Genomic DNA, 121,896 nt, shown 5'->3' with positions numbered 1-121,896 from the left:
GAAAAGGCAGGAAATTGGAATTGAAGATTATTAGATCACCATTATCTCATTGAAACAAGGAGTAGAGTCTATAGGCTGTATGCTTTTATGTCTTGCAGTCTTACAGTCCAAAGTCATGTTGTTGGAAGGATGGAATAAAAGCTGATCCCTGGAAAACAAAGTCAGTCAGTGACTTCCCAAATCCAAAGCTTGACACCATCCAGGACAAAGCAACCCACCTAATTGGCACTGCATCCATAGGCATTTAGTCCCTCCACCACTGATGCTCAACAGCAGCAGTGTGTTACTATCTACAAGCTGCACTGCAGAAATTCACCAAAGATCCTCAGACAGCACCTTCCAAACCCATGAACACTTCCATCTAAAAGGACAAGGGCATGAGATACATGGGAACATCACCACCTTCAAGTTCCCCACTCACCATCCTGACTTGGAAATATATTGCTGTTCCTTCACTGTCACTGGCTCAAAATCCTGCAATTCCCTCCCTAAGGGCATTGTAGGTCAACCCACAGCAGGTGGACTGCAGTAGTTCAAGAAGGCAGCTCACACTACCTTCTCAAGGGTCAGCTAGGGATGGGTAATAAATGCTGGCCAGCCAGCCACATCTGCATTCCACAAAATGAATAAATAAATATGATTTGCAATGGTTTCTGGCTATGGTGTATCAATCGGCTAAGTCTTTAACACATTTTGCCTCAGTTATAGAATCCCTGAGAAATCTCTTGAAGAAGTCACAAGTATGGCATATACTGTAACAAGTGGCCTTTGAGAGGATTAAGGATATGTTGACTTCGACTGAAGTCTCATTACAATCTACCACATCCCATGATTACTACTGCGCATGCCTCAGCCACAGGCACTAAATAATTTTTTCTCAGTATCAGCCAAAGTATATTGAAGGCCCATATATTAAACCTCAAGGACATTAATGCATATGAAAACCCAATATACTATCTTTGAGAAAGAAGCTTTAGAAACTGTCAGAAACTTTTGGCTTACACTTTGGGCCTCACCCTGTTGAGAAAAATATTTTTAAAAATTGCCTCCTCACATACAATGGTTTCACCTCAAACTCGAAAGATTCTTTCACGACACTCGACATTTCTAAGGCTAGTATCTGATGTGAGAAGATGCTCCATGTACTCCGATATAACAATATACTTTTGGGGCTGAGGCACATCGGGCAATCATATAATCTCAGCCAGACTCAACAAACCAACTTAATTTCATCAAAAAGGAACAAATGAAAGATCCCAGCTACATTAGAGTATGCAAGAGCTTCACCCAAAGTTCACTAGATCTCCTTTCCCACTCCATGCCTTGAAGACTTATGTCAAACAGGGACATGTTTCTGTTATCGAGAGTTTGCTGGTGATAGATGTGTAACTGGCAATTCTTCAACCATTGCAAAATAACATTCTTCAATGGAATCACCAAGGGCATTTTGGCATATCCAAATGCAGAGCAAGAGCTTGTGTAGCTGTGCTTCAGAATTCAAAACATTTAGAGGACCTTGTCGTCAATTGTAACAGACATACGATACCAGTAAGAAATGGCGAGAAACTCTCATTCATACAGAACTTCTGGAATGACCCTGGGCTCATGTGGGCACGGACCTGTTTATGTATGAATGTCATTTATACCTCATCTTGTTTGGTTATTACTCAAGATGGTTTCAGGCTTAAAAGCTGACATCAATGAGTACTGAAACAAATGTGAGAGCCCTACAGAGGATGTATGCCAGTCACTGCACTCCACACGTCATTGCATCGGCAGAAATATATCTAATCATTGATTTAGAGAGGGATAGGAGAGATAAGGACAAAATGTACAGCAAACGTTATTAAAAAAGCATCCTTTTATAAGTGAACCAGCCACCTTGTGTCAATTACAAACCGGTGGAAGTATCTGAAGAAAGATAGTTGAGTAGCAATGTTCTAACCAGCTTAAGAATCATAAGGAACTAACAATCATATGTAATCTGTGAGTGGGAATAGGGACCAATGAAGTGTGTGTGTGTGTGTGTGTGTGTGTGATATTGCCAACAGTCAGCATCTAATTACTTGTAATAAATAGCGATTCTCGTTAAGTGCAGAAGGATAGCTCATACATTCTATGAATCTTGGTCTGGAAGGTCAGGTAAATTGAGGGACTTAGAGTGATTATTTTAAAATCTTTACCTTTATTAAAAATTCCATGAATAGTGGGCTTGATTTCCAATGTGCTATTCTAGTTAGCAGTGAAAATCTGTAGCATTTCTCGGCTGTAACCATGACAGCCACTGCCAGCTTTCCCCAGGGTTAAAACAGATCACCATATCTAGCAGCATTCAGGAGATGCAGATTTTACCAATGGCCTCCTGTGGCAATTGTAACCCGTTTTGGCAGTTTATCTGAGTTGGTCCATTAACTAGTGAGAAAAGTTCCTCATGGAAAGCATAAAGTTGGAAAATAATCCTGGAAACAGTGTTGTCCAGATAACACAGAATATGCACAACACAGAAAAAGGCCATTCAGCCCAAGTCATGCTACTGTTTATGCTGTCCTTTCGCCTCCTCTCATGTCCTCTTTATTTAACCTCATCACCAGTTACTTCTATTCCTTCATTCCTTGCATTTACCTAACTTCACCTAAAATGAAACTTTGCTTTTTATCTCAATTACTTTGTGTGGCAATGAATTTTGATTTCTTAATTGTTTATAAAAGACGTTAGCAAAGATTTTATGTAAATATGTAAATAGATGAAAACCAACTCTGCTTATGGGATGTTAATAATTTTCTGAAAGTGTTTTCTGTTAAAATTAATTAATTTTGGTGCATATAGATTATAAACTGTTGTGCATTGAAACATGATTTGTTTATTGACAGTTTTAACTCCTGGAACAGTTACTTTTCATACAAACAGTATGCACTACTGGGGATAAATAAGATTCAACAGGCTCTGTACTGTATTTTTAAAGAGAGCATCATTAGCAAATCTTTTAAGCCACGTCTTGTGACAGAGAAACATGAGTTTGCTTAACATCTTTTTTGAATTATTTTCATATGTTTCTGCATATTGTTAGATAAAACATCTCATACTAATTGGAGTGAATGTTCCATTTGCCATCTGAGTGTTAGATTGGCAATAGGTTGCGAATAGGCGAGTTTAATGCGAGTATAGCCTGTCATTAGGCTGATTGTTATTAGGTTGGTGTTTGACCAGTGTTGAATTAGTGTTGGATCAATGCTAAACCGGCATTAGGCTGGCATTGCAGATTGACTTCCCAATATAGCTACAATACAATTTGAAAAGAAAATTGAGTGGTTTCAATAACAAAGTGGAGAATTTACAGTGGAGGTGGTTATAACCTGGGCAGCAAGTTGAAAATCAATCCCAATGCATTTTAGGCAGAGATTTATGTATCATGGAGAGCCATAGTCCAATATTATGGAAAGAATTGAATGTATACACATTGGAAGCAACTTGAGTTAATGATAGCATCTATTGATTTCAAGATTCTTCCTATTAGCAGAATTGTTGGTGCAAGTGAAGATTGTGATGTTATCATTAGCCTTACTCTCCAGGGTTTAGGGAAGGGACAATTAACTTGATTTCTCATTATTGATCAATAACTTATGGCCTCTGCTGGAGAGTAAATCTCTACCAACATCAGAATGGAACAGAATCAGGTTGGATTAAATGCTTTCCCCCCATCCACTTCCAACTCCCACCCCACCTTCCACCTTAGCCCTGCATCAGATAAGTGTCTACAGCCTTGTTACCTCCCTATTCCTTACCTATACTCTGTCCGTCAGTGACATTATTCAAATGCATGACATCAATTTCCAGTTATATACTGACGACAGCATCTCCATCTCAGTGCCACTTCTTTCACCTCCATTACTGCTCTTTTGATATCTACAAGTTACTCATAACTACACTGGTCCTCACATATTTCTTTATTTCAAATCTGCCATCAACACCCCTCACCTTAAACAATCAAACCTCTCTCCTCACAGTTGATCACCCAGTTCCAAAATGCTTTTCCTTTACAATGTTCTTAAACATTTTGTTGTCTCCCAAGCTGGTTCTCATTTGACCCCGCCAGCGTGTTGAAACAGTTTTTATCAAACCATCAAGCCATTACATCCTCTGTGTGACTGTGACTGGGATTGTCTTTGTTATCAATCTTGGGCTGTTCAACGTTTGGGAGAAGATTTTTAGCTCGGGCGCTCTTGTTGTGTTCTGTTCGCTGAGCTGGGAATTTGTGTTGCAAATGCTTCATCCCCTGTCTAGGTGACATCCTCAGTACTTGGGAGCCTCCTGTGGAAGCGCTTCTGTGATGTTTCCTCCAGCATTTATAGTGGTTTTTCTCTACTGCACAACCGGAAGCGGCAGAGACAAACCACTATAAATGCCGGAGGAAACATCACAGAAGTGCTTCACAGGTGGCTCCCAAGCACTGAGAATGTCACCTAGACAGGGGACGAAACATTTGGAACACAAGTTCTTGGACTGTCTCACATCCTTCTCCAATGCATCTCCACTGTCATCCAATTGGGACTGCACTCACCTGGTTGGTTGATACCTAACAAATTCTCCATTGTTGCCCCATCTTCAGGATTGGACTCCTCACACCAAGGCCGAGCACATTCTTGTGCAGTTCAGGGGAGAAAACCCGTGGTTTTTCCCTCTCCCCACACCTATGCTATAGGTTATAGACCTATCCACACAGGCAGCCTCCTCTGTACTGCTCCCCATCTCATTGTTGGGAAGCAAAGCCTATTATACAGACAGATGTATCAGTAAGCCAATATAGTCCATGGGTAATACTTTGACTTTTAAGATTGCCATACTTTAGAGATCTACCAACAGGTTGATCAATTAAAACTATCCCTCTGAATGAAGTAGCTCATCCTGTCTGACCTGTTGTGCTTTTCCAGTGCCACACTTGTCGATTCTGATTCTCCAGCATCTGCAGTCCCTCACTTTCTCTCTACTTCCATCTCTGTCATGCCTCTATCCCTGTCTCAGCTCAGCAACTGAGATCCTTATCTATATTTTGTCAACTCAAACCTTCACTATTTTCACCTGGTCGCCCACCTTGCACTCTTCCTAAGTGTAAGCTCATCTAAAACATTGCTGCCCAGACTATAACTAACATCAAGTTCCATTCTTCTATATGAAAATGGAAAGTACTGGAGAAATTCAGCATGTCTGACAGCATTTATGGACAGAAAAACAAAGTCAATATGAGTCCAATATGCTCTCCAATCACAATGGCATTTCAATAGCTAATAATATTCTGAGTCATGGACTCATCTCCGTCCTTAATATCTTAGTCCTCATTAAAGCATCTTTCCCATAACCCTCACAAGCGTATATTGGCTCCAGCTTTGTCAAAGTCTCAATTTTAAAATTCTCATCCCTGTTTTCATCCATAGTCTCACCCTTACTGATGATTCTCAGCCCTCCAGTTCTCCAAGGGTTCCTTTAATTCTGGCCTCGTGTCCATCCTCCAAATCCATTACTTCAGCATGAATGGCCCATGCTTTCAGCTACCTGGACCCTAAACCCTGAATTATTTTCTTTAAGGCATTCCTTAAAACCCTTGATTTGGAAATTCTGGTATTAGATTGGGTGGACAAGGTTGGGCATCGCATGACACGGGGTTATATTCATGCTGGAGCAATGGATTTTAAGGATGCATATTGTATAGAATATAGGAGCTTATGGAAGAAGGAAATTAGGAGGGTGAAAAGGGGCATGAGATAGTCTTGGCTGAGAAAATTAGAGTGAATCCAAAGAGGTACTTTCAGTATATTAGAGGAATAAGAATAACCAGAGACAAAATAGGGCCCTTCAGGGACCAAAGTGGATAGGTATGTGTTGAACCACAGACGATAGTTGAGGTTCTCAATGAATATTTCACCTCTGTGTTTACCATGGAAAAAGACTTGAAGACTTGGGAACTTGGGGACTTGGGGAAGTTAGTGGTGATATCTTGGGGACAGTCCCATGTTGCAGTAGAGGAGGTGTTGGATGTATTAGAACCTATGAAGGTGGATGAATCTCTTGGTCCTGACCAGATGTATCCAAGAACTCTGCAAGAGGCTAGAGAAGAAATTGTGGGGACTCTGGCTGATATTTTTGCATCATCATTAGCCATGGGCGAGGTGCTAGAAGTCTGGAAGGTAGTGAATGTTGTACTATTATTCAAGAAGGACTGCAAAGAAAAGCCTGGGAAATATAGACCAGTAAGCTAAACATCTGTGGTACGTAAGTTACTTGAGAAGATTCTGAGAGGTAAGATATATATGCATATGGAAAGACAGGGGTTTGATTTGGAGTAGTCAGCGTATTGTAAGTTGGAGATCATGCCTCACAAATTTGTTAGGTGAAGTTTAGGCGAATTGGCCATGCTAAATTTCCCATAGTGTTAGGTGTATTAGTCAGGGGTAAACGTAGGGAAACGAGTCTGGGTGGGTTACTCTTCTGAGGGTCAGTGTGGACTTGTTGGGCTGAAGGGCCTGTTTCTACACTGTATGGAATCTAAACTAATCTAATCTAATCTAAAGTGACCAGGAAGGTTGATAAGGGCAAGGTGGGAGATATAGTCTATATGGATTTCAGTAAGGCCTTTGATAAGGTTCCACATGGTAAGCAGCTTTGGAAGGTTAGATCACATAGAGTCCGGGGGAGCTGCCAAATTGGATATGCAATTGACTTGATGGTAGGAAGCAGAGGGTAATAGTGGAAGGATACTTGTGGAACTGGATGCCAGTGATTAGTGGAGTGCCTCAGGGATTGGTGCTGGGCCCATTATTGTTTGTTATCTATAGCAATACTTTGGATGAGAATGTACAAGGCATGATTAGTAAGTGTGGAGATGACACTAAAATAGGCAGTATTGTGGACTGTGAAGAAGGTTATCAGAAATTTCAGCAGGACCATGATCAGCTGGGAAAGTGGGCAAGAAATTGCAAATGGAGTTTAATATAGATAATTGTGAGGTCTTGCATTTTGTAAAGTCAAATCAAGGTAGGAGAGTCATGGTGAATGGTAGGGCCTTAATGACAGTATTGAAATAGAAGGATCTTGGAGTTCATGTGCATAGTTTTCTGAAAGTGGAGTCACAGGTTGACAGGGCAGTGAAGAAGGCTTTTGGCAAACTGGCCTTCATCAGTCAGGGCACTGAATATAGAAGCTGGGAAGTTTATGCTGCAGTTGTACAGGATATTGGTGAGGTTGCACTTGGAGTATTGTGTTCAGTTTTGGTCACCTTGTTATTAGAAAATATGTTGTTAAACTGAAAAAAGTGCAGAATAAAGTTAGTTCCTGGCCTCAATGGTCTGAGTTATAGAGAGAGGTTGGACAAGCTCAGACATTTCTCTTTAGAGTGGAGGAGACTGAGAGGGGATCTTATAGAGATGTAAAAGATCTTGAGAAGCATGGATAGGGTGAATGCATTCAGTCTTTTTCCCAGGGTTGGGAAATCAAAGACAGAGGGCATCAGTTTAAGATTAGAGGAGAAAGATAAAAGGGAATCTGAGGGGCAATTATTTAAACAGAGGGTGGTACAGATATGGAATGAGCTGCAAGTGGAAGTGGTTGAGGTGGGTATGTTAACAACATTTAAAAGGCATTTGGACAAATCCATGGATAAGAAAGGATTAGAAGGATATGGGCCAAATGCAGGGAAATGGGGTTGGTGTGGATGGATATTTTGGTTAGCACTGACCAGTTTGGGCCATGTCTCTGTGCTGTAGGACTCTATGATTCTAACTGTTTTAATATATTTTCATGCGCCTTGGTGTCAAATCTTGTTTAATAATTATCTTGGAGACATTTTACCACATTAATGGTGTTTTATAAATGACAGTTGTAATTGTAGTTTTGCCAGCAAATTGAATGTCCTACATCATGTTGGAGGATTTGACCTAAACAGAGAGGTTGAATAGACTGGGCTGTTTTCCCTGGAGCATCAGAGGCTGAGGGGTTCTTATAGATGTTTATAAAATCATGAGGGACATGGATATGATAAATAGACAAAGTCTATTCCCTGGGGTGGGGTAGTCCAGAACTAGAGGCCAAAGGTTTAGGGTGAGAGGGGAAAGATATAAAAGAGACCTAAGAGGCAACTTTTGCATGCAGAGGGTGGTGCATGTATGGAATGAGCTGCCAGAGGAAGTGATAGAGGCTAGTACAATTGCAACATTTAAAAGGCATTTGGATGGGTATATGAAAAGGAAAGATTTGGAGGAATATGGACTAGATTAGGTTGAAATATCTGGTTGGCATGGACAAGTTGGACTGAAGGGTCTGTTTCCATGCTGTACATCTTGATGACTCTATAACTCTATGTCCTCATGAGCTGGAATTTCCTCCAATTCAAAGTTTGGGAGAAGATTTGTAGCTCGGGTGCTCGTTGTGGTTCTGTTCGCCGAGCTGGGAATTTGTCTTGCAAACATTTCGTCCCTTGTCTAGGTGACATCCTCAGTGCTTGGGAGCCTCCTATGAAGCTTCAATTAAATATTGGTGGGATGATAACCTTTTCCTTCTGTTGCCAGCTAATTCTCTATTTTCCAGAAATGAATTACATCCCTCTCTGGCCACAACGTCAGGCCATATTGTCTATTACCATGCCATCCTGTTTGAGTCAGAGTTTCAGCTCATCTGAGTAGCGAATGCATGGAACGCGTTGCCAGCTGTGATGGTTGAAGCAGAGTCAGTGGGGACATTTAAGTGACTGCTGGACATGCAATGGATAGCAGTGAGTTGAGGGGTGCGTAGGTTAAGTTACTATATTTTACATTAGGATTAAATCTTGGCACAACATCATGAGCCAAAGGGCCTGTTCTATGCTGTACTTTTCTATATTCTATGTTCTATGTTCTATCACTGCATGTGTGCTAACTATCATGAAACCCCATTCATTAATTTCCCCTGTGCTTGTTCACCTGCTGTGGCTTCTATTCACCAACAACTTAATGCCATTATACTTAGCCTTCTGTTCACACTCCTTTTAATTTCCAGAATTTCCTGCAGCTCTGCAACACTCTGAGACCACTGTGTTCCTCCAATTCTGCCTCCTTTTGTGTTCTCTACCATTGGTGATAATGATTTCAACTTTCTATGACGTAACCCTTCTAACATCTTCCCTAAATACTTTGTCATTTTCTTATCTTTAAGCCACTCCACCAAAGCTAGCTCATGGATAAAATTTTTGTCACTCATTTTAATATTTTCATCACCATGTAATATGAAATTAAATATAGTTAAGCTGTGGAAACATGCAAACTAGGTTGACATATAAAAGAACATAAAGGTGGGCTAAGAACTGAGGGCTGCGTTTGTACATAGGGCTCCACTCCAATAACCAAGGCAACACCTTTGGAAAGAGGGAAGAAAATTATGCTTATCTATTATTTTCCTAATTTTACCTTGAAAGATTGATGTGCCTTTGTTTTTAGTAAGACCATTGCTGGCAGTCTTATTGTTGAATTTAATCCTATTCAATGATATATTTGCTTGAATTTTTGAAATTTATCATTGATTATCACCACACTGAAGAAGGCCATTCAGTCATTATGTCTACCATGTACTTTAATTCTGTATCTTCTGATTTTTGACCCTTTCCAAGTGTAAACAGTTTTTATTTAGCTAATCTATCAAATCTTTTCATGATTTTGAACACCTCTTTCAGATCCCAGTTATATAATAATGTGTAAGAAATATTCAATTGTTTTCTATTTTCATTCGTTGTCCATTATATGTTTGTGTTGTGTTGTTATTCACAATTTTTTAATTTTTCCTCGAATATGTTTATTTTTGGTGGAAAAAGAAAGCTCAGTATGTAGATTATTGAAGATTATCATATTTATGATTATCAATGATAATTGATACAAGTTGAGGGAGGAAAGGACTCTCCGGAAATAGGTGAGGGGCGCATCGGCTGACGGGAATGACATCATAACGAAAGCGCTCTATCTGAGGTGGCAGCGCGGAAATCTCGCGAGAGGTGAGCGCGGCCTTTGTAGTGACGCAGTTTCCGTTTCCCTTTCCCAGTATGCTCTCTCTCAGAGACGGGAATGGCGGAATATGGCAGCATTCTCACCCCGGCGGCGCTCGGCCTGAACGCCGGACACTCGCCCGGACCCAAAGTAGAAGCTTTCGCGGATGCGCTGCAGAGGGCGCGGCAGGTAAAAGAGAAACCCCCCTCTCCTGCACGACCGTCCCGGGCTTTCCTCGGTTCCAGGCGGGGGTGGAAGCGGCGGTGGCTTCAGGAGAAACCTCTTGTGGCGGGCCGGAACCGCCTCCATTTGCAGCCCCCAGTACACCCCCCCCCCCCCCCTTTTGGCAGGGGGCAAGACACATGTGTCCAGGGCCCAACAGTCAGCTTCAGGTGCAGCAGATATCCTAATCCATCCTAATTCCAGTTTGGCATCAACTATTAGCTTCACTCTTGCTCCTATTCCACTGGTTCAACTCCCTAAGGTTGCCACACTGTGAGGTCTAACCTTCCACATCAGGACATTAAATCCACTGCGCAGGACTGCCAGGATCCTGCTTCCAGATGTTTAAGAGTTTCAAACTTCAGATGGGTTTTTATTAACATACCCTGTGCTACTGGCAATGTTACAGGTGTCCTCGTTTTTGATCTCCTTGAACTCGAATAAAGTACTTCATACCATGTATATATACCTCTACATAAAATGATATTTTTGCTGTGGTTGTACTTGAACTGGAAACATTACTTTCCATGCTGTTGAACTTGACCTTCTGTCCATGGCCCAGTCTGTCTCACTTTTGATTGTGCAAGCTTCTTAAAATTGCCTTAATTTCACTTGGAGTTACTAATTTCAAAGTATATGGTTTCCTAATATGTTGAAATCTTTTGTAAAGTTGATGAAACAAACATAGAATATTAATACATTGAGTCTTATGGTGTAGGGAAGGAAAATGTTTTGAATCTTAATGTTTTGCAGTACATAATTCAACTGAGTTTTTTTGACACTGGTACAAGAGGAATTCAGGATCATGTATACTGTGCAGTTTACATTGGGGATGCACAAGTTAATATAAAATTAGTGGAATCTCTCACGAAATGTTTAGTGCATTTGTCACATAAAATTAGCATCTCTTAATGAGTAGACTTACATATATGGCAAATCTTTGGTTTTGACATGATGTATGGGTAAGCTGTGTTTCTTATTATAAGATGAACTTGATTTTTCTGTAATAAAGAAATGTAAACCAGTAGCACCATTCCTTGATCTCCAGTGGCAGATATGTTTCCGAATGTATGTCAGACAGTCTAGTTTTGTTATATTTTTCATTGTTTCATGACAGAGCCCATCTACCTCATCTTTGTCCTGTCTCAAAAAAGAACTACCTCATTAAATCTCTTCCAATCTTTTGTTCTACAATCGTCCAAGTTATAGCATCTTAAGTATATGTTGAAGTATTTTTTAAAATGAGAGGGGGAAGTAGAGGAAGGAAGCCTTACCAGATAGAACTCCAGGCTCCCTAATCTTTCTGGAAGACGAGGTTTACTCTCTTCTCCCATAATCATATCCATTGCTTTCAAATCTGTACATCTTGTTGATTGACTATTCGGATAAGTTTAATAGGATGTTTACTTTCTACTGTAACTCAACTCCTATGTAATTTTATGCACATCAACTCTTTATTAGCTTCTTCCATTCCAAAGAAAGCTACCCCATCCTATCCAGACTTTTAGCTAAAATTCTCCATTCCTGGCCACAAGATTACAGATGCTTTGGTTGAAAGATTTACCATAATAAGATTCCTCCTAATTGTTACAGGATAATGGCATTATTCATTTTTGAAAGGTCTACCTCAACTCTAAAAACAAACTTTGATACCGAAAGAAAGGCAGTGCCATCATAATTTGTGTAACAATAGAAGTAACACCAGGAATTTATCAAATAGAGATCACGATGGAAACCTAAGGGACCACCCAGCAGAATCCTGTTGTTCTCTTGGAGATAAGGGATGAGCTTGAAAGCTAATGCTTCAGAAAAGTTGTGATTTATTCTATTATTTAATTCATTTACGATATGAGCATTGCTGGCTAAGCCAGCATTTATTACCCAAATCTATTTGTCCTTTAGGAGATGGTGCGATGTCGTCTTGAACTGCCACAGACAACGTAAAATTAGGGTTGTCCACAGTTCTGTTAGAAGGGCTTATGTCTGAAATGTTGATTCTCCTTCTCCTTTGATGCTGCCTGACCTGCTGCGCTTTTCCAGCAACACATTTTTAAGCTCTGATCTCCAGCATCTGCAGTCCTCACTTTCTCATAGTTCTGTTAGGGAGAGAATTCCAGGAATTTGACTTTGCAACAATAAAGAAACAGCAATATAGTTCCAAGTTATAATGCTGTGAGACTTGGAAGGAAATTTGCAAGTGGTGGTGTTTCCGTCCATCTGCTGCCACTGTTCTTCTAGGTGTTCAAGATTGCAGGTTTGAAAGGTGCTGTCGGTGGAGTCTAGGTAAGTTATTCTGTGCATTTTGTAAATGATACACACTGCTGCTAGTGTGTGTTGGTGGTGACGAGAGTTATTGTTAAAGGTGGTGGATGGGGTGGCAATCAAGCAGCTGCTTTGCCCTGGATGATGTCAGATGTCTTGTGTTGCAGCTGCACGCATCCAGGCAGGTATAGTAATGCATTTCACTCCTGACTTGTCTCTAGTTGGTGAGCAGGCTTTGGGAAGACCAGAGGTAACGTACTCATGGTAGAATTCCAAGTCTTTCACCTGAGGTAGTTAGAATGTTTGAGTGCCTGGTCCAATTCAGTTTCTGGTCAGTAGTCACAATGCGATATTGGTTATGCAGCAACTCCAAATGAGAAAGCATTACATGCTATATACAAGATATATTTTTCAAACCAACTGATTGCAGTGTCCTGAAATTGAGTTGAATAAATTTAGTACTTGTACATTTGTGAGATGTGAGTATCACTGACTGGAGCAGTATTTATTTCCCATCCTTAGTTGCCCACTAAAAAGTTGTGGTTTTCATGAATAACAACAATGTGTTTGGAAATAAAACAGGAATTGTTGGATAAGCTCAGCAGATCTTGCATCATCTGTGGAGAGAAATCAGTGTTACCATTTTGTGTCGAGTGACCCTTTCATGGCCCCAATTCTGAGGGAGGGTGACTCAACCTGAAATGTTAGCTTTGATTTCTGTCCACAGATACTACTAGACCACCTGAGCTTATCCAGCAATTTCTGTCTTGTTTAGCATTACTTCAACCCACCAAATAGGTATTTGCAGTAACCATAAACTGTTATTTTTCAGCTCAAAAAGACCATGCTTTAAATGTGTCCAATGTGATCTGACCTTCCCTCACTGCGTGTGAATCACTGCCTTTTAATCACCTTTTGTAATATCCATTTTTAGTTTTTTGTAATTTTGTGTATTCCTTGCAGATACATTGTATCAGTAAAATCCGTACAAGTTCTCTTATGTGAGTCTTGAGGACTTGCTTTTAAATCATCACTGTATGCAAAATATTGGGGATGCTGGCAATCTGAAAAACACAACTTTGGAGAGATTTAGCAGGTCTGATAGCATCTGTGGAGAGTCTGGTGTGACTCTTTCTCCACAGATACTGTCAGACCTGTTCAGTTTCTCCAGCAGTATCTGTATTTGGTACAATGATAACAATTGCTTTTGCATGCTTCATGGTTCATAATGCATTAACATTCGTCATTCATAGTTGGATGCTCTTGATCTGTGCTTGATTAGGGATTGATCCGGTTTGGCTTACTGGTGTGAAATGGAACAGCTTTGTGAATTAGAGCTGGACTTGGCAGAGACCTTGAAGAGTATAGTTTTATTTTTGCTTCATTAACCAAACCAGACATAAACAGGTTGTTTCAGTGCATGTTGGTCCAGCCACTACTGGTGTTTTATTGTGTTTTCAATGTTGTCACTAAGCTTAATCAGCAAATACAGGCAAACTTTTACAAAAGGGCAGTAGTGTATTATGCTGTTTCTTTATCTATGACTTGAAATACTATGATTTGATTTCGGGCCTACACTTACATAGTTTGCTGTAATATTGTGCATCTTAAAATGTTCGCCGCAGATCCAACCCTGACATAGTCTGTAGTCATAATGCTCCACTAACTACAGCACTATTTTCTGCGTACTTAGAACCACGTGATGTATCAATGTATTATTAGTTTTGTGCTTTGAATATCAGAATTATCTCTGGTTTGTAGATTCTGGAGTTATGTTCCTCCACTAGTCAAATTAGGGAAAATTGTATTTCCTTGTGGACACAATGTAGGAACTAGAAGCAGGAGTAGGCAATGTGGTCTCATGAACTGCCTCCACCACTTTTTTTAGATCGCAGGTGATCTTCAACCGTACCTCCACTTTCTTATCTATACCCATATTTCTTGATTTCCTTAGAGGCTAAAAGACCTGTCAGTCTTAAATGTATCCAATGACTGAACACCCTGAGGTTTTGGTGGGGGAGGAAGAATTCTAAAGAATCCGTCTGCTGAGCAAGTACTGAACATGTTATGAATTCAGAAACAAAATCAGCAATTGCTGGATAATCTCAGCAGGTCTAGCAGCTTCTGTGGAGAAAAAGCAGCATTAATGTACCTTCTTCAGAACCAAAACATTAATTCTGCCTCCCCTCCACAGATACTGCCAGGTGGGTTTTTCCAGCAATTTGATTTTGTGATTTCCAGCATCAGCAGTTTTTTTCATGAATTCAATGTCTAATTTAAGATTACATTATTTTGATGTAATCACTGTTTGACCTTGTGTACATCTGCTGTAACATAATTCTTTCTTTTAACTTGTTTTTGACAATTATGTTGACATGCTTTCTGTGTGTACTGTATAGTTTGATGCAAATGTTGTCCTACAATTATAATTTGATGGAATGGTCAAATATCAGTCAGTATTCTGTTTCCACGATGTTTCTATGCACATCAGTGTGTGTATAATTTCTACCATTAAAAATCTTTACAGGCTTTGATATTGGATGCATTATCTTTTTCCATATCTACTTTCTCTTCCTTTCCTGATGATACTGATACAACACCAGGCTCTGTTTCAGTGCTGAATATGCAATCATAGTTTATCCAAATTAGCAAAGTTTGTGTGTGGGCCTCAGCAGAGAGTGTTGACAGCTCATTCCATTGTTAGGTATGTAACTGCTGTGTCCAGGGTTCAGTACATGTTGGTGTCCACATGCTCAGATTTTCCACAGAGTAACTGCAGGAGCCTCTTTATTCAAACACAAAATACTGCATAGGCTGGAATTCTGAAATAAGAACCAAGAAAGGCTGGAAAGACTCCACAAATCAGGCAGCATTTGATCTGAAACAGTAGCTCTGTTTATATTAACAGGTGCTGGTGAGAGTTTCTAGCCCCTTTCTATTCTTATTGCAGGGAACTTATTGTTTCTTCCTTTCTTTTCAGCGCTAGGACACCGCTAAAGTGGTAGCTTAGCTAATCTAATATTAGCTAAATCTGGAACATTTCTAATGTATTTGAATCGGAGCAGGTTCCACAGATGTGAATTCGGATCATAAGATACTTTAACTTATGCCTGCATCATGTGTATTTCGCAGTAACAATTTGCTAAATCCATTGGGATGGTTGTTTGTATCTTTGCTGTTATGACGGTGGATTTTCCCCACCTTAGTCTTCACTCGTAATAGTAAGGTATGGGATTTGAAGATAGAGTGCAGTATCCTCTCGAAGAGTTTTATTGTGTTCCAATGAGGAGGCCTTGACGTAAGGAGGTTTGCATAGTTCTCAGGCTCTACAGTGTTTTTTGATTTCTTCCTATGCCTTGAATTGTCTCCCTGACAAATTAAGATTTCAATGTTAAATGTATTTCCACAAGAAGGGTTTATTTGATTTTTAAATATTTTGGTCATTTACTTGCAAGTACTTCAAATAACTTATGCTGTTTCTCTAGAGGATTCCAACTCTGCATTATAACTGTGGAGGAAAAATAATTCTAATTTGCTTTCATCCGCTCACAGGAGAAAAAAACCCAACATTTGTTGTCTGCTACTAATTGCCTTGAAAAAGATGATGGTGAGCTGCCAGTCTTGTGGTCAAATGCTGCCTTAATATTAAGACCAGTCACTCTTGCCTCACCTCTGGAGTTCAGCTGTTTTGCCCCTGTTTGGACGAGACAGTAGTGAGGTCAGGAGCCTTGGTGGACCCAACATTGAGTATTAGGCAGCAGATTATTCCTTGAAAGTGCTGTTTTATCTCTCTGACATTCCCTTCCATCACTTTAGTGGTAACAGAAAGTGGACGACAGGGGTGAACTTTGTTCAGGTTGGATTTGTCCTGCTTTTGGTACATAGGACATGTGTAGGCAGTTTTCCATATTGTCATGTAGGTGCCAGTGTTGGAGTTGTACTGGAACAGCTTAGCTTGGGGCACAGCTTGTTCTGGAGGAACTGCTATTAAGTCCTATACTCTTTACAGGAGTCAGTTAACTTTGCTGTTTCTTAATATCATGCAGTGTCAACCAAACTGGCTGAAGGTTGACATTTGTGATGCTGGGGGCTTTGTGAGGAGGCTGAAGGTGTATCAATAATTTGGCAGTTTTGACTGAAGATGGATACAAATACTTCAACCTTCCATTTTGTACTGATATGCTGTGTTCACCTAGCATTGAGGATGAGGATATTTGTGGATACTGCATCTTTTGCTGGTCGTTTAATTATCCACCATCATTCATTACTGGATATGGCTGGAACTCAGAGGTTAGGATAGTTCTGTCTTATAGCTTCACCAGGTTAATGCTTGCTTTTTGGTATGCTAGGTGCTGCATCTGGCTTGTCCTTCTGCACCCTTCATTTCTCCCGGTTTAATCTCCTTGATGGGACTGCTGGAGTGGCGAATGTACTAGATCAATGCGTTACAGATTGTGGTTGAATACAATTCTGCTCTGCTGATGGCAAAAGTACCTCATGAATGTCCAGTTTTTTTTACTGACTAGATCTGTTTGAAGTGTATCCCATTTAGCACAGTGATAATGCCACACTCTGCAGTGGTCACACCTACCAGTATTGTCATGGACAAAAGCTTTTGTGACAGATTGAGGATGAGAAAGTAATTGTTAGCTTCCTCACCACATGAATAGCTTCAATGTAGGAACTCCTGGGCCTCTGCCAGTTTGGTCTGTGATCGTGTTATTGAGCCATCTTAGTGATGGTCATTGAAGTCCCCCAAAGACAAGATTATGTTCTTGCCTTTGCCACCTTGAATGGTACTCAGCGTGGACCTGTACTGATTCATGACTTGAGGAAGGACATTGATTTTGGATTACTGTTGAGGTCATCCAGGGCACCTCATTCTCCACTGCGTATCACCCTGCAGCCTGCTTTGGTGGACTTATCTTAGCAATAAGACCAAACATTCCACATGAACGATGATGATGTCTGGGACATCATCTAAAATGTGCTACTCTTGAGATTGACCGTGTCAGGCTGATGTTTGACTAGTTGGGGGCCTGCTCTTCCAGTTTTTACCTATGCTGCCCAGGTGTTGTTAAGCAAGACTTTGCAGTTGACAGTTTGCTCTTGTCGATTCCAGTGCCTAGTTTGATGCTACGTGATCGATTTGATTCCATTGCACTTAGACTTTGTAACGGTTCGATACAACTGAGTGGCTTCCAGGATCATTTCAGAGTACAGAGTCAGCCACATTGCTGTGGGTCCAGAGTCACATGTAGAGTGGATCAGATCAGAATAATAGATTTCTTTCCCTAAGGAATGTTACAGAACCAAATCGGTTTTTATGTCAATTGACTACAGTTAATTGTAGTCATTAGGCTACGTAACTCCAGATTTCATTGAATTCATATTGCACCATCTGCCATTGTAGAATTCATGCCTATGTCCCCAGAAGATTAGATTTAGGTACTGGATCGTTAATCTAGTGACACTATCACTACACCTTTCTGCCTTGAAATGAAACATTTGGTGATGTTCTGCCAGAGACATGACTCTGAAATTCAAGATCTTGTGCAGTCTCTTTACAGAATCTTAGATAATGAAGAGAATGATCCAGGCTAATCTAATCTGATATGTTTGTGGCACTAGTGATCATTGACCATCTGGCTGCATATTAATGATCACTGACTTGGCAGACATCTGATCGGGAATGAGGATTCTTTCTGATAAATATTTGCCAGTTCCCAGATGGACAGGCTGGCTGTAAATGCTTTAGGATTGGGAAGTTTACGAAGTAATGAGTGCTCTTGAACTGTGTTTATAGCTGTACGAGCTAAATGTTGTGACCTCTGTGTTGGACAAAGAATCTATCTGAATTTTCCAATACTACGATTTGTTTAGGTGACTCTTTAATTTTACCTTTAGATGCTGCACTGATTAAATGCTTTTAGATGAACTAGATATAAACTGGGAATTGACAAAATAATACAACCTCTTTTTGATCTGTGTCGTAGAAAAGTTATGGTGGTTTTCTAAACCCTTTTGAATGAGTAAAGTTCCCACTATTGTGTCCCATCAGTGCACTGACCCTAATGCAACAGCAGGCATGAACATTTATCTCAATTTCTATGTGGAAACATTGCGTTTCGATTAGTTTGATGTCATCGAGGCAGCCATTGTAAGAAGTGATCAGCTCAGACCTTCTACACAGAACAGCTTAAAACCAGATCTCCGAGGCAGAAATGAAGCATTGTCCTGAGAAGTTGTCAAATCTCACTCGTACAAATGACAAAATAAAACCGTATTGTCTTAGTAGATTCAAAATTCAGCTCACTTGACAAGCTAAAGAGCTGCTGCTGTAGGACACATTCTGTAGTAAGGGATAATTAGCTCCAATATTCTCTTTGTACTTAACTGGATCAAGACAAATCTACCTCGTGATCTTCCTAGAATATTGCAAGCTGTAAATATACAAGTGACATCAGGGCCATAATCTCCTTTGGGAATCAAGTTATAACTACAAATGGTTTATGCATTTTATAATTCAATTTTAGTATCCTTTTGGTGGTTAAAGCTTTAAAATGTGTATATTTGTAGAGTACATATATTTTCTCAAATATTCTTACTAAAAAGGATCATATCCCAATCACAGCTCCTTTGCTGTGGATATCATTTTGCATTATCTGGCAGATTTTGACTATTACCTGGTAAATATCTGTTACTAACAAAATTAAAATAATTCAAAGTTTCTTCCCATCAGTTATGCAACACATTATGACACTTTTTTCCTACTTGCTTTGTCTATTAATCTAATAAATAAAATAAACTTTAATCTCCTTAACTTGGAGTAGGTTACAGCTGTAACTCATGTATCAATTGTGTTTAGCTATATGCAGGTAGAGGACATTAATTGAGGGTTTACTTTCAATGTAAAGAGGAACATTGATTATTCAACATTCGATTATCCAAACAAATGATTCCTCACCTGTGTTGTTTGGATAATTGAGGTTCTGTTGTAATGAATTTTTTATTGAAACTATGAGACATTTAGTGTTTGGAAGTATATTTAAAATGTTTCACTCTAAATAAGATCCCGTAACGATTGGTTTTAGTAGTACCTTTAACCAAATGGCTTGCTGAGATAAAACAAGAAACCCCAAAGTTGTGCAACTTACTTAGTTTACACTGATCCAGATGGACATTAAATTACTGATTCAGGACTGAAGACTGTGTTGCCTCCTGGGCCAATAGCCTATGAATGCTCCTGTTGACTGTTCTGCAGAGTAGTTGCCTACTTGGATGTTTTACTAGAGGTAGCAGTGAAACTTTGTCCTCTCCAGAAATCTTCCCTTTCAATTGAAAGGAGGGGAGCAAATCATACATGCCAGCATACGAATTAGGAATACAAAGCAAAAGCTCTCCTTTTGGCTGCCAGTGTATTATGGCAAATCATAGAAAGCCATTAAATGGTTATAAAGCTGTAATCTGATCTGATGTTATGATTTTAACCCGAAAGAGCTTCCTGTTGTTGATGATGTTTCCACTTAACATTTTTACTGTTTGCTAACTTTTAATTTCCATTTTTAGAACACAGGTTATTTTCAGTGATTTTTCTTCCTATGTTGTGGGATATTGATGCTGTGGAATCAATGTTTTCCTTTTTGCTTTCAACAGCATGAGCCCACTTCCTGGTCATATACTGAATGTACTGGAGTGCTCTAACACTCTCCCAGCTTCAAGTCAAGAAGACTGGCCTTTCCTCCATTCAAGTGACCTTGAAATTGAGGTGATGTGGAATCATTGGAGACATCTCTATGACTCTGTGGTCTTGGTCAAATTTTAACATTAGCATTTAGATTAAGTTGCTTTAGAACAGTGAAATTAACACTGGTTCAATTATTTGCTATAAATACCAATGTGTAAATGGAATTGTTAATTTTTTTTTGCAGAACTTGGTTTTCTCTCTCTCTCTCTCTCTCTCTCTCTCTCCCTCTCTCTCTCTCTCTCTCTCTCTCTCTCTCTCTCTCTCTCTCTCTCTCTCACACGCACACGCACACGCACGCACACACACACACACACACACACACACACACACACACGCACTGAAACTGATAAGAATTTGTTTGCATTGTATCCTGTTTAATCTCTGAAACTTTTAAGTTCAGATTCTTGTCAGCTTAACTGTGGTCAGGTATGACTGGAGTATTGAAGGTGACATGATTGCTTAATCCTTCACGCCATCCCTCAGTTGATGTTTAACAGTAATGTTTTACTCGGCAGTCTCTATTGAATTAAATTATTTTTGAAATACTCAAGTGGAGTTCGTCAAGATATCCATTATTACAATCTGAACTGCCAAGTTAAGTTTCTGGCTGAAGCCATTTATGGCTTTCTTGTGTTGGTGGCCTCACATTGACTGTAGAAAAATATTGAGCTTGGTTTCTTTATTGAGTACCAGTGAAGAATTCCTTGACATTGTCATCAGAAATAACCCAAGACTGGGAATAACAGTTAGTTTAATGGCAGATGACTGGAAGCAACAATCCTAGGTTTTGCACTTTCAAGTGGCGAGGTTTCAAAACCATTTTTTTAATCCTTTCTGCATGTTACATTTTTGATCTTCAGGAATCTTAGTTTTCCTCCATCCTGATTTTCTGTTTCATTTACTCTGATACTGATAGGAATTAAACTATTGTACATGGTAATTATTTGAAATAGTTTCACATCCATTGTGGTACAGAAGTGTCATATGTTTCTGTATCTTTATTAGCGTTGGTAATCCTGTTTTACTCAATATTTTAGTTTTTTCATAAAACACCACAGGTCAATCTGCCTTTGTGGAAATTTGTTTATTCATACCTTTGTCATTTATGCAAATGATTTGGATCTGAACATGGGAGATATGGTTAGTAAAATGGCAGATGGCACCTAAATTGGTGGTGTCATGGACAGTGGAGAAAGTACCTCAGTACAACAGGATCTTGAAAAATGGGCCAAGGGGTGGCAGATGGAGTTTAATTTAGATAAATGTGAGATGCTGAATTTTGGAAAGGCAACTTAGGGCAGGACCTATGCATTCAACGGTAAGGCCCTGGGGAGTGTTGGTGAACAAAGACACTCTGGAGTGCAGGTTCATAGTTCCTTGAAAGTGGAGTAGCAGGTAGGCAGGATAGTGAAGAGGGTGTTTGGAATGCCAGTGCATTGAGTATAAGCATTGGGAAGCCATGTCCTGTGTTGCCACAACATTAGTTGGGTCATTGTTTGGATACAGTGTTCAATTCTGGTCTCCCAGATATAGGAAGGAAGTTGTGAAACTTGAAAGTGTTCAGAAAAGATTTACAAGGATGTTGCCATGATTGGAGGGTTTGAGCTACATGAGTCTGAATAGACTGAGGCTTTTTCCTCTGAAGTGTTGGAGGCTGAGGGGTGTCCTTATAGAATAGGGATAAATAGACAGTCTTCTCCCCACAGTAGGGGAGTCCAAAATTAGAGGGCAGAGATTTAAGGTGAGAGGAGAATGGTTCCTTTTAAATCTAAGGGGCAACCTTTTCATGTGGACGGTGGTGCATGCATGCAGTGGTGCAGACTGGAACAATTGTAACATTTAAAGGACATCTGGCTAGGTATGTGAATAAGAAGAGTTCAGAGGGAAATGGGTCCATATGCTGGCAAATGGAACTAGATTAATTCAGGATGTCTAGTTGGCATGGATGAGTGGGACCGAAAGGTCTGTTTTAGTGCCGTACAACCCTGTGACTCTAATCTATGAAAATGGTTTGGTTTTTCTTTGGTTCAAGCTGCAGAAGGGCAAAGACAAGTATTGGGAAGTGAAAATTAAGAAGATTGGTCGAGGAAAATCTTTTAAATGGGCATGGAATATAGATTAAAGAGACAAAGGGAGATTTTTCTGGAGAAAATGCAGAGAAATTATGTGCTATTGATATTGTCAAACATATCTTTTGAGCTAGGAACATTCTCTGTTCTTATGGATTTTCACCAATTTAACCATTGCCTGTTATGATTTTTTTTATTTGGTGTCGGTGTGCCCTATTGTTTCTTGTATAAGTACAGACAAGGGAAACTTGCTGCAGTCTTTCTGCCATTAAACAATGTAGTGACATTTTAGAAACTCCAAACTGGCTTGGAGATTTATAATTTGAGGTTTCCTGATGGGTGCTTAATTAATTTACAAGTTCCACTCCTCTGCTAGATGATGCCTCTCTCATAATTGTTAGATGGCAATTTGCTAAAAGAGCATTTAGAATTTTCATAGTGTTTTGAAAATTATACATAAATTTAAAGTTTGGGTTGTGTGGATATCTGACTGCCTCCTTCAGAGTGTCATTTTTGAATCTTATGTTGCTTCTACTATTGTGAAGCTGTTTAATGGATTGCAACAAATACTTGCACTATTTATAAGGATACTTTTGGAATAACAGGATGGTGGCTGAAAATACAGCTGCTACACCCTGTTGTTGTCTTGTTTTGCTTTGGCTGGCTGACTTTCCATGGTGCCATTTTGTTTTTTCCACATTTTGTGGCTTAGTTACTCCCGTCCATGTTCTCTTATTCTTTATCCTTGATAAAATCCAGTTTTTCAAAAACTCTTGGCAGGATGTAGTCGCATACCAAGTGATGCTTGGCTATTCACATTGCTATCTAGTATTTATACTCATTTGATCCCAGTTGTCCAGCACTTGAAGTTGTTAGTTCCTGTTGGGCTATAAGACCATCCAGGCTTTGACCATTCCTGTTTTTAATTGCTGCGAGTTGTAATACAGTATTCCCTCACTGAATGCATCATACCACTGTCCATACAAAAGGTAGCAAAAAAATCTGGAAATTTTTCGCAAGCTGTTAATCTTGATCAGTTGAAAACTTTTTTTGAAACTGTGATTGATGGACAAGATTACAAAATCAAGGCAGGTGCACTCAGTGAAGTTGAAGTCTAGATCTGCTAGTGTTAAACTGAATGGCAGAACAAGTTTGAGGAGTTCAGTGGCATGCTGCTGTTGCGATGTTCTAGCGATGACAGTCATGCTGTTAACCCCCTCTATTTTGCTATAAAACTAATTAAAAAAAAACAATCTTTAAACCAAATTTTTAATCACCCCTTACCTTATATCTTCTGTTATCCTTGCTTCTTCAGAGTAACTTCAGAGGTCACTGTGTTAAAGGTGAAATAAGTGCAATTTGTTATTGACACAAGTTCTGTATTTTGTTTTGCCCTGCATATTTATTGGAAGATATTGTATCAAAGCTGTCATGTTTCTAATATTTACTGTTTTGAGATCCCTAGTATGCAATATAGGAACTCCATAATTATGAGCTTCTGATCAAGGCTGTGATATAGCTTAAAAATGTGAAGTGAAAAGTTATTATGTTGAAATTATCTGAAAATGCTTTTTTGATAAGCAGAAGATATGAAGTTTACTATTTGCTACATTTTTTGTTTTTGCAGTTTGTCTCCGGTTGCTGCTTGCCATTACAAGGCTGGGGGGGTTAGATCCTGCATATCAGGGTCAGATCATTTTTTGAGGTGAATCCCTGACCATTTTCATCGTCAGGAATACAGATCCCATAACACTGTTTGAAACATAGCATATTATGCTCATCAAACATTCCTTTCTCAACCAGTCTAGCCATTTAACTACTGACTGTTGAGGGAGATCACAACATGCAAGTCACAGTTGATTGGTGCATTTTCACATTTCAGTCTGCTGGAACGTGTATTTTGTTACGTAGTTTTCAGTACTTTGTAGAATAACAGCTATAGTTTACATTTTGAGTACAGAGAGTTGGATGAAGACTGTAGGTATCTCCGTGCAAGTTTTAGGATATGAGGAAAGTTTCCAAAACATTCACATTGAACTGCTTAATTGTTTTCTTGTGTAGATTGTGAATTACTTAATGCATTAGTTTTAATACCATTATTTTCCTAAGTTCCTCTTTATATCTAGATCTAATGTTATACAAGATTTTGCGCATTGTACAAAATAGTGGGCTGAAATAGGAGGAAAAAAATTGAACAAAGTTTAAGTGGGACAGGAAAAAGAGAGAGAAAGTAATGTTACAATGTGAGTGCACTGTGGCCTGGTTTTTGTATGATGTACCGTGGTGTGAGGAACAGGCCTGTGTAGCTCAATTTCTCACTGTGAACTTTGAATTTCATTCAGAGGAAGTAACCAGAGGTGGCTGAGTATTCACCTGTTTAAGGAGAGACGGCAGAGCTAAACCATTGTCCAGTCACCTCAGCAGCTGGCTTTAGACAACATGACAGCAGTAGAGAAGCAACTCCACACCTCATCCCCTCTCAGGTTTGTGTTGGAGAGTACTAGTTGAAAATTTCTTGGATATGGACTTGAGACATTCCTTCTTGTTTGGTGCATCTTTAAAAATGAAGCTGTTTGTTTGGTGTTTCAGGCATACATGTAGGGATACAAAACCAAATTAGAACAAACGAGAATAACTTGAATTGCTTCAATAGCATTAACTGTCCCTTTATAAAGCCTCATTGATTTCATACTTGCATTGTTGCTCAGTAGCTCTAACCTGCCTAATGCAACTTCTTCTGAACTCGAGAATCCAGTGCTAGATCAATTGTTACACTGACTAAGAATTGTACTTTGAAAATGCAAAATCTCTATTGAAATGTAGAGAATCAGTTGAATTATTTCTTTGTCTCTAAGTCAGTTAACTGTGTTTAAGCCCAAGGAGAGCAAGATGCTATTCAAATAACTAATCCATCCCCTCAGCATTTTTATAGTAAACTCCTCATTTTGCTCTGTTGGTTTCTTTCCATCTGTCTCAACTATGAATCTATTGAAGACGAAAAGAAACTTTAAACACAACCTGTACAAATAGTTTGTTTACCTAACTTTGAGCATTGCCCAATTTGGAAAGTAGCGAACTTCTGATTGTATTTATATCTGTCATGTGCCTTGTAAGCTGATATCTTAATAACGTAGTCCTATCACTCACTAGGACGTCACATTTCTGTTTATTGCTCCTACCAACCAGTAACGAGTGGAGCAGATAGCATGTTATGTTTGCTGGACAGAGTTGTTCAGAGACATCGTGAGATATGTTCCTGTTCATCTAACAATTTGTGTTTTGAAGTTAGTTATTTGAGGTAGGTTAGAGTGCTACTACTTATAATCTGATGAGTCAAAGATTTATGAGTTCACTGACCAGAATATACATTAGACAGTATAACCTGGTGTACAGCTGATTCTTATTGTGCATACTGTTTTACTATATTTTGGAAGATAATTTCTGTTTTAAAAATGTGACTTTAATTTTAAATTGTTTTTCACAGTGAAGCAGCCAATAACTTAGTGAATGTTGATAGATGTACTTAAATTATAGGCTCCATAACATTATTAAATATTATATTTAAACCGTTTAGTTTTTCAAGATCATTGTCACCTTCTATTGGATACTGTCTGCATAGTGCAGCATGAGCTCATAATTTTGAGCAGCTTATTCATTTGACTATTATGACCGGGAAAAAGGATATAATATCTCAGGTTTGCACAGAATTTGCTTCTTCAACTGTCTTCAAATCACCATATTTTACAAAAGTAGTACTTAAGTAACAAATTATTTGAGTCTTAGGTGTTTACCGTGGCATGTCAGGCTGTGTCAAATCGTTTTTCTGGCTTATAACTCTGCAACTGGGAGTCTTGGGTGTAAGTATAGCACAGGTGTATGCATATGGGTTAAAGGCAGATGTGTGTAGCTGCAAATTATTGCAAGAAAATTGGTAAGTAGGTTTGGCGAAGATTGTTCTTGGTGCTGGAGCTTCAATAAATGAATTATCAATTTCAACTTCTCTTGGTGTCAGTGACTAGAGGCATGTACATTTGAATATTGGTTTCAATGTAATGCAGTTGTGTTATGCAACTGATAATGCATTAAAAACTTGAATGTTACTGTTAGTGTGGTTTTCTTTCTTACAAAATGGTACGGTGGTTTGGTGAGACGTTGCGGTTTAAGCTGTACTAGAGAGAAAAATATTGTAAGTACAGAGGAACTGAAAGTGCTTTATTCCTTGAAAATGACTTGATTTTAGCAGTATAAATTAGAAGAATGTGAACACATGCTTTCTTGTCTCCAGTTTTGAGATGATTGAGCCTGGCAGCGGCCTCCTCCTAACTCCTGTGTTCTTGAGTTTAGGGACTGGGGAGTCCAGGACTAGAGGACATTGTCTAACATTAGAAACAGACTTTTCAGGAGTGAATTGGGGTATTATTTTGGAACTCTGGCCATTAATGCCAGGTAATTTGTTAATTTTAAGTCTGAAATTGATGGATTTTTATTAATGAAATATTTTATGACTGATAGGGCAAAGAAGTTAAATGGACTTGGATCATAAATCAACTATGATCTCATTGACTGGTTGAACAGGAAGCTGGGGGCTAAATAACTTCCACCTGTTCCAACAGCTTAGAAAGGACTTTATGCAGTTTGGGTCAGGTGGAAGACTACATGCAGAAAGCCCTAATCTTCATTAGAACCCTGCATTACTGTGGGGAAGTTTTCCTACACTGTTCTATCAGAATTGTTACTACTTCTTATAAAAGCACTGTCTACATGTTTCATTTTACTGGTTATGCATGGAAAATCTTGAGGTTTTTGAACAGGTAGTATTTATATGTTAATGAGTGGATTTACTGGATGTCCTTTAAACGTCTGGAAATCGATTGTTATCTTGAATTCTGTTTGAAAATGTAATTTTAAGTTTGTAGGCACTATATGGGTACAGATGAAACTTCAAGACTTCCTCATGGTCACTGAGTTGTTAGGATATGACTGTTTTAAATCTCCCTAAATGAGAGTCGTCGCTTCATTTCCATGAGTCTCACAGTTGGTATGAATGTTAGCTCAGTGTCAGGAAAGTTAGAAACCCTGGTTGCCATTAATGAAATTTAAGCAACCAATAATTTTTGGAGTGAGAGATTGTGCAAAATATCCATATGGTGATCATTTTTATATGTTTGTGCAATAATGATTTGTTTCTGAATGCAATTTACTTTATTCCAGGGAGCAGTTCATGTTATTTTTGGAAACGCAAGTTTTTTGCTGATCCAAGTTATTACATTTTTAGTGAGAAGAAATGAATGAAAATTGTTGAGATTTATGGAGCCAGTTGTACTGCAGATACTGCCGTCCGACTAGAACTTCATTCAGTTGGATCTAAGTCAATTGCAGACTGCTGTGGTCATTTTCAACCCAGTTTCAATTGTGTGTTTGTAACCACATTGGCTTTCTAACTTTAGGAAGTGTTTAGATAGTTCCTGTCAAATATTGAATTTATATTCAGCAATTTCCAAAATAGAAAAGCAAAATACTGCAGATTCTGGTCGTATGAAATAAGTACACACAATGCTGAAAGTAGTTTGCCCATCAGGAGGGAGAGATGGTGTTATTTCTGTTCACACATTCTGACTGAGATTAGATGAGAATCTGAGGCAGAAAAATTGACTGCCATGGATTGTGTTTTTTATGTTGCAGTTCTAATATGATTCAAACCTGCGTGTTTACAAATTTAATTTTGGAGTGAAGAACTGCATAATCCACAAAGATCCTGTCCCATTCCTTGTGTACACTCCTTTGAGTATTACCAAGTCTGAGATTTATGAAACTCGTTAAACTATATTACTGTGTAGCTCTGCCATTCCACCAAAGCTTTAAGCTATGGTTCAGTCGAATTGTTATTATCTCTGTCAAGGATGAGTGGTTCAAGTTACATCTATGGGACCTGTGCATATAATCCAGGTTGATATTGCAGTGTAGTACTAAGCTGGTAGAGTTCTTGTCTTTGCTGTGGCACTTTAAGCTACGGTCCTACCTACTGAGTTGTTCTGGAATGTTCCTATGGCACTATTTCAAGGGTAAGCAGGGGAGTTTGCAGAAACAGATGATCAGATAATTTACTACATTGCTGTTTTTGAGACCTTGCTTAGTACAAATTGGCTACCACGATTTTTGTGTTACAATGAAGATTATGCTTCGTGATCTTCAATGGCTATAAACTGCATTGGAACATGAAAGGCTCTGTAAAAATGCCAGTTTTCTTTTGTACAAATCCTTCCACGCATATGACCCTCTTAACATTGAAGTTTCGATGAGTCAAGCTTTCCGCACTTTAATATTGGGAAAACTAACGACAGTTTGTCTCTGACCAAAATCTTTAAAACCTAGTCTATCCACCTGTGTTCTGTTTGACCATGAACTGAACCTTAAATTGCCTTTCCTATCCACTGAAAGACCATCTATGTTTATTTCCTCAATATGTTTCTCTGCTTTTAATGCTCTCTGATACCACCAATGCTCTCTAAATGGGAAATACTACTAGCTGCTGCTTCAAGGTGGGAATGATGCACTTTGTGGTATGTTATGCTGTGAATCTGCTATTTTTTAATACCACTTCTCTGTATATTTTGTTCTCCTGTAACTAATATAGGTAATTTCAAAGGCTTAGATATGATGGTTACCTGCTGGCTATGTCCATGCCTGTAGGATAGTTTTATGGAGCAAAGAGGATTTAATGTGCTAATATTTGGATAGTGTTAGCAATTACTCAGTTGGTAGCACTCTTGTCTGAGTTGCAAGAACATGGATTCACTGCAGACAGCTAGGCACAAAATCTTAAGCTTGAATTACTGTCAGCTGAGGGAGTGTCGTACTGTTTGAATTGCTGTCACTTTGAGCTGTTAAATGAAGGTTCCACCTCCCCTTTCAGGTGTACATAGTAAATCCAGTCATACTATTTCAAAGAACAACAGAAGGCTGCTATAGCAGGCATTATTTATCTTTCAATCAATGTCGTTAAAATAGGCTATCTGGGCATTGTCACATTGCTGTAACTAAGAGTCGAACCATGAGAGATTGCTGTTGTCTGTCCAACACTGGCTGTAAGGTCTCTTGAAGTTCTGAGGTTATGAAAGACTCTATTTTAAATGCAATCTCGCCACTTATATCTGTTTGAAAGGATAGTAACAAGTGTTACAATTAGTTTGTAACATTGTTTCGGGCAGTGTCTTTAAATAAAATGAGGTGCTCAAACAGTCAGGTGGATGGGTTAACTCCAGGAAAGGTAGGATGGGGAGGCAGGTAGTGCAGGAATCTTTTTTTGGCTATTCCCATTTTAAACAAGTATGCTATTTTGGAAAATGTAGGGGGTGATGGACACTCGGGAATGTAACACGAATAGCCAAGTTTCTGGTATCGAGACTGGCTTTAATGCAATGAGGGGTAAGTCGGGTTCCAAGCGATCGATTGTGCTAGAGGACTCTCTGGTCAGAGGCATAGATGGACGTTTCCACTACCAACAGCGAAAAATCAGAATGATGTGTTGTCTCCTTGGTGCCAGGACCAAGGATATCTCAGAGAAGGTGCAGAGTGTTCTCAAAGGGAGGAGGGGTGGTAGTAGGAGGTCATTGTTCACATTGGAACTAACAACATAGGAAGGGAAAGGGATGAGAGTCTGAAGGGACAATATAGAAGGTTACACAGGAATTTAAAACAGAAGGTCGTCGAGGGTAGTAATATCTGGATTACTCCTTTTGCTACGAGCTAGTGAGGGTAGGAATAGAAGATAGAGCAGATGAATGCATGGCTGAGGAGCTGGTGCAGGGGAGAAGAGTTCACATTTTTTTATCATTGGAATCTTTTCTTGGGTAGAAGTGACCTGTACAAGAAAGACTGATTGCGCCTGAATTGGAAGGGGACTAATATATTGGCAGGGAGATTTGCTTGAATTGCTCAGGAGGATTTAAACTAGTAAGGTGGTGGGGGGGTGGGGGGTGGGGAGAGGGGAGTGGTCCCAGGGAGATAGTGAGGAACGAGATAATTCTGAGTCTGGTACAGTTGGGAAAAGGAGTGAATCATACAGTCAGGAACAATGCAGACAAGGTAGGGCTGATAAATTAAACTATTTACTTCTTTACAAGAGACCTAACAGTGAAGGCAGATGAACTCTGGGCATGGTTAGGAGCATGGGACTGGGATAACATAGCAATGACAGAAACATGGCTCAGGGATGGGCAGGACTGGCAGCTTAATATTCCAGGATACAAATGCTACAGGAAGGACAGAAAGGGCAGCAAGAGAGGAGGGGGAGTGGTGTTTTTGATCAGGGATAGCATTACAGCAGTACTTAGCAAGGATATTCCTGGGAATACATCCAGGGAAGTTATTTGGGTGGAATTGAGAACTAAGAAAGGGATGATCACTTTATTGGGATTGTATTATAAACCTCCCCAATAGCCAGAGGGAAATTGAGAAACAAATTTGTAAGGAGTTTTCAGATATCTGAAAGATTAATAAGGTGGTTATGGTAGGGGATATTAACTTTCCAAACATAGACTGGGACTGCCATAGTGTTAAGGGTTTAGTTGGAGAGGAATTTGTGTGTACAAAACCTTTTCTGATTCAGTATGTGGATGGACCTGCTGGGGAAGTTACAAAACTTTACCTGCTCTTGGGAAATAAGGCAGGACAGGTGACTGAGGTGTCAGTAGGGGAGCACTTTGGGGCCAGCGACCATAATTCTATTAGATTTAAAATAGTGATGGGTAAGGATAGACCAGATTTAAAAGTTGAAGTTCTAAATTGGAGGAAGGCTAATTTTGATGGTATTAGGCAAGAACTTCCAAAAGCTGATTGGGGGCAGATGTTCGCAGGTAAAGGACAGCCGGAAAATGGGAAGCCTTCACAAATGAGATAACGAGATTCCAGAGACAGTATATTCCAGTAGTGTGAAAGGAAAGGCTGGTAGGTATAGGGAATGCTGAATGACTAGAGAAATTGAGGTTTTGGTAAAGAAAAAGAAGGAAGCATATGTAAGGTATAGACAGGAGAGATCGAGTGAATCCTTAGAGTATAAAGGCAGTAGGAGTATACGCAAGGTCCCTTTGTACTCTGGAGTAACCCCCTTCAGTGTCCACTACACCTCCAATTTTGGTGTCATCTGCAAATGTACTAACTATACCTCCTATGCTCACTTCCAAATCATTTATAAAAATGACAAAAAACATTGGACGCAGCACCGATCCTTGTGGCACACCACTGGTCACAGGCCTCCAGTTAGGAAGGAAATCAGGAGGGTACAAAGGGACATGAGATAGCTTTGGCAAATAAGGTTAAGGAGAATCCAAAGGGATTTTATAAATACATTAAGGACAGAAAGGTAACTAGAGAGAGAATAGGGCCCCCCAAACATCAGCAAGGCAGCCTTTGTAAGTGGAGCCCCAGAAGATGGGGGGAGATACTGTTTACTGTGGAGAAGGACATGGAAAATATAGAATGTGGGGAAATAGATGGTGACATCTTGAAAATTGTCCATATTACAGAGGAGGTGGTGCTGGATGTCTTGAAACATATAAAAGTGGATAATCCCCAGATATACGCTGATCAGTGGGAAGCTAGGGAAGTGATTGCTGGGCCCCTTGCTGAGATATTTGTTTCATCGATAGTCACAGGTGAGGTGCAGGAAGACTGGAGGTTGGTTAACGTGGTGCCACTATTTAAGAAAGGTGGTAAGAAAAAGCCATTGAATTAGAGACCCATGAGCCTGACATTGGTGGTGGGCAAGTTGTTGGAGGGAATCCAGAGGGACAGTATTTACATGTATTTGGAAAGGCAAGGACAGATTAGGGATAGTCAACATGACTTTGTGAGTGGGAAATCATGTCTCGTGAACTTGATTGAATTTTTTGAAGAAGTAACAAAGAAGATTGAGGGCGGAGTGGTGGACGTGATCTATATGGACTTCAGTAATGCATTCAACAAGGTTTCTCATGGATGACTGGTTAGCAAGGTTAGATCTCATGGAATACAGGGAGAACTAGCCATTTGGATACAGAACTGGCTCAAAGGTAGAAGACAGAGGGTGGTGGTGGAGGGTTGTTTTTCACACTGGAGGCTTGTAACCAGTGGTGTGCCACAAGGTGCTGGGTCCACTGCTTTTAGTTACTTAAATGATTTTGGATGTGAACATAGGAGGTATAGTTAGTAAGTTTGCAATGACACCAAAATTGGAAGTGTAGTGGACAGTGAAGAAGGTTACCTCCGATTACAACGGGATGTTGATCAGATGGGACAATGGGCTGAGAAGTGGCAGCTGGAGTTTAATTTAGATAAATGTGCGGTGCTGCATTTAAGAAAAGCAAATCAGAGTAGAACTTGCACACTTAATGATAAAGTCCTAGAGAGTGTTGCTGAACAGAGATCCTGGAGTGCAAGTTCATAACTCCTTGAAAGTAGAGTCACGGGTTGATGGAATAGTGAAGGAGGTGTTTGGTATGCTTTCCTTTATTGGTCACAGTATTAAGTACATGAGTTGGGAGGTCATGTTGTGTACAGAACGTTAGTTCGGCCACTTCTGGAATATTGCGTGCAATTCTGGTCTCCTTCAGATCAGAAAAGGATGTTGTCAAACTTGAAAAGGTTCAGAAAAGATTTACAAGGATGTTGCCAAGGTTGGAGGATTTGAGCTATAGGGAGAGGCTGAACAGTCTGGGGCTGTTTTCCCTGGAGCATCGGAGGCTGAGGTTTAAACCTTATAGAGGTTTATAAAATCATGAGGGGCATGGAAAGGATAAATAGACAAGGTCTTTTCTCTGGGTTGGGGAAGTCCAGAACTAGAGGGCATAGGTTTAGAGTGCGAGGGGACAAATATAAAAGGGACCAAGGGGCAACTATTTCATGCCAAGGTTGGTGCGTTTATGGAATGAGCCACCAGTGGAAGCTGGTACAATTGCAGCATTTAAAAGGCATCTGACTGGGTGTATGAATAGCAAGGGTTTAAAGGGATGTGGGCCAACTGCTGGCAGATGCAAGTAGCTTAGGATATCTGGTTGGCCTGGACGAGTTGGACTGAAGGGTCTGATTCTGTGCTGTACATTTCTATGACTCTCTGTATGTCCTGACCTGAACCTGACAGTAAGCCTGAGTGGTTTATTATTTTACTGGGAAGATGGTATATGGTGTTTATATTGTGATACAATGGCAGAATCATGTATGGTATCAGTGGATAGTCTGGGAGTCTCCAAAGTCCCAGAAAAGTGATGGAACTTCAGGTTATAAATAGTTATACTTTTAAGTGTCCCTTATTTTCAAGATGAAATTGGATTCTTAAGGATCGGGAAGGTACACTTACTGTGCTGTTTGGAAGGGAGTTCCAGGACTTTGGCATGAAAGTTTGTCATGACAGCATCTCAGTTAATAAACTGGAAGGTCAAATTTATTTTTAAAAAGTTAATTAGAAGGCCATGATACAGATTATAATACAGGTTGTCTCCCCAAGAGGAGGGTCAGTTAGCCTCTCGGCTGGTTTGCAATGTAGAGTGATGCCAACAGTGCAGGTTCAGTTCCTGTTCTGACTGATCTTAGCCAGAAGGTCCTGCCTTCTCATGGTGAACCTCAGGTTAAACGACCATCAGTCATATCTCTCTATTAAGAGAGCAGCCCTATGGTCTTTTGGGAATATGACAACTATTTGTACCTCTTGAATATCTGAACCAGCACCTACAGCTTCCACATCTTCCCTGTAGTGGCTGTGTATCCCTCTTTATTCATGTACTTTTTGTTTGACTTTCTCTAGTTTGGATACTCTAAATCCTGTTTTTGGTGTCTAACTGATAAATCATTCATCCATTTGGTGTGTGATTGATAGAAGCTAAAATGAGGTATGTACTTCTTAAGTGTTTGGCTGCTAAATCTGGCCCAGAAAAAAAAACAGATTCGGGAGCTACAAACCATAGAAAATGCACTTACGTAGCATCTATGTTATGGTAGAAACATCCAAAGGATATCAGCATCAGTGGGACTTAGGAAATTGGAGGTGTTTATCCAAGGGAAGTATAGCCTGAGATGGATTTTATGAACTAATTAATTCCCTTTGTTTCAAAGCTTAAATTGTTTTTGAAAATTTATCTTGTGATACATTGCTTTATGTCTGGCAGATGTGTAAACTGTTGCATGAGGGGCTTGAGTTTCAAAGATCTTTTATGTTGTGTTAGAGTAGCAAAAATACATTTGTGTTCGATATTCTGGGGAGGAGAATAACTTGTAAATCTGCAGTCTCATTTGCATGATTTGCTGTTCAATAAATCTGACTAGTAATTTATAGCCTGCAACCCCGGTCTGTTTACTCCAGCTCTCTGAAGTTGAAGAGATCATGTTACATGTGATATATCCTGTAAACTAGAATACGGCAATCAGGATTCTCCTCCTTGGACTATTTTTAAGATAGGTTTCCATGAATCTGGGAGCAAGTGACACTAAAATTAAATTTGGTCATAAACCCATAAGCATCATACTGCAACAAGATAGACCTGTACTTATGTACACATTAGATGGATAGTGTTTATTCATGATTTTAATTAACGTCAGTAAGTTGATTAGGCCTGGCCTTGACAGAAGAAAACTCTTAAATGTGTCTCTGGGTTTCAACTTCATCTGTAAGACTTCAATGTTTTGATGCCTATAAAATAATCTGTTGATCATTTGTTAAAGACTTTCAGCATTTATTGGAGTCCTTTGCAAATAGTGTTAACTTCCAAATAAGCAGTTCATTTTCTGCAGTCTTTTGACATATGACACATTCTATCCTATGAACTTCCTGCAACTTTGGTGGGTTGGTTCGATGTGCATTCTCTAATGTGTAGGACTGAATGAGTTGAATAGATGGATAAATGTCTTGTAGTTTATGGTGCTCTGGAAAGTTTACATGCTTTTTATTCATTCATGGGATGTGGAGTTGCAAATAAGGCTAATATTTTTGCATATCCCTACTTGCCCTTGGTGCTGTTGAGCCGCCGCCTTGAACTACTACAGTCTGGATGGGAGTTCCAGGATTTTGGCCTAACAATAGTGAAGGAATGTCACAATATTACAAGGCAGAATGGTATGTAGCTTGGAGGGCAAACTGTGGATGGTGGCTTTTCTCAGGCATCTTCTGTCTTTGTCCTCCTTGAGTAGAGGTTGTGTCTCTGAGATGCTGTAGAAGGTGGCTTGGGAAGTTGCTGCATTGCATTTTGTAGATGATGCACCCTGCTTCAGTAGTGTACCACAAGTGGATAATCTTCATATTGTAAGATATTGGATGAGGTCCCAATCATTCTACTTCGTTCTGTATGGTATTGAGCTTCTTGTGTTATTGGGTTTGCACTCATCCAGGCAAGTCAAAGTTATTCCATCACACTCAAAGCTCGTGCCCTGTAGACAGTAGCCAGGCTTTGAGGAGTAAAGTAATTCATTGCTAGACTTCCAAGACTATGATCTGCACAGAATTTCTGTGGCTGATCCTGTTCATTTTCCAGTCAGTGGTAACCCTGGGATATTGATGTGTGGTTCAGCAAGGTTAATGTCATTGTGTTAAGAGGGGGTTGGTTATGTTGTCTCTTGTTACAAATGGTCATTTCTGGCACTTGCCACTTAGTCCAGGTCACAGTGTTGTCCAGGTCTTGGTTCAAACATACATGATCTCTTTCAGTATCCGAGGAGGTTCATTTGGTGCTGAGTGATGTAATCACCAATAAAGCCCCTCACATTACTCACCTGATGAAAAAAATTAGGTCATTCATAAAACAGCTGAAGATGGTTGATTCTGAGAATACCATCCTGAGGATCTCCTACAGTAATGTCCTAGGCCTGAGAACATTGGTTTCCGATGCCCACTACAATGAGTAGAGAAGTTTTCCTCTGATTCCCATTGACATCAGTTTTGCACGAACGGTCATATGCTGCCTTGAAATCAAGGAGAGACATTCTCACCTCACTTTTTGAACTTGGTTAATTTCTTCCATGTTTGGACCAAGGCAGTACTAAGGTCTGGGACTGGGTAGCCCTGATTAAACCTAGTTGAACATTGGTTAGCATGCTGCTACTTGATATGTGCCACTCGATAGCATTTCAACAATATCTCCCATCACTTTGCTGATGATAGAGAGTAGACTAATGGAGTTGTGTGTGTTCCGGTTGGATTTGTCCCTTTTTGTGGGTAGGGCATTCCTGGGCATTTTTCCATATTACTGGATTGATGCCACTGTTACAGTTAAAGCAAAGTTTGTTATGACACATCTAAACACACTGGGTGTAATATAATGCTGGTAGGAGGAAAATTTTCTGCTGTGTTGTTGCAGAGATTTAGAGTGTCTGGTGCATAAAACGTGATGGGGTATTGTAATTATCAGGAAAATATGTATTTTTAAATTGAAAGCCTTATTAATACAGTTGCGCACAGTAGACTATTCCTTTCTTTGCTTTCCTATTGGTTACAATAACTGTACATCAGCCCTAATTTCGCCCTAATATCACTGTTTTCCTTCTATGTTTCTCATTTTTGGTTTGGAGCTGAGATATGTGATATGTGAGAGTTGCAGTTGAGAATTAAATTTTGAACTTTGAACAGCAGCTTGATTTTGAAAAGGAGAGAACAAAAGACCAATGTTTGCTGTTGGGAACTGGCCTGGAAAATGATGCAGGTTAACTATTACTCCAAGAACGCTAGATAATTTATCCCTTTATTGGATGTCCATTTGAGAGTAAGGTTTATACCCAAAGAACATTGGGCTTGGATTGTTGATATTGATTAGATTGCTTTGTTCATCTGAAATCTGCTGAAGTTACGTTAATAATAAATTAATTTTTGTTTAAGTTATAAACTTGGTGTCCAAGATCTGTTATTTGTAAAGTCCATTTAGGAACAATTGAGCAATTTTGAGAGTCATTGAATTTTTTAATTTCACTGTGTTGCAAATCTGGTGATTGTGAGGCTGACCTAGCTTGGTTTGCTATCCATGTGCCATAACATTGCTTAGCTGTCTTTATCTAATGCAGTCTGTCTTAGTTTACATACACTTTAAATATTGGTATTAACACAGAGTTCCAACTAACAGTACTAGCAGGGGAGCTTTTTTTAAACAAAGTACATTACGTTTGGTAACTGTTGAGATTTCGGGTGAACACAATCATGAACTAAGACAATAAGGATTCATAGGTTCATCAGTCACAAAAAGCCTCACCGTCGAGAATGTGCATACCAAAGTACAATGCCTGCACATCTACAGCCTGTCGATAGCACTGAGACGAATGTTTGGTGAAACAATTGTGTATAATTTTTCTTATTTAAATACTATGCAATTTCTCCACTCTGCTTTCTGACGATCACCTTGTTCCTCTTGTTGCCATTTTCTGCTGTGTCAACAAACTTAGAAACAAACACATGTCCAGATGCAAGGGCATTCGTGTCAATAATAACACAACTTTTTAAGGAAGTGAATTCTCAGTAAATGGAATATTTGAAAATGTGGTTAAATTGTGGGTTTCAAAATCGAATGAAATCATTATCTGAAGAGAGTATTTATAGAACTACAGAGGAAGGGAGTGGCATCGGCTGAGTTACTCTTACAGAGAGTCAACATAGAAATAGTGGACCAAATGTCAGCCTCTCGTCTGTAACTATTTAGTGATTCTAATAACAGGATTGAGACACTCAATCCACGCCATCATGAATGTGTAGAAATTTTACTAGAAATATCTTTGAAAATATTGTCTTTCAATATGTTTTATGAAACCGTCTCTGGTGTGAGCATGCTAAAATTGTTGCATTAGATAGGGACTACTGTTGGCTTCTGTGCTATGTTCTGAGACCTGGAGTCAGGCTGATTCAATGAGCTTGGTTGAAAAATTTGTGTATGGTGGCTGAAGGTGAAAGATTTTTTTTATCAACTTGTTGAGACTTCTTGTGAAACAATACTGGAGTAGCTGTGCCTGACTTAGAAGTAGGGATGCTACCTCTGTACCGTACCAGCCCTCAGTAGAATGTAATATGATTGGGTTGATATGCAAATCACCTGGGAGACTTGCTGGGTTCATTGATGGAAAGTCGGCACTTGAATGATGTCCCATTTGGATCTCACTGACTGAAATAATATTCTGTATTAGCCTGCATCTTCTGAAGCGAGTAGAAAAAAATTTGAGGGATGGAGCAGTTGGGGAGGTTGTGCTAAGGAGAAGGTTAAATCCTTCAAGTGAAGTGATTTTGATGAAGTATGCACCATTCTGAAGAGGCTTGACAGAATTAACACATTTTTAAACGCCAGGAAGGGTGGAATGTGGACAGTCATCTACTGCTGTTTCTTATGTTCTTATATTCAAATATTCCCATAGCCGAATACCAGTTAGAGAATTTTTTGTATGCATTGACAGTGTGAAGCTGCCACTTTCCAGTTTGCTGGTGTCTGATCTTTGTGTTCTTAGCTGCCCAAAGTCAGTAAGATTCAGCTTTAAAATGCTCCTGAGCATTTTACCAAAAACTATAGCAAGCTGTTCCTGGGATTGCATCAGCTGATGATCAAACTACTGTGAGAGACCAGTGGTGTTTCTTCAATAGCTGGCAGAGTTCACTTTCAACTATGCTGTGTAATGCTTTCTCTGGGAAGAATGAGAATATAAGTAGTACATACATATGGTATTGATTTGACTTTACACTGAGCTTCTAGAATGCTGTAAAGGAATAGCTTCCCCATCCATTTGGCAACCTCTTCCTTGGTTAATTACAAAACTGAGGTCTATTCTTAGGTTTACCCCAATTGTTAGGATTTCAGTCGCATGTAGTATTGGATGCATGAAAAGAAAAAGCTGTACCTCTATTAATAATTTATTCTTGGTGCCCTTAACTGTTTTACAATGTGAGGAGTTTTAGAAGTGTTGTCAACTGCTGTAGGCAATCATGTTAACCAATTTGTACACAGTAAATGCCCATCAAGAGCAAATAAATGGTGTGAACTGATGATTGATGTTTTCAGTGATGATTTGAAGCTGAACAACTCTTGGCTCTCTTTAATTGTACTTTGTTTAAATGTATCCAAGAAGTTGCTTGGTTCTTCAATAGCATTGGCTTGAAGTGTCATTCTGGGTTCTGTTAAATTTGACAGTGAAGCTTGAGTCAGCCTCTTGACACAGGCAAGATTGCTGCCAAGTGAGCCAAGGTGGACATTTTAATGCAGGCATTTGGGAAATAGTACAAAGCATCCAGCTAAACCGTTATAGATTTTATTTTTCAAAACTTGAATTGTTCCCTAAAGAAGGTAATTTAAGCTGCTGCATGTAATAGCAAGGTTGCAGATCTGTTATTGAGTGAATTCAAAATATTGTGCAAATATTGGTACATTGAAGAACATTGTTCATGGGGAAAACTAGTATTTATAAAGTGCTTTGTCACAACTGAAATGTTTCAAAGCTGTTTCACAAAGCTAGTTATATTGAAATGTCATGACAATTATATAGGCAAATTTGACAGCTGTTACACAAATTAGGATTCCACGATTGCAACAGAATGACTGACCACTTTATCTGTTTTTGCTTGTTATTAATTTTCATAGGCTAGTCATAAAGTGAATTTGTTTTAAAGCACCACTAATGTTACCTGGGCAGTAATTTCAGGGATCCTTTTTAACACCTGACTAATTACAGAGCTCGACAGTTTCAAATCTGTCTGTTGGAACATTTACCTCTGATTACCCTGCAATACTGAAAGGCCATGTCCACTTGCAATGAGACCTAATTAGCATTCAGGCTGGATTTGATAAGTGGCAAGTAAAGTTCATGGCACACGGGTACCAGGCAGTAACCGTCTCCAACAAGCGGGTGTAACCACTTCCTTGACAATGAATAGTATTACCATTACAGCATCTTCCCTTTATCAACAACCTAGGGTTCACCATTCACCAGAAACTTAAGTGGACCACCCATACAAACACTGGCGCAAGAGTAGTTTGGAGGCTTTGGATTCTATGATTAACAAGTTAACTGATTCCCCCAAAGCCTATGCATCATATACAAGACATAAAAGTGATGGGATCTTCACTTGCCCAAATGAGTGTAGTTTCAATAGTACTTGAAGTTCAGTTAGGTTGAAAGAACCTATTGATTGCATCCCATCCACAACTTCAAACACTTGCTGGCTTAACCATTAGTGTGTGGTGAGTGTAGTATCATCTACAAGATAAACTGCAGCAATTCATCAAAGTCTCTTCAACATTCCCACTACTATTGGTTTCTGCTATTTAGAAGAGTGTTTAATGGAAACTCCATTATTTGCACATCCCTGTCCAAGTTGCATGCCATCTGACTTCAAAATATGTTGCTGTTCCTTCACTGTTGCTGGGTCAAAGTTCTGGAACTTTCTTGAACTACATTATGGCAGCACTTCCACTGTAGACTGCAACATTGGTTCAAGAAGTAAGCTTCCAGTTACTTTTCATGGCCAATTGGGGATGGCTCGCTAATAATTACTGGCTTTGACAACCACACCCAAGTACGATGAAAATATTTTTTTAAAGACAAAACCATTCATTTGCAAAGCTTTAAATTATTGCAACTGTTGAGGCAATATTTTAGAATGTATTTTATTGTGTTAACCAGTATACTGAACTTGAGGCAAAGTCTTGTAACTATGCATGTGCATTCTTAATCTGGGGACTTAACCATCCAACCAATGCAAAACTTATGTTCACAAAATTATCTGAAAAGTTGTGAAATTATAAATGCAGTTGTTTTTCAGTTTTGGTGAGAATTCAGAAAAAGCTGCTTTAATGTACGTACATATGTCCCAAGGATTCAGTTAGTTAGTAAAACGCCTATGTAATTGAGCATTAAAAGTCCAGAAAGCCAAAGGTTCAGTTCAACAATTTGACTTGGCTAACTTTAGCCCGGTGACAGCAAAGCCACTTGCTTAAGTGACTGGAAAATCAGCCAGACATTCCTGTCTTCTGGGAAATATGCTTGTGCGTGCAGCCTGGCATGTTCGCAACTTTAATGTGCTACCCACCTAAATTATCACAGTCAAGGCTGCTGCATGACTAAAGAGTACTTAGGTAAAATGAAATATTTCTAGGGAGAGCAGAATGCGACAAAACTACCCAAACAAGTTGCGTGCATTATATGAAATCAAACAACTTAGTGCCTACCAACTAGTATATTCTGTACTCACAGGAAGATATCAATCAGTGTTCCCAAAAACAATGGCAAAAAGCTCTCCTTTCAGTAATTTGTCAGACAGATGTTCAAATACCCTGTGCTCAGCCAAATCTGGTTGGCATTCAGGGATCAGTATCCGTCCACGTTTGCATACGGTTTCTCCTTTGACAGTCAGTATGATGTTTGCAACTTTTGTACTTTATAGAACGTATTGAAAAATCTGGTAAATTTGCAATAGATCTACCCGAAATTGATATGTGCAGTATTTATTGTATGGATGATGGAATATTTCTGCTTAGTGGTTCCTTAGAATTCTAAATTCTTCAGCATGTTAAAAAGAATTTTAGAAACTGGAAATGTTCAATAGACCTTAGTAGCCTGTTTTTTTCAAAAATGCTAGTTCCATCTGAAAAGCCTTCTCACCATTTTGCCTTCTGTACTGACCCCACCCATCCCCACTCTTTTCTGTCTGTTATGTCTTTTTCAGTACAATTACATTTTCTCACTTCTGAAAGTGAGAATGAACAATTTTTAAATAATCCATTGATGGTTTAACTTAGTTTTGTGAAACCTTGCACTTGAATTACAACTGGTGTTAATTACTTAATCTCTAATGATTTTAGGGTCGGCTTGATTTATGGAATCAGTCATAACTACACATTAATGAAGGCAAACATATTGTTACTTGTCGCTTAGAAATCCCGATCTTTCTTTGAGCATGCCCCTTACTTTAGCCTTGGAGAGCAATTGGCAGTATTTGAGCTCCTATGCATAAATGTTCAAAGATTTGCAGGCATGCTGCATGTTCTGAGTACAGTTAATTCCCTGCTGCATCCCAAGAGTAATCCTTATTTATTAGAAACATTTTATTGGTCAACATCATCTCAAAACTTTGGAACTTGCCATCTGTGACCATTCCATTTGAAATTGCTTCTGGGGCTATAAGGAGTTCTGCTTTATTTCATTTCACGATGGCATTAGTAAGGTCAGAGTAATGTTTAGTGCACTATATAGCGCACAACAATAATGGTACCTGGAATCTTGCAACATTTATATTGATTTGCTTACTGGCTCTTTCTGTTGAGGAATAGTGTAGCCTTGTACTGAACCTGTTGTAGAGAATGTAAGATGAAGAAAGCACATTAGTCTGTATTGACACGAGTAATGGAATAATATGATTTCTTGATGAATTGCACAGTCCATGGTCAAATATTCCCATCTTTACTGAACGTTGCTAGCTCTCCTTCTCTTAATACACCAACTTTAAAATTCTTATTTTTGTCTACAAATCTTCCACCAGTCCTCATTAACTGATCCACTGTGTCAGCTCTCTTTGTACTACACCACTAGTAGCAAAACTTTCAGTCAATCTGTCCTTCTACACTCTTAATCCGTTCTAACACTTGCACATTGATTTCCCCATCTATCCCAAAAGAATTTCATATACATATTTCTTTTCAGTTATTTTCTAAAATTCCACCCATTCTCTTACTTGTGTCTATGGCAAATCCTGTAGTGTCTTGCTGTAGCAACAGTATCCTATTGTGTTGACCTTTTGAAGGTGCTATCTAATATTATAGGGAGGAGAAAGTGAGGACTGCAAATGCTGGAGATTGAAGTAAAAAAGTGTGGTGCTGGAAAAGCACAGCTGGTCAGGCAGCATCCAAGGAGCAGGAGAGTTGATGTTTTTAGCATAAGCCCTTCAGGAATGTGGGGGAGACCCAAGGGGGCTGAGAGATAATAGGAGGGAAGGTGGGGCTGTGGAGAAGGTAGCTGGGAATATGTTAGGTAGATGCAGGTGCGGGGTGATGGTGCTAGGTCAGAGCGGATAGGTGGGAAAGAAGTTGGACAGGTAGGACAGTTCAAGAGGGCAGTGCCGAGTTGGAGGGATGCATCTAGAATAAGGTAGAGGGAGGGGAGATGAGGAACTGGTGAAATCAACATTGATCCCGTGTGGTTGGAGGATCCAAGGCGGAAGATGAGGTGTTCTTCCTCCAGGCATCGTGTGGCTAGAATTTGGCAGTGGAGGAGGCCCAAGACTTGCATGCCCTTGGTGGAGCTGGAGGGGGAGTTGAAGTGTTTGGCCACAGGGTGGTGGGGTTCTTTAGTGCGTGTGTCTCAGATGTTCTCTGAAATGTTCCGCAAGTTGGTGTCCTGTCTCCCCAATGTAGGGGAGAGCACACCGGGAGCAACAGGTGTGTGTGTGAAGGTGCAGGAAACGCTCTGCTGGATGTGGAAGGATACTTGGGGACTTGGATGGAGATGAAGTAGAGGAGGTGTGGGCGTAGGTTTTACAGCTGTTGTGGTGGCAAAGGAAGATGCTGGGAGTGAAGGGTCATTTTGTGGTGGGGAGTTGGTGGTGTAGATGCCGGAGGATGATGCGTTGTATTTGGAAGTTGTGGGGAGTGGTGGGGGTGGGGGGGGGGGTGGGGTGTTCTCTCCTTGTTGTGATTGGAGGGATGTCAACCCCATCCCTCCAATCACAACAAGGGCAGAAACCACCACCGACATCCAAATTCAAAGCATCATCCACTGCCATTTCCGCCACCCCCACCAACCCACTCTTCACTCCTGGCACCTTACCTTGCCACCGCAAGAGGTGTAAAGCTAGCGCCCACACTGTCCCCCCTCACCTTCATCCAAGACCCCAAAGGATCCTTCCACATCCAGCAGAGATTTTCCTTCACCTCCACACAAGTCATTTGCTGTGTCCATTGCTCTCCAATATGGTGTCCTCTACACTGGGGAGACAGGACATGCACTAAGCACCCCCACTACCCTGTGGCTGAACACTTCAACTCCCCCTCCCACTCCACCAAGGACATGCAAGTCCTGGGCCACCTCCACCATCAGATCCTAGGCACCCGACACCTGGACGAAAAATGTCTCTTCTTCCACCCACCTAGGATCAGTGTGGATTTCGCCAGTTTCCTCCTCCTCCTCCTCCTTCCCCCCTCCTCCCTCCAACTCGGCACTGCCCTACCTGTCCATTAACTTTCTCACCTATCTGCTCCACCCGCCCCTCCATTCCTAGCTACCTTTCCCCAGCCTCACCGTCTCTCATTTATCTCCGCTCCTGTGGGCCTCCCCACATTCCTGATGAAGAATACACTGTCTAAGATTACAGCCAAATTCAATTATAAAGCAAAATATTTCAGTGCAAAAGAGTTGAAGTACTTTTTTTGTTCTAAAATATTAAGTTTTTTTTTCTCTCTTCTGTGAAAGATTGCTGCTAAAATAGATGCTGGTTCACATCTGAACAATTCTACTCCTGTGGTAGATCCTGCAGTCTACGGCTATGGGACTCAGAAACGGACACTCGATGATGGGGGTAAGTCATTTGCTCAGCGCTTTTTTTCTTTCTCTGTTTAACTGCTTGATTTCAAGAGTTTTTTTGTGCTGTGTTGTGGTTGCATTTCTTGTTAGATTTAAAATGCTGCCAGAACAAGCATGATATCGGAGCTGCAGTACTTCAGCTTGCACCCATGACTCTTGATATGCTGGTATAACTTTCAAGCTTCTGTGAGGTTAGTACAAGAAGGTCAGTTACTTACCATGGTGGTATAACATAAACAAGACATGCAAATTCTATGCTGTTTAACAGCTGGTTTGAGAGATCATGGAGCAGTCAAGTCACTTAGTGAGCGAAGGTGATGCTTGCCATTAATGGACAGAGGAAAGGGAGACTGTATTTTCTCTTTACTCCATGCTTGGAATCCACCCTGGAACAGCTGTTTTCTGTTCCCTGCAAAGGAAGTTGGTCATGATTGTTGGTGCGGGAGGTGGTTCTTGGGTGGAGAACAAATCTACACTGGTGGTAGGTTATCTAGAGTCATACAGCACGGAAACAAACCCTTTGGACCAAGCAATCCATGCCAACCATATTCCCCAAGTAAATTCGTCTCACCTGCCTGCGCTTGGCCAGGTCCCTCCAAACTTTACCTTTCTTGAACTTATTCAAATATCTTTTAAATGTTGTAACTGTACTTACAACTACTACTTTCTCTAGTGGACGACAAGGTGGCACAGTGGTTAGCACTGCTGTCTCACAGTGCCAGAGACCCGGGTTCAATTCCCGCCTCAGGCAACTGTCTGTGTGGAGTTTGCACATTCTCTGCATTGGTTTCCTCCCACAGTCCAAAAATGTGCAGGTTAGGTAAATTGGCTATTCTAAATTGCCCATAGTGTTAGGTGAAGCGGTAAATGTATGGGGATGGGTGGTGGGTCGCTGTGGACTCATTGGGCTGAAGGGCCTGTTTCCACACTGTAAGTAATCTAGTAGAGAGGAACTTGGGCTCAAAAATGATTTTGTGGGCGGCACGGTGGCACAGTGGTTAGCACTGCTGCCTCACAGCGCCTGAGACCCGGGTTCAATTCCCGCCTCAGGCGACTGACTGTGTGGAGTTTGCACGTTCTCCCCGTGTCTGCGTGGGTTTCCTCCGGGTGCTCCGGTTTCCTCCCACAGTCCAAAAAGATGTGCAGGGTCAGGTGAATTGGTCATGCTGAATTGCCCGTAGTGTTCGGTAAGGGGTAAATGTAGATGTATGGGTGGGTTACGCTTCGGCGGGGCGGTGTGGACTTGTTGGGCCGAAGGGCCTGTTTCCACACTGTAAGTAATCTAATCTAGCAGTTCACTCCACATACACAAGCACTCTTAAAAACATTGGCCCCCATGTCCTTTCTTAGTTTTTCTCCTTTCACTTTGAAAAATATGCCACCCTCTGGAAAAGATCCTTGACTTTTACCTTATTTACACCCCTCATGATTTTAAGAACCTCAACAAAGTCACTCCTCAACCTCCTACGCTGCAATGAAAAGTATCCTAGCCTTTTCAATTTATTGTTAGACTTGTCTACTTGTGATGCAAATTTCAAGGCATCCTTGGTGTCTGTTCTACAACACTAGCCAGAGCCCTACAATTAATTGTATAAATCATGTCCTTGTATGTACTATCAAAATGCAATACCTCACACTTATCCAAATTAAACTCTATCTGCCACCCCGAGCCCATTTACTCAATTGATCAAGATCTCTTTGTAATCTTCGATAACCTTCTTCCCTGTCCATGATTCCACCAATTTTGATGTCATCTGCCACCTTACTAATCATACCTCATGTATTCTCCTCCTAAATTATTCACGTAAACAACAAACAAAAGTGAACCTAGTATCAATCGCTGTGGAACATTGTTGATTACAGGCCTCCTCTCCAAAAAAAACAACCCTCCACCATCACCCTCTGTCTCCATACATAAAGCCAATTATATATTCAATTTGGAAGCTTACTCTGAATCCCATGTGATCTAACTTTACTAATTAGTCTACCATGCGGAACCTTGTCAAAGCCTTTACTAAAGTCCAAGTAAACAACATGTACCGCTTTACCCTCATCAGTCTTTTTGGTTACTTCATTAAAAAAACTCAATCAAGTTTGTGAGAGCTGATTTTACTCGCACAAAACCATGCTGACTATCCCTACTCAATCCTTTGCTCCCCAAATACATCAAAATCCTATCTTTCAGAATCGCCTCCTGCAACTTACCCGAAACCAATGTCAGACATTTAGGTCTATAGTTTCCAGACTTTTCCTTACAGCCTATCTTAAACAATGGGACGACATTGGCCACCCTCCAGTCTTCCACAGTACTTCCCCCTGTTCACAGATGATACAAATATTTCTGTTTGGGGCCCTGCAATTTCTCCCTAATTTCCCACAATGTCCTGAGATACATTTGATCAGGTTCTGGAGATTTATCTACCTTTTATATTTAAGACCTCCAGCACTAGTCCTGTAATGTGAACTGTTTTCAAACCATCAATATTTATTTCCCTGAGTTAACCAGCTTCTATTTCTTTCTCAGCAGTAAATATTGACAAAATATTCACTTAATATTTCTCCTATCTCCTGAGGTTCAACACAAAGACAACCTTGTTGATCTTTTAAGGTGTCCTGCATTAGGCATAGACCTAATGCCTCTCTTGCTCTTAATGTACAACCTTTTTGGATTATCTTTAATCTTAACTGCCAAAGCTATCTCATCTTCCCTCTTCGCCTTTCTGATTTCCTTCTTAAGAATGCCTCTACACTATAATCTTCAAGAGATTTGTTTGATCACAGTTGTCTGTATCTAACTTTTTTATTCTTGACTAGAACCTCAATACCTTTATTCATCCATTGTTCCCTGCTTTTACTTGCCTTACACTTCACTCTAACAAAAATATGATGCCTCTGAATTCCTCTTATCGCACTTTTAAAAGCCTCCACTGTCAGTTGTCCCTTTACCTGCAAACAGTCTATGCCAGTCAACTTTTGAAAGTTCTTGTCTTAAGCCTTAAAATTTGCCTTACTGCACTTAAGGACTTTTAACTTTTATGGAAGACTTATCATTTTCCATAAATATTTAAAAACTGATGGAATTATGATCACTAGGCTCAAAGTGTTCCCCCTACTCCTATTTCAGTCACTTGCCCTGCCTTATTTCCCAAGAGAAGGTCAAGTTTCGCTCCTTCTCTAGTAGGCATGCTTATATTGATAAAGAAAATTTTCTTGAACATACTTAACAAATTCTTCATCATCCAAACTTTTAACACAATGGCAACTTCAGTCAATGTTTGGAAAATTAAAATCCCCTGCAATTGCAACCCTGTTATTCCTACATATATCTGAGATCTCACTACATATTTGCTCCCTAATTTCCCTTTGACTATTGGGTGGCCTGTAGTACAATTTTATTAAGGTGATCATCTCTTTCTTTCTTCTAATTTCAACCCATATATTTTCACTAAATGATCCCTCAAATATCTTCTCTAATTAAAATAGTAATGTTTTAATCAAAAATGCCGCTCAGCCCCCACTTTCCCTCCCTTTCTATCCTTCCTATAACATCGAAAACCTGGAACATTGAACAGTCCTGTCCTTCTCTCAACCAAATTTCTGAAATAGCTATGATGTCCCAGTCCCATTTTCCCAAACGTGTCCTGAGTTCATCATCCTCACCTGTAAGACTGCTTGCATTGAAATAAGCACAATTTGATTATTCAGAGTTACTTCGTTCTCTGACTTGCTTTGATCTATCTTTTCGAATTGCTGTTTTCTGATTCAGAAGCATTGTTATCTGTCTTTCTATTTTTACTGTCACTTAGGAAGCCGCTTCTCCCAAAGGGTTACAGACTGCTGAAATAAAATGAGCAAATCTCCCCACCAGGCTAATGGTCCCTTTCCAGTTCATGGGAAACCATTCTTTTTGAACAGGCTCTTCTGTCCCAGAAGAGATCCCAGTGATCCAAGGAACTGAATCCCTGTGCATATTACGCTATCTCTTGCGCCATTTGTTTATCTCTCCTATATTTCTGTTTTGTGCATTTCGGTCTGCTGTGAATTTGATCTTTCCATGTATACTTGACTCCCACTTACCAGTGGTAGGTACTACAGCAACAGGGAGGTAAAGGTTTAGTTTTATTGCAACCTTAACTTGAATATATTGTTATTGCCCGAACATTGTGGTTAAATTGATTGTACTGTCATTTCATGGCTTTTACTTCCATTATCATCTTAAAAAAAATGTTGAGTCCACCATTTTTGTTCTGCACTTCACAGTTCTTGATCTGAGTGCAAAGAGGCAATCAGTTTGAAGTAATTTATAAAACTGTTGGGGACTTGTCTGCGTAATTTTCTGTTGGTGGAAGTATGCATCTCCTTGAATGAAAAGATCTGCATGAAGCAAAAATTGTCTTTGTATGATGCCTTATTTCAAAATGTTTTAACTACCAGTTGCTCCTTCATTTTTAAATGAAGGACAAGTGGTGAAAGTTTTGATCTGATAACTGATGAGGGAAACCTCATCACAAGTGCATCAGAAGACAAACTGGTCTCTGGAAATAACGTTTAGTAACAAACGTTCTAAGTAAATGCTGAAGCTCTTGTCAATTTGAAACTGATTTTCTTAGAACTAAAATAATGAAGATATAGTTCAAAGAAAGTAATGGTGATTAGTGGCAATAGAGAATTTGAAACCATGTTAATACTTGAAGTTGAACCTTGGCTTATGTATTGTCAGACTTTTTATAAGCAGCTAAGTACAAGGAGGCCAAAGTCACATCTACCTGTTAAGACTGACCACAAAACATTGGTGCTTTCACTGGCCAGTTTACTGTGAGGATACTGCAATTTGTGTTTTATATACAATAAGGACACTTAGAGTATTTTCTCATTGCTTAATTGTAATATGTAGTTTTTAAAAACATTGCTGCTCAGTTTATGCGTTATTTTATTCGAGCATTTTTGTCTTTCCTCCTTCCTTACCAGCAAACTGTTTATGTCTTCATTTTATAGTTAAAAGTTATAGACCCTGCTTTTTATAAGTCATCTGTTCAATCCATCTTAGCCTGTGGAATTGAAATATAATTCTGTATTTGCATGACTCCTTTCCCAGTGTATCATTTCTGGGCTTTCTTTAGAAGTTTAATGGAGCTGCTTTAACTCTTTATCCTATTAAAGATTAATTCCACTGTAAAATTGCTAGCAGTTTTCTGTGGTAGTTTTAAATATCCTTTTAATCATTTGAGTACGGTTTTGTGTTTTTGCTTGTAGTTTTTACTGTCAGTCAAATTTGATTCAACTCTGCAGGAAGAAATTGCCTGTCTCTTGGGTTTAGTTTAGAATTAAGGGCCATGTCTTTGTTCCAATATCTTCCTTAGGCTCGGAGGTTCATTTTTATTCTGATTATTTCTGTCAATGCATTGAATGGTTTTCTATGCCAGTACTTTCTAAATACAAGTTGTTAGATAGGCTGACTTTTTAAAACACACTGCACTGTACTGTCAGGCTTTATCCTAATTTTTGTTTCCTAATCTTAAAATAGATATATAAATATATTTTCTCAACTTTCAGCCTCAGCTTTTTATTTTTTAAAAGTTTGTATATGAAAAAGCACTTGTAAATGCATCTTCCACTGCAAACAGTTGGGGAGGCCTTTTTGCATTTATAGTTGGGTGACTGTTGCTGGCTGAGCCTTCTGTTTTTTGGGACTGCTTTGCACACGGTGAATTGAAAATGGCTGTAAAATCTCTCTTTTAAAGTAGTTGCAGATCACAGTTCAGTTCTGATGCTTCCGGAGTTCTGTCTTTGCTGGTTTTCAAAGTTGTATCTCCTGATATTGTCCATCTGCTTTGTAAATTGCTTCTCTGCTTATCTGCCACTGGACATTGGAAAAGCAGCAGCACGGATAGAGAAATGTTTTGAGTCAATTTGGGTGTCATCTTAATAATGTCTAGCTGTACTGAAAACTTGCGTGTCTAGGTGGGGGTTTGGATGGGAAAGTTTTTGCTTGGCTGGCACTAAGCTGTTTATTATAAATACAGGTGTGTAACTGTTTCTCAGAGCTGCAGTCTTCCCTTCAAAGTACAGTAAGAATTAATTTTTTCTGTTGAATGACTTCTGAAAGTTTAGTTGCATGTGCAGTGATTTTACTGCTTGATATTCTGTTGCCTTAGTGCTTCAAACATGTCATTCATGGTGGAATTAGTTTAGTCCAGTCTTGCAGGGTTTATCTAGCAGCTGTTCAAAGCATTGTCTGGCTGACTTCATTAACTTTTGTAAAGGAGTGTTACACAAAGGTGACAGAACCGTACCCTGAGTTGTATGTAACAAAGGAAAAGGCTGTTGCCTAAATACTGGGTGATTGTCAAGGTAGTTTAGCCTCAGTATCTTGGTTACTTGGATGCTGAGAGCTTTGCTGGACAAACTTCCACTCATTTGTTTTATTTTTCAAAGTTATCTGACGTGTTGCCCAGGTAGATACTGCCTGCCAGGACACTCAATTCACTTGACTTACACTCTGAAGGATTAAATTTATATTATCACTTTGGAATTAAAATAACCTGCAGTGAGTTGTTGATAAATAATGCTTTTATGTACATCCATACGAATACAAAAGTCCATTTTGCACCTTGACCCTCTTCTGTCATTCAGTGAGATCATGGCTTTCTGTGACCTAACTTTATGTAGTTTGCCCCACATGTCTCAATAACTTCAGGTTGCAAAAATCTACAAAAAAATTAACAATTGGTCCAGTGTTGGTTGCTGTTTGGCAGAAGAAAGTTCCAAACTTCTACATGCTTTGCATGAAAGTGTCTTCTAACTTCATTTGTTAATGATCAGACTCTATGCCCCTTAGCCTTAGATTCCCTAACCAGTGGAAGTATTTCTTTCTGTCTATCTGTGTTCTTCCTAATACCTTGAAAGCCGATTAAACCACTTTTTAAATTTCAGAAGTTAACTGTAGCTTGTGTAGTCTGTCCTGTTAGGGGAATTCTTAAGTTCCAGGTGTCATTCTAGTAAATCTGTGCTGTGCTCTGTCCAAAGCCAATACATCCTTCCTGTGATTGGCACTCAGACCTGCCCACAGTACTCAAAGTGCTGCAAAACCAGAGCTCAATATAACTGAAACAGAGCTTCCACTCTTTTGTATTCTAATCCTTTAGATTTGAAAGCCTCCATGACATTAGCCTTTCTGACTGTTTTCTGTACCTGTTCATGTTATTTTTTAAATGACGTGGACCCCCAGTCTCTTTGGACCTCTACTTTTCACCATTCAAAAGTATCCTGTATTGTCATATTCCGGTCCAAAGTGGAGAACCTCTCTGTCAACATTCCATTTGCTGTGACTTTGCCCACTCATTTTCTTTATAAAGTTATATTTTCGTCTGTACCATTTTTATTGTAACGGTATTTGCAGTTGAATTGTGTGCAGGTTGTAACTTCAAGTAATGCTTGCAGTATCGATCCAGGTATTTTAATTGCAGATCTCATTTCAATAAGGTCAGATCTGGAATGTACTTCTGGAGGCTCCTGTGTGTTAACAGCAGAATAAGAGTGTATGGGAGAAATCTGCACAAGGGGTATTTGTGCTTCCAGACTTTAATTCTCCTTTCCCTTTTCTCAGTAGTGAACCAGCTTGGGGGAATGGTGCATCAAAGGTAAGGAACAGATTGTTGTAATTATTATGTATCTGTGCTCGTGTTTTATATAATTGTAAGCTCCCCAGAGCAATTGATGCCAAATGCTACAAGTAAAAATAGCCTTTTAACTTTTTTTTTCTTGTATCCCTTCCTTTTGTCACAGCGTTTTATTAGAAAGTGAGGGACTGTAGAATTGCCAATACTATGACAATGTAATTAACATGGGTTGGCAATCTGCAGACAAATGTAGGTCTGAGGTATGGCACAGCACCAGCTCTACTCAAGGTTTCAGTTGTCTGATGTGGTTTATTACACAGTTTCTCTATTAGTTATGTTACATGTGTGGGTGCGGCAGTCACCTCTCAATTGTAGAACTATAGAATGGTTGCTCAGGATGAAAAATACATCCACGAACAGTACTAAATCATTCAGCCTCTGGAGCCTGTTCCACCATTCAATGATATATTGGTTGAATGTGGTCTAACTCCGTATACCTGCCTTTGGACCGTATCCCTTAATATCATTGCTTAACAAAAGAAAATCTCAAATTTAAAATTAACAACTGATCCAGCATCCACTGCTGTTTGTGGAAGGGTGTTCCAAATATCTGTTGCCTTTTTGTGTAGCCCAGGTTCAAGTTCCACCTGCTGCAGAGGTCTGTAATAACATCGCTGAGCAGATCAATTAGAAAAGTAGATAGAAGCGCTTCCTAAGCCCCTCATGAATGGTCTGATCCTAATTCTCAGACAATGCTCCATAGCTCTAGAATCCCCAAGCAATGAAAATTGTTTGTTTCTGCCTACCCTGCATTTCTCTGTCAATAGTTTTGAAGACTTGATCAGATCAACTTTTAACCTTCTAAATTCTGGAGAAAACAGGACTAATTTACATACTCTTTCCTCACAAACTTTGTTCCTAAGTCCTGATATCATTCTTGTAAACCTACGTTGTACTCCCCCTAAGGCCAACATATATTCCCTAATGTATGGTGCCCAGTCTAACCAGTGTTTTGTACAACTGCATCTAACTCCTGCATCCTTGAACTCAGTCCTCTAAATATAAGGACCCGACTTCAATTAGATTTCTTTTTATCTTCTACACCTGTTTGCTCCATTTTAAAGATCTATGCACCTGAACCCCCAAGTCTCTTTGAACATCTGTATTTAACTTCATATCATCTAGAAAGTATCCTGATTCGTCCTTTTTACGGTCCAAAATGGATAATGTCACACTTGCATGCATTGAACTCCATCTGCCACAGTTTTGTCCATTAACTTAGGATAAAATTACAAAGGGACATTGATTAACTATCTCCTACGCTGTCTACAATGTGGCCTAACTTTGTGTCATCAGCAAATTTGGATGTATGACTTTCATTGCCATTATCCAAGTCATTAATGAATAATGTGAATAATCAAGGCCCTAACAGCGATCCTTGTGGGATTCTACTGGTCATAACATGCCAATTTGCAGACTTGCCAATTATCCCTACTTTCTGCCACCTACCCTTCAACCAATCTCCCAGCCATGTCAGTAATTTACCCTCAATTCTGTGGGCTTCTTTTATGTGGGACTTTATCAAATGCCTTCTTAAAGTCCATATAGCCGACATCCATTCACAATTCTCTGTTCACTACCTTAGTCACCTCTTCGAAAAATTCAGTGAGGTTTGTCAGGCATGACCTACCTGTTATGAATCCATACTGGCTGTCTCATTAACTGAAAATTTTCAGTGTGTTTAGTTTCCCCATCCTTGCTTAAAAATTCCCTCAGATTCCTTCTTCAGATGTTCGGCTAACTTGTCTGCAATTCTGATTTTTCACCTTTCTTTTGAAACAATATTTATTTCCAGCGGGGCAACTCCTGTATCTAGGGACTCTGAGAGATTATAGTTAGGGCATCTGCAATGTGCTTCCCTTCTACTTCAGATGGAAACTGTCAGGTTCCAGGGATTTGTCACTCTTTAATTTTGTTAATTTTTTCATTGCCAATGTTTATTTAGTTCACTTTTGTTCAGTTCCTGTTTCTGATCCACTATTAATTTCCTCGGGACTTCCGACGAGCCATATTCCTTTTCTACTGTAAATACTGAGACAAAGTAATTATTCAAAACGTATGCTATTTTTCCCATAGTTAATTCCCCATAGTCACCTGATTTCAGTCCTTCCCCCATCCTTCCATCCGGTAACCATAAATACTAAAGGGCAAAAAATGACTAGTTTGAGACCTGCCAGTTATTTTCGTAAAATCACTGTCCCTTTTCATTGTTGTTAAGACACGGAAATAGGAGGAGAAAGTGAGGGTTGGAGATCAGAGCTGAAAATGTGTTGCTGGAAAAGCGCTTTTCCAGCAACACATTTTCAGCTAAGACATGGAAATAGCCAGTTATTGTGTAATTTTGACACAATTATGGAGCAGTGTATCTAGTTTCTTAGGTAATATGGGTTTGCAATGTGCATGTAAACCTGGATTTTCCAAACAGTTAGTTAAATCTGCACTTTTTAATATTCTATTTTCAGGACTATAATGTCTGAAGAGTACAAAGTGCCTGATAAAATGGTTGGATTTAGTAAGTATGAAAATTTTGGAGATAAATAATTTAGGTGCAATAAACTATGTTGAAACATCCGTACAAAATATTTTGGTGAAATATTTTAATTGATCTTAGAATGTTATATTGATGTTTTCACATTTTGATATTTAGAATCTCTGGATCTGTTTGTTGCAACAGAGATAGTTTTAAACTTATACTTTCAGAATCAAAATGAGAATTTATTAAAGTGCTGCAAAACATATTTGTGAGCAAAGATAGAACTCATGGATTAAAATGGGCAATCGCACCACCCATACAAAACAGGCTAGGTGTTAGGCAGTGAGTAATGTTGAACCTTTGTATTTTGGCTTGGATGGAGGTTTCTCTCAGAATTCCCCAAGAATCAGTATTCGAAGTTTGGTTTTTCTGATATATATTAATGCCCTAAACATTGATGTTCAGGACACAATTTCAAAATTGACAGGTGATATGAAACTTAGAACTAATTGTGGAACATGAGCAGAATAGTATCAAATTTTCAAAGGACTTAGTCAGGTTGGTGGAATGGGTGAGCAAGTGACTAGTGAAATTTTATGTAGACAAGTGCAAGGTAACTCATTTTGATAGGCAGACCATGGAGAGAAAGCATAAGATAAAGGGCACAGGAGCAGGGAAGGACCTCGGCAAAAATGTGAATGTTTTGTTGAAGTTGGCTGGACAGGTACAGTGAGCATTTAAGTGTGTATGACATTCTGGGCTTTAGCAGTAGGAACCCAGAATACAAGAGCAAGGTAGTTAAATGAACCCTGTAAAAGTCAGTGATTGGCCTCCACTGGAGTACTGCATCTAGTTCTGAGCACTATATTTCAGGAAGGATGTGAAGATGTTTGCGAGGTTGTAAAATAGATTCACAGCCTGGTTCTAGGATGATAAACTCCAGTTAGACAAAAAGATCGAGGAAGTTGGGCCTGAATACAAGTATTCAGAATTAAGGAGGATTTGGTCAGAAGGCAGAAAGAGAAAACTCTTTCCATGAGTGGAAGGGTCAAGAACCAGAGGGTGGACAACTAAAGTAATTGGCGAAAGAAGCAATGGTGGCTTTTTATACAGCGAGTGACCAGGACCTGGAATGCACTGTTTGTGAGTGGTGGAGGCAAGCTCAGTTGAGAATATCAAAATGGAATTTGATCATTATTTGTAAATGATAAAATTGCAGGGCCATGGGGAAAAGGTAGAGGATGGCCTTATGTGAATCGTTCCTTTAGAACACCAGCACAGACATGACATAAGCTGAATGGCCTCGTCCTCTGCTTAACCTCATGCTCTTTGATTTCTTCAGCTGGTCAGACCATGACTGGGCTGAAATATGCATAATCATGTACAAGTTTCTGTACAAACTGGGAGAAGTACAGAACTTCAATTTGGTGGTTATGAGCTTCATTTTAAAAAAAAGTAATTGGATAAGTTCTGAGTTCAATACAGCAGCTTTTGAATATTTGTGGGCATTAATCCATTGCTGACTCTGGTTGCCCTGTCTAAAGAAATTAAGGCAAAATGCTGGAAATCTGAAATTGAAAACAGATGTTCGAAATACTTCACAGGTCTGGTAGCATTTTTGGATAGAGAAAGTTAATATTTCAGGTCAATCATTGTTTAATGGAATAATCTGTCTTTGTGATGTTATAGGAGTAGACTATTCAGCCCCATGAGCCTGTGCTGCCATTCACTGAGATCATGACTGTCTGTTACTGTATTGCATATATACCTTCCTGTGGCCCATATCCCTTAACACCTTTGCTTAACAAAAAATTAGCGCTCAGATTTAAATTAGCAACTGACCCAACATCCACTACTGTTTGTGGAAGAGAGTTCTGAACATCTACCACCCATTGGTTGTTGAAATGCTTCTCAATAGCTCTCCTGAGCAGTCTGGCACTAATTTTTAGATAATGCCCCCTAGTTCTAGAATCTCCAACTAGTACAAGTAGTTTTATCTTTATCCAACCTGTCTTTTCTTGTTAATATCTTGAAGACTTTGATCAGATCACCCCTTTTACCTTCCAAATTCTAGAGAGAGCAAGCATGTAAGTTAGCTTGCTGAGCTTGAAGTTTATTTTCAGATGTTTTGTCACCATGACTAGGTAACATCAGTGAGAGTCTCTGGTGAAGCGCTGGTGGTATGTCCTACAGTTTGTTTATAGGTCTTGGTTTCTTAAGGTGGGTGATGTCATTTCCAGTTTTATTTTTAAGGGAAGGTAGATAGGGTCTAAATCGATGTGTTTATTGATGGAGTTCCATGCCTCTAAGAATTCTCGTGCATGTCTTTGTTTCGCCTGTCCTAGGATGTGTGTGATGTCCCAGTCAAAGTGGTGTCCTCCTTTGTCTGTATGTGATAGTGGGTCATGTCTTTTGAGAAAGCAGTTTGTGTAATTGTTCCTCATAACTTAGCTCCTGAAGTCCAGGTATAATTCTGGTAAAACTAAGTTGTACTCCCTCGACGGCCAATATATCCTTGGTACCCATGACGCCTGGAGGAAGAGCGCCTCATCTTCCGCCTCGGAACACTTCAACCCCAGGGCATCAATGTAGACTTCAACAGTTTCCTCATTTCCCCTTCCCCCACCTCACCCTAGTTCTAAACTTCCAGCTCAGTAACTGTCTCCATGACTTGCCCGGACTTGTCCTACCTGCCTATCTTCTTCTCCACCTATCCACTCCACCCTCTCCTCCTTGACCTATCACGTTCATCCCCTCCCCCACTCACCCATTGTACTCTATGCTACTTTCTGCCCACCCCCACCCTCCTCTAGCTTATCTCTCCACGCTTCAGGCTCACTGCCTTTATTCCTGATGAAGGGCTTTTGCCCGAAACGTCGATTTCGAAGCTACTTGGATGCTGCCTGAACTGCTGTGCTCTTCCAGCACCACTAATCCAGAATGCCCTCAGTACTCCCAAGTGGAGTGTGACCAGGATTTTGTATAACTGTGGCATAACTTCTGCAACCTTGTATTCCAGTCCTGTCGACATAAAGGCAAGCATTCCATTAGCTTTAATTATTTTCTACATCTGTTTATGGCATTTTAAAAATCTATGCATTTGAACCCCCATATCTTTTGAACACCACTGCAACTAACTTCATACCTTCTAGAAACTATCACGATTGATCCCTTGGTCCAGAATAGAAATGTACATCTGATAGCGGTCTATCTCACCTTTGGTTGACTTTTCACATGTAAAAGCCTGACAATAGATTACCTGCTAAGATTAAGGGGTAAAACTTTCAACTGCATTACAAAACCATTTGAATAAATCTACAAGATCATTCACTTTTCATAAATTTTACAGGAAGTGATTTGGTTTGACAGCATGCCTATTTAGCCTGCATAAACTATAGTACAACATTGAATGGAATCCATATGCACGTATCTAATTATAGTGCTTCACTTAACTCCATTGCTGTTACTGAAGATTTATGTTTGAGGATAAAAGGGTTGAAGACCAGGCAAAATTTGAATTTCACCTGTTTCCAAAGACCAATTAGATGTTGGTTTATTATTTTCCCCTGATTTCTGCCACTGTTTCCTCCTCTAGTCATGTGTGTGCCAACTAACACTTCCACATCACCTCATAGCAGGAAGTGATTACCCATGGAGCAGGACCTGTTTGTCACCCTCTCCTCTTGGTGGGCTGTTTTTTTTAGTGCCCTAGCCAGAAATTAGTGAAACTCTGAGCTTTACTACAGTGTTGTTTGAATAATGGTCCTTTCTAGAATGTCAGCTTACATCCTCCATATTACTGCGAGATGTTAGTTTAAATATTGTGTGCATGAAATGGAGATAACTTTGTAGATTCTCACAGATGAGTGATCCAATGAAAGCATAACCATGATCATCTTTAATCAAGTCACGTTCAAATCCAGTTAAAGTAGCTTGAACAAGACTGCTTTCACTTTAAGATAGTTAATATTCCTGTCCTTCTATTGACATTTTTACAATTGCTGTCTTCAGTAATTGGCAGGGGAGGAGAACAGATATCTCGAATACAGATGGAATCTGGCTGCAAAATTCAGATTGCACCTGGTAAGTACTTAACTATTGATTTTAGATTAGATTATCTTCAGTTTCTGCTTTTGAAAAATTTTACATTTTAAGACTTTTACAGATTTCTTCTAAAATGTATTTTTGTTTCAGTATTGTGATGTAGTCCTTTTACCATTATTGCCTTGCTGATGTAGGCTGGTGTGCAATGTTAGTCCTGTTTGGCAAGACAAATATGCCTTAACACCTTCAATAGTAATGCTTTGAGACTAACTTTCCTTTTTGCTCCCTTGTAAGATAGTGGAGGTCTCCCAGAACGGTCCTGCACGTTGACAGGTTCACCAGAGAGCATAGAGTAAGTATTGTCTGTCTTCCATTATGAATGTATGTTTGACATACTGCAATATTGTACAATCTAGTGCACAATTGAATTTTCATGCATCCTGGTGTGTCTTTGTATCTAGTATCCCTCCCACGCATGTTCTTTCCCTAACTATCACCCTCTTCTCCCCTATCAATATCACTTTGATGTCAATATGAACCTATTACTATACCTTGATACCCTCAAACTTGCAACCTAGTAGATTGAGGGAAAAAGCTGTGTTACCTTGGCCTAAGAATAAGCAAGCCCTTAAATTGTATTCCTAAATTAATTTATTGGTTTTGATGTGATCCATGACCAAATTTACATGTTTGATTACTCAAAACCGTTGGAGTATTACTTCTGCAGTTACATTATTTTCATTCTGAGCATTTATTGTGCCCAGTATCAAAAGCGGAAGCTCAAATTTCATTTTAAACTAGAATTGCTAAACTTCTCTATTAGAATGATTGGTGTTGGTTTAGTGAGGTTTGAAATGGGCAAAATCAATTGGACAACTGTTGTATCTACTTACTCGCATGACTGTGCATAGCTCGCTTCATTTGAGTGATGATTAACCAAATATAAACAAAAGGGATAAAGTTGCCTGACAGTTGTATTACCAAGTCTTGCATGCTCTGCAGTTTGATTCCACAATCTGACCAATCATATGTTATGCCTCTAATGACCTCTGCACTAGGCTATCTTAAATATTGGAAACTTTGGCTCTGGTATGATTTGCATAATTGCTACTGCTGACTATGAAATAAGGTGAACAAGCCTTGAACAGTGATATGACTTGCTGTATATTTTACAGTTATCTTATTGGGTTTGTTGGAAGCCTTTTCTAGTTCTAAAACTCTAGTATTGACATGTCTTTTACCACACTAATATGACCATGATGCGATTTCTAGTACAAAAGCAATGGCATACTTCTCTATAACTTGCAATCTTTGTTCACAAAGTGGGTGTTGGGATCATAAGTGAGGTCATAAGCTGAAAATTTGGGGGTCACAAGCCACGAGGCAGCAATGGCCACTTTGGAACTCTGAGTTGTACACTGCAGTGTTACACTCACTTCAACAATTCCCTGCTCTCTCAGCCTCCAAACTTTTGTGCTTGGTTCTTAAGCCTCAAAATGTGGTCTGTGGTGATACTATGCCTTTAAGAGGTGTATTTTGACCTGGTTTTTTTTTCAACGAAGGAAGTTTGAGCAGTCTCTTTAAGCCAATAAAATAAACAGCTTGTGAGGGCTTGGGTGTTGTTTTAAAGTTGGAACAATAGAAGCAGCCTGAATGAGTGGGGTCAAGTTTCCACAGAACTAGGATTTTTAGTTTTAGATTCTCAGTAGCAGTTGCTGCTGGGGTCTTGAAACTGGATGTGCAAGCTTTTTCTCCTCTGTTACAGCTGAAAGGTGGGGTTCTCCTCCTGCCGCTAGAATTGCATGTGAGACAATCATATTTTATTGAATTTGCCTTTGCCAAGGGTGTTTTTATGGGATGTTACTGTATTGGAACAATTGCTTTTTAGTAGTTAAATAATCTATTATTTTGTTCAGTTTTCCAGTAGAATTTGTTATTCCAATTTCTTTCTTTTTGTTGTATTGTAACTATAGTGTATGAATAAAATGTGTTTTGCTTCGAGTAGTAGTTTGACCAATTGAATTTCATCTGGAACATCGCATCTTACATTTACATTTAAAAGAAAAAAAATGTTAGTGTCTAGGCTATTTTAATATACTTTGACGGGGTTTATATACTTTGGCCATAAAAGGCCGCAGTGGGAAGAAGTTTGGAAATCACTGTCTTAATGTTTCTAAGCACTATTCGCTGCTTTGCACTTGCCATCCTCTGAAGCATTTGAGTCATTGTGAAGCGATGCACAAGAATTGTGTTCTGCTCTCGTTCCTTCCCTTTCTTTTTGAAATATAATACTGCACCAGCCTCAGCTTGATAGAATTGAGGGATTTGAGCTGTAAATTTATGGGGTTTAGGTTTGCTCGCTGAACTGTAGGTTTGATATCCAGACGTTTCATTACCTGGCTAGGTAACATCATCAGTGGCGACCTCCAAGTGAAGCAAAGCTGTTGTCTCCTGCTTTCTATTTATATGTTTGTCCTGGATGGGGTTCCTGGGGTTTGTGGTGATGTCATTTCCTGTTCATTTTCTGAGGGGTTGATAGATGGTATCTAGATCTGTGTGTTTGTTTATGATGTTGTGATTGGAGTGCCAGGCCTCTAGGAATTCACTGGCATGTCTTTGCTTAGCCTGTCCCAGGATAGATGTGTTGTCCCAGTCAAAATGTGTTTTTTTATCCGTGTGTAGGGCTACGAGGGAGAGAGGGTTGTGTCTTTTTGTGGCTAGCTGGTGTTCGTGTATCCTGGTGGCTAACTTTCTTCCTGTTTGTGCTACATAGTCTTTGTGGCAGTCCTTGCATGGAATTTTGTACATGACGTTAGTTTTGTCCATGGGTTGTACTGGGTCTTTTACGTTTTTTAGTTTTTGTTTGAGTGTGTTGGTGGGTTTGTGTGCTACTAGGATTCCGAGGGGTCTTAGTAGTCTGGCTGTCATTTTTGAAACTTTTTTGATGTATGGTAAGGTGGTTAGGGTTTCTGGCTGTGTTTGGTCTGCTTGTTGTGGTTTGTTCTTGAGGAATCTGCGGACTGTATTTTTTTGAGTATCCGTTCTTCTTGAATATGTTGTATAGGTGGTTCTCCTCTGTTTTCCGAAGTTCGTCTGCACAGCAGTGTGAGGTGGCTCGTTGGAACAGCTTCGTTTGTGTGTGTCACAAACGTCACAAAAACATCATGAAGCTAGTGGACCTGTGCCTCACCACCCACTTCACCTTCAACAACATAATCTACAAACAAACCAACGGCACACCCATGGGATCTCCGCTATCAGGATTCATAGCAGAAGCGGTAATGCAAAGACTAGAACAAACAGCCCTACCAACCATCAAACCAACAATCTGGGTCCGCTACGTAGATAACACCTTTGTCATAACACAACGAAACAAGATAGAAGAGACATTTAACCTCATCAACAACACCCTCACAGGCATAAAGTTCACCAAGGAGGAAGAAACCGACAACAAACTCGCACTCCTGGACGTCACAGTCGAAAGAAAGGACAACTGAGAACTACAAACCTGTGTATACAGAAAACCGACAAAGACTGACCAAGTACTTGACTACACCAGCAATCATCCCAACACACACAAACGAAGCTGTATCAGAACACTATTCCAACGAGCCACCTCACACTGCTGTGCAGACGAACTTCGGAAAACAGAGGAGAACCACCTATACAACGTATTCAAGAAGAACGGATACTCAAAAAAAATACAGTCCGCAGATTCCTCAAGAACAAACCACAACAAGCAGACCAAACACAACCAGAAACCCTAACCACCTTACCATACATCAAAAAAGTTTCAGAAATGACAGCCAGACTACTAAGACCCCTCGGAATCCTAGTAGCACTCAAACAAAATCTAACAAACTTAAAAGACCCAATACAACCCATAGACAAAACCAACGTCATCTACAAAATTCCATGCAAGGACTGCCACAAACACTATGTAGAACAAACAGGAAGAAAGTTAGCCACCACGATACAAGAACACCAGCTAGCCACAAAAAGACAACCCTCTCTCCCTCGTAGCCCTACACACGGATGGAAAAAAACCCACCATTTCAACTGGGACAGCACATCTATCCTGGGACAAAGCCATGCCAGTGAATTCCTAGAGGTCTGGCACTCCAATCACAACATCATAAACAAACACAGATCTCGATACCATCTATCAACCCCTCGGAAAACGAACAGTAAATGACATCACCACAAACCCCAGGAACCCCATCCAGGACAAACATATAAATAGAAAGCAGGAGACAACAGCTTTGCTTCACTTGGAGGTCGCCACTGATGATGTTACCTGGCCAGGTGATGAAACGTCTGGATATTAAATCTACAGCTCAGCGAGCAAACCTACACCCTAAACCTCAACCTGAGCTACAAACCTTCACAAACCCTGTAAATTTATGTCCTGGGCTGCAATGCATTAGAGTGTTGATGTATTAAAACCTCAAACAAGGGATATGAAGCTCATAGAATGATTTTCCTGAAGTAGATTAATTTCTTTTCTGAAAGCTAAATAATAAACAAGCCTTTTAATATTTTGACCAAAGGAAATCCTAAGCCAGCTAACTGAACTAAATGGTCATAGCAAAACGTTACATCAGTCTAGTATGTGACATTCCTGTGAGGCATTTTGTTGAATGTAATCTAGTTAATTCAGTCATGTAAACTTTATTGAATTGCATAGTTGTGTACTTTTAAGACTGACTTGGCTAATCACCACGACTTCTGTTTTATCAATCAGAGAAGCAAAAAGACTCCTAGGGCAGATTGTGGATCGGTGTCGGAATGGACCTGGCTTTCACAATGATATTGATAGTTCCAATAGCGCTATACAGGAAATCCAAATCCCGGCCAGCAAAGTTGGGCTTGTCATTGGCAAAGGAGGGGAAACCATTAAACAACTGCAGGTAAGAAGCCTTTGACAGCTTGCCTTGTGTCTTTTATCGAACATTTTCAATTAATATAAATGTATTATGTCAAAATTTGAAAATTTCTTTGACCGAGCAGTTCATTGATGTAACTTCTTTTCCTCTGTTTGGATCATTAGGACAGACTCATGCATTTTGACAGTTCACTCTTTTCTGAAATGTCTAAGAAGTGTTTAATTGTTGAAGAGTGCAGTCTTTTGCTTGAGATGTTGATCCAAGCTAATGTTGAGATAGTATTGCTTAAAGAATAAGAAAGTTCTCTTGAAGTTGGCAACATTTGACTCTCAACCATAGCTAAATTATTAGACTGCTTCTCAGGTTTTGCTATGCACACATTGATTGCTGTGTTAACCATCATAACAACAACATCAAAAGAAATTAAGAGTCTGTAAAGCAATTTGCAAATTTGTTTTAATTTTTATTCATTTGTTTACACGTATATCAAGTCTCAAATACAAACAGACCTTGTTTGCTTTTAAATTTTGGGTTCATCTATAAATGGGCTAATGGCTATTAACAGTTCCTTATGAACCTCCAGTCTCAGTTGTTGCTTTGTTTTCTGATTATGTTTAGTCCAGTACCTTCTGTTTGTGGCCCTACAGCTTCTAGAAATTACCACACATACTCCAACAACAGTGGAAAACTCAGTTGTGGCAAAATAAGGCAGATAGTTTGTTGACACATCATATAATGTCCTATGAAAGTATCATTTCACATAAATCAGCCCTCACTGTTCTATAGTGTTTGAATAACTTTCAACAGACCAAGAATCGAATTTGTAAAAGAGTTTGACTATCTTTTTACTCATTTGTTTTTGAGCTAATAGAGAGGAAAAAGGAAAAGAACCGCCTGTGGCTACTGAAAGATTCTTCTGTAAAGAAATGAAGAAAGACTTGCATTTATATAGCATCTTTCATGTCTATTTCTTGTAGTGTTTAGTCAATGACTTGCTTTTTGAAGTGTGGTCAGTGTTATAATGCACTGTGCTAGGTAATTTGCGCACAGCAAACTCCCACAGGCAGCAATGTGATGACAATGACATAATTTGATTTTGTGGTGTTAAGGACACAAGGGAGAAATCACTTGCTCCTGTTTGAAATGTGGCCATGAATCTTCAACATTGGCCGAGGAGGCCACATCTCGCTGTAAAGATGACTCCTTTGACAGACTAGCACACCCTCAAAGCAAGACTGAAGTATCAGCTTTGTTTTTTGTGCTTATGTCCTGGAACATCATCTCCTAGCTTTAAGGTCTGAGTGCTTCCAACTGAGCCACATTGTTTATCACCAATAGTGACTATATTTTTGGGAAAACGATTTGAATGACCCATGTAAAACGGGTTCACTTGCTCACTCTGCACAGCTGTAAGTACCTGAAGATACTCTGTCAGGATTGCTCAATACGTTTCCGAGGCTTGAGACTGTTACAGATTTCCAGTTTAATTAATACTGTTCAGTCTGCACCATTCTTTGTAATAGTGTCTTCACCTTGGAGAAAGAAGGAACACTGTTTCCATTAAATTCTCGATTCTTTGGATAGATGCAAACAAAACTTGTGATAGTTAGGAAAAATTCCAGGGTGATAGTAAAAGTAAGCTTTGCCCTTCACTTTATGGTTCATTCAAACATAGTTTTGAAACAAATAGCCAAAGGTATCTGGTGAAGTGAAAAGTTAAGTCCATTTGGAAGAACTTGCAAGCCTAAAAGTACAACATTGTATCTTAGGTACCTTGGCTGTTGGGAACCTTCTAGTCAGGGAATGGGAGGACCACTGACCGGATAACGTCATATTTTTACAGCACAGAAATGGCAACACAATAGTGGCGACCCAGCTCAAGATGCTGGGCACCTCAATGCTCTTCTTGAGCATGAGTCTGAGAATGCAAGTGATCTAGAATGAGGTAGCCTTTGCTTTAGTGAAAGTATTTATTTAACTAAACTTTACCCAATTTGTTAAATACTTTCCATAAACTTTTAACAAATTTATCCTTGAATGTGGGTAGATTTGTTCTGTTGAGTATCAAAAGGCTGGTAACCATAAAGGCAAAGATAGATACACCCCTGGCTAGAGTTAACCAGGTGACTGGGCTAAATAAGTGTTAACGTTTGGCTTAACCGCTGGAATATGTGTGTCTGTGTGGTGGTGTGATCCTTTTTTTTTTGCCTCTTTCAGGAGAGAACTGGTGTAAAAATGATAATGATTCAGGATGGACCACTCCCCACAGGTGCTGACAAACCACTGAGGATTACAGGAGATCCTTATAAAGTACAGGTGAGTTGACTTCAATAGCCTTCATTGAAGTAATCAAAGTGCTGAATATTGCATGATTTCCTTCTAATTTGTCATTAAAGTTGCATTTGCCTAATGTAATATTAAAGTCCCTGTGTGTGCATATTCAGGGATGCACTGACTTTGTTTTCATTGACAACCACTGTCATTTTTAACTTGCCATTTCACCATGTCAATGTTTGCTTTGTATTTGATGAAATGAGAAACTACAAAATTCTGTGACAGGGTTCTGGGGAATAATGCAATTTCAGGTTTATGCCGTGACTGGTTGAGATGAGCGAATCTCCACAAGCTAAAAATCTGAGAGCTCATACGTGGAATATTACATAGTTTTGATCTCCATATCAAAGGAAAAATATACCTAGTTTGGAGACATTCAGCAAAGATTCATTCAATTAATTCCAGGGGTTATCTTCAAGTAATTTGTCAAATTGCCTGAGGCCAAATTGAACTAGGGGACAGTTGGTGGTTGTGTATTAATTAAAGGTGTTAACTGGGTGAGAATCTGACTGGCTGTTTTTGTGTATCTATTATGTGTTATAGTATATGTTTAATAGGTAAACTGCACTGGAGTTTTGTTGAATTGGAATAAAATTGACTAGGAAATATGTGCTTGGATTCTGTCTAACTAGCCTTCAGTTGCTAAAATTTATTATTGGTAGCAAAGAATAAATGGCTCTTTATAAGTCAAAGAATAACATTTAATTTTCACTCGAACAGAACAGTAATTAGAAAATGAGCAATGACTGGATCAAAATCTAAAGTATGAGTTTGTTTGCCCACTTTTGTTTTCTTAATGTGAATCTTATGAGTGGAAGAATGAAGTAATCATGTAGGCACATGTTACTTTACTGAAGACGATACTTGCCTTTGGTGCAACTATACAAATGCTGTTGTGGTGCAGTGGTGGTGTCCCTACCTCTGAGCCAGGAGACCTGGGTTCAAGTTCCATCTGCTCCAGTGGTGTGTAATAACATTTCTGAATAGGTTGTTCAGAAAATATCTACAAAAAGCAGGCTTAGCGATGTTTGTATACAGAATTGGAGACTGATGGTTTGAACGCAGAATGAAGTTCGGACAAATTATTAACTTGCATGGATAAAATTCATCAAAAAGTTGATTCTGCTGATTGCTTATGAAGCATGGTCAAAGTTTGACAAAGTCAGAAAGTGTGAAGATAGTTCCATGGAGGAGAACATAATGGAATTCAGCACATTTGTTTATATATTGACTGGTAGATCCATTTTGAATTTCTCCAATCTGGCCTTTAGGTTTTATATTGTACTAAAATAATGAGTTTTTTTACAGATTTCTAGGTTTGTCAAGGAATATATTTGCACGTAAACGCTAGAAAAGATGTCAGAGGAATTTTTAAAAAAAATCCCTGGGAAGAATTCCTTTCCAGCAGCATTTGTAGTGCAAATGGGAAATCGGACAAAAAAAAAAAGGGACAATGTCAATGGCCTGGTAAGACCAGTTGGATACAGGGTGTGGGCAATAATAAGAAAAAGAAATCTGTAAAAAAAAAATGACAAGAAAAATGCTTTTGACAAGTTTGAGAAGTGAAGAGTACTTGTGGTTTACAATAAAAATGATATCCAGAAATACTCAATGTTAATTAATGTTTCAGGTCACAGTCAAAATGCCATTGTTCTATGGACTATCCCGAGCATCATAATAGTATTTGAGCTGAATGTGAACCTGAAGATTCTGATGGAGATATGGATCAAAGAGAAGATGTTGTATTGGTCATAAATTTCAAGCTAGTGATGAATGTGTTGGTGGTAGAATTGATCAGTTGTGAGGTAATAAATAGTAATGCATGGTTACAGTTTGGGGAATAGACTGCCTATTGAGAAATTTGAGAGTTCAATCAGTTTCAGATTTGGAAAGACAACACATTAAAATCCATTGTAAAATAGACAGAGTGAATTATTTTATTAGATAAAAATTAGTTGTATCCAGTGAAAGTGTTGTTAGTAGACCATTAATGAAAGCACAGGTGAATCTGGATATGGAAAACAACAAAGCTATTGGATTTGGAAAGTCTATGCTTTTGCAATTTACACAAAGTAGTCCTTTAATAGGACATAACACTTTATTAATGTCTTTAATGGAGTTGGTATTTGGTGGAAGGCATTTTCACTTCTCCCTTGTCGACTTGACAATCAGATCTAGTGAGTCAACAATACATAGTATTATTGTGGATGCGATAATGAAAAAAGTACTTAAAGATTTGAACTTGGACCAGTGGCAAAATTTCTCACTGATACTAATGAATTTAGTGATGTGTGCAAATGTGAATGTAAGTTAATATGGTAACAGCAAACTCTTGTCAGTGGGTTGTGTGAAAGAAACTATTTAATCTATTACTGCATGAAATTTAGGCAGATCTGCTGATTTATACATTGTCTGTGCTAGCATGGAGTGTCCCTGCTAACAACTCACTGCAGATATTTGGAAGATATCATCCATTTTTGGGAAAAAACCTAAAGTTCTGTCAATAATGAGATCAGTCCCCAGCTTGGATGGGGCTGCAATTAGCTCTGCATTTTTTTTGAGTATTGAATGCACTGCACCCAGGCATAAAGGCTTCCGTTAAAAACAAAGTCACTGGAAGAATTTGTCGAGCATAATGTAAGACCATTGAAAACAGTTTAATTCAGGGAGACAGTTCCTGATAAGAGAAGCCTAAAGAGTGGAGAAGCCCAGAGAAAGCTATTGGTAAAGGCAGAAAAATAACAGTTGTACAGCTTAAAAGCCATTCTGTTTGGGTATGTTCTTCAACATTGCTAAATATGAATTATAAAGTTGCCGAAAGTAATAGGGAGTTGGGTACTTATAACCATAGGTTGCACATTTTTAAGATGTGTAGTTCAGGTTTGGGTTGTAAATTTGCTCGCTGAGTTGACAGGTTTGTTTTCAGATGTTTCGTCATTATGCTAGGTAACATCATCAGTGAGCCGCCAGATGAAGCACTGATGTTCCGTCTTACTTTCTGTTTATTGTCTTGGTCTGTTAAGGTGGGTGATATCATTTCTGGCTCAGAGGTTGATAAATGGGGTCTAAATTGATGTGTTTATTGATTTGGTTCCGGTTTGAATGCCAGGCCTCTAGGAATTCCTGTGCATGTCTCTGTTTAGCATGTCCTAGGGTGGATGGGTTGGTTCAGTCAGTGGTGTCCTCCTTTGTGTGTATGTAAGGATGCTAGTAATAGTGGGTCATGTCTTTTTTGGCTAGTTGGTGTTAGTGTACCCTGGTGGCTAGTTTTCTGCCTGTCTGTCCGATGTAGTGTTTGTTACCAACAACCAGCAAAACACATGTTATCTACAAAATACCATGCAAGGAGTGTAACAAACACTATGTCAGTTAAACAGACAAAAACTGGCCATCAGGATACACTAACACCAACTAGCCATCGAAAGGCATGACCCACTGAATCACCCACACACTTGGTGAAAGTACTTTGCTCTGGCAGTCAAGGCATTAAAACATGTTTCTGCCACCCAATCTCCACCAAACCTCCTGTTGCTTCTGTGTTTGTCATAATCTGACTTGCAGTTTAACCATATTATGGTCATTTTGTATCATCAAATTTCAAAGATCTCTCAACTCCATAATTCATTTATTCTGTCGAAAATAACAAATAACAAAAGCCCCAAAACAGCCTCCTGATTTGTGACTTTCCAACATGGACAATGCAGATGAGAGCTCTCGTGCTGTTTGTGGCTTTGTAATTCTGTTTAATGCTGTCTATGAATTTTATTTTTGATGCAAATCATGGTACGTTGTTGAAAGTAGCAATTAGTGTTAACTCATTGATTTTGTTTTTGCATACATGCTGCTCATAACATTATTGACCAAAAATGGTAACTTAGTTTCTCCTCTCTCTGCCTTTTCCTCCCTACCCCCAGCAAGCGAAAGAGATGGTCATGGAAATAATCAGAGATAAAGATCAAGGTGATTTCAGGCGGAATGAATATGGTTCCAGAATTGGAGGAAATAGTATAGATGTAAGTACTCGATTCCTTTTTTGTGTTGAAAAAAATCAGTCTGTGTTTTCAAATGATTTTTGGGTAGATTTATTTGTTGCAGTTTCCTTGTATCACACACAAGGAGCACCCTGTGTGTATTCATTAGTTATTAAAGGACTACTTTTAACTGTTGGCATGCCAGTAAATAAGATCCATTTACATTTGGAATAAAGTGGGCTTATTAGTGATACACAGTATGGTTTTGTGCAGGGAATATCATGTCTTACCGACTAAATAGAATTCTTTGAGAAAGTGACAAAGTTGATTGATTAGGGAAGGGCTGTTGATGTCATATACATGGACCTCAGCAATGCATTTTATAAGGTTCCACATGGTAGACTGATGGAGAAAGTGAAGTCGCACGGGATCCAGGGTGTACTAGCTTGATGGATAGAGAACTGGCTGAGCAACAGGAGACAGAAGTAATGGAAGGGAGTTCCTCAAAATGGAGAACTGTGACCAGGGGTGTTCCACAGGGATCTGTGCTGGGACCACTGTTGTTTGTGATATATTTAAATGATGTGGAGGAAGGTATAGGTGGTCTGATGACACTTAAGATCGGTGGAGTAGCAGACAGTGAAGCAGACTGTCAGAAAATGCAACAGACAATAGATAGATTGAAGAGTTGGGCAGAGAAATGGTAGATGGAGTTCAATCTAGACAAATGCGAGATGAAGCATTTTGGAAGATCCAATTCAAGGGTGAACTATATGGTAAATGGAAAAGCCCTAAGGAAAATTGATGTGCAGAGAGATCTGGGTGTTCAGGCCCATTGTACACTAAAGGTGGCAATGCATGTAGATAGAGTGGTCAAAAAGGCATATGACATGCTTTCCTTTATCGGGCAGGGTATTGAGTATAAGAGTTAGCAGGTCATGTTACTGTTGATTAGGATTTTAGTTTGGCCACATTTGGAATACTGCGTACAGTTCTGATTTGCCACATTACCAGAAGGATGTGGATGCTTTGGAGAGGGTGCAGAGGAGGTTCACCAGGATGTTGTCTGGTATGGAGGACACTAGCTTTGAAGAGACTTTGAGTAGATTAGGATTATTTTTATTAGAAAGACAGAAGTTGAGGGGGAACCTGATTTGAGGTCTACAAAATCATGAAGGGTATAGACAGGCGGGATAACAAGCTTTTTCCCCAGAGTGGGGGACTCTATTACTAGGAGTCACGAATTCAAGGTGAGAGGGGAAAAGTTTAGGGGAAATGTGTGGAAAGTTCTTTACGCAGAGGGTGATAGGTGCCTGGAACGCGTTACCAGCTGAGGTGGTGGGGAGGGGGCACGATAGCATCATTTAGGATGTATCTAGAGAGATACGTGAATGAGAGGGAGCAGAGGAATACACAACATTGGAAAATAGGTGGCAGGCATCTGGATTGGTGTAGGCTTAGAGGGCTGAATGGCCTCTTCCTATACTGTAATTTTCTTTATTTTCTTTGTTCTTTGAATTTCTGGAATACATTTAGGCTGTGCTGTCTGATTATCCCCATCAACATGGATTTAAATGTATTTGTAAACAGCTGGTGTTCTTTCATATCTCAATTAATCCATTTAATTGAGATTTAGTATCTCAATTTAACTATTGGAGGTATTTTCATTTGAGAAATTTGCACGATATTTTGACCACCTTAACAGCCCAGGCTTGTTAACTCTTGAATGATTCCTGGGAGTATTCAGTATAACCAAACTCTTCAGACTAGGAAAATCCATGGTCTCTGAGCCAATCTGTTGTCAATCAAAGCATTAATAGCATTTTATAATCATGATTGGAAAATTAATAGTGCCAGCTTCTGATCACGATTATCCAGTGCTTGAACTGAATATCAGGTAAGGACAGAATCATATTTGTTCAGTATGCTCTGGTATTGAGCAATGGCGACACTCATTATTGTCATAGGTGATCGGGGGCGGGGAGAATTACCTTCTGTACGAGTTCATGGCTCTGTAACCCATTCCTTAAGAATGGAAGCGGAAAAAATATAAGCTGTCTGATAGATATATTCCTACAAACTATTAATGTTAAGCTCTTATTCAGTAGCTTTGGTATGTTTGGTTAATTGAGAGAGGTTCTACAAAGAAATAGGCTGATGCATTGAACTGTTAATGAACAGTTATGAGAAGCCTTTTTCTTTTGGAACAGTGGTTCTGGTAATTGCAAGATGTAGGTTTTTGGTGTATTGTACTAAATATTTGTAAGCTAAACTTTTCTCTTCTCTCTTTCTATCCCTCCACCCCTAACCAAGGTTGCTGTACCTAGGTTTGCTGTTGGTATTGTAATAGGAAGAAATGGTGAAATGATAAAAAAGATTCAAAATGACGCTGGTGTTAGAATTCAGTTTAAACCAGGTAAGGAGACAATTGCTTGGTATATGAGAAAGCTGTTTTACAAAAGAGGCCCATTCTGTTTGGATTTTAGTCCAACCTTTGTTTATTAAATGACCTGCGTCTTTCATTGGGCATTTCTTTAAAGAGCATGACAGTTCCTCAATTTTCTTTAGCTGCCACAACCTTAAGCATTCTTGCACTTGTGTCCATAATCTTTGTGCTTGCCCAGTTTGGAGACAAGTGCTTGTAGATAGATGTAATTATATCAGCAAAATAAAATGATCACTCAAGTGATATTTGGCGAATGATTCTGCCACCACTGATTATCAATCCTTCACCTTACTGCTGTTAATTAAAAATGTTTTTCAGGTAAATCCCAGCTGAATGGTCTCTGACTATAAAATTCTTAATCAAAAACTTCCCAGATGCAGTGGAGGTCCAGTCTCTGGATTCATTTAATAAAGAATTGAATAGAGCTCTCAAGGATAGTGGAATCAAGGGTTATGGAGATAAGGCAGGAACAAGATACTGATTAAGGATGATCAGTCATGATCGTATTGAATGGTGGTGCAGGCTTGAAGGGCAGAATGGCCTACTCTTGCACCTATTGTTTATTGTCAGATTAGAGTATTGCATGGGTTAATTGAATCTAATCAGGCAATTTAGTTCAGCGAAGTCCATTTGCGTTCAGTAGATGCATGAGTTGGGTTAAAAACAAATTGACAGGCTTTGATGCCGAGAAGACTGAGATGTATGATTGAAACGATGACCTTAAAATGTAATTTGAGGATCTTCCAATATAATCCTGTCTGACTTCAACAGCAAAACAGAACTTCCAATTACTTTCAATTACAAATGATAGACATTTCCAGTTTTAATATTTTGATTTTCAAGACTGTGATGTTCTTTTCAACCATGCAGTGGATGGACATCTAGCATAGCAAACACTTAATTGCTCCTTAATGACTAATTTGTTTCAGAGCACTGATAATTGGTTGTGTTTGTGTTGAAGTAGCTTTTTTAGTGCAGTTGCAGTAGTTTTCACTAATTTAGATTTCTAAGGTTGAGTTAGCTATCCATTTAAGTATTTTTATTTAACCTATTTTTCTAATCAACCTGTTCAGAGATGTGATTGCACACCTCTGGAATATATGGGACTTGAACCTGGGTCTGTCAGTCCAGGGATGCCTTGTTAGTGACTGAAGTCCTGCTGAAATATATTAAAGCCATCAAAATTATCAAGTATATTCAATGTGCAAACATTTTACTCTGCAATTGAGTAAAAACATCACCTTGATTTGCATCAATGTTAACCCAAATAGCTGAATAGTTTTCCAATTGGAAACCAAAAACAGGATTTAGGGTATTCAAACTGGACAAGTTATAATACGAAGTAATGTAAATAAAGATCGTATTGACATAGAAAATAGGAGATAGAAATAGACTTTGAGCTGGTTCCGCCAATCATTATGATCATGGCTAATCGTCAAGCTCAATACCCTGTTCTTGGTTTCTCCCCCTTTAATCCCTTTAACTTTCAGAGCTACATCTTCACTCTTTGAAAATTTTCAGTGTCTTGTCCTCAGTCACTTTTTATGCCAGAGAATTTCTCCTCATGTTAGTCCTCACTGACTTAGCCCAAATCCTTAAGCTGGGTGACTCCTGGTTCTAGACTGTCCAGTCATCGGGGACATCATCTTGTCTAATATTGTTTAAAATGTTTTTTTTTTAATGGCCTTGTTGCTTCATTAAGTTTACAATGTTCATGTTGCCCCACGCTACAACTGTTGAAGGCTTGTCTAATTCACCACACTGACAAACAAGACTGACCAATCCAGTTTGGTGACATTTGGTGTCACTTGTTTTCCTCCAGTACTCTCTCCCAATATTTCAACATATCTCTGTGATTCATCTTAGTGTGAGGTTCAGGGGACATTCGGAGTTTTCAGTAAATCATTCAGATCATCCTTTAGAGACTAACTTGACAAACTCTAATTCTTGAGCATCACTGCTAAGTGAGATTCAGTATATTCAACCTAAGCAGTAGTACTTCCTGGCTTAATTTTCTTTTTTGACTCATCTGCTCCAATAACTGATGGGTTGAAAGCCATTGTAGTGTTGCACTCACTGCTTCCATGGAAATAAGCTAATTCTGTATAGATTTTTTTTTAATGTAATGAATGCTACTCTGGGTAGTGCCTTTGCCCATAGTGCAAATATTGGGACTATCAAAAGTATAAGATTATTCAGATGTAGCAGTCACATAATTCCAACTTTACTGTCTAGCTCTTCCTATGCTAAGATGATGCTTATCAATTCAAATAATTAAATCGTAAGTTCAGTCTGACTTAACAGTTAAAATTCACAGCTGAAAAAGATTGCTATGACTGCTGTTGTGGTGCAATGTTGGTGTCCCAAGCCCTGGACCAAGAGACCCAGGTTCAAGACCCACTTGTTCCAGAGCTGTGCAATAACATCTTTGTACAGGATGATTTGAGAAATTAGTATGGTGCAGTAGTAGTATCCATATTTCTGAGCCAGGAGGCCTGGATTCAAGTCCCACCTGTTCCACAGGTATGAAATAACCTCGTTGAGCAGGTTGATTAGAAAATAAATTAAAAACAAACACACTCCGCTTCCTCTGCTGTAACCCACCCCAGCTCTGCCCTATCCCCTCTTCTCCCTCACCTGGCATCTATCCTCACCCCTGTGTTCCTCTGTTTGCTCTTTCCCCCTCTGATTGTCCTCTCTCACTCATGCTGAACAACTCACCATCCACCATGGAAACACACCCTTTGGTCCCAACTAGTTCACACCGACCATGTTCCCAAACTAAACTAGTTCACCTACCTGTGTTTTGCCCTTAACCCTCCAAATGGTTCCTTTTAAAGTACTTACGTAAATGTCTTAAACATTGCACTGTGCCTGCATCCACCACTTTCTCTGCCAATTCATTCCTCGTATGAAACATTGTTTCTAAAAAAAAATTGCCCTCACATGTCCTTTTTAAATCTTTCTTCTCTCACCTTAAAAAAAAATGCCTCCTTGTTTTGAACTCCTCCACCTTAGGGAAAGACCTTTGCTATTCACCTTATCTATGCCCCTCATTATTTTATAACCTCTGTAAGGTTTCCCCTCAACCTCCTACATTCCAGTGAAAAAAGTCCCAGCCTATTTTTATAACTCAAACCCTCCATGTTTGGTTACATCCTAGTAAATCTTTCCTGAACCCTCTCCAAGTTGATAATATCCTTCCTATAACAGGGAGACCAGGACTACACAAAGTACTCCAGAAGAGGTCTCACCAATGCCCTGTGCAATTGCAACATGATATCCCAACCCCTAAACTCAAAGATCTGAGCAATGAAGGCAAGCATGCTAATAGCCTTCATAATCACCCCCGTCCACCTGTGAAGCAAATTTCAGAGTTATGCGTCCAAGCCCCTAGGTCTCTCTATTCTCCAACACTACCCAGGACCCTAGTTAGTTGTATAAATCCTACCCTTGTTTATTTTACCAAAATGCAATACCTTGCATTTATCCAAATTAAACTCCAACTGCCACATGTAGACCAACCACTGCCTTGTTGCCAACCGGAGCTGTATCTGTACACCCCTTAGTTCCAAATTATCTGCGACTCCATTTCAATTCTTGTCTGTTCATACAGTTGTTTACATGATGTTTGGCATTGCTGTCTGATTACTTACATTCAACCATATAGCCACCCCTTCCCTCATTGGGTTTTAAAATATTTCTTTTGCATTTCATCCATAGTTTTTAGAAACACAAAAGTAAAAGGACAGTCCTTACAAAATGTGTGTCACTTAGCAACCTTTTTCTCCTTCCAGATGATGGTATAATGACAGACAGAATTGCTCAGGTGATGGGACCTCCAGATAGGTGTCAACATGCTTCTCATATGATTAATGAACTTATTCATACTGCGCAGGTGAGGAACTAAGTGCTTAAATGCTCTTATTCAGCAAAGAAAGTTACACTGATGTACAGTTTTCACTTCCTTTAATTTTCTTTTACATGATCTAAGTGGAACAAACCAACATAAAAGATATGGAAATTTTCAAAGTACAAAATCATTTATCCTCATGTTCACAATTCAGTTCACTTGAGCTGTAATTTACATGGCCCTCAAGTTAAAGACATTGTGCTGCTTCAGCAAGACTCCTTCAAATTGGGCTAATTTGCTGGGGTGCATGGGATACATTTTCATCTCGGAAAATATTTAATTAATTAAGAAATTGACTAATGTGCATTAATCAAATTATTAAATGGTCAGCAGGTCTGGCAGCATAGTGAAGATGCAACAGAGTTAGCATTTTGAATCTAGTGACTCTTCAGGACCCAACAATAACTGTTTTCTCCCCACAAATGCTGCCATACCTGAGTTTCTCCAGCAATTTTTTTTCAGAATTCCAGCACATGAAGTTCTTTATTTTGTTAAATGGTTCAGTAGTCTTTTTTTAAAAAACACTTTCAGTAATTTTGAATTGAGTTACTTAGAGCTGGAGGGCAGGACATTGTTTTAAGGATTCTTATTTATGGTGACAGGACCATATCAGCTATATTAATATGACACCAGTTTGCCACTCAAATACATCAATGAATACTTGATCATGGAGGGCAAAGAAGCAATTCTGTTTTATTAAGCTGCTTAGTTGCATTTGTTCATGAAATGTTTTAATTTTGTGTCTGGGTGAATGAATTGAAGCATGACCCAACCAATGCAATTTCAAACCTATTTTGTACATGCATGATTATGTCCAAAATAGAATGTTTACTTATTTCATTTGTTGTTTCTCAAATCCATTGATTTCTTTATTCTTATTCATTATACATTTTATTTAATTTTGCATCAGTTTTTGTCTCCATTCCTTCCTCACTTAGGTTTCTTCCTCTCTGAAGGTGCTGGCACATAGGATTCCATGGGCACTTCGCCCAGTGTATCCTAGACATCTATGCTTTGTATCCTAGGCACAAAGGCATTGACAAACTAATTCAATAGACTTCATACTCTATTTGCTACTACAGCTGTTATTAGGGAAGTTTTGCAATATGCGATTGAGATTTAGTGTTTATGGGTCTTTGAAGAGATTTTTGAGAAGTCTCTTTTCTTACTCAATTATTCAAAATTGCCTGTAGTTTAACAATTAAACCAGCATCAAGTCAAAGTATTGAATTCAATGAAAGGTAGAATCTTGGGTTTAAAATGGGGCTTTAATTCTGTCAGAAAGCTTATTTCCTTCTCAAGTACTGATCCTGATACTTGGTCTAGACTTTGGATTTGTAATGCTATGAGAGTTAACCAGGGTATCTTAAAATATCCTGACTGCAGATGCAAAGTAAGTACTTAAAGCAGAAAAATTGGAAACATTTCCCATTTAACTTGGACCATTTCAGTTTGAATTGCTACAGTAAACTACTGTATAAATTTTGAAGTAAAAGCAACTATAAAATATTGTGACTAATCTGTTGGATCCATAAAGTTAACTGACAGGCATTGCAATACTGATTTCATTCCATTAGATGGAGTGTATTTACGTAGTTCACTGAATGCTCTTTTTGGAAGTACAACTACTGAACTGGGGGCAGGGGCTCTCAATATCCGACATCTCCTGAATCATCAAGCTAATTGTATGCCTCAAAGACTCGATTTATCTGCTTCTGTTCAGTGTGATTTGATAATTAATTAAAACCGTAGTATCAATTGTAACAAAATCTATTTGTATATCTGCTCTCCATTGTTTAATATGTATTCCTTCTTTCAGGAAAGAGATGGTCAGTCTGGATTTGGCGGTCCTGGAAGAGGACGGGGTAGGGGTCGTAGTGACTGGAATATGGGACCTCCAGGTGGCATGCAGGAGATAACATATACAATACCCGCTGATAAATGTGGCTTAGTTATTGGAAGAGGTATGAAGATGAGCTAATGGTGCCTAATAATGCTGAATCCAGTTGAAAACATCTCGCTATAGTAATCACTCTATGAAATAGAAAACTAATGATGTTGAAAAAAATCTAGCAATGGCACAGACGAGGCACATGCATAGCAGTGGGAGGGGGTACATTTTTGGTAGGGGAGGACAAAAGATCTTGCATTGGTTTCTATTCGTTAACTCACTTTTTTTTTAATCCACTTGTGCGATGAGTGTCATTGACTCGGCCAGCATTTATTGCCTATTCCAGACTGCTCTTTCGAGAGTGTTGGTAAGCCAGCTTCATGAATTGTTGCAGTTTGTGTTGTGGGTATATCCACAATGTTGTTAGTGAGGATTTTTCTTGGTTTGATTTGGAAACACGAGTGATGTTACTTGGATTGTTCCTTTGGCATCATAATGTTGTGTCTCACACTGACATTCTTCCCACTCCTAGTTCAAGCAGGTGTCTTCCGCCAGTTAGCAGATTCAAACTCTGATCCCATCCCTTTGCGTTGGTTGTCCCAATATTCCCAATATAACTGTTCTTATTTTTTCAACTATACCATATCTGTCTGTGTTTTTGAATTCTCTTTCATACTTTGCAAAGTTGAAAGTTTGTTACTGACAGTCTCTTCTAGCTGCTTCAGTGTAATCTGGGATTGAGCCATCACTTTGAGGATTAATTATTCAGCAGAGTGAACTCTTCAGGTTGCGTAGAAATAATTCAGTTGCTTAATTGTATTTGTAGATGACATGAAGTTGCCCACTCACTTGAGCCAATCTCTTCCACACTATGAAAAGGAAGTTATCAGAAGTTAGGAAGCGATACTGACAAGTTGTCTGCATTTCCCGGCATGGATGAAGTGCTGTTTCAGTTCTCAAACAATTAAACTACAGTGAGTAGTTTAACCCCTTGAGAACTGCAACAGCCTTTCCATTTCAATGCTTACTGTAATGCAGGATAAAACTACTCCACAAAAGCTGAGGTGTTAAGAGTCAACACATTTCATAGCTGTTTGTTTCCAGCTACATTGGTGGGATAGGTTATATTGAAGTTTTCTCAGGCCATCTCTGCTGGCTATAGAATGTGTGGATTTTTTCTACTTGAATTCTAGTTTCCAGTCATCTGTATAGATTAGGTTGACAGGCTAGAATATTGATGTTTCGGGTCAGACTTCCATACGACGTTTCTTTTAATTCCATACTTTAAACTGTTCTGATTTTAATGATCGCAACATGTATTGTTCCAGAGAGGAAAATATATGAAGGTCTTGGATGCAGAGTAACTATAGTCGTTGAGTTGCTTTAAAACAAGGATAAAGGATCAGCATTTTAAACTGTAGTCCGCAATTTTGTATTTTCCCTCATCGTGCATTGATAACATAACAATATCAAACAAACAAACTATTGCCTCTGAAAATGTCACTATTAGCCAATATAGGAAGCTGGGAACACTAGCCTGCACGTGGCCAGAGCAAATGAGTTGTCCTGTTAATGACAGCATTTGTATTGCTGCACCCATTAATAATCGGAGTGGTAAAATGTACCTCTAAGAGGCTTTTGTATTTCTTGAGGTGATATTTTTCCCTCCTTTGTCTTGTGGTGTCAGTAAAGTTGAGGCAGCTGTCAGGGATACATATTGAATTCAGCTTTATAATAGTGAGTGGTGTGACATTTGTGCTCTCTATGTAATGGCTGCTGTCAGTTTGCTTTACATTGGTTAGTAGTGACATTTCCTTTCACTAGCCTGAATACACCTTTCTAACCAACAGGGCACATACTCTAACCAGAAAATAAAAGTTTAAAACTGTGCACAGTTTTTTTTTTATGGTCTTTCAGTATTATAGAAATCAGGCAATTGCCCCTCAATCCAACCAGAATGGATTCTGCAACATGAACATCCTCCCACATTAGACACTGACTCATTTGAAGTGCACACAATGGCCAGGGCACTGGGAAATTGCAAAAAGATCGTGAGACAAATTGCAGTTATTCTCCAACATTTTCTGAAAATTTGAAAGCAACAGTAGGTATTTTACCGCCACTAATCTTCTGCAATAGCATTCTCATCCAATTTTTTGGCATTCTACCTTTTGCCAATTCACACTGACATTCTTCCCACTCCTAGTTCAAGCAGGTGTCTTCCGCCAGTTAGCAGATTCAAACTCTGATCCCATCCCTTTGCGTTGGTTGTCCCAACATTCCCAGCTTCCACTTATATGACACTAGTTGCATGCACTGTGGAGAATTCCTTATGACTCTATCTACCCATGGTGTGCAGCAGACTTCAAATTCATGGATCAGCACCAGCGAAGATGACAGGAACCACTGAAAGGAAACTCATGGAACAGAGAAGGCAAATTTTCCAGTTTCAAGTCCTTGTTTGGATAATGTTGGCTGAATTAAGCATAGGATGTAATAATGAAGAATAAATTGCTAAGTCCAGTGGAAGTGGTTCCATTTTGAACTAGTTTTATATCTTCACTCTTCTGTGATATGCCCTCTACCAAAAGTATTACTAATGAAAATTCACTTCCTCTTATGCATTCTGTCTCAAATACTCTATAAAGTTCTATATAAATAGTCAGTATGGATTTAAGTTTGCTTGCTGAGCTAGAAGGTTCATTTTCAGATGTTTCGTCACCATATTAGGTAACATCATCAGTGAGCCTCCAGTGAAGTACTGGTGTTATGACCTGCTTTCTATTTGTGTTTAGGTTTACTTGGGTTGGTGATGTCATTTCCTGCTGTTTTTCTCAGCGTGTGTTAAATGGGGTCCAAGTCGATGTGTTTGTTGATAGAGTTCCGGTTGGAATGCCATGCTTCTAGGAGTTCTCGTGAGTGTTTCTGCTTGGCTTGTCCCAGGATGGATGTATTGTCCTAGTCGAAGTGGTGTCCTTCCTCATGTGTATGTAAGGATACTAGTGATAGTGGGTCATGTCTTTTTGTGGCTAGTTGATGTTCATTTATCGTGGTGGCTAATTTTCTGCCTGTTTGTCCAATGTAGTGTTTGTTACAATCCTTGCAAGGTATTTTGTAAACAACATTTGTTTTGCTTGTTGTCTGCAGTTGGGTCTTTTAAGTTCATTAGATGAGAGCTCACAATGTTAGGGGCAAGTTACTGGCATGGATAGAGGATTTGCTGGCTGGCAGAAAGCAATGAGTGGGGTTAAAGGGTCTTTTTTTCAGGATGGTATCTGTTAACTAGTAGAGTTCCACAGGGGTCAGTGTTAGGACCACAACTATTCACGTTAGACATAAATGATCTGGAAGAAGGACTGAGGATATTTTTGCCAAGTTTGCAATTGCTAAATTTTCAAATGACACAAAGATAAATGGAGGGACAAGTAGTATTAAAGAAGCAAGGAGGCTGCAGAAGGACTTGGACAGGCTAAGAGGACGAGCAAATAAGTGACAAGTGGCATTCAGTGTGGGAAAGTGAGAGGTTATGTACTTGGTAGGAAGAATATAAGCATAGATTATTTTCTAAATGGGGAAAGCACAAAGGGATTTAGAAACCTTAGTTCAGGATTCTCAATTGATTCAGTTGGCAGTTGGGAAGGCAAGTGCAATTTTGCATCGGTTTCAAGTGGACTAGAATATAAGAGCAAGGATTGTTGGGTGAGTCTGTACAAGGCTCTGGTCCGACCACATTTGGGATATGGTGAGCAGTATGTAAAGAAAGATGTGGTATTTGAGGGGGTGAATGTGAGGTTTACAATGATTCTGGGAATGAAGAGCTTGTCATATGAGGAGGAGTTAAGGTCTCTGTCTGTGCTCAAAGTTTAGAAGAATGAGGGGGGCATCCGATTGAAACTCTCAGAATACTGAGAGACCTGGATATAATGGACACAACAAAGCTGTTTCCACTAGTAGGAGAGACTAGGAACCTTAGAGTGAAGAGATGACCCTTCAGAACTGAAATGAGGAATTTCTTCAGCCAGAAGGTGGCAAGTCTGTGGAACTCATTGCCACGGCAGACTGTGGAGACCAAGTCATTGGGTGTATTTAAGACCAAGATGGATAGGTTCTTGATTAGTATGGGGATCAAGGATTTATGGTGGAAAGGCAGGAAAATGAGGTTGAGAAACCTATCAGCCATGATTGAATGGTGGAACAGATTTATTGGGCCAAATGGCCTAATTTTGCTTGGATATTTTAATGTCTTGTAAATTTTGGATTGTTGAAAAGTTGGGTTGATGGTTATAAAAGTTGTCAATTTACTTTTTCCTTGGGAGTTTGGTGTTTCTTAAAAGTAGGGAGTTACAGTGGTCTTGTTTGGCAGGGGTTGGTCCACAGTGGAATCATTTCATGGACCCTGGAAGAAGTGTGAATGGTCTGAACTCCTTCTCATTCTGACCTTGATGTTTAGTGTTGTTGTGTTTTACTGTCTTTGTAATGTCTAGATTTGATCGTTCCAAAGCACTTGCAGTGATTTCTCAAGTTCTACCCTCCCTAAATTTGTCATTCAAAATTCTGCTGTCCATTACTTTTAACTAAGCTCCTCTGCTCAATGGCCTAAATTTTTTTCCAGTCTTGCAATGCCTTGATTTTAAAAATTCTCATGTTTGTTTAAAAGCCTTCCTTTTTATCTGTGTAATCTCCCCATTCCCATAACCCTCTGAGATATCTGCATTCTATAATTCTGGCTGATTAGGCATGCTCAGTTTTAATCTCACACTCATTGATGGCTAAGCCTTCTGTTGTGTAGAGCCTTAGCTGTGGTAATTCCTCAGTTTACCTCTCCATGCTTCAAAGTCACAGTTCTCCAAAAATCTATCATTGATCAAACTTCTGGTCACCTGACCCATTTTCTTCCGATGTTTTAATTTGTTATAATATTTTTGAAAAATACCTTGGATTTTTTTATTGTGTTAAAGGCGTTATATAAGTAAGTTTGCAGAGAATTTTGTAGTGTATAATGCAATATTTAAGAACCTGCTGGTGATGGTCAGAACGTACTGAGGTGCTGTTTTAAGAATGTTAGACAGCATTAAAGCATACTGGCCAATTATGCTTTTCCTTTCTAACTTTCTGTTGCCAATAGATTGTCGCTATTAGATGTTAGTGTTTTGTGCTTAAGTGGATTATTAAATGGAGAGCTCTCGAAGGGTGTGGACAAATCCATAACACGTGATATTGAATGGATAATTCACAAAATTAAACAAAGCAAAGTGTCTGGCCAAAACTGATCCCCTCATTCAAATATTGCATTGGGTTTTTTAATAAAAGCGCAGCCTTGGATTCCACCCCCCCCCCCCCCCCACCCACCATTAACTGGGTTTAAAGTCTCAATAATTTCAACAGTATAACTGGCGCTAACTTAATTAAACCGTTTTGCTGCTTTATTATGTTAATATGAACTGTATATGTCAAGTGTTCAGCGTTTGTTTTTGATCTCCAGTGTTTGTCATTTATTCCTGTTATTTTCCTACAAATTGCAAAATAACTAGAAAAAGAGTCATTTTAAAAGTATTTAAAGGCATTTTTGTTTTGTCAAGTCTGAGATCTTTGAAGTCTGGTTTCGGAGAGTTAAACTTTGTCGGACTCCTTTACATTTTCATGAAGAGAATAATGAAGTGGCTTAAATTTCTGACACAACCCTTGACCTGTTTTAACTAAACTAATGATGGTTGAATGGAGCTGTTTTTAAGATGAAATGTGACTGAGATCACCCAAAATTTGTTCTCTTCTACCCCACCAACACCCCCCCCCCCCTTCCATTCTGCTGCCCCACAAAACCCACATTAAAAAAGATCAGTTCATTTGACTATATTGTGGTTGTGAGAACAGGGGCGGGTGAAGAAGCACACGCTTTGAAAAACCAGGCCCTCATTGTGCGCATCCACAGCTTAATGTGAGTTACAATGTGCTGAAGCTAATGTGACATTAATTGTTGGTGGTTGAGGGTTCGGTTCATGATCTTGTGTGAATCTCCCCTCACCACCCGTCCCTCTTTGGACGGAGTGTAATTGAAATCTGACTGCATAACCAGTATTTCACGGGTCTTTTCAGGATCACTCTATCGCCCAGTCTCTAAAGTTGATGTCCAGCATTGCCTTTTCAGTGGCTCTGACCAGCTGAAAGAATTCTGAAAAGGCAGTGAGGCAATAGAAACGTCAAGTGCTTTCTCTGTTGGGTGAAGGCAGGAGCTAGAAGATAAATCGTTACTTCTCTTCGCCATATTACCATGATAAAAAAAAATTGATGGATAATTCTCTAGTGCTGGGCAGTGTCACTGCTGTCTTTTTACTGGTTTGATTAATTGCTTTACAATTTTCATCAAGTACCATTGCAGTCGGTTTCACATTGCACCCCTGTCAGGTGGAAGAATAGACTGACTGTTGAACGTGTCTGTGACTGGCCACCAAGCGTCTTGTGAGTGACCTCCCCCAGTGGGTGCATTAACCACCAAGGGCACCCCTTTGGACTCACTGGAGGAAGGGGACAGTGAGAGAAACAGTCAGAGCAAGCATACACAACTCAACAAGTAATTGATGTTAGGACATAAACATTAGATTTTAATCAGCGTGCGGGTTTGAAAAGCCTTTGAGCTCAGATTGTTTGGTGAATAAAGCAGTGAAGAGAAGGCGTAAATTGGCTACATCTAGGAAGGCCACGCTTTAATTGATTTTGTAGGGGAATAGCATCGTTTTTTTTTACGTTCCTTGGCTTTCAATATGTTTAACAGGTACTTTCCCTGCTGTCTGCAAACATTACAAAAGGATGCAATTAAAAAGGCACTTTCCACAGTAACTGTTTGGGGGAGGGTAAGAATTGAGCTATGAGAGAAATCTTAGTGACTGCACTTCTTTAACACATGAATTTCAATTTAGTACTTGCTGCAGGCGTTTTACAGGCATTACATTTTATAGGATATATTTTATTAAATTCAAAGTTATAGGTTAACCATTGACATGGTTTTAAGGAGCAATCTGCCAATAAAGTATGTTAAATAATTTTAGAACTCATTTTAAAACTTGTTTGAATTCTACTCTCTGAATTAAGTGCCTTCAGTTTGATCTAGTCTATTGTAGTGAGGAACATATTTTTCTGAATTTTATAATGGTGTTGTCAAACCTAGAGGTTACAGCATTAATAAAGTTCGCACCATTGTTCATTGAAGTTTTTGCATGGGCGCTTGCAATTGTTGTTATGTTAAATGTCCTGACCTGATTTTGTCACAGGAATTGTTAACATCATAGTTCATTCTGGACATAGGTTTACTCTTCTAAAACTCAAATGGGCAGGAAAGAAATTTCCCAATGAACTGATTGCATTTAACTCCTGCTATATTTGCGTATCTATTCCATAAGGTGTTTTCCGTAAGATTTTTATGGGTGCATGCTCATTAATTCCTGCTTGTATATTTAGTAAGCAATTTACATTTTCCTACACGAACATGGTCAATGTGTAAAATATTTTAAATTGTTTGTGCCATTAATTTCAGTATTTTCTCTCTATCTCTTTCACTCTACCACTCCTTCTCACCAAATTAACCAAGAAAAAAGGTTTTAACACAGCACAGTGAGAGATGTGTTTTTATTAAATTAGCCAGTTTGGTGTATCTGATCTCGAATTTTGCTTTTGTTGTGAACAAGGGTATTCCCACAGATCAGATAGTGTATTTTGAAGACATTTCTTATGACCATAAAATCAAGCAAAGGTATTTGCTTTGCTGTAATGGCTGTGTTTGTATGATTGAGCTTCCTGTCCATCACACCCAATATATTCTGACATGTCTGTAAGTGCTAACTAAAATTGCTGCAAGTGAAATGTTTGATGCTTGTTGGTGGGCTATAGAAGGTTCAAATTATCATAACTTGCAAGTCCTCTATAAAGATCACATTCTTGGGGATTAGTTTCGAGCTGTAAAACGTTGGTTTGTTAATGAATGCTCACCATGCAACTGTATGAAATGTTTTTCTTTTGGGCTTACTGAATCCTGCTTTGTATTCTAGTGAAGTAGCTAAGGCTTATGTACTTAATTACTTAATGAAGGAAATTTCAAACCCCACTATCATACCAACACTTCCTCATTTGAGCTTTATATTTCAGGGATTTTACTTGCTTTTGGGAGTGGTAGTGCACATACGTGCATTTGAAGAATTGTCTTATGGTCCTTTGGAGATCACATCACCAGGGTCAAGGCTGGCTGCCTGACCAATGGTCACATTTAACAATGGGTTATGAATGTAGTCTCTTTACTTTTGTACATACTCTTTACCCTTTCTAGTATATCAGAGGTATGAGACTGAAAACACTCCCGATTGACATTAAAAACCATAGTTTCACATGTACAGACTAGTTTGATTTTAGTCAGGCTGTAGTACAACTCAACTCTATGACCCATTAATTTTCAGTGGAACTGAAGTCATTAATTTTGATTGTTGTCTTGGCCTATGCTTCTGTTCTGTTGTCTTAGCTATTTTTTTAACATGTTTCACTAATGTAAGAAGCAAATCGCTAATGCAAATGTTTTAGCATCTGCATTTGTTTCAGGGGAGGTTCATGTTAGATTATATTTTCAACTAGTTTGTGAATGCCCGATATTACTGCAGAATTACTAGACAATAATCTGTAATCGGTCTATAAATAAGTTAAGTATTTTTATTGTTGATGAGTTGTATTTTGGTATGAAATGTATTGTTAACTCTGTTCTAAGGGCACTTTAATATTTCCATCTCATTCTTCAGGGGGAGAGACGATCAAAAGCATCAACCAGCAAACAGGAGCACATGTAGAACTACAGAGAAATCCACCACCAAATTCTGATCCTAATATTCGAATATTCATTATCCGTGGAGCTCTACAACAGATTGAGCATGCTAGACAGTTAATAGAAGAAAAAATCAATGGGGTGAGATTTTATTCCATTTTTTGACTGCTGTTTTCCATTTCTTTCATCTCAATCTGTGCTTCACAGTTTAATTTTGTTCCAGACTTTTTTTAGCCTTCAATAAAGCTCCACTGCAGATACATGTCAATGCTGCTGCACGATGACATATTAACATCTGTTGATTTATTTTCCCCTATGAGAAAGCTTTAATATCAGAGTCATTTACTTTCTCAATCCCCTTTTTGAGTGTTTCTTCTGCGTTGTGCAGGGCCTGTTATCTTTCAAAAGTAACTCATTCCTCAAGTTCATAGAATCCTAAAATGTTGCAGCTCAGAAGAAGCCACAGACTCATAACTGGGACGGTTGGTTGAAAGAGTTATCAAAATTTCTGGTCTGTGCTAATCATTAAGAATTTTGATTGTTTATCGAATAGAGATTAAAAAATTTTAAAAATGAAAGTTTTTTTTATTAAACGATGGTGCTTGCAGTAAACCGTTTGAAGGACTCTGAGTTCATAACTGTCAGCCTTGGCTGAGTAATATCACGCTCCTATCTGATGCAGAAGGAAGTATGTTCAAACCCAACTTCAGAGATTTGAACAGAACCTCTGCTGAGACTTCTGCAAAGAAGTGAGTATTGGACCATCTCATAGATGAGTGATTGAATAAAGACTGAGTCTCTCATAAAAAATCTCGCATTATGTTTCAGTAAACAGCAGAGCAGTTCTCCCAGTAACCTGATCACTTGTATCTAAAACAAATGATCTAGTCGCTAATATAATTTTTGCTTATGGAACTTTCTTGTGACCAAATTGTTTGCTGTTCTCACATTACAACTCAAAATGAAATAATTCTTCACTTAAAAGTTCTTTCTCTTTCTTAAACACTTCCTTTTTGTGCACTTTCAGGGTCCAGGACCTGGTGGCCCTGGAGGGTTTAACACAAGCCCTTATAGTCAAGGACCACCTGGACACCATCAAAAGTAAGTATCATAATTCTGCAGTAATTTCATTTTAAGATGGGACAATTGTCTTCACTTATGTGAGTGGAGGGGCGTTGCGAAGTTTCAACAATGTGTGGTTTCTACCTACCTTGTTTCAAAGCTTTGAGTTTTTTGGTCAGAATTTCTGATAAATATATGCATGCCTCACCAAGTTTTGAATCTCTGATTAAGCTACTGAAAAATCCTTCAATAATAATCCCATAAGACATAGGAACAGAAGTAGGCCATTCAACCCACATTTACTTCCTCATTTCAATGAGATCACATCTGGTTCAATCCTTGGCTCCACTTTTTTTCCTTCCCCCTAACGGATGCACTCAGATTCTGACCATACAAGTATATCCTGCTGTCAAAATGCAAGTCAAGGTTAGCTGGACCCCATGTATGCACAGTTTAGCTATTTAAAAGGCGTTTAAAAGGAGTTACATTACTGGTAACTCTGTCACTGTTTGTCTGATTGGGCAAACCAACTTTTTGCAACTTGCCCTTCCAAGTCTTGGTCATGAGTAAATTGCTCCTGGGGTATTGCAGGTCTGCCTGGTTCATGCATAAACCCATGCCTACATGGAAGGCCTTCGCAAGTAATAATTATCTTACCTTGCAGTGTTGCCTTGGAATCAAGACCTTAGTTTTCCCATCCTTTGCTCCCAACCATGCGCCGCCACCCCCCCCCCCCCCCCCCCCACTACTCGTCACTAGGTGATTGGTCCTGGTATGTGCTAATGTTAAATTCATGATATCCTGTTGCATATCCACCTTCTGCTAAATGTTTTGCTCATTTATTTCAAACATAGTGGCCCACCACAAGCTTTTATGACACAGGGATGGGGAAGTACGTACCAACCTTGGCAGCAACAAGGACAGCAGGATCCAAGTGAGTGATTTGTTTATAACTAGCAGCAGCTGTGTTTTCTTATTGTCCTTTGGCCCTTTACCAACTCATTGTAGTATTAGTTCTGTTAAGTTTAATCTAGTGGTTTGCTACTAGACAGCAGTGACTTTTCATCACCCTTCTTGGAATGTTTACAAGGACATTGAAATTCAAGAGACAAAGCAGTGTTTTTCAATCCACATATTTCAACACGTTAAGTTGCCCTGCACACATTTCCTCTAAGTACAAAACCTGCTTCTGTAATCCATCTCCAGCATCTATTTCAGCCAGTCCTAACCACAGTCAAATTTATTTAAATTATTTACAACTTTTTTCCAGTTTAATTGTTTTTATTTTCGTTCCGTCCCAGCTGTAGCAGCTTAGACTAGTTGAAACAAACCTAACAATTGTAACTATTTATGTTGTAGAAAAGTTTAAAGTGTACCATTATTCTAGCAATGATGTGAAGGTACTGGCTTGAAAGTGCCACTTCACCTGATGAAGGAGTAGTGCTCTGAAAGCTTGATTTCAAATAAACCTGTTGGACTATAACCTGGTGTCATGTGACTTCTGACATGATTATAGCAATCCTAGTGATTTGCACATTCCCTCGCCAAGTTCTCTTTCCATATTGTTTTCCACTTATAAGGAATCTTGGCTGCTCTATTCTAGACAGTTCTATACCGTCCAGGATTGTTACTGGACCTGACAGTTAAACAATACAGCTCCCTGCATTTGAGATGGGCAGAGAATTCCCATCAAACTGCTCCATCCATTGCATAGCATTGCATCCTAGCATTCAGCAGTGCAGCAACATTATCTCCTGATGGGGAAAAACCTGCAGCCAATTAAGGGAAAAGTCCCGCGGAATTTATCGCCACAACCACCATACCTTAAGTTTCAAAGTAATGAGTCTTCCATTATTTCTTACAGTTACTGTTAATTAATGTTACTCTTATTACAAAATAGCCTATCACAAATTTAGGAGTCCAAGCCCATTGTTTCATTTACTTAAGGTGGAGATGGTAATACGCTATTTTCTAATTAAATATGAGGGTTTAAATGCTGCAGTGCCAAGATAATACATTATAATGTTCATTCCATATTATGTTTATGTTTCATTGACTGTAACATTGTAATTGTATGAACAGCATCACTATCACCACCAAAGGCCAGGCCATCTATCTTGTAAGACTGCTGCAGTTTAAGTAGGTTTTTAGATTTTCACTGTTGCTTTTCCTTCTGTTTCATTACTGCTAAAATATTCTTGCTTGCAGGCCATGCCCACTCTCATCAAACATGTTATATTTTTATGTCCTTTGCGCGCTCAAATTTTTGCAGCTCTTATTTTTGTCAATTATCACCACCAGATTTTTGGTGCTGAGCAATCCCACCGTAGAATATAAATAGGCTATTCAAATGTGTTAACTACAGAGGAAGCTCGATTATTCGAAGGACACAGGCGGGCAGTATTTCTTTAAGTTAATTGAATTCCGGATAATTGAATGCTGGATAGCATAGTTTAGCCAAGCATCGGGACCTTGCAGTCTTGCCAGATAAACTGATATTCGGATTATTGAATGCTGGATAATATAATTGAGCCGAACATCAGAACCTTGCAATCTTGCCAGATAAATGAATGCTGGATAATCAAGGTTCCTCTGTTTACTGAAAAGTTACAGTATACGATACATAAAAATGTCTACTTATTGTAAATTAAGTATCTTAGCACGATATCATGTAACTTATTTTATTGTCATTGCCTTTTTGAGCCTGTTTGTTCTAATTCATCCTAACATGTATATAATTTCTCTATCCTATTACTATAATTTGCTTTTAAGCTAATGTTCCCATGGTGTTCAGTGGTAGTAGTTGAATTGTATGAGCAGAACACTGTTCTTCAGCCTATTTAAATATTACTTCTCCTTAAAAATCAGCATTTTCTTCAACTTCTGTGAGCACAGTAATCCACTAATAACTGAGGGAAGTTAACATTTTGGATTTGAAACCTCAAAGTGGTTGTCAGAAGACCGGCACCCAAAACTTGACTGCATCCTTTCTTTCAAATGATTATCATGTTTAATCATCTATTTTTATTTTAACCCTCTTATAGTTTGTCCTGAATTGTCTGTTATTATCTCACTACTTTTTAAACTGCAGTGTAGTGAATCGCATATGAATAAAATTGATGAGTAAAGGGTGATGAAAAGTATGGGACAAAATGGTACTAACAAAAGGTCTATGGATGAATATTGTATGTTTCAAATCAACGGATGCAGCAGCATACTTTGTTTTGGTATAGATTCCTGAACAAAATTTAATGTCATCTCTTCTGAAGTGGTTAGATTAATTTTTGTTCTGCAGAAAGACTGTTTTAACCTGGGCAGCCCCAGCTGCTTAACTTTGCTCTCAATTTGTACACTTGACTTGAAATCTTCCACCATCTCCCTGTTAATTCCATTGCGTAAATAGAAAACAACTCCTGCCCACTTAGAACCACTTCACTGAGTGTGCTTTTTAAGTGGAGGATATGTTACACAATGTTTCAGTTTCTCTTAACCAGTCAGCCATTTTTGTATACTGCAAAGTATGAAATATTAACTCTTCTCTACCCTTTTCCAAAAGCTGTGCATATATTTGAATACAATTTTTTTGAAGGTTGTTATCTGGTTCACTTTTTTGTCCAGTTTATTTATCACTAATGGCTTTACAAAAGCATCCTGTAACTAAATAAATATATTGAGAGGTGAATACTGGTCTTGTTGGTGATCTTTTCTTTGAAGGCTAATTCAGTAGAAAGAGGACCAATTCCAGTATCACTGGTAATAATCAATGATGTACTTGGATTCTAATTCCTTCAGATACAGTTGTGTTTGGTAAGTGGATGTAGAGTTATGTTTGCATGATTCAAAATTAGACCTTTAAAACTTTGAACTTGATTGTAAGCATTAATATCACGACATAAGTAAAGCCTACCAAAATTAGACAGTGATAGTTACTGTGACACTGTGTGTGTGTGTCTAGGTAAAGCTGCACAGCATTTGGGTACAGCAGCCTGGTCAGCTTACATCTCCCAGTTTTACCAGCAGCCTAACCAACAACAGCAAGCAACAATGGGGCAGAACTCGCAACAAAATTCAGGTTTGTATTTATAAAGATAAATTTTTCGAGTTCTTTCCATTTTCTATGCCTAGCACTTTTCAGCTATTACATGTGCAGTTCCAGAATCAATGTCACTTCTGATAAACTCCAAACCTAATAAGTGCAAGATATTGTGTGTGTTCTGAAACTGTCCTCCCATCTGACACTTTGTTATTAGAGGACCATTTGAGTTGAAAGTCTTCTATTTGTCAAACTGCTAAAGGTGGTTGTGAGTTTGGAGGTAATCCCAACAAAGTTTCTGCTGGGATATCGTGCTCTCTTTCCATTCTAATCTTTGAGAGCTATAGTTTTGTTCAGTCCTGTTAAGGACTGCTGATTTCTGTTTCTCACAAGGCGTTTGTCTACAGTATGCTAAATATGATCATGGTCTGCTGCATATTTCCACTGTTTTTAGTAGATTTCCTGTGTCATTTATTTTAGTGCGCAAGTCCACAGCACAGAATTGTCCAGCACAATGGCTAATAATCTTTGGGATATGAATTAGAATTTCAGCATTAAAGTAAAGGAGATGGTCTTCTGAGATTGAGAGATGAAGCTTGTTGTTGAGTTAGTGTAAAGGGAATTTCTGTGCCCAGGTCTGTGTGACAATGGGGCTAATCACAAAAATGGGCAACTATCAAATATCCTTCGTTGAAACATTTGAACAGTTCCAGTCAATGAGTGTTTATTCTGTGCAGTTATGTGCAATGTTATATGTAAAGTATCAGTGATACGAAACTGTATCTTGGCTGTTGTGTTGTAGGGTGTCTATTTTAGGATATTATGTGAAAAACAATTAAAATTATTGTCAAGTTTGAGTTTGAATCATGAGGTAAGACTTTGGAAGTATTAAGTTATCTTACTGCATATATGATATTCTGTTCATTTTTATCCTTCAACTTTTGTAGAGTGTTCCTTTTTGTGATCTGCTTCTAAATGGTGATCAGTGACAGTAACTTGTTAACCAGATAGAACAGACCTGATGAAATTATCCTTCATTTGAAAAGAATCTCAAATGAACACTTTTATTTGCTTGTTAAATTGCAATCCCTTTCGTTGGAAAGGAATAAGAATTCACTTGTGGCCGAAGTGGTTTAATTTTTTCAGTCAAGTTGTTTGCAACTCTTGTAGCTCACTTCCAGGGCAAATGGGACTTGAACCTGTACCTTCTGGTGCAGCGGTAGGCATACAACCACTGGCACCATAAGAACCCTGCCAGAGTGGTTTAGGTATTTTTAGTCACCCTGCTCAGACATATTACAACATTCCCCTGGGGAAAGAGGTACTTAAACCAGGCCCCTCTGGTACAGAGGTAGTAATGCTGTAGTTAAGTGATGGGAACTGCCCACAATCTTTCTTTTCCAGTTCTATTTGGTAACTAACTCAATTAGATGCTTAAAAAGTATGTGATAAGTAGTTTACCAATCAGATCATGTGTTTCTGGGCTGATGGATGACATGGTCTCTGAACTGCACAATTGAGTTTATGCATGTGTTAACAAATTAGATGTTACCCACATGGAACTGCAGAGGAGCACAGGCTCAAGGACTTCAGAAAGCGCCAAGTGCAAGGCGAACTACATGGGGTTCGGTTCCGAACGTGTATTTGCTGAGCTGTACTTGAGAGATTTAAATGTGTTGCTTTTAATCTTTGTTTTCTCCATTAATCCTGATCCAAATAAATCATATCACACAAAGATCATTTGGAGTTCAATAACATGCACAAATGCTAGTTTGCTTCTTTGCTAGTGTGTGTATTTTCAAAATGAGCCATTCATTCATTTATTTCAAGCTTGAGGTGGAACCTTGCATTAAATGTAGATTTAGTTTTTTCAAGACTTGTCCTGTGTTGCCAGTTGCAGAGTTTTCTAACTTTTTATTAAAATATGTTATTCACTCAGACTCTAATAGTTACTAACCTCTGTAACCAATTTCCATACTTGACATTTGCTGCGAAATGCAAATTCTTCCATTTGCGAAACTGTTCAAAAGTGCATTTGTCCTTTAAGCATTTTGATGTGAACAGCCTGTGATATTGGGAAGAAGGATAAGAATGATTTGTGTTTATGAAAGTGCCATAAAATGTAAAGCACTTTACAGCCAATTAAGTGTTTCTGAAGTATAGAAAGAATATCTTTGGAATAGAAGGTCTGTTACTCAGTTTGATATAGGTATGAGTGTTGCATTACAGATTGGTGATCTTTGCTACTTCGTGATGTAATGGAGAATGAATTTGTAGCAGTATTTCCCTCAGTGTTCCCAAAATTGAGGTCAGTTGTACCTCAACCTATGTTCTGCAGCAACACTCGCAAAATAATCCTCTGAAGATGTGGGGAATTCTTTAGTTGCTTTTCTATCTTTGTTGGATATATTAGTTATGATCTATTCAAATTGACTGTGCTTTACCATTTCTCTGATCTGCTGTTCTATAATCATGTGAATCACCTTGAAGAACCTCTTGCCATGAGAGTATGTTTTCAGTGTCCCCTTGCACTTGCATATACTATATAGGACCATAACTTGGTTTTTCTGTTGTTACTTTTGATCAATTTTGAATGTAATCCTGCAGATTGCAGCCTCTGTTCTCTCTTCTCCCCTCTCCACCACCTCAAAATTCATGATCTTTTATTTCATTGTCCCATCTGCAATATTCAAAAGCAGCTTTGTCGCTACATTTGCTGTACTTCAATGTTTCATGCAGCACATTGAGTGGATTGCCTAACCTCATTGTAGCATTTGAGAAGCAAAGAGATCAAACAGAGCATGTGCATGTGTCTGGACTGTAAGGTGAAACCTCTGAAAGTGTCAACTGGGATCTGCTCGACATTACAGCACCTTGTTATATGATCAAGGACAACAGTTAAATATTTTGTGAATAGAATAGAGAAAAACGTGACTTCTGTCTTTCATCCTTACACCAGCACACTACTACTGAGGAATGATTGGAAGATGATAGAGTTTGTAAGGGTGAAGAGTCTTGTCTTCTAGATTGCAGGCATTTGCTGGTGCTGCTGATGAAATAAATTTTTGCCAGTTAGGGACTGCTTGATCTTACTCACTTCCTTTTGGGCTAAGATTGGAAGCTCTCATGAACAATCTGCTGCCAAGTTTCATTAGGAACATACTTGTAGAAATTGTGGAAAGTGCATCAGTTACATATTGTCATGTCATTAGCACAAGAAATTAATACTTCCATTGAGAGAAGTTTTCCCTTGCAATCAGAAGACTGCAAATTGAAGTAAGATTCAAACGTAATTTATTTGGGCGGTGTGCAATCTGAGTTGTCTGCAAGCCAAACTTGGTAGTACTTCTGAATCCTGACCAAGCATTAATGAGTAGCACTTGCTAATTAGTCATCACTACTCTGAATCAGATCAGTCTGTTCTGAACCTATTTGGAGTACTGAGGTGGCTTGCAAAAGATCTGACCTTTTTTTTTTAAACCTATAATATATTTTATATTAGTTTGTGAAATGTAATTTTCTTAAACCTGCCCACAGATCAGAATGGTGGCCAAACTGGTCAGATGGATTATTCCAAAGCCTGGGAGGATTACTACAAAATACTTGGTATGCATTTTTCTTGGACATTTTGTAAATGGCGTTTGAGTTGCCTTCTCAGAGGGGGTTTTCAGAAAACAGGCTTTGTGGGATAGAGAAATATTTTATTTCCTTTTTCTTCTCACTTTTCTTGCCTATCCTCTCCCTCTCCTCCAAAACCCTCCACTTTCTGTATCTATCATCTCCTTTCCAGTCTCCGTTAAAGCCTTGCAATCTTGCTTGATCAATCTAGCCTGCAACTGTGCTAGTAGTCCACAGCTTTCACGCTTCTATGGGCAGTAGAGCAAGCAATCGTACAGAATGAATGTAATAGTAGTGCTGGAAGCAGTGATTTACAATGCATGCGTATCTTGGTAAACCTGCAGATCTGAATTTTACATTTGCGATGTAGAACAGTACTGCTTGAGGATGAGTTCTGGTCCAGTCAAAACAACCAAAATAGGAATATTCTGTGAAAGAAGTTGCAGACTTGAGCTCAGTCCTCGAAGTTCTGTGATGTTCCTATTGCAGAACTGTGACTGGAAATATCTCTCAGACATGCTGATGAGGAGTGGATGGACTGTCCATGTTGTGTGACCTGCCTTATTTACATGCACAGCTGACTCTACAGTGCTGATGCAGCAACAAACTACATGCAGATCATTAGCCAGATAGGTCTATATAAGTCAGCAGCAGAGCACAACATTGTTTATCTGACTTGTGGCCAAAAGATGGCAGTGGTGGGGGCTGTTCTGTTATGGCAGTGTCCAGATATGTTGGAAAATATTTCCTGGGGTGGGATTTGATGCCTTCAGAAGCCATTGTACTTTTTCTTCCTTTGCCATTTTGTCACCACAGTCCCACACGTTGCTGCAGTTGTGCTGAGAGGTTAATGCTTTGCAAGCTCAGTGGTTTTGGCTTAATCATCTAGCAGCAAAAAGAACCATTGCATTTAAAAATACAAATAAATGCCTTTTACATTTGACAGCTTGCACAGTATGCATATATGACATCTAAAGCAGTAGAGCAGTAAGAATATAAGTTTGCAACTTTAAAAGAGAAGGGGACAAGAGCCCAAATACTGGGTGACAGAGTGGGGGTTTGGTAGATGGGATTTTTTTTTTATCTTTAGTGTAGTTTGTTTCCCAACTTTTGTTAGGGCTGTCTGTAAAATGACCGATCAAATGTGAATTTTATTTGTGTTAAAATCCAATTTACAGACAGCTGGAGGAATTCTGTACTACATTTGGTTCAATGTCTTTGTTCTTTTCCCTGCAAACTTAATTTTTTTTTCTTTATCAAAGTTTTGAATTTTGTTTTCACCTATTTATAGTGGCACATTCAGTGTTCTGAAGCTCTACCTGATAGCAGTCCAGTTCACCTAATCTCTCCCTTCATCCATTTTCTTGTGATCTTGAAATTTATGCCTTTTAGTTACTACCTTCCAAGCAATGGAATACTTTTCCAGATTTACCTCATCCAAACTATCATAACTTGACCCTATGAGCTCTCTTAAATCTTTTCTATTTCGGTGAAAGGTATTCCAATTTGTTGCGGGAATTGGAAAACTTGTTGGAAGCTGTACATTCATCACTTTTCACTAATATTTTTGGTTGTTCGAAGATTTGTAGTTCAATGGTCTTGTTGTGTATGACTGTTCAATTCACCTATGTAATGGTGGAGTGAATAAGACACCGAAATCCCCTGGTGGTGTTGGTTCAAGACATTTCATTCGGTGATCAGCTAATCAGGCCATAAGGAATTAGGATCGTAATGGCTTTGACATAAAGATTTAATACGTGTGTAATTTGCCATGCTTTGGACAATTCCATGTTGTCTTAAAGTGGACCCATCAATTCCAAGTTGATTTTATGGTGCACAAATGTCTTGCTTTTAATAATTACACATCTTGAGATTTTAATCTTTGCCTGCTGTGTTTGTTTTATTTAGGTAGCAATGATAGTTATCTTTTTGAACTATTAAAATCTTAAGTCAGGTATGTTTCTAAAGGCAAGTGTGGACATATTTTGAATGACCCCATTCTCTGCACTGTAAACATGGGTTAAACTCATAGTATTTCATGTTTCATTCACTCTGAATCAATAACTTGTTGAATATTATAGTTCTGTTTTGAAATGAAAAAGCATGAAGGATCTTTTGTCATCTGTAGCAGGTGGAACCTGTAGTTGGTCCTGACCTTCCTTTTCAAAGGGTCTTGTCCTATGACTGTGGCCAAGTCTCTCCTTTTTTTTCCTTGTCCTCCTCCAGTCTTTTATGTTAAATGCTCCCTCCCCCTGCCTCTTTAATGCCATTTGTAGTCTGTGTGAAGGACAGAAGCCCTTCAGGGTCAAAGCAGCACTGCAAGCTCTTTAAAAGGCAGGGAAACGGATTCCTGAGCTATTGAAGTGGAGGTTTTTTCGTGGTTGCTGCTGGGGTCCACGCCTGCTGGTGACTTGTGCCATCTCCTGGCTGTTGATATTGTCTGTCTGTGATTTAAGATGGCCTTGCAGTGCCCTGAGGCCAAATGCTAGCCACCTTCCTGAAGAGCCCTGTTGTGAACATGCGCAGGATAAAAGGAGCTTGAAAACTAAAAGCTGGAATTGGAGCCATTTCTAATTAACTTCTGCATCAAGAGCTTGACGGTCTTCCGTGGCACATTTTAACAATTTCTTTCTGCAGCATGATCATCACTGAGATGAGCTACAGATCAAATAAGCTTGCACCAGTGTCATTTAGTCTTTGATTTAGCTAATTCCCAAATTGAGAGATTAAATTTTTAAAATGTGCACATGGGATTACAAAAGTGTGACCAAAACAAAAGGACGTAAATATAGAAAGTATCTATCTAGTTTGTTTAAAAACTAACTCTTGACTCAAGAATTTGAACTACACTGTGCATTGTTTTTACAAGTAATACAATGTAACTTAGTTTCTATGCAGGAATCTTGTCCATTTGACATGATTCATTTTCATGCCCAGTTTTATGAAATGTTTTATTCTGTGCATATTGAAGGAGTCATTAATTGATGTTTTTGAAATTTAAATCTCAATTAATTTCCAGGTAATTTGAATTACAGTATAAAAGTTATTTGAACTGAAGCTTCCTCCCCACCGGTGACTACATTTTGACAGGCCGTATAGACTGGGAAAGTCATCTAAGTAGCCCTAGAATTGACTTTAAGATTAAAACTGCCCTTCCTAGTTAGGACAGGGAGTATCAGTCAAGATTCCAGTTCCTGACAGTCTTTTCATATCCTTCTACTGAACATGCGAAGGTAGGTTAATAGTAGGATTGGATTTGATTGCAACAGATTGTGATCCATTTAGCCATTGATGCTCATTGTTCAGGCAGTGACATGGTGAAACCTGAAGAAGTTGATCCACAAGATAAGTTTAAGTAGAGGGTAAGGGAACAAAGTTTGATGTCGCTCCCAATCCTTGGAATCTGATAACACAGGAGGTGACCAATTGACCCACTATGCGTGTGCTTGCTCTTAGAAACAGTTACCTTATTTAGACCCAACTTTTTCCTTTTAATAATTTTACTGTTAATTAGTTGAAATTGCATAGATTGTACTACTTTTTTTTTCTTTCTGATCTGAATTTTGAAGCATTCTGTCTGTAAGCTGCATTACTGAGGTTGTGAATTTCATTTCCAAGCCAACTGCAAGAAAATGTCTGGGGAGAGTTGTGGTGCCTTCTAGTGCAGGATATTTTGCAGCTTGCTGCTGACTGAAATGCACAAAATGTGATTGGTGAAAAAAGGAGCTTGATTCTTCTCTCTTGGCACAGATTTTACTGTTGGGGAATCATTAAGTGCCTCTCTCGTACTTTGGAGCTCCAAGGTTTTGTGTAACGTTGCTGTGCTTCTCAGGTGCTGTATGATTATTTTCCTTTAAATCCTTAAAAGCTCCTAAAGATGCTGACTTTTAAATATCCTCCTGGTGTAGTTGGCAATGTAGAAAAATGCACGATAAATTCCTTGCTCCTTTTGCGCCAGAGACCCGGGTTCAATTCCCGCCTCAGGTCACTGTGTGGAGTTTGCACGTTCTCCCAGTGTCTGCCTGGGTTTCCTCTGGGTGCTCCGGTTTCCTCCCACAGTCCAAAGAGGTGCAGGTCAGGTGAATTGGCCATACTAAATTGCCCGTAGTGTTCGGTGAAGGGGTAAGTGTAGGGGTATGGATGGGTTGCGCTTCGGCGGGTTAATGTGGACTTGTTGGGCTGAAGGGCCTGTTTCCACACTGTAGGTAATCTAATCTAAAAAAAAATCTAAAAACAAAACATTTCATAGTATCTCCACCCCAACGTGCAGTTTTGAGACTATTACTTAAGGGGGTGAGTTGTTGTTGGATTTTGTGCACAGGTAGAAACTCCTGTGTGCTATCTGTTTGTTTTTGTCACTCCACATCCTCTTCACAAATCCAAGCTCTTTTCTACCCAGCCTGATGAGGAATCTGAGCAATACAAGACTAACAATCCCATGTCCAATCTGTTTGGTGCTCTTGGGTGTCTCTTGGGTTGGGACTGTTGATATTTCTGTCTATTTATCTCTTGTTTAATGCACCCCAAATGAATTGAGTAGTAGTGCTTCTGTCCCTAATTGCTATTGTTAAAGTCAGCATTGTATCCGACTATGGCATCTGTCCCACTAAGATAGCCTTTCTGCTTGTATGAAAAAAATTATCACTTTGCAAATAAACTTGGTCATTATAGCTGTGATTGGTTCAAGGGAACTGATTTTGGATTGAAGATGTTCCTGAGCTGGTTTTTAAATGTGTAGTTTAAAATCTTGTTTGTCCTTGGCATAAGTGAACACTGAAATCCGTTGCACAGGGATCTGCCCGAGGCAGTTTAAATGAGAGGTTTGGAACAATAGTGTTGCTATAATCCTTAGCCGTTAATAATGGTATCCACGGGATTAGTTTCATTTTACTGAATTAATTGCTGTATACCCCTGCTGACATTTCTTTAGCTTGTTTTTTTCAAAAAGTTACCACTATGCAGCAACAAATTCTGATTCTTGTCTTATGCTGAGAAATTTCTTCTGCCTAGCATTATCTTGTGTAGTTTTGTCGCCTGCACTTGCACAGTAGCTTATCTGTCTTTTTAAGTGATAAACCGTGCATCCACAACCCCTATGAGCACTTTGCACTAAGTGTATTTCATGGGCATTCCTTTCTCTCATGCCGTTTAGTGCTGTATTTTAAAGCCGTTCTATAGCCTTGTTTTTAAACACCTGTGGAGGACAATTTGTGGGTCTCTGATCTTGTCATTTTAATAGTCTATGTGCAAGCTCCATGCTTGAGCTGGTCAGAAACAACTGGTTGTTTCTCATGGCCCAAACTAACGCACGCAATTAGATGGTGAATTTGTTCAATCTGTTAAAGTAGCTCTCCAAAATAGGAAGCAATGGTTACTTGCCAGCTTGCATGGTATAATTATAGGCATGACACATGTTAAATTGGGGTTTTCAAGATTTCCTGAGTAATAAGCATCTGAGTGCCTCTTTTAACCATTGTCCAGCTGGTTGACAATTCCAGCCCCCACACATTTGTGAAATTTTGTGATCCTGGCTGAACTTGATAAATTTTTACCAAGTCTTGGATCTACCAGGTCATCACTTCACAATAAAGCAAGCTTCTTAATTGGAAGTTATTTCACTCAGTGCTAAGGAGCTGTTGCTGTCTGATAACATTAAAAATTCACCGAAATGAAGAGATGTTTTTGGTGAATAGTAGAAATAGGGAGAATTGTACTTAATTGCTAATGTACCCCCATTTCAAATTACTGTTTAAGGGTAGGATGTTCATGTACAATAGGCCCATTGTTGAATTGTGGCTGTTCACACAGGCAGTCCGCTATTATGTGGTTCATAAATGTAATCCCCATGAACCATCTATGGGTTGTGACCTCATTATCAGCAGAGTGCTTCATCTGCTGTAACACTGTCACGTTGCTGAATGGAAACATCTGGTATAAAATTATCTCCATGTTTTATTATCCTGAAAAGCTTGTTACTTGCTGATCTCTACCAAAGGTTTCAGATGTGCATCAATAGGTATGCACCGATTGTTCCAATTTTTTAATATCTAGTGTATTGTGTGTTTTCAAATCTTGTAACCTGGTAGCAGGTATAGGACATCATTGGTTAGGGTATAAATATGCAGTTTCTCCGCTGATGAACAATCTGTTTATTTAGGTAAATGGAATTTTGTCAGATTTGATTGAGGGAAGCTTTTAAATAACTAGCGCACAGATTTTAATGAAGAGTAAAGTCTGAACCTGTACTCCTAGTTGCAGGCATAGAACATGGGGCCAAAATTGGACAGAATACTCAAAGAAATAATTTCAATTGTCAGAGGATTTGAATTTGCTAAAATGGAAAATTGCAAGTTTTTTAATCAACTACGTCTTTAGACCCACTTCATGTACAACCTCATTAAGGTGATTGATATTGTACATTATCTCTGAAGGTGTAGATTTAGTTTTCGTAGCTTTATATATTGTAGTTTTTAAAAAAAAAATGATGAAATGATTGGAAAGCTTCATCTAGGTGACAACCATCATGAGAAGTAAATTTTGCATTGATGTTTTTGATTAAAGGGAATGGTATTGCAGCCAATAGTTCTGTCTGGAAGACAGTAGTTCCACTTACTGAAGCACTGCCTAGAGCACTGCCACTGATTGTCTGTAGACGTTTTGAATTGATAGGAGGTTGTGATATAGCACTACTTAAGGAGGACTTGCTTTAGCACCTGCTGTGTTCATGCTCATAAACTTAGAGGACAAACAGCCCAGTCACATCTCTTAAATATGGAGAGCCAGCTGTGAGGTAAATCATCCTCCTATCACATTGCTTGGGTTTAGTTGAGCAATGATGGCTTTTCTTTGTGTCCTGTTGAGCAGAGCTGCAGTATTCTATTACTGAGCTGATGAAGGATATTGTAGAACAGCAGAAGAGGGATCTGAACTTGCTTGAAGTATCAAAGGCAAAAGGAGTATTAACTGAGACAATCATCAGTTTGACTAAGTTGTCAACACACTCTGCTTGAGGCCCATTGTGGGCCCAAACCATAATTGCAGCTCGTTTGACACTGGTCAATTCAAGGAGTAGGGAATTGTTGGAATTCTGTCTTCTGGATGAAATATTAAAATGAAGTCCCTGTTGAGGTGACTGTAGAAAATTATAAAAGAAGAACAGGGAATCTCCCAGTTTCCTGCCCAATATTCCTACTTCAAGCTACAGCACCCAAGAGACGAAAAAAAAACTGCCCATTGGTCTCACTTGCTATTTGTGGGACTTGTCAATTCAACAATAACTGTACTTTGGGAATGTGTCATTGCCTGTGAATGTGGGACAGTGAGGGTATTAAGGTATGCTATAACTACGAATTTGTGTTCTTGAAAGTGAATATCTTTGAATGTTTTGGCTCACCGTTTTCCCAATGCAGAGCAGCTCCAATTACAATTGAAGGCATTTAATAAGTGCAGTGGAGATCAAGCAACATCAAGGCTACGGCTGTACCTTGAAACAAATCTAGTCATTTTTGATTTGGTTCTGTTTGTTCTTTATCATTCTCAAAGGTTTTGAGCAAATAAGGACACTTTCTATACTTATGAGGGTCAATTGTACTCAAGCTACCTCTGTATTTGTTTTTGATTTTATTTTGATCCACTTTTTTGCATTCAGTCTCTAATCACTACTTGATTTGAATTTACCAATATGGTGACTGGCAAAAAATTTGATTTGTAAAATCTCAGTCATGAGATCCATGCCTGACCATAATGGAATTGTATGAGTCAAGTATTTACCATTCATGGTGCTTATTGACAATAGCATGATTCATATTAAAGAGCATCGTATATGAATTCATTGTATAAATGCACCCCCAAGAAAGCGAATCCATTTTGTAAATGATGCAGGTCTGAAACAAAAGGGAGCTTATTTTGAGTTTTCCAAAAATAATTGAAAAACTGCGTTTACAGGTAGGATTTTTTTCTTTCTTTCTTTCCCTTCCTCTAATCCTTTCCTCCATGGATGCTGATAAAGCAGCTAAATATGATTTCAGCATCAGCCTGTGGCCCGTTTCCTTTCCTGCCCCAAATAGAACAGATTGCTAATCCATGCACCTTTATCAACAAGCCCACCAGAATCTCCAATTGACCCATTGTTCTGAGGTAATTGTCCTCCAGAAGATCTTGGTTTTACTTCCTGCCACACAGCAACTAAAAGGTTAGCAGTATCAGCTTGTTGGCAACTTTTATGATTTTTGTTTAGCATTTTAAACATGAAAAATCTAAGTTTGTTTTCCCCCCAGGCATGTTATGATAAAATTACATTGCTAAGTTTTGACCTGTTGTACACATTTGCTGACTTGGTCACAGTACCTTGCGCCCCTTTTCTAACCCGTATCCATTTTTTTTTGGTATTCAACACCTTAACCAACAGCTGTGTTTAGGCAGAAGGCAAGAATTTTATAACAATTCTTCAGATATTTTCAGCTCCAAAAATAGTGATGCTTTTTCACATTTGCACCACCAATTAATTGAAAATGAGGATGTTGGGATCATTGTCGCTTTTTGTCGACCTTTATGACTGTCACCTGTTTATCATGATCTAGTTGCACTTTTGGAACTCTAGGGTTGATTATTTACTTGGTGCGTTCCATAGATTGTAAGAGCTGTAACATTTTTCCATCATTCTCTCATTTCCATTGCAAACTTGCGCAAATAACAGACCCTCCCCTCCAGTTATCTCTCGTAAACCACATTTGCAATCTCAGCATCTTATCCACCCTGAACTGAGCTTCTGACTCCATATCTTCCCCATTGCAAAAGCTATCGATCTTAGTTGCATTGCTTGATTCTACCTGAACCCATCATTTGGAACTCTTAAGTGCTACCAGATTTGACTGTTCAATGGTCTCATGGCTGACAATCCATTCCCCATAGTCTATAAACTACAGCTATAAACTTGCTGCCCTTTTGCTACCTTACTCACCTAGAATTCTTATGTCTGCTGACTTGCATTGGGTACTTCTTTCTTTAACTGTGATGTAAAATACTCAGTCTTTTGTTTTGAAGTGTCTCGTGATGTTATCTCTCCCAGCTGTATGTTCACCTCCAGGCATTCAAACATCCATAGATGATCATTTCTTCCAACTCCAACCTCTCATACTCCTGCCCAACAGCCAGTAGCTGTCCATCCAGCTTTTTAGGCCCAATATTCCAGCTTTCCTTCTCTAAATTCATCCTTTTCTCCACATTCTCTGAGACGATCCAAAATACCTGCTTATTTAGCCAGACATCTAGTTGCCACTCTTAATACCTTCTTCGTTTCAATAGCCATATAATTACACTGCTAGACTCCTTGAAACTCTCTACATTAAAGATATAATGAAACCTCAGTCTAAAGGGAGGCCATTTGGCCTATTATGTCCCACAGCTGTCTCTTCACAAATGATATAGCTCCATTTCTACAGCTATTGAAAAATGCTAAAAGCTTCTCCTCAAACTCTGTAATAGGAATTGAGAAAATCGTTCATTTTCTGGGCCATGAGACTTGAATGTTGTATTTTATTTCATTTGTTCTGATGTGTCAGCTTTAAGATCTGTAACTATATAGCAGCCTTGGAATAAGTATTATATTCATATAATAGTCTTATCAAAATAAGTAGCAAGAAAATGGGGTGTTTGAACAGAGGCATGAAAGAGTTTTGACAGGACTGTACTCACAGTCACCTTAAATTAATTTGCATGTGTTTTTCCTAGGCAGCTGAATCAAAGTGGTCCAGTATGTGTAAACCAAACTGAATTCAATCACAAGCACATAGTTGGCAGGTCGTTGTCTGCACTTCCCTTGATTGACATTCTGCTCTGATTTTGAAGAAAGAAACTGTAATACTTGTAGGAAATACTTATGTATCAAAATTAATGTCAATCCAAGGATGCAATTTGCTATCTACATATGCATCACATCTTTGGAGGGATGGAAAACAACTGGAATTAAATTAATTGGAGAACTGTTACAGTATGAGCATGGAACAAAAGGATTGGAATAAAAAGCTACCAAAAAGATCATTTATAGGAAGTCAGGTTTTCACTTTCCACACAACCATGTATCCAAAATATATTGCGTTGCATTAGTTAAGATTGCTTCAAAATAAATAGGACTTTTACATGGTAGAATTGATCATTCTGTTCTGTATTTGTCATTTTTATGGTGCAATTAGTGGTTAACAGGAGGTAGGTATGTGAAAGAGCCGAAGGTAGACACTGACTAACTAGCGTGCTAGTCAATCATATTGTTCATGTGAAAGTTACCTGGTGACTGGGAAGATTGGCATGAGAAATGTAGTTCTTAAAGCCTTTTTTTTTTCCCCCAAATGCACACCCACTTGAACCTTTTTTTCTCCAGTGATGATCTCAGTCATTGACTAAACCCTGCAATGAGGTGTTGGCAAGATAGTTTTATTGGGTTTTCCAAGGGAATGAGTGGAAAGAACCAAAAAGGTAGAAGCTTTCCATGACCATCGATTTCAGCATTACTGAATATTATTGACAAGGTAACTGAAGGTAAACCTCTAGTTGATCCTCCAACATAAAGGGGAACCACTCAAATTGATTGATTAGTCAACTCCCACTAGTCACTGTAAAGGTGTGAGTATTGTATGAGATCAGAAGAACTTTGGCAATTGCATCCTGCTGTGATTTATAACAATCTCAGGTTAAGTTAAACAAGTAAAGCACTGATGGTCTGTTTCCTTTTATCCTGTGTACTTTCACCCAGATATAATCTGCAGTAAATGGTGGAATAAGCTGAATTTTGTCTCACTTACCTAGGTTTGAATTCAGTTGAAAATAAAACATTGTATGTTCTTTCGAAAAATATCAGTAATACTTGTATCACTATACTGTCAGGCTTGGGAATCGCGTTTTGCTCCTTTTAAATTCATTTTGGGGATGAATGTTTTGATGACTGGGCCAGCATTTATTGGCCATCCCTTGTTGCTACCTGGTAGGTGAACTGGCTTCTTGAATTGCTGCAGTGTATTAAGTGTCGGGGCACCCACAGTATTGTAAGGAGACAAATTCCAGAATTTTGACCCAGTGACAGTGAAGGAATAACAATATAGTTCCAAATCAAGATGGTGAGTGGCTTGGAGGGAAACTCGCAGGTACTGGTGATCTCAACTATCTGCTGCCTTTATCCTTCTGAATCGTAGTGGCCGTGGGCTGAGAAAGTGCTGTCTAAGGAACCTTTGTGAATTTCTCCAGTGCATCTTGTAGATGTTGCAAATTGCAGCAACTAAGTATCAGTGATGGAGGGTGTAAATTTTTGTGATGCCAACCAGGCAAACTACTTTGTCTAGATTGTGTCAAGTTGCTTAAATGTTGTTGGAACTGCATTCAGCCATGCGATTGAGTATTCAATCACCCTTGACTTGTGCCCTGTAGATGGTCAAGTTTTGAGTTGGGAGATGAGTTACTTGCTGCAGAATTCCTACCCTCTGGCCTGCTCTTGTAGTTTATTAGTAATTAGTTCAGTTTCTGGTCAGTGGTAACCCTCAGGATTCCAGTAGTGAAGGATTGCCATTGAATGTCAAGGGGGTATAGTTAAATCTTTGAGGAAGTAACGAGCATGTTAGATCAAGGATGTTATCTACCTGTACTTCAAGAAGGCCTTTGACAAGGTGCTGCACCAGGAGGCTCCTGAGTAGGATACGGACCCATGGTGTCAGAGGCAAGGTATGGATATCAAGGCATGGATAGAAGCTTGGCTGTCTGGCAGAAAGCAGAGTGAGAGTAAAAGGGTCCTTCTCAGAATGGCAGTTGGTGACACATGGTGTTCTGCAAGGCTGTGTTGGGACCGCAACTTTTCACTTTATACACTAACTATGTAGGTGAAGAAGCTGAGGGCATTTTGGCTAAGTTTGCAGATGATACAAAGATAGCGGACAGGGATCATTGAGGCAGGCAAGCTGCAGAAGGATTTGGACAGATTAGGAGAGTGGGTGAAGAAGTGGCAGATGGAATACATCATGGGAAGGTGTGAGGTCATGCACTTTGGTAAGAAGAATAGAGGTATGGACTATTTTCTAAATGGAGAGAAAATTCAGAAGTCTGAAGTGCAAAGAGACTTGGGAGTTCTAGTCCAGGATTCTCTCAAGGTAAACTTGCAAGTTGAGTCAGTAGTTAGGAAGGCAAATGTAATGATGGCACTTGTTTTGAGAGGACTTGAATATAAAAGCAAGGATGTACTTCTGAGTCTTTATAAAGCTGTGGTCTCACCACATTTGGAGTATTATGTGCAGGTTTGCACATACTCTTAGAATGGAGATAAAGAGAAACTATTTCTGCCAGAGAGTGGTGAATCCATGGAATTCATTTCCATGGAAGACTCTGGAGCCAGTTCATTGAATATATTTAAAACTGAGATTCTTGATTGTCAAGGGGATCAAGGGTTACGGGGAGAAAGTGGGAGAATCTGGTTGAGAAACTTATCAGCCACGATTGAATGGTGAAGCAGACTTGATTGCCTGAATGGCCTGATTTCTGCTTCTATGCCTTATCATCTTAAATCCACTTTGGTTGGCATTGGTCATTGCCTGGCACTTGCGTGGCATGAATCTTACTTACCACTTGTCAGTTTGGACGTTGTCCAGGGTTGTGGCATTTGGACGTGAACTGTTTCAGTGTCTGGTGAATTGTGAATGGTAATGAACATTGTGCAGCCACCGGCAAACATCCACCATTTTTGACCTTATCATGGAGGGATGGTCACTGATGAAGCAACTGATATTAGTTGGGTCCAGGACACTCCCCTTAACAACTCCTGCACTGATGTCTTGGGGTACAGGTGACTGACTTCAAACAGCCGCAACTATCATCGATTTTTTGCCAGGTATGACTCCAAGCAACAAAGCATTTTGCTTGATTTGCATTGGCATGAGTTTTGCTGGAATGCAGCAGGGGTCGAAACAGCATTTTAACAAGCTGCTTCGTTGGAGTTGATCAGCAGCGGTGGGATTCGAACCCACTCCTCTGTCGCGACTGGAGCCTAAATCCAGCGCCTTAGACCGCTCGGCCACACTACCAGCCTTGCTGGGGCTCCTTGATGTCAAACTTGGTCAAATGCAGGCTTTATGTCAAATACAGTCAGGCTCACCCTCCCCTCTGGAGTTTTGCACTTTTGCCCATGTTTCAACCAAGTTTCTAATAAGGTTAGGAGCTGAATTGCTTGCCACCATGTCTGTAACCCCACACAGTGTTCTCAAAGGTCTTCTCCACTACATCCAACTAAGGGAGTCTCAACAATTTTCTAGCCTCATTATGGGGGTCACAATCTGAAAAGGTTTAGGAAGTACTGTTTTACTACTTAAGCAATATAACTTCAAATGTCCCATCAAAGACGGGAGCAAAAATCAAGGTTGACAGTGCAGTACTGAGGAGAATTTTGTACTGAATGAGGTGCTGTTCTTTAGATGATCTATTGAACAGCTGTCTCAGGTAAAAATAAACTATTTTGTGCTACTATTCTAAAGTAGTGTTTTGGACTGAAGGAGTTCTTCCAGTGTCTTGGCCCATGTATATATTACTCAAACAACATCATAATATGTTATCTATCCCATTATCATTTGTTGCTTGTAGGAGCTTGCTGTGAACAACACCGGTGTTCCTTCCATTGTAGTAATGTAGGTAATTATTTCGAGAACAGTTAGGATGGATATTGATAGACTAAGGGCAGCACGGTGGCTCAATGGTTAGCATTTCTGTCTCTCAGCACCTGGGACCCAGGTTTGATTCCAGCCTTGGATGACTGTTTGTGTGGAGTTTGCGTATTCCCCAACCCCCCCCCCCCCCGCCCCCCCACACACACCGTGTCTATGTAGGTTTCCGCTGGGTGCTCTGGTTTCCTCCCACAGTCTAAAGATGTGCAGGTCAGGTGGATTGGCCGTGCTAGGTTGTCCATAGTGTATGGGGGTGTGCAGGTTGGGTGAATTAGCCATAGTAAATGCAGTGTTAGGGTGATAGGGTATTGGTAGGTCTGGGTGGAGTGCTCTTCAGAGGGTCAGTGCAGACCAGATGGGCCAAAAGACCCCTATCTGTACTGTAGAGGTTCAACGTAAGCAAGTGTAATGTTGTCCATTTTGGACCAAGAAAGGATAGATCGGGTAATTTCTAGATGGTATAAAGTTAAATACCATGGATACCCAAAGAGGCTTGAGGGGTGGGGGAGGGGGGGTGCGCGGCGTAGCGCGGGGTTCAGGAGCATAGATCTTTAAAATGTCACAACAGGTACAGAAAATAATTGAGAAAACTGGCCTTTGGACAGGAGTATAAGGTTGCAGAAGTTCTGCTGCAGTTATACCAAAGCCTGGTTAGACCTCACTTGGAGTACTGTGAGCAGATCTGCACCCTAAACCTAAAGGAAGGATCTTTTGGCCTAGGAAAGAGTGCAATGCAGGTTTGCAAGAATGAAACTTTGACTTCAAGGGTTCAGTTACGCAGAGAGATAATACAGGTTAGATCTGTATTATGTGGAATTTTGAAAGTTGAGTGATCTGATCAAAGTTTTAAGATATTTAAAAGGGAAAAAAAACTGGGATGGTGAAGATAAACTATTTCCATTGGTTGGGGATTCTCTACCTAGAGGGCATATTCTAAGGCTTAGGGCCAGACCGTTCAGGAAAGATGTTAGGAGGCACTTTCACACACCGTAAATGTTTGGAACTCACTTCCACAAATGGCAGTGGATGCTGGACCAGTTATTAATTTTAAATCTGAGTTAAATTTTTGTTAAGCTCAGGTATTAAGTGATATGGGCCAAAGGAGGTTCATGGAATTAGGCCACAGACCAGCCATAATCTCATTTAAATGGTGGAACAGACTCAAGAGTCTGAGTGGTTGACTATGTTCCTGTGATGTTCTGGGATCATTTTAATGTGCTTCATAAACGCAAGGTGTTTTTAAAGAAAGTTTTCTGATCTGTTTAAAATACTACAAATGACCCACACCATTTTAGTAACAATTGAACTAATTGTAGCACAATCTGGGGTTGAAGAAACATTTGTTGATACTCATGGAGTAACAGGGCACCATTGTTCTTCTTTGAATCACTAATCCTGGCAGTGTTGGTGTGCAGCTAGGCAAAGTCCTCTTCCTGCAAAGAAGATTGGGAGAATATGGGAAAATAGTGGTATTTGAGGTGTTCTTTAATGCCTGAGTACTATTTTGTGAAGTATGTAGCATGCTCACCAGTATTCATGTTTGGAAAGCAGATGTATATTAACTATGAAAAAGGACAAGAATTGGAGAGGATGCAGCTAACCTGCTCTGATTAGAACATGGCAAATCCCAATGGAACAAACTGCCTGTTCTTGCACTGTATCAGTTGTTACTGCTTCATTGCATTACTTTGCACAGCACTTCTGTTTATGTTCTGTCAGTTTTTCATTTGTTCTTTTGGTCATTCTCAGTTTTCACTCTCGCTCTCTCCCTCCGTCCCCTCCCTCTTTCTCCCCCCCCACCCCCATTTTCTTGGTCACTAGTTCTCGCACGCTTTACTGCGATAGCTCTCACACTTCAATTTGACTGTAAGACATAGGAGCAAAAATTAGGCCATTCAGCCCATCAACTCTCCTATCAATCATGGCTGATAAATTTCTCAACCCCATTCTCCCAATTTCTCCTTGTAATTTTTGCTCCCTTTAACAATCAAGAACCTATCTATTTCAGACTTGAGTATACTCAGGGATCTGGCCTCCACAGCCTTCTGTGGTAATGAATTCCATAGATTCACCATTCTCGAGCTGAACAAGTTTCTTCTCATCTCAGTTGTAAAGGGTCATCCCTTTACGCTTGAGGCTGTGCCCTTGCATCCTAGTCTGTCCTGCTAATGGAACCATCTTCCCAACTTGCTCTGTTTCTCCTTCCAACCCTTAGTGTGCTTATTCATACCTTCCCTCTCAAGTTGTCCCTCTTTTTCAACCCCTCACACTCACCCTCCATTACCTAGTTTCCTTCGCCCCTCTCACCCCGTCTCACCTTTGCTTCTCCCTCCCCCCTTCGCCTCGCCCCCCCGTCCTTTGCCTTCCCTCCCCCCCCCCCCCCCCCCCCCCCCGTCCTTTGCCTTCCCTCCCCCCCCCCGTCCTTTGCCTTCCCTCCCCCCCCCCCCCCCCCCCCCCCCCGTCCTTTGCCTTCCCTCTCTCCCCCCCCCCCACCCCGTCCTTTGCCTCTCTCCCCACCCCGTCCTTCGCCCCCTCCCCCCCGTCCTTCGCCCCCTCCCCCCCGTCCTTCGCCCCCTCCCCCCCGTCCTTCGCCCCCTCCCCCCCGTCCTTCGCCCCCTCCCCCCCGTCCTTCGCCCCCTCCCCCCCGTCCTTCGCCCCCTCCCCCCCGTCCTTCGCCCCCTCCCCCCCGTCCTTCGCCCCCTCCCCCCCGTCCTTCGCCTCCCTCCCCCCCGTCCTTCGCCCCCCCCCACCCCGTCCTTCGCCTCTTCCCCCTCCCCCCCCCATCGCCTCTTCCATCCCCCCCCCCCCCCCCCCCAATCCTTCGCATCTCCCCACCCTTGCCTTTTCGCCTTTGTCCCCCCCAACCCTCGCCTTTGCCCTACCTTTGAAGATCTTCCTGCCTCATTTGCTCTTCTGTGCTGGTTACTTGGAGAAATGTGTAAATCTTTCTGATTTGCTGCTCTGGTTTGTTCTGAGATGTTATGCTAGCTTTTACAATTTTGTGTTATTGAGAGACTCAGCATAATTTATCGACTTATTTCTCTTTTCCTCCTCCCCTACCACCCCTTTACCAGCTCAGGCCACAGGAACTGCTCAAGGGACTCCACAACAGAGCTCACAACCTGACTACAGTGCAGCCTGGGCAGAGTATTACCGACAGCAAGCAGCGTACTATGGACAAGCCACACAACAAGGGCAGGCCCCTGGTCATCAGGTATGCAAATAGTGCCCGTTAAACATTGCCATGGTGATTGTGGCGCAAAGCCCTGGTGCAGTAATATAACCAGTGGAGAGCAATAGGGCACAAGTAAGCTCAGTTGTGCCTCACACCATCACATTTGCTCCCAAAACCACTCCACTTCTCTATCTCTGTCTCCACCTTAAAGACATATCTCATTGACAGTGCTGTTGGTCAAGCTCCCTCATATGGAGTTGCAGGTAGGTAGGATAGTGAAGAAGGCGTTTGGTATGTTTTCCTTTATTGGTCAGAGTATTGAGTACAGGAGTTGGGAGGTCATGTTGCGGCTGGACAGGACATTGGTTAGGCCACTGTTGGAATATTGCATGCAATTCTGGTCTCCTTCCTATCGGAAAGATGTTGTGAAACTTGAAAGGGTTCAGAAAAAATTTGCAAGGATGTTGCCAGGGTTGGAGGATCTGAGCTACAGGGAGAGGCTGAACAGGCTGGGGCTGTTTTCCCTGGAGTGTCAGAGGCTGAGGGGTGACCTTATAGAGGTTTACAAAATTATGAGGGGCATGGAGAGGATAAATAGGCAATGTCTTTTCCCTGGGGTCAGGGAGTCCAGAACTAGAGGGCGTAGGTTTAGGGTGAGAGGGGAAAGATATAAAAGAGACCTAAGGGGTAACTTTTTCACAGAGAGGGTGGTACGTGTATGGAATGAGCTGCCAGAGGAAGTGGTGGAGGCTGGTACAATTGTAACACATAAGAGGCATCTGGATGGGTATATGAATAGGAAGGGTTTGGAGCGATATGGGCCTGGTGCTGGCAGGTGGGACTAGATTGGGTTGGGATATCTGTTCAGCATGGACGGGTTGGACCAACGGGTCTGTTTCCATGCTGTACATCTCTATGACTCTATATCTCCCTCTGGCTCAGTGTCATTGTGTTTGATGACATGCTGTTGAACAACTTATGACATGCTGTTGAACAACTTATGACGTGCTGTTGAACAACTTATTATGGTAACAGTACTGCTATGATTGAAGTTGTGCTATCTCACGCTGAAACTTGTTCAGAGCATGGAATATAAACTGTCCCTTCCAATTGGTTAACATTGAACAGTTATGTCAGAAGGGAGTGGACTTGGCTGAAGCCAGTTTACTATCGCTTCATACAATCATCGATGTTAGCAGTGAAGTCGGGAGTTACCCTTCAAATCACCAACACTAGAGGTTATAATTTGTTCATCATTTGCTATGCAAAATCGCTTTTAAGATTGTCGCAATCTGTATTGAAGGGCAATCTACCTTGCCCCTTCTCTTTCCGCGTCCTGCTTCTTACTGCTTTTATTTTTATTCTATTGAATTAAATTCTGTTTCAGTGAATGATGTTAAACTTTCTTTTGCTGATATTTTCCCTTCCTTGTTTGGGTAACGTTCCTTGGATCTTATGAGAAATTCACCAGTATCATGTCCACTTAGTCATTGGTCATTTGTCATGTTAGCAGTGCCAACGCACTTCAAGCCATAGGGATCAGTCCATCACCATGAATAGGTGACTCTGGCTGTCATCTTTTGTCCTTCCTGACACATAAGAGGCCAGTTATTAATGATCTTTGCCACTACTCCAGCATTGAGTCATATAACACCGAAACAGACCCTTCAGTCCAACCAGTCCATGCTGAACCTTATCCCACAATAAACTAGTCCCACCTGCCTGCTCCTGGCCCATATCCCTCCAAAGCTTTCCTGTTCATGTACTTATCCAAATGTCTTTTACACATTGTAATTGTGCCCTCATCCACCACTTCCTCAGGAGGTTCATTCCACTCGTGAACCACCCTTGTGTAAAATGTTTGCCTCACGTGTCTTTTTTTAAAATCTCTCTTCACACCTTTAAAAATGTGCCCCGTAGCCTTGAAGTCCTCCATCCCAAGGGAAAGACACCTACTGTTAACTCTATCTATAATACTCATTGTTTTATAAATTTATATCAGGTTGCCTCAACTTTCTATGCTCCAGTGAGAAAAGTCCCAGCCTGTTCAGCCTTTCTTTATAACTCAAACCTTCCATAGCATCCTGGTAGATCTCACTTCAGCTTGATAACATCCCTCCTAGAACTGGACACAGTTTTCCAAAAGAGGCCCCACCAGGATGTTGCCTGGTATGGAGGGAAGGTCTTATGAGGAAAAGCTGAGGGTCTTGAGGTTGTTCTCAAAAGAGAGAAGAAGTTTAAGAAGTGACAAAACAGAGGTGTGTAAGATGATCAGAGGATTAGGTAGAGTGGACAGCGAGAACCTTTTTCCTCAGATGGTGATGGCTAGCATGAGGGGGACATAGTTTTAAACTGAGGGGTGTTCGAAAACAGGACAGATATCAGAGGTAGGTTCTTTACTCAGAATGGTAAGAGTGTGGAATACCCTGTCTGCAATTGTAGTAGACTCTCAAACTTTAAGGGCATTTAAATGGTAATTGGATGAACATATGGATGATAATGGAATAATGTAGGTTAGATGGGCTTCAGATTGGTTTCCCAGGTCAGCGCGACATTGAGGGCCGAAGGGCCTGTACTACGCTGTATTGTTCTATGCTCTACGTTCACCAATGTCTTTTACAATCTCAACATGACTTCCAAGCTCCTATATTCAAAGGATTAAGCAGTGAAGGTAAGCATGTGAAAGGCCTTTTTAACCACCCTGTTGATATGTAGCACAAACTTCAAAGAATTATGTACCTGCGCCCCTACGTCCCTCTATTCTACAACACGACCCAAGAATTGAACCTGACATGAATATGGTTCAGCTACCAACTGAATCATCTGCCTGAGTTACCAAGATAATAGTGTTTTACAGGATTTACAGCACTGATACAGGCTCAATATACCTTATTCCAATATAACCTTATTCCTTTCTCCCTCATGTTGTACAGCTTTCCCTTAAGACCATCCAAGCTAGTAGACTCAGCGACTCCTTGCGGTATCGAGTTCCACATTCTGGCCATTTTTAGGTAAAGAGGTTTCTCCTGATCGGATTTACTTGTGACTGTCTTTTATGTCGAGCTGCAAATTTTGGGATTCCCCAGAAGCAAATGCTTTTCTCTGTGCATCAAACCCTATCACCATGTTAAATATCTAGAAACATTTACCTGTAATGATGCAAGGAATGGAGAACTTACTTGCACCTTATGGTTGTCTGTAAATATATTGACCTGGGTGATGGTAATACTGAGAAGGAAGCTTCCTGGCCTATACAGAGTTAGCCTGTCTCAGCTGATCAGTGGAGGTTTAGTTGCTACAAGTCTCCCTAACCTTTGTGTAACAGGGCAAACAAAAAAAGAAGCAGCCTGGTGATGTGCTCCTGGTGACCTTCAGTGGCCAGTGTTGGATGAGAAATCAATTGAATTGTGATGTATCTCATGTGGCTGACACACACTCCGAAGCACTTGGCTAGGCTCGTGATGAGCAGCTGGGTATCTAACAAACCATTACCTGCAACAATGAGGAAAGGGGAGAAGGTTTTTAATATTCTCTTGAAGATCTCACAAGTTCTTCCGACCTTCCCAATGCTCTAGTCTTATGCCCTGGCAGTTGTGTGCTCTGGCACTCACTTTGACTATTTTTCTGTTGCAGGATCAATAATTTGATGTCCTTGTGAAGACATTCGAATCATTATGGGTGTGGAGCCTTTTTTAATAAAAGGTTAAAAAGATTTAAGACGCCTTGAAGAAAACTTATACTTTTGTTTCTGAACACTAGAAAAAATACTTATTATGATAACTTTCTAGATTTACCATTAATGGAATAATAGTGAAGTTGAGGGGTGCAGATGTTGTGACTGAACACTCGGGGACCCTTAAACCGATACCATGGTTTGGACAGGCTAAAATGCGAATGGTGGTTTGTTCTGTTTTTTTAATTTTTTTTAAGAAGATTACTCTCCTACATCATCAGCACTACAGGATAAGTTTTTAAAGTATAATAGTAGTGTGGATGTGGGGGTTCAAAGACGGTGCATTGTTGAACTGTATACATCCCAATGATAGATGGGTAGGAATACTGGTGCTGGTACTGCGTATCCTGATGCTCGTTAATGGCAACATACGAGTCCCAGGTATCGGTCTGGGGTTTTGTACAGCACAGACCGAAAGGTACTAACGACCACAGTATATATATAATATATATTATATATATATATATATAAAATATGTCTCACTTTTGTGAAACTGTGCCTCCATCCCTATGTGAGTGGGCACTAAATACAAAACTGTGTTGGACTGGTAAATTTTTGTACTGGTCCATTAATTCTACTGTGTGGGGAGGGAGGGGGAAAGAAGAAAAAAGAAGTTAGCACAACAGAAACTTCTTTTTATAAGGAGTTGAAAATGAGAACTGTGAATAATAATTTAATACTTTTTTCCAAAATACATGTTTTATGTAGGTGACTGTCAGCAAAGATGAGGATTTAAAAAATGTATTTAAAAAAAAAGACAAAAAAAAATCTAGGCACATTTTGTAATTGAATGAAAATTGAACAGCAGCAGGGTGCACATCTGTACGTGGATGTAATGGAAGAACACCACCATTCGCACTATAGTCTGCCTGCCACCCCCACTTCCCACCCCAACCTCCCCTCAAAGTCCTGGACTGTAAGCATGTCTGAGAGGAGCCTCCAATTTGCTGAAGACTTGATCATACACTTCTTTTTATGGCTGTCTAATTGCACCTGTCTGTGTAATTGCCTGACGCAAGGAGATGATACAATTAAATAAAAGTACAGGTTTTATTTTTAGTATGAAAAAAAAATACAAAAATGGTTGGTTGTGTTTGGTATACACCGCTCTCAAATTTGGACTCGGTAAAGTCTTCACGAGCCATTCTAATGACTATTTTTTAATTCTTATTCTTACGTGGTGTGATCTAATATGTATGATTATGTTTAGCAAGTGAATGAATCCTAGTATTAATTACGTATGTGGAAAAAAAATTAAGTTGATTAAAAAAAGGGATGTTATTAAGTTGAAGCTGTTTAACTTGTAGTATTTGCCTTTGTACAGTTAACAGTGTAGATAACCAGGGACTTTGGTTCTGTTTTTAATGAGCTGAAGTTTACTGGACATTCCGTTCAAATTGTACTGATTTTTTTTCTATTAATGCTCGAAATGTCTAACTTTGGAAAGTGTGACTGGTTTAAAAAGAGAAAAAGAAACAGCTCTGCGCAGCATGTTAAAGAGATGTATCCCTTTTATTTTACTGACACTTGCATTTTACACTCTATAATAAAATATCCACAACATTTCTTTGTGGAAATTTGGCCTGACTTTTTGGCTTTGCTTAATTTGCTGATGGTACAGAAAGCTGCCCTGTCTTCAATGGCAACATCCTTTTCCCTCCATTGCTACAATTAAATCTGTTGGATTTTTATGTCATTATGGAACCCTTGGAAAAGGACCAAAGTCCGTGGTGTAGGATTAAAGTTGCAACCGGACAAAGGTTGGAATAAATCCGGACATAGTGATAGAAGGGTTGCTGTTCATGGCTTATAAAAGCTTTTGGGAAGAAATATCCGAGAGTTGAGTTAATTTTCATGCTTCTGGGTGAGGATGAGTTTCAGAATGATATGGTACACTTGGATTTGGAAATTGTAGCAATTGCAGTACTGAACTGGCAATTGAGTTGTTACAGGTCCACGCCAAGTTATCAAATTTAGTCAAGTGGATCTAATTTGGGGCTAACATTGGGGATAAATGACCATGAAAGTTTGTCCTTTAAAAACGCATTGGTCTGATTGAAGTCCTTTGGGCAAGTGAATCTGACACCCATATACCTGATAGATATGTGTGGCTTCAGCCCGACACTTCATGCTTTGCACTTTCTTTCTCTTATGGGTAAGCTGGCCAACTAGTCCATAGCAATAAAACACATTTTCAGCAAAATGAGAATGTGGAAGAGGGAAAATGGGCAATGAGGATACAGATAGGAATAAAGTGTGAGGATTGAGCAGAGAGCAGGGAAATCTTTGGAGTGCGAGCGGAACACAATCACAGGGTTAATATCAATTAAATAACACTGTATATAGAGTTTTGAGAAGATTTGTAGCTCAGGTTGAGATTTTGGATGTGGTTTGCTCGCTGAGCTGAACAGTTCATTTCTAGACGTTTCGTTACCATACTAGGTTATACCTTCAGTGGACCTCACGCGAAGCAATGCTGAAAATTCCTGCTTTCTATTTATATGTTTGGGTTTCTTTGGGTTGGTGATGTTTCCTATGGTGAGGTCCACTGAAGATGTTCCTTAGTAAGTTAACGAAACATCTGGAAATGAACCTTTCAGCTCAGCGAGCAAACCTACATCCAACACTGTACATAATCTAAAGTTACAAGAATATTTTAGCATTGACAAGAGATTGGAGGATCATTTCTTCAGCTGGTTTATTTTTGATATTCTTTGGTTATTCTGATAACTTCAGTAATTATACTCTTTTTTTTTTGTTTCATGAACCACTGAGTTGTTGATCATATATTACCAGGTTGCTCTCTGAGAGTTATAGGTTTGATTCACCACCTGTATCCCTTTAAAAAAAATATATAAACTTTTAAAACGTATTGTAATTTTATACCTTTTGAAGTCCATCTCTCCCGTGTGTCTGGATGTATGAATGTGGCCTTAACACAAGAGGAGACTAGGAGTTTCATGAGTAAAGAAACAATGCTGTAAGCCAGCATCTTACCATCATGTAAGATGTTACAAGAGCGACTAATGCAAGATCTCAAATCATCTGCTAAATGTTTTACTTCTGGCATTTGTCTCTGGCTTGAAGGTAATCAAAGTTTATTGGTGTCACACCACAATCTCTCCAAACCCTTTGGTCCCAACTCTAATTTCCAAATAGATCCTTAAGAAAGACTTGTACTTGAATAGTGCCTTTCCTGACATCTGGACATCCCAAAGTGTTACAAATTTTAAAAAAAACTTGAAGGTCAGACACGTTTGTACTGTGGGCAATAACCATTTATGCACAGCCATCTCCCACAATTCAGTGTGATAGTTGATCTGTTTTTTGTGATGTTTGAGGGGTGCATATTGACCAAGCCACCACAGAGAACTCCCTCATTCTTTAATCAATGCTATGAGATGTTTTGCACTTAGCAGAGAGGGCACACAAGACCTCCATTTTAATATCCTATCCAAATAACAGTACCTCCGACAGTACAGTACTCGTTATTGCACTTGGGAAGGCAGTTTCTGTGTTGACATCCTGCAAAGTGGAACTTCACTGGAGAAAGCAACAATTCAATGTGGTATTGAAACACTCTTGAAAGTATATTGCTGTAAACAGGGCATCACTAAATGTGGTAGACTTCTTTGCAGTTTGAAGAAGAAAATTCAGACAAGGTTTACACATTGAATATGATGGCACCGCACTTGGAAGGTTTTTTTTGGGGTGAGTGGGGGAAGGCATATTCTATGAGCTCCCCCACCCCACAATTACTGTCCAGGCTCACTTGAGGAATGACCCAGAAAAAAATCTTTAGAGCTGACAGCAATTTGGATGAACTCCTCCAGGAGAAAAGGGATGGATCACCTTGATGCAGTAATCGGTGGAGTCCTCGTGATTTCACCAGAAACAACACCTTTTGAAACAAAGAGTCAGGCTTTAGGTTATTCGCTCACTTTGATTATTTGGATGAGAGTAAAACTGAATAGATTTGGGCCATTGATCTGAATTAAGACAGTTGGCTGTCAGTTCTCAGGGTCAACAACTTTTCAATAAAGTGTAGATGGCATTCTGACTTTCATTTAGATTTTTGCCCATTGTTGCTAAGTGTAGAGGAGGGCAGGTTCAGTCATACTGTGGAATGACTGACACAGTATTGTTAATAACTTTCAAATAACCAGCAGAACTTAATAATCCACATGTAATTTCTTCCTTGAAGCTTTGGCGATAAGTGTAATAATTGTCCTGACTGGTGATCCGATTATCTGGAAGGTCTCTTACTGGAAGGAAATCCTATTGTAACATGAAAGAGATGCTTATCTCCTTTTGATTGGATGTGTCTTGAGACATGGCTAGTGGTCTCTGCGGTCAGCCAGGGTCGTTGCCTTGGCGCCTCCAACCTCCACTAACCAGAGGATTACTTATGTCCATTCATTTGTTACTTAAGATGGGCAGGCACTGAGGTGATATCACACCAGTTCGAGGCTTTCCGATGAGCTATCTTGCTCTTGCAATCAGATGTGGAGGGATTTTCACAGTGTGCCTCAGTGAAATAAATAAGCTTTTTATAACTCTTGCCTCCAAGCTGCCTTTCCTCCCCCACCACCCCCTCAAATCCAGTTTTCTCTTTTCTTGAAGGAACTAGGTGGTGGTTGTGGTATATCGTTCTGTGCTGCTGGCAGCCTTTTGCTATCTTGCAACAATAGACTTTCAGCTTAAATAATTGGTGTTGGCTATTCTCTGGCATGGTGGCGTGGGGTGTTGCAGCTAGTGCCATTCGTGTGCACTTAACTATTGGGAGCGGGGCCATGGAAGATTTTTTTTCTCTTTTTGATCCTGGGCAGTTAAAACCCAGTTATCCCCCAACTCCCACCCACTGAGAACAAATGCCTCAACACTCTAGTTCATAACAGTTGGTAAAATATTATTTGAACAGTTAGTGCTGATTGAATTGCTAGAAGTACTTTAGTGCTGAATCATTCCCTGGGCTTGATAATATAATTCAGCTCACTACATTGTATGCACTTCAATAAAAGCTAAATGCAAGCTCTTTGTCTTTAGGTCAGGCACAATTACTGTTGCTGCAGCAACGTACGATGACTGGTTGGTCCTTTGAGCCTGCTCTACCAATCAATAAGACCATGGCTGGGCAGGATTATGGTTTAAACTTCTGTTTCCTGACTGCTTCCACCTTTCTCTCTTTCCCTCCCGCACCCACCCCACAACAATAATTCCTTACAATATTTCCTCTCTGGATGCACAGCCACTCAGAAGGTCTGAGTATGCCAATCAGTGTGTGAACACAGATTTCCATTTTCACAAGCTGCTGTCACGCACAGACCTTGGTGATCTGTATAGCGGCATGAAGAATTAGAG

At 39.5% G+C, this 121,896-nt stretch overlaps 1 protein-coding gene across 5 annotated transcripts; it reads left to right on the top strand.

Moving 5' to 3' along the window:
• Positions 1-10,045: 10,045 nt before the first annotated feature.
• Positions 10,046-118,122, top strand: fubp3 (far upstream element (FUSE) binding protein 3). Of its 5 annotated transcripts, none has more exons than XM_072565732.1 (20): positions 10,046-10,187; positions 44,682-44,787; positions 52,402-52,432; positions 54,934-54,983; positions 58,956-59,027; positions 59,283-59,340; positions 63,733-63,898; positions 66,092-66,190; positions 70,123-70,221; positions 72,493-72,595; positions 76,423-76,523; positions 78,358-78,502; positions 87,204-87,367; positions 88,254-88,327; positions 89,143-89,222; positions 92,244-92,360; positions 95,859-95,927; positions 112,702-112,841; positions 115,736-115,813; positions 116,436-118,122. In XM_072565732.1, exons 1-19 carry the CDS (start codon positions 10,077-10,079, stop codon positions 115,811-115,813), a joined length of 1,863 nt encoding a protein of 620 aa, XP_072421833.1. In that variant the 5' UTR covers positions 10,046-10,076; the 3' UTR covers positions 116,436-118,122. The 5 variants fall into 5 exon arrangements, with proteins under 5 accessions (XP_072421833.1, XP_072421832.1, XP_072421834.1 ...); XM_072565731.1 differs by having other exon boundaries at positions 52,399-52,432; XM_072565733.1 differs by lacking the exon at positions 95,859-95,927 and having other exon boundaries at positions 52,399-52,432.
• The last annotated feature ends 3,774 nt before the right edge of the window (positions 118,123-121,896 follow it).

This window comes from Chiloscyllium punctatum, chromosome 49 (genome assembly GCF_047496795.1).
Source record: "Chiloscyllium punctatum isolate Juve2018m chromosome 49, sChiPun1.3, whole genome shotgun sequence".
NCBI lineage: Eukaryota > Metazoa > Chordata > Chondrichthyes > Orectolobiformes > Hemiscylliidae > Chiloscyllium > Chiloscyllium punctatum.
Note: the sequence above shows the minus strand (reverse complement) of the source record. Positions and strands in the feature narration are given on the sequence as shown.

Bases quoted from the DNA above. Each gene is read 5' to 3' on its own strand.
- fubp3 (XM_072565731.1), top strand. From the start codon at position 10,077: ATGGCGGAATATGGCAGCATTCTCACCCCGGCGGCGCTCGGCCTGAAC. The intron at 63,899-66,091 runs GTAAGAAGCCTT...TGCCTCTTTCAG, and splicing joins AAACCATTAAACAACTGCAG to GAGAGAACTGGTGTAAAAAT. The intron at 78,503-87,203 runs GTATGAAGATGA...CTCATTCTTCAG, and splicing joins TGGCTTAGTTATTGGAAGAG to GGGGAGAGACGATCAAAAGC.